At 39.3% G+C, this 144179-nt stretch overlaps 6 protein-coding genes across 8 annotated transcripts; 1 reads left to right on the top strand and 5 right to left on the bottom strand.

Annotated features, from left to right (window-relative positions):
* Positions 1-4156: 4156 nt before the first annotated feature.
* Positions 4157-21312, bottom strand: slc27a4 (solute carrier family 27 member 4). 2 transcript variants are annotated; one of them, XM_085359721.1, is made up of 14 exons: positions 21264-21312; positions 19725-19886; positions 17876-18086; positions 17590-17773; positions 16025-16183; positions 15034-15103; positions 14760-14851; positions 13450-13559; positions 11573-11782; positions 8159-8285; positions 7604-7741; positions 7345-7509; positions 5732-5878; positions 4157-5184 (listed from the first exon to the last, which is right to left on the bottom strand). In XM_085359721.1, the coding sequence occupies exons 2-14, from the start codon at positions 19883-19885 to the stop codon at positions 5027-5029; spliced, it is 1932 nt and encodes a 643-aa protein (XP_085215847.1). In that variant the 5' UTR covers position 19886; positions 21264-21312; the 3' UTR covers positions 4157-5026. The 2 variants fall into 2 exon arrangements, with proteins under 2 accessions (XP_085215847.1, XP_085215846.1); XM_085359720.1 differs by lacking the exon at positions 21264-21312 and having other exon boundaries at positions 19725-19931.
* A 1828-nt stretch (positions 21313-23140) lies between these two features.
* On the bottom strand, positions 23141-30264 carry swi5 (SWI5 homologous recombination repair protein). The gene is made up of 5 exons (XM_085358101.1): positions 30122-30264; positions 29556-29604; positions 29363-29466; positions 29043-29137; positions 23141-23542 (listed from the first exon to the last, which is right to left on the bottom strand). The coding sequence occupies exons 1-5, from the start codon at positions 30214-30216 to the stop codon at positions 23478-23480; spliced, it is 408 nt and encodes a 135-aa protein (XP_085214227.1). The 5' UTR covers positions 30217-30264; the 3' UTR covers positions 23141-23477.
* A 7796-nt stretch (positions 30265-38060) lies between these two features.
* On the bottom strand, positions 38061-40173 carry LOC146628815 (protein FAM163B-like). Its single transcript, XM_085358100.1, has 2 exons — positions 40081-40173; positions 38061-38498 (listed from the first exon to the last, which is right to left on the bottom strand). The coding sequence occupies exons 1-2, from the start codon at positions 40171-40173 to the stop codon at positions 38061-38063; spliced, it is 531 nt and encodes a 176-aa protein (XP_085214226.1).
* Positions 40174-62043: 21870 nt separating this feature from the next.
* dbh (dopamine beta-hydroxylase (dopamine beta-monooxygenase)) lies at positions 62044-78284 on the top strand. Its single transcript, XM_085358099.1, has 12 exons — positions 62044-62412; positions 65397-65543; positions 67657-67914; positions 68290-68466; positions 71329-71431; positions 72307-72473; positions 72624-72767; positions 74564-74602; positions 74988-75047; positions 75270-75397; positions 75665-75824; positions 78192-78284. The coding sequence occupies exons 1-12, from the start codon at positions 62044-62046 to the stop codon at positions 78282-78284; spliced, it is 1845 nt and encodes a 614-aa protein (XP_085214225.1).
* A 1488-nt stretch (positions 78285-79772) lies between these two features.
* On the bottom strand, positions 79773-124440 carry sardh (sarcosine dehydrogenase). Of its 2 annotated transcripts, XM_085359719.1 has the most exons (23): positions 124346-124440; positions 124104-124223; positions 123278-123467; positions 122680-122816; positions 122279-122457; positions 120896-121075; positions 120368-120491; positions 120051-120151; positions 114590-114694; positions 109894-110023; positions 105446-105532; positions 100004-100094; positions 99717-99858; positions 96307-96390; positions 95949-96062; positions 95445-95583; positions 94316-94429; positions 93367-93514; positions 90587-90680; positions 83456-83618; positions 83077-83245; positions 82129-82264; positions 79773-81138 (listed from the first exon to the last, which is right to left on the bottom strand). In XM_085359719.1, exons 3-23 carry the CDS (start codon positions 123460-123462, stop codon positions 81010-81012), a joined length of 2751 nt encoding a protein of 916 aa, XP_085215845.1. In that variant the 5' UTR covers positions 123463-123467; positions 124104-124223; positions 124346-124440; the 3' UTR covers positions 79773-81009. The 2 variants fall into 2 exon arrangements, with proteins under 2 accessions (XP_085215845.1, XP_085215844.1); XM_085359718.1 differs by lacking the exon at positions 124346-124440 and having other exon boundaries at positions 124104-124301.
* A 5876-nt stretch (positions 124441-130316) lies between these two features.
* cercam (cerebral endothelial cell adhesion molecule) lies at positions 130317-141401 on the bottom strand. Its single transcript, XM_085358098.1, has 12 exons — positions 141162-141401; positions 138163-138273; positions 137297-137414; positions 136996-137130; positions 136635-136839; positions 136330-136449; positions 136135-136211; positions 135708-135814; positions 135302-135434; positions 133698-133825; positions 132823-133026; positions 130317-130588 (listed from the first exon to the last, which is right to left on the bottom strand). The coding sequence occupies exons 1-12, from the start codon at positions 141362-141364 to the stop codon at positions 130354-130356; spliced, it is 1776 nt and encodes a 591-aa protein (XP_085214224.1). The 5' UTR covers positions 141365-141401; the 3' UTR covers positions 130317-130353.
* Between the last annotated feature and the right edge of the window lie 2778 nt (positions 141402-144179).

The raw sequence follows: 144179 nt of genomic DNA, 5'->3' as shown, positions 1-144179 counted from the left end.
TCCCCCCTGCTGATCCACCCACCTGGTTGTCAGCCAATCATCGCCAAGGTTCAAGGAACAGTAGCCAAGTGTTGGAAATGTGCAAGTCTGAAAACAGCCACGGACTTAAACGCTTTATAGGTTCAGCTTGTGGTTTACCAGAATCAGCTGCGATTCATGAGCTGTCCTCAAAAGCAAAGACTTCACATGATTTCACAACTCCCTGTCCCGCACTGAAAGACACATGAGGAAAAACAAGTCGAGAGACCAGTAACCTGTTTCTCAGCTCTGATGGTTCATTTTTCCATGGAGTACCGCTGTGTTGGCTGCTGCCTCCAGCTTAACTTATATTCGCATTTAAAAGGACAAGTTTGCGCAACAGCAGGGTCAGTCATAAATATCACGCATGTCCCTACAAGAAAGCTGTTCATACCTTTCTGTTAGAGGAGTTTCTCAGATTTTGAAACACCTTCACCAGCCGGCTTGTGGAATTTGGGTCTTAAGATGTCCTTAGGAAATAGGAACAGAAAGCAGTTTCTCCCAAAGAGCCTCTGCTTTAGAGATTTACTGGTGTCACCTTGTTTTTCCACATATCTTTGAAAAACAGAGGTTAACAAAAACAAACAAATTTCAACAGCTAAAATAACATGGAAAATGGACAGTATGAGTTGTGGATTTAAATGTTAAATGTAGGACACAATTACACCAGATGTGTTTGTGGTGCACGCTCAACAGGTGACAGGTCACGTCTAAAAAGATTTGTCCTGGGTCTAAATTAGTGCACGTTTCCTGTACAAATCTGAGGCAGAGTCATAAACTATCTTAAAAACAAACAAACAAAACAAAACAAAATTCAGCAAAATCTGCAGGGACCAAGACATTCATTTGAATCAGCATTGTGAAGCTTTAGTAAACAAGGTGCACCTCTCTAGAAAATATCAACATGTACAAGTTTTTGCAGTGCTTTGATGAATATATGCATGTGGAAAAGAAATAATATTTTGCTTAAAATCTCTCTTTGAAATCAGTTTAATAGTTTATTACATTAAAGTTACCTTCACATTCCTTTTTTAGGACACACCTTGATCTAAAATGACCTGCTTAGCCCGATATTTGGTACAGCCATTAAGAGGAGCCTATCTCACTATCAGAATTCAAACTCGACAGTCTGCATCATCAGAAGAAAAAAAAGTGTCATTGCAATCAGAGTCCAGTGAAGAGTTTAAATATTTTTTTATTAATAATGATGATTTTTCCATTTGCAGCTCTGCTTTTATCTCATTTTCTTGAGATGCATGATGTATACAACGAGCCTTCAGTGGACAAGGGGACATCAGTGTGTCACACACACAGCACACCTCACAGACCTCCTCTACGCACTCTGCACAGAACTGCTGTCTATGGAGTGAGACAATAAAATTATATATACTGAATTAAAAACAAACAACTAATCCTTTTCCACATATGTAGGCAGACATGTTTGAACCACGACAGGGAGGAACAAAGAAAAGTGCAACACAAAAAGATGTGTTATACATAAAACAGCCAGGCTGCGAGATCACCACTCAGTTTAACTTAACTGTGCCTTAAGAGGTGACTCGTCACTTGTATTTGAAGCGACATACATTGACCGATCTCATTATGAGCTGGGAAGACTGGTGACAGCTTGAAGCCTTTGAGGCTTTCCTCACCAAATTTGACCATTTCAGAAGTTTTGTTGATTTCTTAGTATGAGAGAAGCTGAATGGTCACACTGATCTCCATATGTGAGTGTGTTAGGGACTCATGTTAAATCCAAACCGTACAACGATAATGTAAATGTATTCAGATGGTATGGGAACTTGGTTCCTCAGAGTCATTTTAATGACATGCTAAATGAAAGATCTGAATCAGTTTTAAACTTCTTAAACAAATTATCATGCGTGATCATGACCATGCCTAGTTTGTATAGTGTAGTTTCTGACTCAATATTTATTCTCTCAGACATCACAAAACAAAGAGCTCTGAGTAGATGCAAAAAAATCAAGTGTTTCCCTGAACCAACCCCCCGGCAGATCCTCCTAAGAGAAAAAACAAAAAGCCATTCGATTGTCTTTCAAAATGCATGAATCCTCTTTTCTTATATCAAAGCCACAAAAAAGCTATGATTTCACACAAACAACACAAAAGCAAACAGATGTAGCAGTAAAACAATCAAAGTTCAATTAACAGTTGTTCAAAAATAATAATTTAACTCATTAAAAATAATGGAAACATCCTCTTCAGAGTGCTCTTTGTGGGACTGTTTAATCACACGCCCCCTGGTGGTCAGGGTCGATGAATGCAACCCCTCAGGTAGAAGCATCATAACAGCCAAACTGAGTTCCCTTTGGATATACAAATCAGACTTTACCGAACATGATCACCATCACCATCACTTATTTTCTTTTTCATACATTCATGAGAACATTTCACACTCATCATTAAAGAATAAATACAAGTTAATGAGAGAGACTGAGGAAGCAGCAACAAATCTGTCGAAACAGTTTAAACATAAACTGCTGAAAAAGATAACTTGCTGTATTGTAGGCAACTTAGGATTTTATCAGTTGCAATGTAAGAAGAAAAACAAAAACACACACACACAAACAGGGTAATGGCAGACTACAAACAACACACTTTGGTAAACAATATTTGCAAAAAGGTTTTGAGCGTTTGTTTGGAACGTCATGTTACGAGACCTTCTGAACCATCTTAAAAGTCAACTACCGTAAATAAAACCATCAAGTTGCAATTAGGAACTTAGGAAATATGTGAGATGTATTCAGATTTTTTGTTTTGAACAAATGTCTGAATCCGTAATAACACGAAGCAGGAAATGAGTACCCGAGAGAAACGGATGGGATTGGAGGGAGAGGAGAACGGGGAAGAGATGAAGGGAAAGGAATGGGCCGGTTGGCAGAAAGTACAATAAAGGCTTAAAATAAAAGTGCTGAGCAAACAGAAACTCAGGTAAAATACTATATGACAACCCAAGAAAGAAATACAAAGCAAATAAAACTGTTAGCAGACATGTTAAAGTTACAATTAGGACTAAAAGAACAGAAGAGTTTAAAAACAAGAAGTATAGGTTGGTCATTGGAATTGCTATCACAGCAGCCTTGGGAAATTGGACCCCTGCCCAATGACAAAAACAAACCCTTCCTGCACCTGGCAGGATAAAGATGCCAGTCCAGTGGCTGCCGTGAATAGTTATCAGACAATTTTCAGGAAAATATTTGGAGCTCCTGTGATCCGCGCCAGATTTGCATGACTAGTATGTCAGGTAATTCGGAGACAGACAAAATTAGGTCATGGAAGACGGACACCAACAGAGAGTGAAAGATGAAGTCCAAAAAGGAAGCGTGTGGGCCAGGGCCTGTGAACCTGGGAGGTGAACTCACAGTAAGGCACAGTGCTCTGCTTGTGGTTGATGATGCTCATTCATGCTGCTACAACCTCAGAGAACATCTACTGCAAACAACAGACAATAACATTGATGACAAAGCATGTTGTCTTCTCTTCTTCTACTGCTCCATGTTGATGCACTCCTTCCAGTTCAAATGTTCCTGCTCCCGCCTTTGAATCTTTGGATCATTCAGCATTCCCTCAACTTGTAGAACATCCCTTTTAGCACCAGATGAACTCCTCACTGATCAGGTGCTTTTGCCACTTCACTCAAATTTATATAATATACACACCCTAATATAGGCAAAGTCTACCTTTCAGGACAAAACCTGCACAAAACAGCCACACAGCAATACTGGACTCATGCTCAGTATGTGAACAAGTCCTGTTTATGGAAATAGCTCCATGTATTTAGTCCAGGATTGAATCAGTCTGATCACATGACTTTGTGTTTTAACAGCTGATATAAGGAGGACTCCCCAAGCCATTGAAGCACAGATTTGGATACACACAAAGCAGAAAAAAGACAACAGAAAGACTAACAAAATAAATTAATGTCTGTATTTTCTTAAATATGTAGAAACTACAACTTAAATATATTTGGTGTATCTCAGACATTTAAATACAAAGCTTTGTTTTTCTTCATTTCCGATGTGGATAATTATTGCACTGCAATTGCTAGAGCCCTATTTACACCTTCAACCACTGGACTTTGTTTTTACTTCTGTTACAGGTCAAATATGTTGGTCTTTAAAAAGCAAAGAAAGAAAGAAAGCCTTTGGATTTGCTGTAATACAACAGGAATGGAAAAGAAAAGACAAAGAGCTGAGAGTTAAAGGAAATGCTTTGATACATTTGACCTAAAACAGGACGTATGTAGCTATTCCACATGTTTGTCACTTATGGCTAATTGTGCAGGTTAAGTCGACAGCAGTAGCTTCAGTCTGTCACAAAACAATCTCACTAACAGAACAATGAACAGAGAGATAGTTTAGGTCCAAGTAGGTCCCTCTGTTATCTCACATATTTAATGTACTTAATCCATGTTCTTCATCAGCATCCTTTAAGTCTGTGTTTATCTGGAGTGTCAAGTTTTTGCATCCTGGATGCTAGGCAGCCTATTCCTCTCCTCTTGTTCCTCCTTCATGCCAACAATAACCTGTGGTTTAATGGACCAGCGTTTACAGGTGGGAGTGTATGAGATCTGTTGGTGGGCGAGGGAGTGCGTGGTTATGAAGGGTGGCTTCAAGTCACCAAGCAGACCTGCTTTCTAGGTTTGTGCCTCTCTCTTTGTTTGCTGAGGTAGCGAGAGAAGTTGTTGAGGAGTATTCAGGAGCGACGGGCAGAGTGGAGTGTGTGTTTTTGAGCGTGACGTGCATCAATCTGTTATTAAGGATGTTAAAGAGCAAAGTGGTTTTGGGAATACGTGTGTGTGTGTTGGCCTGTATATGGCTATTCTCTTCTTTATTGTAATGTATTATTTTTGTGACTAAGGGGACAAAATCTTCTAATTTGGTCACACATATTGTCTTCTGTATTTGTGTGTGAAAGTGTGTGTGTGTGTGTGTGTGTGTGTGCGCAAGTATGTGTGTGTGTGTTGATGTAGTGGTCAGCCTGGTCATCACAATTTGCATTTCCCTGACAGAATGGAGCGGTACAGCTCCTCGTCCAGCTGCACGTAGCGCCCTTTGCTGGAATCCAGGAAGTACAGTCTGCCTGACACTGCGCTGGGATCAAAGCTGTCCCGACGCAACTCTGTCTTCTGAAACTTAAAAGTACCTAAGAGAGATACACAGAAAGAGAATGTGTAGAGAGATTCGCTTGCCAAACAATGCCCTTTAATCAAAGTACTCCAATCAATGCTAGTTTGTCTCTTATGAAATCTGCTGTATTTGTAAAATACATCAAATGTATGTTTTATAAAACTATAATACTATCTAAAGTTGAGATATACCTACTCTATTCTACACTGAAGAACAAAACTGGAGAAATTCAAAGTACTGAAAAACACAAATGGAGTTTTGTGATGAAAAGAAAAAAAAAAAGTGTCAACAAAGCAAAATATAATTTGTTGCATGGACTCAAAGAGATCAAAAACTTGCTGTAAGGTAGAAATTAGATTACAATATATAATTTCCCCATTGAAGACTAAGAGGGAGCAGAAAAAAACTAACTTCTACTTAACTGAAAAAACTATGGAAGTGGCTGAGAAAGTTTAAGACTCAGACGGCACTTCAAAAGCAATTGAAGCATTCTGTAAACTAAACAAAGAAATGCGCTTCCTTTCTTATGCAAGATATCAATATTTGGTTGAAGTCATTTTTACCTGTCTTGTTGACCTCTGGGAGGAAGCGGAGGAAGACAGGTCTGGCATATGGAGGGAGAGCCTTCTCCATGTCTTTCACAAACTTCTCCAGGTTAGTGGAGTGAGATGGATCGGCAATGGCTGCCATTCCAGCCTTTCCCTCTGCTCCTGTGCACACAGATGCAGGCAGGTCAGAGGAGGAATTCTAGCGCCAGCTGAGGTTGAAGTTCAGGTCATGTTTGTGCAATGAGACCAAAAGCCTTGTGGAGAACCTTTGTTTACACAGTATCCCACTTGTATTTCTCCCTTTCATATAGCACCAGAGCATCACAGAAGCTTCAGCTTTGTACAGTAGATGAGGCCTGCCTGGCAGTCAACATTCAGCTTTTATTATATTGACACCACTAACTGACTTTATGCATTGTCTTCCTGCACAAAAGTAACATCTCTTTGAAAAATAGCATGCTTATATGTTTGTGTTTTTACTGCTGTGGCAGTATAGTCTTCATATACCTTCTTTGTCACTGTGCAACAGGAACCTAACACATTTTGACTTTGGGGAAATATAACTGTATTAGAGTGAGTGGAAATTGGAGCCTCAGACTTGTTCAAAACACCAGTGGACCTCAACTACAACTCAGTCCTTTACAGCAAAACATACATATATATATACACATATATATATATACATATATATATACACACATATATATATATATATACATATATATATATATATATACACACATATATATATATATACACACACATATATATATATATACACACATATATATATATATATATACACACATATATATATACACATATATATATACATACATATATATATACATATATATATACATATATATATACATACATATATATATACATACATACATATATATATATATATATATATATATATATATATATACACACATATATATACATATACATACATACATACGAGTGTGTGTGTGTGTGTGTGTGTGTATCTATCTATAATTTTAGGCCAAGAGCAAGCCAAGACATTACATCTGTGACAACTATAGAGCTAAGCACAGTGTGGTTCTTGCTTGAAAAAAAACAAAAAACAAAACCTCATGGTGTTGCTCAGTATACTTAATTTATATACGCTGCACTTGTCTATTTCATTTACACATTTACTAATGAATTGAGACTTCATTTAAAACGTGAGATAATACTTGTTAATAAGAAATTGTGCACAAGAAACATGTTTTATTCTAAGAAATAAACTCAAAATGTTTACCATCCTGGGTTTGCTGGGCATTAAATTAAAAAAAAAAATCATCCTTGAATATCAAATATCAATATCAAAACCATCTGCTCTGCTGTAATTCATCTGCAATATGAAGTCCAGACTGTCCTGCGAATTCTGGAAACAACGGAGTCAGTTTATCCAGCAAGCGCAGCTCCAAGCAAAGATTTCTAAATTACTCTAAGCTTCCTTTTCGGTTAAAATTAAGGTATATCATATAATATATCATATAAAAAGCCAGTGTGTATGATTAGCCAACATTTATATATTACCCAGGATGTTAATGACTATTAAAGTATTAAAAAAACAAACAAAACAAACAAAAAAAACAGAAATTCCGAGATATTACCTGGTACTTCCACTCCATACACAACGACATCCTTCATATCTAGGAGTCTGCTTAGAGTTCCTTCCACCTCGGTTGTTGAGACATTCTCTCCTTTCCAGCGGAAAGTGTCTCCTGTTCGGTCTTTGAAGTACATGTGGCCATACTTATCCATGATCAGCACATCACCTAGTGAGAAGGAAATGATTCAGTATTCAGTTCATTCAGTCATAATGGCATACGGTAAACTACTCAATATGTGTGTGTGGCTAAGTGCTCCAACCTGACAGATAGGCACTATCTCCCTTCTTAAACACACTATGAGCAATCTTCTTGTCAGTTGCTGTTTGGCTGACGTAGCCGTCAAACCTACGTAGAGGGTCATTCTGAATGATTCTGCCAACAAGCTGTCCAGGCTCACCTTGAATGAGAAAGAGATAAGGAACATTAGTCTTTTTGGAGCCCCCAAGGATCTTAAATAAGACTGCTTATGCATATTATGTATTCTGGAAAGTCTAACACACAGATTATAAACACAGTGCCATACTATAATTCTGAGCGGTCACAGCCTTTCTGATGAGTAAACTACTCTAGCTTTGTTTTAACACTATCAGTCAGCTGACCCTTAGTGTTTAGAAACCTACAAAGTATTACTGCTAAAAATACAGATGACATGTTCATCTTTAGTTAATAAAGAAACATGCACCATTTTTATGGGAATGTATGAGCTGTGGATCTACACGAGGTGTTTATTACTACTTAAAAATAACATTGTAAACTTATTTTGAGCTTGTTAGGGTTAAAAGAGATGTTTGGTACAAGTAGACTGTAAACCCACCAGGTTTACAAGGAATACAGACACCATCAGGTCCCCTAATTAGCTCCATGGTCTCTTCATCAACCCTCACCAGTCTGATGGGGTAGATGAAGGGTAGAATCTGACTGTTGAAGCCGCACGCTCCCATCTGATGCAAAGACAAAGAGCAGCAACCACAAATCTATCAGTATGGTGAGGACAATGAAAGGCACACATACAGTTAGGTCCATAAATATTTTTCTCATTTTGGTTCTGTACGTTGACACAATTAATTTAAATGAAACATCTCAGATGCAGTTAAACTCGAGACATTCAGCTTTAATTCTGTGGGCTGCATATAAATATTGCATAAAAAAAATGTGAGGAACTAAAGCATTTTAACCCCCCCAAAAATCCCCTTCATTTAAGGGGCTCAAAAGTAATTAAACAAATAAATAACTGAAAATAAAATGTTCATTTCCAGTACTTGGTTAAAAACCCTTTGCTGGCAATGACAGCCTGAAATCTTGAAGTCACGGACATCACCAGATGCTGGGTTTCCTCCTCTTTAGTGCTCTGCCAGGCCTTTACTGTCATTTGTTTGTGGACCTTTCTGTCCAAAGTTTAGTCTTCAACAAGTGAATTGCATGCTCAACTGGATTAAGATCAGAATTGGCCATCCAAAAATATTCCACTTCTTTGGGTTGCTTTAGCTGTATGTTTTGGGTCACTGTCCATCTCTATTATGAAATAGGGCTGAACGATATATCGCATTTGCGATAATATCGCGACATGATCAAGTGCAATTTTCTAACCGCAAAGGCTGCGATTATACTCTGGACATGTCCAAATTCATGGGCTGCATCCTCCTGAGGCCGCATTTGTAGACCGATTACGTCACAGCGACGCGCCGAAGGCTGTCCAAATTACTACCATATCCCAGAATTCATAGCGCGGCCCAGCCAAACTCCAGTTTCCAGCAATGGCGGCCGCTACTAAGTTTTAAAATTACTCATACTAATCTTTCAGGGTCACAAAATAAACTTTTAACATATTTTCAGGCGAGAAAGTAGTTGTGTAAACATCAAATATCTGCTCGGTTTATCAAGATATCCCATATTTGCAAAAGTGCTTCGACGTTTTCAGAGGCGTCTGCTACCCACCAGCTCGACAGCTAGCCGGGAGCTCGAGGGTTACTGATGCGGCCGAGAACGGCACAACTCCCGGCACATCATTTTCAGATCACCGCGGAGTTTCGCTGCTCGGGTTAAACGTAATATATAAGTCACTTAGACAACCTAAAAATGTTATTGTTGGGCTTTTTTCAGTGTTTTGTTTGTTCGTGAGTAAATCGGTTTGGCTGAGATTAAAGTTATTAGATTAGATAAAATAAAACTTTATTAATCCCCCGGGTGGGTTCCTCCTTGGTTTTCACACAGCTGACTAAACGTCAAACAGAAAACTTATTAAACAGAAGTATGAGACAGTCGAGAATTTACACCAGTGTCTGGTTATATTTTAGATAGCAAGAAGCAGACGGCCGAGTTTATTAAACTCCACCGAGACAGCGGTGACGCTAATCAGAACTAGACCGTCCAATTTCACGCCTTTAAATTTTAAAGGCGTGTTTGTGTGTGTGTTTATACAATTGCTATTATGTTTGCACTTTATGTGTAATGTTACTGACTGCAGAGATCAGTAAGATGTGTGTATTTTTTATTTATTAGTTTTATTTATTTAATATTATTTTTTAATTGAATGACTGTCTAGTAGTTCACAGATGTCGAAAAACTGAGTGTGGTAAAGCCACTGATTTTTTTTTAATGTATATTTCTGCAATCTGCACATTGTACTGACTTTCATTTTAATGTTTACACCAGGGTTCCTTGTCAGCACTTTATGCTCAGATGTTTGTAAGCTAAAAATAAACTATTGTGTATGTTCAAATATACTGTTGTGATTGAAGAAGTTAAATAAAAATGTCAGTCATCAATTCATGCATCACCTCATGTCATCATAACAGAGGTCTGTCTTCCAGGAAAGAACAGTTTAAAATTAATGTAATATAGTATTGGCCATAGTATATGATGTATTGCTTGTCTTTGTTTAATAATACAGAAGACAAAGACCTTAAAAAATAATCGCATATCGCATCGCAATCGCAATATTGGGGCAAAAAAATCGCAATTAGATTATTTTCCATAATCGTTCAGCCCTATTATGAAACACCACCCAATCAATTTTAGTGCATTTAGCGGGATTTGAGCAGAATTCATTTGGCTGCTTCTGTCCTGTGTCACATCATCACTAAACACTAGTGTCCCAGTGCCACTGGCAGCCATGCACGCCCAAGCCATCACACTGCCTCCGCTGTGTTTTACAGACGATGTGGTTGCTTTGGATCACGAGCTGTTCCAGGCCTTCTCCATACTTTCTTTTTGCCATCGTTCTGGTAGAGGTTGATCTTGGTTTCATCCTTCCAAAAAATATTTTTCCAGAACTCCGCTAGTTTTAAAAAAAAAGATTTTTTATTTAATTTTTTAGCAAAGTCCAATCTATTCTTGAGGTTTAAGAGTGGCTTGCACCTTGTAGTGAATCCTCTGTATTTACTTTCATGCAGTCTTCCATTTATGACTTGGATATTGATATGCCTACCTCCTGGAGAGTGTTGTTCACTTGGTTTGCTGTTGTGAAGGGATTTCTTTTCACCATGGAAATGATTCTGTCTTGTGTGTGTGTCCAGGTCTTTTTTGCATTGTTGAGTTCACCAGTGAATTATTTCTCAGGATGTATCAAACTGTAGATTTTGCTATTTCTAATATTGCAGCAATTTCTCCGATGTGTTTTTTCTGTTTTTGCCACTTACAGAAGGCTTGCATGGAGAGCACCTTTGACCACATGCTGTATGTTCACAGCAAAATCTCCCTAATGGAATCACCACACCTCAAATCAACTCCAAGCGTTTTATCTGCTTAATCGATAATGACATAACAAATACTATTTCATTGGCCCACACCTGCCAATGAACTAGCCTTTCAGTCAATTGTCCAGTTACTTTTGGTCCCTTTAAAAAGACAGTGGCTATGTGGAAATGTGGATACCCTCAAACGAAAGCTGGGAGTCTATAACTATAACTAACGATAATTTGAATATCTATTAGTAAACAGATAAAAATAACAAAGCTTGTGTCAGTGTCCAATTATATATAGACCTATCTGTATTACAGCAGCTTACAAGGTGCTGTTATGTTTAATATTGTGACCTTAGAGGATTAATGAAAACAAAAACCTCTGAATTATTTTTTTTAATTTATGCAACTTGATTGATTAAGCAGTCTTTGGGATTCTAAAAGACAATACTTTACCACAGTGATGCCATTTTAAACATTTGGATTCATAATGAAATAAAATTTTGCCAGTTCAACATCACCAGTTTTTTTGGGAGACATGTTCCTACCTTGTTATCAAAGTTGCCCAGACTGCAATTGCACTCTGTGGCTCCATAAAACTCTGCAATCTGTGAAATGTTGAAGCGGTTCATGAATTCCTCCCATATGGACTGACGCAGGCCGTTGCCCAGTGCCATGCGCACACGGTGCTGTCGCTCTGTGTCACGAACTGGCTGGTTCAATAGATACCGGCAGATTTCTCCAATGTACTGCACAATCTGGAGGACAATGGGAATAAAAACAATCAGTAATGAGACAAAAGTTAAAAAAAAAAAAAAAAAAAAAGACTGCTTAATGGCTTTACAGCAAGCATACAGTGGTTGGACAAAGAATTGAAAGAGCTACGGGGATAATATTAAATCTTTAAAGGATTTTTACTGAAAATGACATGATATAGAGACATATTCTCAAAAAGGAGATTGTAATGTGCCGCTGTGTTGTACCTAATAAATCAAATCTGTGACAGGGACACCCTGTTTCAGTTTTAAGGCTTCATGTAGCAGGAGATAACAATAGAAAATCTTCTTGTCCTAAGCAAATCTTCATATTAGCTTCATTTATTAAATAAAACATCAGATGGTCATCAACTCATTACCGTTTAACTTTATGTAACAAAAAACTAAGCAGTGCTGTGAAAAACTAAGTACGCCCTTATGTAAGAAGCAGCTGAGTGCTGCTAATCAAATGCACTTGATGAACTGGTCATCACCAAGTTTGAGCACCTCTATAAAAGTAGAAGTTTTAATATTTTCCTGGTCTGGAGCATTCAGGTATGTCTTAACACAAAGTCAAGGAGGAAAGACATGAAAAATGATCTTAGAGAAGCAATCGTTACCCACATATCAACCTGGGAATGGTTATAAGGCTATTTCTAAATAGTTTTCAGTCCATCATTATAAAGTAAGAAAGATTATAGTGGAAGACATTCATGACATTTGCCAATCTTTCCAGGAGTGGATGTTCCAGCAAATTCACTCAAAGGTCAGACTGTGAATGCTCAAAGTAACTGCAAAAAACCAAAGAGCTACATCTCAGACTCTACAAGCCTTGGTTAGCATGTGAAATATTAAAGGTCATGACAGTGCATTTCGAAAAAGACTGCGCCGTATGGCTTGTTTGGAAACATTGCCAGGAAAAAGTCTTTTCTCCCTGTAAAGAATATAGCAACACGGTTTAGTTTTGCAATGTTGCTTCTGAAAAATCATCAAAACTTCTTGACCAGTGTGCTTTAAACAGATGAGACCATCATGTCTCCAGTGTTTGGCCATAATGCCACAGCGACAAACACCTCACATTAATTTTTAAGGGATGACGAGATGTTGGCTTGTTTTGCAGCCACGGGACCTGAGCACCTTGCAGTCACTGACTCAGTCATGAACTCTTCTGTAAAGCAAAGTATTTTAGAGTCAAATATGAGACTAAATGTCTGAAAGCTAATGCTTTGCCAAAACTGGTTCAACCTGACTGAAATGCTGTGGTACGACCATAACAGAGCCGTACACGAATGCCTGCAAACCTCAATGAACTAAAGTAACGCTGTGAACAAGAGTGAGCCAAAATTCTTTCAGAACAATGTGGGAAACTAATAAAGTCATACAGAAAACGATTACTTTAAAGTTATTGCTGTTAAAGGTGGTTCTACAAGCTACTGAATCATGGTTAGTTTTTAAACTAACCTTTTGCATTTTAGCTAAGTTTCTGTTAAATAAATAATGACATGGTGATGTGTCAATGTGTCCTGCGTTGTTATTCATCTCAGGTTGCATCTACATAATGATAAGACTATGAAAGGAACAGATTTTTAAAAATTATTTTGTGGTATACAAAACTTTAGAAGTGAAAGAGGGTGCAGTTTGTTTTTCACCTGACTGTGCAACATGCTTACCGTGCAGTTATATTTGACACAGTCATCCCAGAACCGTGAGGCAGAGAACTTCTTTCTGATGACTACAGTCATGCCGTGTATTAGGCACTGGCCAACTCCCACAATGTTTCCTTTAGACAAAAAAAAAAAAAAAAAAGCAAAAACTGTTTAAACCAAAGCAATTATCAGATGAACGTAGATATCGCTATCTACGTTCCAGAAAACTGAACAATGATAGCTAACAGTTAGAGACGGTTGACATATTAGCATTTGCAAACTGGCCTTTTATAATTAATCTTTCTATCTGCAAAAATTACAACACAACATTGTAGTAAGAAAACATGAACCAGTGAAGTCTCTCCAAGTTTGAAGAGTTATAATTAGTATCTTACTGTAATAGACAAAATTTACATCTATGTTTGTTTTTATTATCCACCAAGTCCTCCCACACAATCACAGGGTGATGAACCAAACTTGAAGCTTGGCACCGCCTGAAGGTTCTTATCAGATTTTATTTCATTAAGATGTTGTCATGTTGCCTAGCAACCACCTAGCAACAGGTTAAAATGACCTCCGTATACATGATATTACAATCATCATAGTCATGTTGTTTTGCAATCACCTAGCAATTTGCTGAAATTACCTTTTTAAATTTTTTTTTTTAACTTTAACACTTAAAAAAAATAAAAGCATCGTAACATTTTGATTTCATGGTCAAGAGCACAAACAGCGCAAATAATACTGTAAAGTGGGTGCTTGCTATTAAGAAGTATCCCACTAACAACTGATGGAAACATTACATACAAAATATTTTCCACTTTTAATGTACTTAAAAGCAAATAAACAGAGATGCAGCATAGTATTTGGCATTGACTCCTCTCACATTTTCCGCTGGATTACAGCAAAACTATTTTGATCAAACACCTCAGTCCTCAAACTAGCAGTAATATTATTGGCTGTTAAATTTAGTTTTGCTCACATTTGTTCATTTAGGATCTCGCCATGTGGTTGCCTTTTGTAGAACATCAATTTCTTACATTTATTTATATTTCATTATTTTGGGATGATTAAATGAAAATATTTGTTGGGGTTTGTTCTCTTTTATATGTTTATGGTCTTAAAACATTCCTCTTATCAGCTGTTTTAAACGATTACAGGTGGTGAATGAGTTTCTTCCTTTTTGGAGGTCTTTACTGACACAGTTTTGTTTAAACCAAGAAAAAAGCAACGATTTTCTGAATAATGTATTAATCAAACTTTGGAGGAAACACTCCAACTCATTCGTAGATTAAAACACCTCCTACCTTTTTATGTTCTTTTAACAGACATACCTGCAGAGTGGTAAAGTGGAAGGCAATCATACAATACATCGTCTGATGTCATCCTAAAGCCATAATACACCAAAGCTGCCATGCGATAGTACCTGAACACCAGGGCGGGGTGACGAACAAAAAGAGAAAAAAGTCAAATGAGCAAATACAAAAGCATTTAGTTTTATTTATTCCTCTCACTTTTTAACAACACTGCTTGTTCTTTAGATGAAAGCTACATGGATCAACAAAGAGAACAGCTGCATTCCTGTGTGTCTGTTTGCCTCCTTCCTACCTGCTGTGCACAACAATAGCTGCTTTAGGCATCCCAGTGGTTCCTGATGTGTAGATGTAGAACAGGCGATCTGAAAACAGCACAGAGAGAGTAAGACAATAGCAGAATCTGGTATGAGTGGGTTTATCATGTGCTTGAGTGCTTATACTTATACATGTATGCGTAGTTTAAATGTTTACTTTTAATTTACTGCTGAGTCCTCACTTTTGATTAGTTTTGCAGGAGGGTAAATACTCACCTTTCATTTCTATTTACAGGAATATTCACAGTTTTAATTATAAAGTCCTTTTTTAAGTTACAGAACTGAAGCATGGAGACAGAAAAAAGCAGTATGACATGACTTGATTGTGAACATTGTGGATTCCATTTGTTTTCCCTTTTGCACCGTCTTAAAAAGGCAATACTTTTAGTTGCCTCGTGACAAGTCATCAGTAAATCCCTAAATCTATCAAAATAAAACAAAGGGAGATGATTAATGATAGGTATAACTCTTATTTGCCTGTGCCCATCATATCATTAATTACACAAATTCTTCATTTAATGAACATATAGTGCATTATGTGAAGAAATAGTTAAAAGGGTGTGTCTTTTTTGTGGTAAGAAATATATCAAACAGAAAAAAGTGACATTCTTGACAATTCGCTTCAGTGGAAGTTGTTTTTTTTGTGTCAATATAAGTTTAGAAATTTGATTTCACATGACTGTGACTCATTCCTTGGATCCAAAAATATTACTCGACACCTGCCAAGTAGTCAGTGCAGCTAGAGAGACAAAAATGCAAACAAATAGTTTTCTGAAATTGGTATGTTGTTTTAGTTAGAGTTGGTGCTAGGATTTTTTCATAATTTTATGACTGATAACCAGAAAAATCATTATTCAGCATTGTTCAGTGACATTTTCCTTAACCTGCAAGAAGATATCACTTTAAACCAAAAAAAGAAAATTCCAGATCCTGAATGGTTGTAAGATCTCATGGACACGGTGCTTTTACCTACGAAGCTGCGATCTGGCCGAGGGGGTAGATGAGAAGGGGCACCAGCCACCAGGGGCTCGAGGCACTCTGTTCCCTGTGGGACTCGTTTGGGATCCCAGTCTCCAGAGCAAAACATCTGCACTGCCTTCCCCATTGAACTATGGACTTCAGACACAGCTGTGAGAACAGAAACAAATTCAAATACATCAAATACATGTCACGTATCCTTATCACAAGACAGCTGCACATTGTTCAACATTTAAATACAAGAAAGCTTGCATCCTTTGCAAACTTTAATCAGTGACAAAACAAAGAGTATAGAGAGTGGTGTAAAATACAATATATACAAATGGTTAAAGGTTAAAATAACTTGAAATGTTTATAGAGAAAGCATATTGAGGTACAGTGTCACAAAAAATATATATATGTAAAAGGAAGTGAATCAGGCAAAAAAGGGAAACAACAAATCGAAACGGCTCTCGTATTTCACCTGAGGGGAAAAAAGATCCAAAAGCCTTATGTCATGCCTAGGCACTAAAGCTAGTAGCTTGAATTTTGACCTATTCTGTAAAAGAGCTGTGTTTCCAATTACTTAAAGGCATAAAACACACTAAAAATCCATTACCCAGTACAGAGCCTATTCCCTCGATCTCAGAGTGACCAGCTCAAAAATCATTCACTCTTTATAGCTGTTGAGATCAGGGCTTTCCATATTGGGCAGGGACCCAAGAAGGCACCAAGAGGAGAGTGAATTACATCTACAAATAATACTTGACCATCCTACCGAGCTGTGGCAGTTTTAGATAATGAGAGTTCAAGCTCAGGTAATACAAAGGCATGTTTGCAGGTTTGTAGAGTGAGCAAAATGAGAGTTAATTCACGCAATGTCAAACATACAAAACACACAAATATGATGACATGGCATTTAACTTAATACTCACTACAATCCTAATCTTACTGGCAAGTGAAAATGACTTTTTCATTTGTTTTATCTATTTGACAGTATTTCAGATATAATGTCAAGGCTGGTGTAACCTAGGTGGAATATGCACAATTTACTTTTTTAGGTGCTGTAATTAATTTAATTGAAACAATATATTTGTTTCAATGATGATGTATAAAAACCAACATGATTTTAAAACAGTGTGTAATGGTTTGATCTAGCCCCTAACAAAAACCATAACCCTCAGTTGATTTGACCTGAACACTGTACTATCAGACGTGTCTATGTCACAGTGGTTCTGCCTTTTATCTGCCTCCTATCATGCAACACATTTCTCTGCAGAGCTCAGACCTTGGACACTGCAGACTAGTGGCAGTCCCTCCCTCATTACCTTATCCCTTCTTTGTGTTTATCAGTCATTTAAAGCTTTACTGGCTGATACTGAAGAAACACCTCCTCCAAAACCCATTTGTCTTTATGACCTCTGTGGCTGTCTCCCCTCACCACTCACCTCTCTTATTGCACAGGAACCAGAACAGCATTCATCAGCATATGACGATGCTGTACAGACTGTTATGCCTCAGCTTTCTCGTCTAACTTTCGAATCTATCCAACTTTCATCTGCCCTCTTTGCTCTTACCATCAGTTAGCTCTGAACCAAAGATCACAGCCTTGGCATTGGAGATGGTGACACAGTGGACCAAAGCATCTAGTCTTAAATTGAAGTTGATGAGAGCCGCTTCTACTCCAATTTTAGCCATGCCCAACCATATGCCCACGTACTGCGATCTGTTCTCCATGAAAAGGGCCACCACATCACCTTCCTAATGGCAGAAACAAAAACAAAAAAGACAGTAATATAACTTTAAAAAGATTTGCTTTTGCTTAATTGCTTTTAATGAAGCTTTATTGTGTTGTACATCTACCTTAAAGCCTCTTTCCAATAGCAGGTTAGCCACTCTGTTGGAGTATTCATCCAACTGTCGGAAAGTCCATCTCTCCCCAGTGCCCTCGAAGATGAGCGCTGTTTTGTCCCCATGACGGTGCACCGTTTCAGCAAAGATCTTGGGAATAGTGTTCTTCTCTCTGAGGTGGCGCCTGACGTTCAGTTTCACCCGCAGTAAAACACTGGCTGCACTGAAGGAGCAAAAGAAAACATTACTGTAAGAGAACAAATAACTTAATGATTCCCAGCAACATTAGCCATTTCACTGTTCATAATTTGCTGTTATTTTTTTGCACTTTTAAAAACAAACAAACATTAGCATTAACATTTGCAGCTCATCTGCTTAAATCCACACCATGTATCAATAGATCTGAGAAATGAACAAAGACAACTTGATGTATCCTGTCTTTTGGCAACAAACATTTGTCTAACGATCCACCAAATTCCCTTTTGCAAAAATACATAAACCACCTTTTAAAGAAGCTGTACTTGAATGTATTGCGAACTGTATCCAAACCACATTACAAAGCATAAAATATTTCAACAGATATGGCTTGGAGGCCCACAAGGTCAAATTATGCATGAATGGCAATTCTCAGCACTTTACATTTGTGGTACAAAGGTAGTGGTCAATCTCCTGAGCAGTGAATAATTACAGAAATGTCATAAAAAAAACAATAAGCCAAAGTACTTCTTGGCTAGAGTGAGGTAGCGACAATATGCTTATCATTACATAAGAGAGTTATTTCATGATGGTCTAGATAAGCATTTATTGTTGCACAGCTAGTTGAGGCTAATTACTTTCTTTTGTCATGCCTTTTCTTACTCATACGGATCTATTGCTTAAGAACAGTACCCATTATAAAACTATAGCCTATTTATTTCTAATGCCTTAGTGACTCTTACAATGTATATACCTGAGCTTTGTCACACAAAAATGCCTCATCAACAGCTCGTGAGTCACTGTGTGAAATATATGATTCGTTAAGATCCAATGCTGCACAGAGTCTTTCTAACCTTGACACTTTAGACAATAATACAATTGATCAATAATACAACTTAACGTCATAATTCTAATCAAGCAGATGCAGCGTGCCAGAAGCAAAGATAATAAAATGTATAAACAAGACTAAACATTAGATGTGGCTAGCACATTTTCTATGACAATTTAACAGAAAAGGAGGACAAACAGTAATATTTCGTTCTCTAATCATGAGAAAACTGGGTGACCTTTGTATATAATGGGTCCCTGAATGGCAGTAATCCATAATGGGTAGATTATTGTGTCGCTGTTCCCCTAAAGAGATAATTTACAATTTCCTGTTTTAAGATTACTGCAGCTATTGAGGAAAAAAGGAAGTTAACCTCAAACCAACTACAATGCCAGTTTCCACTTGTAAATACTGGCTTTAGGTATGCCACTTAAAACATTTGCTCCTACCCTTCTCTCTGTCCTCTGGACTTTTTGTCTTAAATATTTGAGATTGCGTGTTTAGAAACAGGTACAGAAGGAATATCTAGCCAGCTCTTAACAAGGGCTTAGGAACTAACCCTTGTTCGTGACAATTATGTGGTGAAGATGAGAATTTATCTGCAACTGTGAAACAACTTGCATGGATTTCTCCTGTTTTTGCAGATTTAGCACTGTGTGACTATTGAGGTCACATTTAACTCTGTCTGAATTTCAGAGCCAAAACTACAGGAAATTGGCCACTGGGTCACAGTTAAAAGTGACATAGCTCATGCCAAATGATTTGGAAGACATAATGCATCTATGGTCCAATTTTATGATTTTGCATTTAGCAAACAAACATAATTCCAATGCTTACTGTAAGTCTCTGCCAACTGTTTTGGCAAAGATATCCAGGAAGTTCCATCCTCCACTTCCCAGATAGAAGATCAGGATGGCTGGAAGAACCTGGTACCAGGGCAAGCCCACCAGCAGCCTCAACACAAAAAGCAGGGCAGTGCAGCATGCTAGACGCATCATCCTGAAAGAATGCAAACACATATAAATAGATACAGAAGGGTCTGCCAGCCCCCTCTGTATCTACTGATCACAAACATTTCAGGCCAAATGACTGAAAGGTTACGTGCACGTTATATGAGCAAACAGAATTTTTGAATCCACTTCCTTAGAACTCAACACCTTAACAATGTTATGGTCTATGGTTTTGTTTACATATCTGCAGTCCATTTCAATCCACTGAGTCAGCTCTGGTAGACTGAAGTTGCGGTGAAGGGTTACCATTTGAAATAGCGGAAATTTAGAGTCTTGGGTGACCTCTGGGTATTCATGATTACAGATGAGATTGTAAAACATTTATAAAATGTGTTAAGCTGGGTGGAACCCTTAAATTTTCTCTTCTTGCTTGAAGGAGAAAACAAAAAGAAGCCTAAAGGCTCTGTTCTGAATTCACAGCAAACAGTCTAAAGTGACAGCAGACAGCACATGCTGACACAGTTTCCCAGTTGCCACCTGATACAGCCAGGAAGATAAGCCTAAACAGTAAATGATATCTTCACACCCATGTTTGTTATTTTTTAAATAGCCTTTAAGCACAATACATATAGAGATGATTGATTTCAGTTCATCATCATCAAAAGGCCATTTTATAACCCCCTCAATGCCTCCATACATCTGGCTGTAATTGTGATGATGTTAGCTCCATCATGCAAATTCAATAACTCCACTGCTAAAATATAAACAAGCACAGAGGAGAGCTCTGTGTGGACGATTACATTACCCTGAACCTCAAACAGATCGACGTGATGGGTTCGAGGGAAAGAGATGCATTAAGGGGAGAGGTGGCCACTTCCCGGTAAGAAAAGAGCTTCATCATTCGCTGATGCCGAACCCGGAAATTTTCATGGCGCGTAGCATTGCGGTAGAGGCTGTGGCAACGACAGGGGGAAGGCTCAACCCACTGTTGGCAAGGTTACACCTCACTAACCATGCCATGTGCATTTCAGACGAAGCCTTTTTTATTGCAACGACGTTGGCCAAAATCATCAAACTGATATAGGTTATCATGGTAACAGGCGCGCCAGGGAAACAGGATGCGCAGCGTATTGTGCGCATCGGCTTAAAGGAAGCGGACAGCGTGACACCATGAGCAGCTTCTTTCAGGAGATGAAGATGAGGCATATGGTGTAATCGCACGGTTTGCTTGTCGGGGACAAATGGCCGTCTCAAATGTAAACATCGGACACCCCGAGTCCCGTCAGCGGGTTAATCGCTGACAAGGAGATGACGAGCCGCCGCTGCTCCTCTCTCCTTTCTTCTGGCGAATAATAAACGGGCCGGTCCCTCAAACACCACGCCGATCGATCTGGGCTGAGGCAGGGACCCATTTCCGTTTACATACCTTGCACCTCCTTCACAGCATGCAGGTACGCAGAAATCCCAAACGTGAAAGTCGTTGTGTGCAATTCCACCTTGATCGGCTTACAGGCTAGCCTGGTCGCCCCCCCCACTCTCTCCCTCCCTCCGCTCTTCACCGCCGCTCGGTCGGCTTGACAGAGAAACGCACACGGGCTGACACAAGCACTGGGATCCCCCCCTTTGTTAATATCACAACGACACGCTGCTCCTTCTTCGAAATCGCCTGGCAGTCTCCGTCGACTTTGATCCCACGATCATCATCCGTTCATTGTCATAATCATCAATATTATCACTGGCTTCATTGTAGCCGATAAGCTCACTAGCAGGCGTAATTCAAATGACCTTATAATTTTCTTACTTGCGCCCGCCCACTGCCGTCAGCGTCAAATCAGTGAATCAGGAATAAGAGTTGACGGACGGGTGCAACAGCCAATCAAGAACATGAATGTACATCTTTTTCTACGTCACATCCAGCAGGAGGCGGGTGTTTGCGGTTCAGGAAATGCGGTGTGGCCCAGCAAGCTCAGTTAACGAGGCCAGCACGCGCAGCAGTTTCAACGTGGTTGTGACAAGGCCCTGATGCAAAATGAGTACGCCTCTTTATGCCATTCACTCATTACTCTGCTGCGACCTGCTAGAAATTTTCTTTAAGCCTATGTATGTCAACACAGGAGCTCCCGGAGGACTGTGGAATTAGGAAGGGCAGGTTTTCGAACAATAGCGACAGGATTAACCCGTCCTGTGTTCCAGAGAGGACTCGGATCTACTATAACATCTGTAACTTGCCATTTTTCAGTACAAAGGCTAGGTTGATTGAAAATAACATTAAGTTATTTGAACTCCTCGTAGATGTCACATACATTCTTAAATGTACGACTGCTGAGCCAGACAGAACTGCTCTCAAGTGTTGCAATAAAACTTTGGCACCAAACAATTTCTATACTACATGTTGGCTCATGAATAATTGTGAATAATTGTTTTTGCTTTACGGACTGCTGCAACTTCAAGCCAAGAAATGTCCTGTTGTCTACATTTACAGAACACAAGGACGTTGACATTTTACACAGTGCTTATACTAGCAACGTGACATCTCTTGAATTGCACTGCATAACCAGGGTGGATTACAAAAAGTCTACGATAGCAGGCCGTTGAGAGCCACTGGTGCAGGTCAACAAAGGACGCGCTCCCAGTGGTCCCGGAGAGATCTGACAAGGAGAGACTTGTTTGGAAATTCTTGCAAAAAACATGTTAAGTGTAACCTTGGGTCAAATAGTGGACTCGATCTGTGGTAATACCAAGGAGTCACAAAAAGGTGATAAGTTTTACAACACAATTATCATACTGCTATCCCATACACACTAGTGTTTGAGATCTTAGCTGAATGATAAAGAGATGCAATTATCAGGGCAAGAAAATTTGACCAGCTTCGACCTGCCAGTGATAGATTTTCATTCAGTTTCACAAGCAGATACAGATGCCAATCAAGTTAATGAGAGTATCACAGGCGTTGTCAAACTCTTGATAGCAGATGACACTTATCACTGATTCTTAGATTGTATTATGCATGCTATGCTTTTTTTCGGTACATCAAGTCCACCAGAGCTTTTGTTTTTCAGAAGTTCAAGTGCTGACAGACAGGAAACTATAAATATCTGTGAAAGTTGCCCAGTACCCTTTCTTAAATTAGGTGAAGGATGTGAATTGAAACAAAAAGACGGTGTATCTTTATAAATTGTGATATTTAAGCATCTCATTTATTAAATTCATGTCACTTACTGGTAGTACAGTTTAACACTCCAGTATTCTTATCTTTTCTGTAAATAACAAACCAAACAAGCAAAGTTAGAAAACGACTGCCATTTGAGTAGCCAGTACAGACAGGCCTTTACTTTAGTTCTATTTAGGTAAGCTCAAACATTTAAATTAACCCTCAGCAGCATTTACATCCTTGTACACACAGACAGATCTTGAAAGACTGGAATGAACCCACTGAAAGGTTTGAATAGCTAGACTATTTTAAATACCATGCCAGCATAATGGAAAAATCCCAGTGTCCTTTCATTATCAAAATTGTTAACCAAGAAAAAAGGGGACATCAAATCTATTAATAAGTTTGTGGTCTTTAACTTTTTTTTCCTGCAGTTTTCTTTGTCAGAAGAACCGTCCTCACCATTTTATTTTCATTTTCTCTTTTTGTTCAGTCATCCAGTTCCAAACCAAAGTGAGCGTAGAGATCTCGTGTGGTGGTCCCTCTCAGAGCAGCTGCAAGACAGGTTACAGGGTCAACTCCCTCTAGCCTACATTTCAAACAAACCACAAAACACTGAACAGGCCAAGAGTACAGCACCGAATAATTAATCAGGCTAAAGACGAGGCTTGCACTTGGTAAAAGGGGTATGAACAGAAGTATTTAAAGGATATTGATAATCTACATTGTGTTTTATTACCAATATTTTAAAGATTTCCAGTTACTTAGCCCCGCTAGCTGAATCTTGGGGTCGTTAGTATTCTACAGAATCAAACTATGCTGAATTATGTCGGGTCCAGCCTGATAGATAAGTGCTTGGCAAAGAAAGGCAACTAACAAATATTAGACTTTTTATATGCCCTAACTGCCAAGGTCAGTACGAATCTGTTTATCCAACAGTCAAAAAATGAAAACACACACACGGCAAAAAAAACCTGCAAATACTTTTTAATAAATTACCTATTAATATTGTTTCAAAGTGTTTTGTTAGTAAAAATGAAGTGAGAATGCTTTCAGGTAGATAAATTAAACTATGCAAAGTGGAATAAAAAAGTACAATCAACATTTGGCCTCACTATTCTTTTTTTGTCTTTAAAACAGAATCAGTCAATACACATGGCATTTAGGTTACTACAGTGACCTTGGAGCACTATGCATAGTTCTTTCAGTCTCAGGTGTTTCTGCCTCTTTATATAATCTAAGACCACCTGTGTGATGTTGACACCACAGTCGTGTGCTACAAAGCAAGCTCAACATAGCCAAGCTCTGATATGTCAGCTGACTTTTCTTTTTAAGGATCAGTTCAGTGCCGCCTATTTCAACAGAGACATCGGGACAGGAGAACAGCAGACAGAGGTCTATAAAGAAAAAGCTGTAAAAGTAGAAGAGTGATAGGTAACAATGCTAGGAGACAAAATGTTACTACACCTTTTACCATTTACTTTTTACATGAACACTCCACATTACAACATCAAAACGGATCCATTTAAAACAACGACAACAACGCATTTATGTCAGACACAATCCCATAACACGATGAAGAAGTTGTGGAAACCACTTTAGATTTTAGCTGGTCACAGTGAAGTTGATTTTCCTTAGTTGATATTCTCCTTGATAACTAGCCTACAAGTAGAGTGATATATTATCTGACCTATGTTGTGCGTATTTCCTGTAATTCCAGCAGTGTAAAACAGACTTGGTAGAAGATTAGGTTCAAGCATAAAACATGTAAACATTTTCTACATCACCAATTGAATGCATGCAAATTCCTGTGACCATGCAGCGCATGTTGCACTGCTGTAACTTTGCTGTGTGACTTTACTGCAGGCTTCCTTTGGAGGTATTAGTACAGTATAAACATATTCCTTAAGCAGAGAATCTAAAATCAAATTTGGAGCATGTTGTCTTGAAAGAATCAGTTGAGATGTGGTGCCTACAGCAGATTTTAAATGGAATATAACTCTGAATCAGGTTATGTGTTTAGTTACTATGGTGACCTAACGCGGTAAAAGAGAGCCACCTTTATGGCTTTAGGCTTGTTACAACTCGTTAACTCATTTGTGCTTCACAGTACACCCCTCAGGGCTCAGTGGAGACAATGTTCTGTTGCAGGACTCGTTCTTATTTCAGCAACGGCTGTGGGGTGGATGCTGGATGTCACAATGAATGATAACTTTGGCACCTACCAGATCCGCCTTTAACGATACTGTATGACAGATTAAACTTAAATTCTTGGCATAGCGCCTGGTAATAATAATGATGATAATGATAATGCCAACATCTAATTTAAGCATTTACTAAGAAGGTGGAAGGAGGTTTTAGTAATTACGCATCCTGCTTGTTGTCTCTTAAGTCTCATGACATTTAATTTGAAATAAAATTTAAAAAACTCTCTCTGAATACTAAACTAATTTTGGGCTAAAGGGATAAATAAACTTTGCCATCGTTTGTTATAAGGAGTCTGTGTACCAGGAAAAATGGACAGACTAAAGTTTTGATTTAGAAAGTCTGCATGTTGAATATGTTCAAAATAATCATCTGAGAAGGTAAATGCTATATTTCCCTAATTGTGAAGCAGATAATATCAAATTAAATCCAAAATCATGCAATGGTGATGCAAACACCAAATTCGGTACAATTTGGCCCCTTGTATAATAATATTTTCTGATTAGCCACATGAAAATCACATTTTTCAAGAAGGCAGCCAATATGACCCATGAAAAAGTAGTTTTTGCATTTAATTGCTACATAATTTACTGATTTTCATTATCTTGTGTCAATTTCTATGTTTTGAAGCATGCAGCATTTGCTTACTTTTCTGGTATATTATTAGGCTAGTAGCGCTACTGCATGGGGTAAATGGGGCATGGAGGTAGGAGCAGTGCCTTTGTTTCAGCATTCAGCCACATCCCATGGATGAACTACTGACACTGGTCCTCACCACTATCTGTCATCTGTGACTCCCAAGAAGTTGCCTGTGCACAGCATACCCTGGTCAACAACATTGGTTCGTGGGCTAAACTAGGTGAGGGAAGCACACAGAAGATCCAGTTTATGTGATGAACTTCATTTATAGCTCTGACATTGATGGCATATAAAGTCATAGATAAACTTCTGTTTTCTCAGAGATGACGGCAATAAAACAGAGTTGTTCAAGTTGCTAGCCAACAAGGTTTGTGAATCTGACACAATCAGTAGTCCAGTGATTGCTACAAGAGGGCCTCTTGTAGCAATCACAAGTACCAAGTGCCTAGATGCTGTCTCAGCCAAGAGGTGGCTGACACTGGGGTATACGAGAGATGCAACTCTGACTAGACGTCAGTAGCTCATTCATTAACGCAAAGGGCACCAATGTGTTCATTATAGCATTGTAGACAGTGGGAAGGAAAAACTGAATTTTAACAGGAAGAAACCTCAGGCAGAACCAGGCTTAGAGAAGGGAAGCCATCTGCCGTGACCAGTTGGGAGTGATGGGAAGAAGACAGGACAAGAGACAAACTGTGGAAGCTCAGGGATCACCTGATCCAGCAATAACTATTAGCTTAATCAAAAAGAAAAGTTGTGAGCCTAATTTTATAAGTAGAGAGGGTGTCTATTTCCCAAATCCAGATTGAGAGCTGGTTTCACAGAAGAGGGGCCTGAAAGCTGAAGGCTCTGTCTCCCATTCTACTTTCAAATACCCTACGGACATAAGGACATGTGTGATGAAATTATTAAAACCTTTGTTAAACTTAGACTCCTTCTGAAGCGTCTGACGATGACCTGCATCATCTGAAGCACTTTGTCATAGTGATGTATGACTAAACAAGTTCATGAGTAAGAAGTGAGCCTTGCATGGAGAGAGAAGAGCTATTCCATCATCAAGTGCAGCCCTTAGGGACCATGCAAAGCATGCTGCCTAACAGGCAGGAATCATCTGGGGCTGGGCTAAGGCTGAGGAAGAAGTCTGTACAGTTTCATGGACCACACTCCCTATAATAGCTGCATGCTGCCAGGAACTGACCAAGTATGGATGTAAACATGAGTATAGAGGCAGATACTATCACCATGAACATTTTTGCTTTCTATGCTGTTTTTATTGCTGAAGTAGTTGTTAATAAAATGTTTGCAAAAATGTGTTGATCTACTAAAGACACAACAAAACTGACTGAACATTACTTTCAAAATAATATAATACATATGCATATATATCTTACAGCTAGGCTCTTGATAATGGGAAAAATGAATCTGAGATGTTTAAACTTGTATGTCTGATTTTCAATGATCTTGGTGTCCAATCAGCAATCTTAATTTTTCAAACAGCTAATCAAGTAATTGTGCCAAATTTGGTGCTTGTATCACAATCTGCACCATTTTTCTGTTATATTCTATGACCACCTTTTCAGCAATTTCAGAAGTGAAAACCTTAAAGTGGTGAATATATGCAAAAAAGGGAAAGATTTTAAGTAGCAACATGAACTCAGACAAACAGTCAGACAGACAGACAAATGGACATGAGACAAAGGACATTTGTCTTTAAAGGGTAATGCAGGGCATCTCCTCTTGTCTCCTCACTCCAGGGCCTGCCCACCCAACTCCTCCCTCTCAGAATAACAGCATACAGTACAACAGCAACTCATTGCGTTAAGTGTAGAGCTTTTGTGAAAGTGTGTGCTTGAGAGAAAGAAGGGAGAAGAAAGAATGACGGCACGTCTTTGTATTTGAATATATATGCACGTGTTACTGAATGCATGCATCTATAGACAGAGATTGTAATTGTGTGTCAGCCTGCGGGTGATGAGAAAGACAGCTATTGTGTCAGAGGGGAAATGCCATCTCCGTTCACTAAGAAGTCATTATCATCGTGACTCTTCACTGTACTGACAGAGAACTTGAAGAGAATGCTAATTTAACTCAGCACAGTTTTACTATGAGAGATCACCTAACTTTTCTACACAGACTGTTCATAGGTGGGAAATAAGTATATTGGTGCACTGTACATTTAAAATCACAGACTAAAATGGGAAGGGAACATCAAGATTTTATCTACAATAAAACACACACACCCTTAGGTAGTATGACATGACCGTGAATCACCAGAACTCCTTCCAGTATGAAAACTGAACTTCACCCTACTTACTCAACCTTGTGCAGCTGCAGAACAGGGATACAAAAAAACCCTTATGATTATGATAAATTACAATTACCCTTTTAGTAAAAAGGTGAAATTCCTTTTTTGGTCAGAAAACCTTTTGAACTCCACAAGAAGGGGAGAAATGTGTGGGCAGCATGCCAGTGATGTACAAGCATTATCTGATATGCAAGTTAATTAATTTAATTACTAAAAGTTAGTACCAAATTTGAAACCCATTCAATATTAGCCAATATAATCACTGAGCACAAAAACTACATGATTTTTAGTGGCTGACCTTTTAAAAAAAAAAAAAGGTCAGCCAGAATGCTCTATTAAAATTAAAGGTGTGATTAAGGGAACATGTCCATGACCCATCATCTAAAAAAAATAAAGGTACTACTGCATTCATCCCTATATAAATATCAGTTTAGTCCATTAGATGATTGCCAGGTAACATTTGTGGAAATACAATTGATGTTACTGTTGTGAAATTAAATTGAAATGGTGGTTTTATAACGTTGTTGTGATGCATCAATGTTAAAAATGGGTCACTTAAGCCTGTTGATAGGTAAGTGGCTGTTAGGCAACATGATGATGTATTAGTACCTCAGATAGATAAGAAGTGTCATGGGACAAACAGAGAGAAATTTGGTGTATTATAATAAGATAGTGTTAGTGACTGATAAACATTTTCATCACTTGAAGAAAATACTATGCCCAGTGTTTACAAGAGTTGATGCTCAGGGGGAATGTTAATTACTGAATCACAGTAATATTCACATCAGCAGTTATAACATCATTAATAATATACCTTTATAATTTTAATTTACCAAGCTTCACTTATTACTACATACATTGAATGCTACTTAAAGCTTGAACTGAAATTTCTTTTTCTCTCTTACCTATACGACCCAGGAGTGACTGCCCAATGTCTTTGATGTCGTTGTATTCATGCAACTTATCAATATGATGCTCCAGCTCCTCTACTCTATAGCCCCTAAAAACATATACGCACGCATGGTCTCAGCAGATTTATGCAAAAGGTCATATGCAGGCAAAGGCACAAAATTATAAACATCTAAAAAAGATAAACTGCTATGTGCAGGTGGACGATTAAATCTGAGTTCTGTTCATCTAATGATTCAATGAACCATCACTACCCATAGCATTCAAGTTGGACCTCAAGACAGAAATACAGCAAGAACAACACAGCTGTACTTACTCAGCCTCCAGCTGTGCTATCTCTGTATCCAGCTGCTCTCTTCTCCTCTCTAGCTCCTCCACCTCCTCTGCAGGGCTGACTTTAGCACTCTCAAGTACTTGAAGCTGTGACAATCATAACAGAATAAGGCATGTGTGGCATGCTGTGTGTGTGTGTGTGTGTGTGTGTGAAAGAAGACAGGAAAGCTACTTACAGGTGACTTGAAGTGGGAATGTATTTTCTTAAACTTTGATAATGGAGTTCTACAAAAAGAAGGAATGAATTAATGATGAAAAAATATGGATACAATTAGATGCAATTATGTTAAGCCAACAACAGCAACAATAGCTTAGTTGCAGTAAAGGTACTCAAGATCGGACAATTGTTTAAGTACACAATAAACACATTATGTCACTTGTGTTTTAAGTTAAGTAAACTTCATCTTAAAACATTAAACTTGGAGCTTTGGCTAGGTGACAGGAATTATATTTTACGATATGGCTAAAAATATAATACCTGCGAGTAAATTGCCTGTTTTTCTTTTACAGAAGCTTGCTGTTATTTTACAAATTATTTTATTTGATGTGTTAAGCAAAAAAGAAAAAGAAAAGAAAAAAAGAAAGAAAACAACACGTAAAGTTTACATGTAAATCAAGCCTCAAAACGTGAACAGAATAAACGAAGCACCCAGATGAACCGCTCGGCTGCAAATACAAGTTGCTCTGTAGTTGGTGGCTGGCGTTAACGCTAACAACAATGGTAAGCTATCCTCACAGTTACCTTTTTAGCTGTCCTTTCTTTGAGTCATTTCCCTCCGGTGTCGAAACTGGGCAGTGACTTTCACAAATAGTTTCAACGGACTGCTCCGTGTTCATATTGCCTTAAGGAATTATATGTGTTAGTGTTGGTTTAATACAACATCGGACAGCTGAACACGGAAAAGGAAGTTTGCAGTTCGCGGCTAATGGTAAACAGATTGATAGCGTAATTTGATTGGTTGTTGAAAACGAGAGGCGGGATTTAGAGACTATTGGTCAACCCAGAGTTAACTCAAAGTCCTCACAGTTTCAGGTGATTTGTTGGGGTAATACCTTATATTTTATTGTTAATGACTGTCCACAGATACTGACGTGTTTAAGTATTTATAATTACATTGTTGCATTCTATACATTATTGTTTCATTTGACGTAAACTCCGCCTGGCAACCAAGGGGACACTGGACTCAGTTCATTTTGCAATTTCCTGTTTCATTGCAAAACAAACAAACAAGCAACAACAAAACATTAAAACAGGTCGTTGAACCAGTGTGCATATATGACCCTAAACACACAGTATGCTCAAATTTGTTTGCAATGTAATGTAATGTGGCTGTATTTCGAAAATGTTAAAATAATAACTCCCTGTATCTCGCAAAAAACACATTTTTGCACGCCTTTTTAAACTGATCCATGCTTAGACATTACTTTATCGGTTTCAAGTGCAAGTTACAAGTGATTATGACCTTTTTTTTTAGTCCAAAAGAGACTTAAAACAGGTCCACGTGCTCCAAAATCAGTCCGCTCCTCAGCCACCCTGCTCCAATTATTGCACCAATAACTTGCTGTTACTGTAACGACATTTTCATTAACAAATTGTATGACTTTATTTTACTTGTAGTTGTACAAGTATGTCAATAGAGTTCACCTGAGGGGTGCATAGTGAGTGACCAGGGCCAGTCCATAGTGACCCCATTGTGTATATTTTTAGAATTTCTTTTTTTATTGACTCTTTTTTTAAATATACATTCTCTTTGAGCTTTATATATATTCTAAAATGATATAGTCATTGGAGTAAAACAGTAGTTAATTAATGTTTCCAGTCACACGTCCAGCACAGATGCCACCACTATGTCTAAAAGGTTCGAAGAATAGTTTCCTTGAAACGCATTGGGCAGTTAATTTTCTCAAGTGGCCACATGAGAAACTGGGACTGTTGTGGCGGGCTGCACAATGGTGCTAAAATCAAAAACTTCAGCTGATTGTTGGGCCCTTCACAACAGTCCCAATCTCTCAAGTTCCCCCTTGAGAAAGTTAATTGTCCACCCCTGCTTTATGACCAAAAAATATTAATATTGCAACGATCCAATGTCTGCACTCACCATCAGATGGCGCTAAAGTACTGCTTAAGTTGACTCCATTATTTCCCTCTTTATCTCATCTCTCACTTGATTTCCTTTCACAGCACTTACAGGCTCTCTTTCATCCCCCTTGTCCCCTCCCATCCCCTGTCTGAAACAACCCACACACGTCTTGACTGAAAAGAATATTGCATAATCAGAGAGATATGCTGTGGCATATATTCATGGACTAATCTAAATAGAGTTTACTCTAGACGGCTCACCAAACAAGCTGCCTCTCAGATAGATTCAAAGCCACCAGAACTCTAAATCTAAATCTGTGGTAGATTATCAAAGCAAAAGGTCACGTTCAATCCAAAAACACACGCACACACAGACACACACTTTTCACCACATATTTGGGCCAGACTTTTTCCAGTTCAGTTCACTGGGTTAGTACAAAAGGAAAAAGGACGAGGGATACATTAAAGGATTTAACTCTTAAAAAAACAAAACAAAACAAAAACATCAAATAGAAAAAGTCTTCACAGAGACAAAAAAGCAGGTGAAGCAGGAAGAGAAAGACAGACAAATTGTGTATCTAGGGGGAGCTGATGTTGGGGTGTGGTGGACATAAAATCCAATCCATTTTGTGTTATGTCCTCGGGATTCATTGCTTATTTATTGGTTGTTATACAGAAACAGAGAGCATGGGGAATGAAAAATTCAGACAGGAGGAATGCCCTTTCCTCCTTTCAGAAATTGCAATATTACACACACTGGGCAGTAATGGCTCCAGCATGCAGTCATGTCTGCGTGTGGGAAAGAGAGATTTATGGAGGATGTCTATTTCTGCCTATCTCTGACACAGCAGTAAAAATCAGAGAGTGATGTGTGTTTCTGTTCCCGACAAGATCATTTATCTCCAAGTCTAAGTTTTGTTAATTTAAGGGAATATATACAAATTACTGCATTAATGATAAATTGCTTGGATTTCATAGCAAGATAACAGTGGTAATGCCAGTGTATGTCTGTATGTTATAATTATACTTTGAGCAAAGTGTTTCATCAATTCATGGTTGGTTTTAAATGTAGGTTGTATTTCTAGCAGCCAGTGTGATGTCCACATTGGTAGCAGAGAGTCTTAGGGATGAAAATCCATCCATCCATCCATTCGCTTCCGCTTATCCTTTTCAGGGTCGCGGGGGGCGCTGGAGCCTATCCCAGCTGTCATAGGGCGAGAGGCAGGGTACACCCTGGACAGGTTGCCAGTCTGTCGCAGGGCTAACACACAAGGACAGACAACCATTCACACTCACATTGACTCGCACATTCACACCTAGTGGCAATTTGGATTATCCAATTAACCTATCCCCACAAGCTGCATGAAAATATAAAGGAATATTTACAAGAAATAATACCTTATGAGCAACCAGCTGTGCAATATTTGGTTACAGTTGCCACATTTGGTCATAGTGTCGATGTTTAAAACCAAAGAAAACATCTAAACTAGCTCAGGCAGGCAACTTGTACTGCACTGTATCATAAAAACGAATATGCCAGACTCTCCTCTCATCATGTACCAAATGCACCCTCCCAAATTGGCAGTGTAATGAAACTGCAGAACTTCTCATCTCTCCCTCTGACACCATGCAGCGATGCAAGGGGTGCTGTTTCACTCCCTCAACCAACCCAGCATCCACCTGTGAGCACTGGGGTGGAGGGATATTTATTCATCTGTTTCTATGTGCATCTTATTTGTGGGGAGTGATGAGCTCAGTGCCTGGACACCAAACTCGAAGTGTAACCTATTGCTGTAATAAATCAACCATTTCAAATGTGAGTTGTTGGACCGAATTGCACCTACACACTTCAAGAATACTGATGTGTGTGTGTGAATTTTATTGGAGACATACATGGGTGCATCATTTGATGCCGGCAGCTCCAACAGACTCTAACTAACTGCTTTCTTTCTAACTTTTTTCTGTCTAAATCTCATTTTCTTCAATCCAATATTTTCTTCAATCCTATAAGATACATAGAAGAAAGCATAGTGGAACAGGCCCCAAGAAAAGGAAGTATAAAAAAGGTCTGCCTGGAGAAGAAAAAGGAAATAGGAAGGTGAAGTGCAAGGAACATGACAGTTTGGGCAATGAGGAGGAAAAAGAGAAAAGGCAAGAAGCTTTGGGTTGGAATATTAGCTGGAAAATTTCCTATCTATCCTGTTCATAATTCATGGATTCCCAGCTCCTCCTGCTGGGGAATTAGGGTCAGGGATCGTAACATAGGCACAGAGTAAGAGAAATCTGCAGATATTCACTGGACAGACAGAGTACGTTAGAGTGAGCATACTGCTCCTGGTTGAAGTGGATGATGCAAAGCACACTATAAAACATCAATAAACTTTGAAAGGCCGTGCTACTTACGCTGCAGGTGATTATTCCTCTAAATAATTCATATAGCTTGCACAACCTCTCATTTACACAAATATAGCACAAGTACAGATGTAAATAAATAGCCTGAAGGGATCCATTCAAAAATAGATTTTTGGTATTTGATTAGAATAAATCTTAGAGGCAGCTTGCAGAAGGAGTGAAATCTGTTTATATTTAGCTTTTCAGACCATCATCCGTGCCTTTGTTGATTTCACTTTTGACAGAGCTGGGCTCATAGCTGATCTGTAATTATTCTTACTTTCCATAAGCAGTAATGCTGACATGAAAATGAGATCAAATTTGATCAGACTCTAGCCTTTTTCCCTCTAGAAAATGTAAATGTATAACAAACCAACATAAATACACCATCACTGAACCTTTGCAAATCAAGCTTTTTGCTATCCAGCTGCCGTGCAACTTATGGTCCACTATTGTCTCTGTTGGTGCTAGTATCACTACATATAAATTATGCTGACTGTAAAGAGAAAAAAACACATCTCCTGCTAGTTTGTCTTGTGGGTGGAATGCTAGTGTGACAGTAATTCCCTGTTACAGTGCTGGCAATTCATGTAGAAATAAGTAGGAGTTTGAATATATATCCACATCAAAGGGAATCCATCACAATCTGAAAGGTTTTTCATGTCTGAAGCAGTTCTGTTGTGTTAATGCCATCACAAAATAGCTATTCATGTTTGAGCCAGGGAGCTCTGGATTGGAAATCAGCTATTCTACGCCTCCATCTGTCTGTGTGTTCTGTGGTATGTGCTATTTTTCATTCATGTCCTCTGACTCATCCTTCTAATAACTACCCCTATTTCCTCTCTGAAATAGTTTTCAGTTGTTTTCCCGTTGTATGATTACTTGCCATGCCTCTCTGACTCATTCAGTTTATTGCCCAAATAAAGATTTGCATTTTCTTTTTTGTATCATTTAGCCTACATGTCTGAATGGTTTTTCATTAATCATCATCTCCTAGCCTCTAACTGTTTCTTTTTCATCTGACTGCTCCTGATTCTTGCTTGTTACCCTTCCCGTTAAGTTGTGTTTGCTGTCATGGCTTTCACCTTGTTGCCTAAGGGCAGACAGAACCTGTATATAAACAGACTTTATTGCTCCTGCTGTAGTCCAAGCCTCAGCAGGAATCACTGCTTTCTTATGTTATTGTTTGATCTGTTGCTGCATAGCTGAAATTGATATTGAAAAACAATATTAGTAAGTTCAGTGGTTCACCTTTAGATATATTTACACATGTAAGCTTTAGAGAGCACAATTTTCAGATGGTCCATGGCAATAACAATAATATCCCCCTTTGAGCCAATATAAGCCACAGATGTCAGCTCATTGAGTCCTTCAACAACAAACTGGCAACATACACACCCAATGAAACAGAATTAGATTGCTGTTTAAAAAAAAACAAAAAAACAACAACCCTGAAATACAAAGAAAATTTTTTTTCCATTAGAGAGCAATCTCAACAAAACTATTCCTGCAAGACAAAATTAGTTACATTTATTGCTTGGAGAATTCTCCTCCACACGAAGCGCTTCGGCTTGCTGATATTTAACCTGCATTTAGAAGATCACATGCGATTAGTAGTGTCCAGTGTGCTATACACATTCTGATTACATTAATGCACGCTAATGAAATCTTTTTCTGAAAAGCCTCAATTTTGTATAAAAGTTCACCGACGCAAGCATCTTCATGCACAAATATGAATGCGGTAAATGACCCCTGAGGTTTGTGACTCATCTAGAAGATGAATGAGAATGAGAAAAAGGAAGATTTTCATACTGTTTTATTAGCAACAATGTGTCTGTCAGTTATATATTAGAAACAAGAACAGAAACATTTTCTGCAGTACTGTACTGAGTCTGAAAAACCAGCTGAATCATAAAATAAAGCAAGTAATTCAAATACTTCAAGGTAAAAGCAACACTGCATTTCAATATACACTTGTACACTTGTAATAATAATAATAATAATAATAATAATAATAATAATAATAATAAATTTCTTCTATACTTCCTTATGGCACTAAATTTCCTGTGCAACTGTCACATAGTTTTAGATTAAAAAATAAGAACATTGAGAACTATTGTGTGTGTCTGCATGTCTGCATGTGTGAGTGTACTTATATGGCTATCTTTGTGAGGACAAGTTTAAAATTGAGAGAGTACTGGGATGGACGTCATTTGTGCCCCTCACCGCTTTTTCAACTTTAACTTGTTGTTTTAACTTGGCTTTAAGGTTATGAGTTGAATGAGGTTCAGATTACACAGGTAAGGATTTGGCAGCTAGTTGTGACAGTTAGGATGAGGGACCGGGGAACGTAAATGAATGTCCTCGCAAAGTTAGATTTACAAACGTGTGTACTGTGGCTTAGTGTATTTGCATGAAAGCACATTTTACAAAGGAAAAAAAACTTTAAAAAAAACCCCAAATTACTCACTGTTTCACAGTTTGGAAAAAACAAATGAGTAATTTAAAAAAAAGACAGAAAAAGGGAGAAGAAGTACAACAGCATTTACCATCCATTTGCAAGAGAGTGGTAGGTGGGTCCAGAAAGAACAATCCAATCAACTTCAAGTCCCTCCCACAACCACGGGCATTTCCTCTTTTGAATTCAAGCAGTAAATGATTTAACTTATTATTAGTGTGTTCTCTGTCCATAAAAGTCACCAACTGCTCCTCCAGTCAGAAAATTAGCCCTCCAGCCAGGCCGGTCAGCCAAGCGCAGAAAATAAAAACAATCCCAAGAAGGAACACTGAGTACCTTGGAGCAAGAGCATATATTCCTCAGTCCAATGAATGGAAAAAGGGGAGAGACTACAGTGTATGTTATGGCCTCTTAAATATTTATAGATGTGCCTTTAAAGGTGAATCTTTAGCCCAGGAATCCATACATCAATAAATCAGACAGAACACAAAGAATGTAGTGAACGTTCACTAACTTCAGTGAAGAACTATAATCGGGTTCACATTGGAAGCTTACGGTGTTGCTGTAAAAATGTTTTGTGTTTCTGACTGAGTCAGTGTTATAGCATTAATTAGTAAAATAAACAGGTACAAAATAGTTGCAAATCCATTTTCTTTGTTATTTAATCTGTTTGGGTCATTCTTTGCATTAAGATAAATTTAGGTTAAAGAAATAATATAATCGCTTCACCCCTTACAATAAAATGTTATTGCAGCCCACCTCTGGGTTCATTGTACACATCGATGACCTGTTGTGTATAACTGGATGGAATAAAACTTGTTAACAATTAATTGAGACACACACACACACACACACACACACACACACACACACACACACACACACACACACACACACACACACACACACGCTTGCCGGTATCTTCACATATATGCACACAAATGAAGATCAAAAACCTTTTTGGCACCTAGTCCACACTGCCTGCAAGAATGCAGAGATTTTTCTCTTCTGAAGTGTAAAATACTGTATATACACTGTGTTTTGATGCTCCAAGAAACCAGCCTTTCGTCAAACTATGCAACTCTATGAAAGGATGAGGGAAATCTTCTGTGAGCCCTTTACGTCTTAAAATGTTATGGCATAAGTTACGTCTGTCGAAAATGTCTGCGGGGTGGCAGCTAAACACAACAACCCGCTCCCTCCTCCACTGGCTGTGAGTGATATTTCATAACCTCTATAATCTGTGGATGGAGGACCAGACAGATAATCCCATCATAAGAGAGGGAAACACTGGACTTTTCCTAATCATATTTTGTTTGCAGCAGCTCTGGAAGAGAGAAATCCCTACTGAACATCATTTTGACACATCATGAATCTGCCTATCCTACAGGCCACGGTAGAGGAGCCCAGAGGAAGTAGGGCAACACAGACTTTATCAGATCATAAAAGAAATTAATTAATCTTTAAAAAAAAAAAAAGATTCAAAACAAGTTTATGTTGTTGGTAATTTAACATTTTAAACACTTTGTCTTGGCCCAAGTGTGAGGACCTGAGCATAGTACCTTTGAAAAAACTGTCCTGAGAGCCAGCTGAGTCCTCCATTCTGCAAAAAGTGACTGGTAGAATGAGACCAGACTAGATCGGACTACACAGGTCAAGACGACAAAAACACAGTCTCACTCAAGCCCAGTCCAGCCCAGGCCATTCAGATGAATGTAAGAATCAGCTTAAACTGAGTTAAACCTTACCCAGCTAAACATCAGTGCTGATGCTACAGCTGCGTGTGAACATGTCCCTCATGGTAACTGAACGGGCAAGGTTTGGTTTACGATAGTTTGAAATGTTTACAGGCACTGGCAGGTCCAGATCCTGCTGCTGGACACTGCGATAGCTGATCCGGTCCCCTCCGTTCCTCAACCCATCTGGTTGGTGGTGGAGCTGCGGCTGAGGTGGCTGGAGGTAGAAAGGCATCTCATAGTGTGTACAGGATGGGCAGAAGGTCTGCGATCGTGTCAGTTTCCTGGCCATTGGAGGGGTGGAAAAAAGGGCAGGGCCATTTGGGATGGAGGAGGCGGCGGCTGTAGCCGCCACAATGTTGTGATTGGAGTGAACCGGCGGGAGGTGAGATGTAACGGCAAAGTCTGGCTCCTCCTCCTCCGACTCAGACTCTTCCTTCTTGCAGCAATAATACTGATAGAAACAGAGGGACAAAAGTGGGAGATGGGCAAAGATGAAAAAAAGTGGTGACGAGAGAAGAAAGAAGAAAAAGTACCAAATGATGTCAAATGTGCACGAGAAAGAGCTGTCTCAATGATCACTCAATTATCTCTTGAGGGGTTCTCTTGTGTTGTAAACAGACTCCAGTTTGCAGCTGAGGTATTATGGTTGTGGTATGACCTAGCTTTCAAATTAATTCCTGGCATCTTGCCATCTAATATCTGCTGTAATTTGGGGATTACTTTTGATCCAGAGAAATGTTGTCAGGAAAGGATCTTACAGTTTCCCTTCTAGCTATGTTACCTGGGTTCCCAGAGGATCACGGTAAATGGACTGCATTTATGTAGTGCTTTTATTTTAGAAGCTTTAAACCTTGCTTCTTATTCATCTTTTCACTCCCACAGCACACACACTAAGTTACTATTCATAGGCCCCTTCACTTTTTGTACACGTAATATGAATTTAACTAATTCACACTTAATAACAATGATTTTGGGGGCTATTTTCTTTTAAAGAGAGAAATGAAAACATATTTTTAATTAAAATGATTTTGCTACTGCACGACAAAACCGGTTCAGATAAATTAGAACCTGAGGGAAGTCTACCTGTGGCAAACTCCCACAGGTAATGCTGAATGTTAGCATGAAAATCGAGAAAACTGAGGAATTCTCTGTGAGACAAGGAGCAAATGTGTAAAACCATTTATAAAGCTTAGGCCTTAATAATTGTGATATGAAAGAAGAGTGGAACCACCAGGTATCCTCCTCGAGTTGATTGTTAGGGAGGCATCCAAGAGCTCAACCTTCACTTTAACAGCTCCTCAGCAGAGACGGGAAAGACAACTACCTCAGCAGCAACTCATCAACCACTGCTTAAAGATGTCCAAGTCAGTACATATGGCAAACACTTGGCCTTGTTTATTACCTTGCTAAAATGAGGCATGGTTGTTACTGTGCCAAAAATCACAGTCTCTACTTTCTGAAGGGAGAAAAGAAAGACGTGTCCCAACACATACTGTACTCCAAGGCTGTGGTTCACTACTGAAATCTTTGCCATTCTGCCTGCTGTCCACATCTTGCTCAGTTGCACAGGTGTGGAAATGAATGCCAGTATTGATGTGTGTCAGCAGCCAACAACGTTAGGTAGATTTTTAGCTCGCCTACAGACCGCTGAAAACTACTTTAGGTGATTGCTAAGATTCCTTTCCTGTTTTTCATACAATTTGTTTGGTAACAAAAAATGAAATAAGATTGTTCAAATTGTGATGAACTTACAATAATTGTAATGAGTTTCTAATCCTGGGCTGACAGAGCCGGGGGTCTTTGTCCTCTGTCCGTTTTATGTTTTGAATGATCAGTTGTGTAATTAAATTTTTTTTTTGAAAACCTTGCTCTCAATTGGTTTTCCGTTTCCACTAGAATCAGATACAATTGACAATGCATTAGCATAGTTTTACAGATTAAAGCAGCATAATTACTCAACTCAAAGTACAATCTCTTACCTGCAGTTCTGCAAAAAGTAAATAGAATGAACAAAACAGATGATGAAGTCTCACCTGCAGCCTACAGTAGCACAGTACTGCGATGATAAGGAGTAATATAACCGAAGCTAGAATTCCACCAGTGATGACCACAGTCCCGGCTGTCATTCGAATTGCTCTCCATCAACACCCTGCAAAGAGGAAGAGGAGGGAAGGAGGGGAAGAAAGGAAGAGACAGGGGGTGGTGGTGGGTGGAAAGAGTTGGAGCATAGAGGAGGGTACGGGGTGAAATGAAGGAGCAAAAAGGCACACAATTCATCAGTTCAGTAGCTTCATTAAGTAGATTATAACTGTGTGTCATCTCAGTGGTGCTTATTGAATTATCCAGCAGCTAGGAGACATGTAATAGAATCATCCCACAAGTGCTGCTTATAATATAGACAGCATCTCAGACTGAAACACGAAGTGTGTGAGTGAGGGGGAGAATCTGTTTAGCGGGAGGACGGAAAAAAAGGATGAATTGCAGAAATGTCGAGAGGAACGAGGTAAACGGTTGCACAGATAGATGAGGAGAGATGCAACTACAACAGGGTGCAGTCAGTTTGGAGAAATGATGCGGCAAGTAAAATTTGCAGTCAAGCTCACCGAGATATTCTTCATGCTGCTGTGGTTCAACAAAGAACTGATAGGAACCCGTCCAAAAACAATATAATGTGAGGTGGTGTGCAAAGCAGGTCATCAAAAGATCAGTCAGCAGGACTGTTGCAAGTAAACAGCCGTGACCTGTGAATTCGGATATTAAGTCAAAGGTCATAGCAAAGAGAAATGCAAATGCAAACCCAGGAAATTTGAAAGTGGATTTATTAAGTTATAGCATATTACAGTGCTTCTTTTATGTGATTCACAGCTTCCAAGCCACAAGTCAGATTGGAGTATTTTTGATCGATACTTGTTGGCTGAAATTTCTTGGTTTACATTTCACATTAAGGTGGAAATTATGCAGCGGGAATTCTACAGAATATCATAAGAAGACAGGTCCATTAGCTCCGTGGTTCCATTTAAGACGCTAAAATAGTGAAAGTAATCACACAGTGGTGTATAATTCAAATGTTATTATTCAACCTCAGTGATATGTAATATTTTTGAAAAACCTTGAAGGCACTTATCAGATGAGGGCACAGACCTTTTCCCTTCATTATAGCCGCAATCTGGAAGTGTCATAGAACCGCACCAACACACTACATTGTGGATAATTGCTTGAAACCAAAAATAGGCCAGCAGGCTTGTTGCTAAGCTATGACTCATTGGTGCAAGCCATTAACAGCAACAAGCACACTGCAGCATAGGTCTATGTTGTCAAGATCTAACTTGAATGTGACATGGGCAAACACTAAAAAGGAAATACTAAAAATAAACAGGACTGCCACCAAATCTTGCAGTATCCAGTTTACCCTGACTTCTGCTTTCATAACATGATGCGAGCAATGCTGAGCATCCATCAGCTTACTCACATTAAGTTTACTGTCAGCTGTGTGTCACTGGGCATTTGGTATTTAGTATGACACCTGACACAGTGACCTTCTCACACAGTCATTAGATTTAAGTGAAACTGTTTAAACCGTAGACTGTATAAAATAATCTCTCAGCATGATGTGAGATGCTTTATAAAGTCAGAATAGATGTCTCTATGGTAGCTACCAGCCCTATCGACAAACACAGCACAGCTTCTCCTCACTCAAGCTTCAATTCAGCTGGACTCTAATTCAATCTGCAGGCCGCACAGTGCACCAACCAAATCAATATGGAGGACAAGAAAGAACAGAGCGTTTTGGCCTTAAAGGCTTCTAGTTTAATTGATAGGGAAACGAGGTGATTCGATGGCAATATGGTTGCCAGGAAAATAAGAGAACAGGATGTTCAGGTGGCGCTAAGCAACGTTTGTGTATCAATGTTTTGCACCTTTATTTAGTAGAGTGCATAAGAAAAGTGACAGAACAATGACAGTGGCTAGGCTAAGCCTAGTAGTTTAATGATTTGCGTGCAGACTATCAGACCTTGAAATGTTTGAGTTTTATTTATTTATTGATGAGCTTAAAACTACACTAACATTTTGTTATTATTGTAAAATACTGTAAAAATATACCCTGTTTTATTTGATTTTATAACCTGCAACCTTACTTTTTTTTGGGCCACTCTTACTGCAGGAGCTCTTTTGGATGATTGCAAGCAGCTGTTTTAAAGACCAATTGTCTGCCACCTTCCAGCTTCAAGCAATAGATAAGCTGAATGAATAGCAAGTCAACAAAGTTAAATATTTATCATCTTTCTCCAGAATCTGTGGGCAATATCCTGGATGTTCATGGACAATATGAAGATGAAAGCCAATGTTGCTCTGACAAAAAAAAGTTTCTGCCTAAAATATGATATGCTGGTCTTTAATAATCAGTTATTATTAAAGTTAAAGACTTCTTAAATAATAAATATATAATAATAATGATGATAATAATAAAAAGATGGGCACATGAATTAAAAAGTTATATGTTTAGGGTGCTGGGGCAGTATAAATGAGTATTATTTAGTCTGCAGCATTTACCTGCATCCTTTTAAGACCACAGGGCACAGCTTTATAAAGGTGGAATTAGATTTAAGGACGACTGAAGACAACATCGCGTAACAGATGATCCCACTATGTGTGCAGACCTGTGTGGCCTCATTTAAGTAACCAACACAGATTCTCAAGCACCTAATAATTAGTGCTGCTTATACTCAGCAGTCTGAATCCCTTCAGTGCAAACTCATCATGAGACCAGATCATCAGTGTTGGGCTTTTAGACCTTAATATCAATTTTCAATCTGAAAACCTTGACTAGTGTCTTTTTTGTTTCACCAGCAGATGGTGACATAGAGCAGTACACGGCCTACAAAAACAGGTTTCAAAAGGAAATGATCAAAATTACATTTAAATTTTAAAATAAAATACTAGAAAGTTAGTTGTTTTTTTTGTTTGTTTTAGAAAATAACACTTGTCTACAGACAATTAAAAATGCATCCTCTAAATGTAAATGAATCTTAAAGCCAAACATTAAGCTCAAACAAGACTGAGATAAAATTCCAGTTATAGTGAGATAAATTTACAATGAAAAGAACAGAAAATAAAACATTCCAAAAGTATAAATAAATACCAGTGAAGGAAAAACTGAATAAAAGCTGTAATAAAGATTAAAAGAAGACAACACAAGTAAGTCAAAAAAAGAAGAAACCACTGACTCTGCATGTGGGATCTGCTCAGAGAGCATGCTCCAAAGTCAAGGAGCCCTGATCACAAAAGTACAGTCACAACCACTTTTATATATTACTAACTATTCTGCTAGAGTGTCTGTATAGGTCCTCTTTTTTTTATTTGTAGGACTTGTTTATATTTTATGAATAATTTTAAAAATCAAACCATAGAGCCACGCTCCAAACAGCTGCCTTGCGGTCATATGTCTTATCACCATCTGTCAGAGGTACCAGGGGGATCTGCCAGGTCCGGGATCCCCATCGTCAATCCTCGGCATCTCAACATTGTGTGAGATTCTCAGCAACACCTCACACATCAGCACACATCATATATAAGCATGAACAACGTAAGAGAAAAATTAGCTGGACTGCCAACATTAGACTGTTGCCCTTAATAGTCCATATGTGAAATCAAATGTTCCTTACATGTGTAGGTGCATTATACAAAAAAGTTCCTTTGTAAAAGACATTACTGTTGTGCCAGTTGCAGCTTGCTTAATTGAAGTGGTTTGTCAGGCACCAGGCCAAAAGAATGAGCACATGCATGATCAGGACTGCGTGCACATAATTCTGACTCGGTGTCATACAAATCCTTTTCTGTCTTGTCTCAAATGATGATTTGTGGACTGAGCTGATTTCTGACTTTTCTCACTGATATTCCTTCATGAAAGTTATTATGGTGTGCACAAAAACACACACACACGTGCATGTAGCATTTCTCATTCTGCAGGCTAGGCTGGTGCTGTGTATCTCCTGGGGCTACATTAATCAGATCAGCGTGTGAGCGATGTGTTGCAGCAAGGCGACAAACAGTGTTAATTATTTAACCACACACACTCACGCTCGTGCGCGCACAGACGCGTGCATATACGCAATCCAGACCCCATTGTGAAATAGTGAAATACTGGAGAGAGGCAATCTTGTCCACTCAGCTGCTTTTGCTGGTATTCGTCCACAGGAATGACAAGAGTTAGGGGCAAAAGAAGAATAGCCGTGTGCACACTCGCACACAAACACACACAAACACTCACATGCAATAATTTTAGTAGTAGCTAACATGCTCAGACAGAGGGCTTTGGAATAAAATGCCACGCTTCGATGAAACATGGCAGGGATCACAGCAAAAGGTCTTGCTTGGAATAATGGCTGCTGACAGGCTTTCAGTTCAGTGGGGAAGAAGTACGCAGTAGGTGGTGGATTCGAGTAACACACACAAGAGACAATAACATGCCCTGAGAACAATGGGAAGAGCTCTGTTATAATGGTAGCTGTCAAAGGGTGATTTTACACACATTTACAACGACAGAGTGTACCTACACATGGTTTTTTACGGAAATGACAAGATCCAAAGCCTCCTGAGAAGTATGCATTATTTAGCGAAAGAAGTGCTCACGTTTCTGCTCCAGTAGCTCCAGTTTTCAATCTCACAATCTTAACTGGTAACAAAGTTCCAAAATATGAATATAGGGACACGCAGAAAACAACAATGCCTCATCAACTCTGTCTGATTACAGTTTTTTGGCCCGTAATGAGTCCTTGCTCTTTAATAAGCTGTGCAATCAGGGAGCATTCAACTAGTATAAATGACATAATTTCAACCTGCAGGATGTATACTTTTATTGGAAGACATTATGTCATTTTGTTCGTCATTTCGTTTTGAGGCTTTGGTTTCTGTATTAATTTTGTAAAAAGCACATCTTGTGGCCTTACTTCTCCATTTTTGTACCTCTCTTCTGTCCTCCTGCCTGTGACCTGGAAAATGAGGTCAGAAACTCAATTCCTGAAGTGCATCTCAAAGAGAGAGAAGTTTTACGGGAGAGTGGGGATGCATAGGTGTATCATTTGCAAACGTTTCTTTGAAACCTGTGATCTAACAGGCATGACACACACAGAGAAAATGTGTTCCTTTTGCATTCATAACTTTAATTAGTTATTTCAGATGATTCCACAGTCAAAATTTCTGCCGACCACACTGTGAACTTAATCAAAAGTAATGCTTCTAATGATGTCATGATATCAAAAAGTGAAATAGAGAGAAATGTAAAAGTGGACAGCACATTGTGTTACTTTAAACTGGAAGCTTTGAATCAAGGATTTCTCATTTTGTTAAAATGAGTCTTGTCGTCGACTGCTCTGCTCATGTGGCAAAGGTAAGGATGGAAGGAAAAATGAGAAAAGAGAACAGGAACCTGTGTTTGTTGGCATTTGTTTTTTCCATGACATCTGTACTTTTGTCTTTTCATCTTTCATCTTAATCATTTTGTGTTTTTATGCTAACGTGTCCCCTCGCTTGCATCACTCGTGTCTGTCTCTCAGATCACAACTCCTCCCAGCGTAGATGTGTGTGAGAGATGCGTGAACTGCGTGCTTCCACTGGATCAGATTTGAAGGATGTCAGACATTTTTCTTCCTATTATACAGTGTTTTACCACCATAGAGCAGCTCTTATTGATAGATAGATAGATGTTTGTGTATCTCTGTGAAATCTCTTTGAGCTGTATGTAGATTTGCATATAAATCATGTTTCACTAGCTGGGCCCACGTCCTCATTTTAGGTTTGACAGCGTTTTAGTAGCTTGCAGAACTGGGTGAACCTATATAGATGAAGGAGCGTGTTTGGAGGCGTGGTCCTGCTCCTGAAATTCTAATACAGCATCTCCAGAAATTGTTTGCATAATCAAAATAGATAATTACTTGTTATACATTTTCTTTATCATGTTTAAAATTTAGAGTCACATTGGGGCTAGGGCCTTTCCATTTGACAAAGGGGTAAAGGTGGGGTCACCAGTCCATACCCTCTTCTCAAAAATTCTGTCCTGGATGTAAATTTGTGAGAAAGTGCTGCAGATGCTACCCGGTTTATTTTTGAATTACTGACACAGCCAGATTGTCTGTGTCCCCCACTGCTTTCTCTATCAATTTTAAATAGGAAAGTCTTGTACTGCATAACCCCCCCCCAACAAAAAAACCCCCAACTGCAACAAGTTAACATGTCAGCTGAAACTGAAGACTACTTGTATTAGCAAAATATATACTCTGACTGAGCTGTGGGTAATGTTAATCTGGATTAATAATGCTCAGTATCAGTCCATCAGTGTTATAGGAATGCAGTGATTCTCTCGAGTCTATGAGTGTTGCATTAATCTTTTATCTATGGCAATCGATGAACCTTATTCCTACACTTCCAAGGTTAACTTCTGCAAGAGTATGGCTGTGTAGATTGTTGCAATCAAAGCCAGTTTTTTTGAGCAATAATCATAAAATTCAATGTGGCAATCAAATTTGAAATATTGAATTAAATTTAAAAAATTAACTAAAAACTACATGAAAAACTACAACTTAAGTTTCTAGTTTGTTTAACATGTGAAAGCACATGCAGGCAGTGACAAATGTTAAAAAATTCACATCCACTTTTCCTAATATGAGTTTGAAGTGCACTCTTTTTTCTTTTTCTTTCTTTCTTTCTTTCTTTCTTTCTTTCTTTCTTTTTTTTTAAATGGCTTCTACTTTTTTCCTTTAGCCTTGTTAAATGAACCTGCTCTACATTATCCTCTCGGGTGGCACTGACCCTGACTGGCATTACTCAACTCTGTGTCCCTGACTCAGTCTATACCCGCATAAAATATCACCTGGTGCACAAAATATCTTTTGCCAGCATTTGTGTCCCTGCATCCACCTTCAAGAATAATGACAACACACACCTATCCTGAGGTAAAGCTCAGGATAACTGAGGTGCTTTTTTCTTTGGTAGACAGCAATCGTTTTCATCCATCCTGTGTGTCCTAGCATTACCTAGGCAACATGTCTGTAATTAGTGCCCCTCTATGAATGATATATCATGAAAATGGCTCTTGGCTTGTGTGAATATAGCACCATGAGGACATTTTAAGGACTTAACAGTGACCTGGGGGTCTCTCCATTTAATTATACAGCTTGCTAAATGTGTCTCATCTATCTAAATGACCTTGCTTAGTTGTTCTTCCAGTTCAAATTGCAAACTGAGGTAGAAGGTACTCCTATAACTTTAAATGTGTTGTACAAGGACTAAAGTAATGGAGCATGACTTTCCTTCCTTGCTAATAGCATTTTTAGACGTTGACTATTTGTTTTTTAACAGCAGTCCCAATTTATTTTAGGAGTATATATTTGGCGATGTCATGGTACAATATCATGATATTATAATACTAGTATGATAGTAATTATGCACATCTGTTCAACTGCTTGCTAAGGCAGATATCTAAACAGTCAGTCATATGGCAGCAACTCAGTGCATTCAGGCATGTAGTCATGGTCAAGACTCCAAAACTTCAAACTGAACATCAGAACATCAGAAGGGGGAAAAAGTGATTTTAAATGACTTTCAACATGGTTCGGTTGTTGGTACCAGGCAGGCTGGTCTGAATATTTCAGAAGCAGTTCTCTGGGAGAAAATGTCTTGTTGATGCCAGAGGTCAGAGGAGAATAGCCAGACTGCTTTGAGCTAATAGAAAGGCAACAATAACTCAAATAACAAAGTTATGCAGAAGAGCATCTCTGAATGCACAACACATAGAACCATGCTAAACCACTTTTATCATACCACAAAGCAATAAATCACATCTTGAGGTGGTTTCTTGAACATGACAATGAGTTCAGTGTACTCAAATGGCCTCCACAGTCACAAGATCTCAATCCAGTAGGGCCCCTTTGGAATTTGACAGCTGTCAAATGTGCAATGACTGTGTAATGCTATCATGCAAATATTGACCAAATTCTCGGAGGAATATTTTCAACACCTTGTTGAATCTTTTTCATGAAGAATTAAGTCAGTTGTGCAGCCAAATGTTCACCCAGCCCTACTAAGCAATGTCCTGTGAGCATATATTACTCCAAGTGCTTTCAAAGCAGCACCATCCACTTCAGCATTTATCAACAAGAAAATGCTAGGTTTTGTCTCAGTGTTTGGAGAAATCCACTACAGATAACGACGAATAATAATAAAAAAAAAGGATGCCAAAATGTTTGCATATCCCTATGCTGAAAACAACAAACTTCTCATTTGGAGACACTCAAATGGAATAAATAATATCACTTTTTGTTCTGATGAAGCTATAAACAGGCTATTTACCTGTTGGATACAAATCTCACTGATGATGTCCTTTTACATTTACAATCCACAGGAGGAAGCCATTAGTTCTAGTGATTTTATTATAGGTGTTCTCTTGTGAGTTGCTCAGGTAAAGTGTCTTAATCACATCAGTGTGGAAGAAGCACAGAAGTTAAAGTGCACGCAATTCTGAAAGATAGAGGCAGACACACTTATTCCCCACACTTCTCAGCAGGGTGTTCAAGGGTCTTGAACAGTGTAAAAGCTATAGTTTCCCTTTTCTATGTGGATAAAAATGGGACAAAAAAAGTACGACATCTATCTATCTGTCAGTTTATTGTTCTGCCCTCTCATATTAAAGGAAATTAGCTTTCATTTTCAAATCATTTTAAAATAATTGCATACAATCACGTTTTGTCAGCCTGCCACTGCACTTCCTACTCCTCCCCACAGCCCTACCCTGTTCTACCCTCCGCTGTGAAAATCATACCACTTGTCTGTGAATGACAGGCTGTAATCTTGATGCCACAGAGAGCTGAAGTCGACTAACAGATCTTACAGTCGGTTGAAATCATAGCTGATGAATTGAAAAGCAGTTGTTAGTCCCGCAAGTTAGAAAGCTTTAAGTTCCTGTCAAGAGAATGTATGGAGTACGTATGTGTGGAGAGAAGGGTTAAAGTCTTAGCACCAAGCAAAGCCCCTTAATCGAGGCGGGGTGCACATATAGATGCCTATTCAATTTCGGTCACTTGTTGGTTACACTGCTTCTGGTTTACTCCTAATTCATAAAAATGGCTTACAATCAATTTTGACTCTTTGTAGTTATGCATAGTTAGTAGGTATGCATAAAACCTTGCTTTGATCTTAAATTAAATTCTCCAGCTCATCATGCAGTGATATTACAAGTTGAAATGCTTTAAAGTCTGCAGTGAACTTTGCACATGCTTTATTAACAATGTGAGAGGAATTGATAATTAAAGATGTTAATTGCAAGGTGCAACCTGCTTTGAATTAAAAACAGGGTGCTAGTTTTATAGATTCAGTTATTTTCAGTTATTTCAGTTATTATTTTTTTCCACTGGGGAATTGCAATGACAACAGAGACAGTTTGCTGTAACACTCAGAGCTCTGTTAGGACATACAAACACACACACACACACACACACACACACCTTCCTCAAGGCTACATAGTCTGTTCAGGTTATTATGCCTTTAAATACATATAATTCCATTTTCATTTCCCTTAATTAGCTAGGAAGCTATTAAATGACCTTTGCTCCTTGACACTCGGCAGTGAGAAATTTTATCCTACTCTGCTATGTCTTCCTGAGCAAACAGCATGATTCACTGAATTTTAGCTCTTGACCTGGGAGCCGGTTAGTTAGTTCTGGTTGGCTGGTGAGAAATGCATCCGTGCATCTCAGAGAGGCCGTCTACTGACACGTATGCTCTAACACATAAGCCGTGATGTCAAACAACCATTTCCAATCTGTTGGAAATGGTTCAAACTTTCTGCTTGAAGTCCCTTCACAGCTCAGAGGTAATCGTAAGTTTGGGCTTCAGTTTTGTTAGGTGCGGTGCATGCAAACCCCATGCTGTGTAAGGTTTTCTTGCATGTTTACGCCCAGTATGTGACAGGTTGTCAGTTTGTCAAAAAGAAGCGTGTGGTGAACAAAAGCACATGCCCACATTGATCAGTCCAAGGTCCTGAAAGCATGAGTGACACAAGTAGGATTATATGAGTGTATAGTTTTTGTGGCATTGCAGTACTTTTGACTTTAACTTAAGTTGAAGCAACCTGAAACGCTTCACTTTTACCAGCATAAATCTCCTCTCTTTGAAATCTTTTCAACAGCCCACGCAACACTTTCCATGTATTTTTCCCTCTTTTCTCTAAAAGGTATTCTCTTAAATTCAAAAACAGTCATCTGTGTGGTCCTTGTGTGAGAGAAGGGAGGGAGGGAGGTTGTTGTTACAGTCTGAGTCCTCAACTTTTCTTCAGCCAAGGACAGGCAACCCGATCGCAATGTCCTCACACTGGATAATAGATATTTCATCTGATATTTCATCTAAATGTATGCATTAAATGTACCATGCAGCGTCTGAGGGACACACACATTCACATACATCTAGCCAGATACCACGGTAAATGTAGTGAAACAAGAGGTAATGAAGGTCAATTCACATTATAACAGCATACTCTGATCATCATAGCGCTAAGTTCTCTAAAACCCCAGCTGTTGCTGTTGATGCCAACATATGGTTTGTGAGTAGAAGAGAAGAGAATCGGTGTTGAAAGAAGGCCCAGTAATCCCCTGCTAGTGTTCCAATGTTTTTGTTATTAGTGCATGTCTTCACAGTGACTGGGTTGTAGCTCAACTTTAAATAGGCTAAACTGGGCTATGTATACATTTTTATTTTCTGTGCTTACCAGGAAGCTTTCTCTAAGGTCAGCTCTTCTCCTTCATTAGTTTATATCCCCATTACTCCTCTTTCCTTTTTTTTGCTTTCCACTATTTCTGTCTTCCTCCACCTGCTCCTTCTGCCCATTCTTTGAATCTTTAGCTTTTTCTTCCATTTACCATGCTCCCTTTGTCTCCCTCTCTACTCTGTGCTCAGCTGGTATGCACTGCCTTGCAGTGGTGTGGCCTGTTTTAAGCATCACTTTGAACAATAGTGCCATTTACAGGCAAATACACTGCAGCTGACACGGAGATGGATAGATCCTGCTGTGCAACACTTTGCACATTCTGAGTCTGTCAAACAACCACATTTACAAGAAGTTACGTAACTCGGAAAATTCTTGGGAGGATCGCTAGTTACTACACATCTGAAGCACGGGTGAATTCATCACACAGCTGTGGCAAATGGGGGGAAAAAATGCCCTATGGGGGCTCATATCCACCAGATACACACAAAAATATACACAGTCACAAAAAAATTAAACTGTGACTCACATGAATATTTTGCATTGACACAAAGTTCCTCTGCTTTTTCTTCCTCCTGAACATGCCGCTTTAGAAACAATATACTGCTCACATCTGTGTGATTGTAGCATCAAGCTTCTTTCATTAAAAAAAAAAACTTGTGTTTTTTTTATGCATCTACTGCAGCATTGATCTTTTCTAAAAATTACGTCACAGAGGTGCATGTGAGAATGCAAATGTCTTAAGCAGCTGGATCAACCTTCCAGCTCCCTACTTCAAAAATCCATGCACCAAAGTAAATTCAATGGAGAAATTAGCAGAAGCAGTAATTTTGGGGGAAAGGCACAAGCAAAAGGAGGGTGTTGAAATACAGAAATAAGCAGAGAACAAAGAAGAGACATACAAAGGTTGCATAGGGCGCTGTCAGAGGCTGAGACGAATGCCCACGTCTAGTGGAACGTAAAGATGGACGGTTGAAGGAAATGTGCTAAGCTTAAGATTGGTGATGGCTTGATTGTTAGTGCTAATGGTCAGCGCTCCAGAAGCAGTGTGTCTAAAAGTATGAATGGGTCTCCAGTTACTATGGCGACGGGGCTATTACAGAGTGACATTTTAGCATCGCCTATTTCATTTTTTGAGTGGGTGGTTTACTGCTAAAAGTTTCAACCTGACTGTACCTGAATTGACTTCACCCAGTTCACTCTCTGTATGTAAATCTCCAAGCAGATCAAAATGAAGCACAGAATAATGAAAAAAAAGAGTAATACAATACAACACATTGGAAAGAGAGAACAAGATTTATGAATAAGATACTCTCTTCTAATGTCTACTTTTGTCTTGTTTAATAACTTTTATGGTAACGCAATTCACGACATTGCTGAGCTTGCTTGTCTTTCCTTTTCGCGTCATCAATTTCCAAAGGAGTGTGCAGACATTTGGCACTTTTTAGTTTCAGATTTAACATTAACAGCAATGCTTGCATGCTCCAGTGATGAGCGTAGAGGCTTGGGAAAGAGCTTTGGACCATGAAGCCTGTAATGAGAACGCCCCGAGGCTCCCTTGCAATGAATACTGTAGATTACAGATGCAATGCAAATTGTAAACTTAGTCTGAGCAATGTGCCGCTTACCATTAGGTTTCTTATGTAATATACATACAGTGCTGAAGGGCATAGACAGGCCACTAGCCCAACAGTTGAAAAATGTTGTCTCTTTACAGAATGGATCTTATTTTTGTAGCTCGGGTCTTCCAGCTGAGTCATCAACACTGATTTTTAGCTGGTAAATTATCAGGGAGATTCCCCATTTTTCCTTTGTTATCGTTCCCTTTTAGGTTTTCAAACTGAAGACAGTAATAGAAGTATCTCTGAACAACTGCTGCCAGTATCAACTATGATCTTGCCTACAAAACCTACTTAACTGGTGTTTACGAGTTTGTAGATATAATATACTGGAATTTGTTTTAGGTAAACAACTGTTTGTTTACAACTTGTCTGACTAAAATTGACACATTTGTGAAGTAAATGTAGTGATGCTCCCTAGATGCTACTGGATTTTTGTGTAAGAATGCCACATTAATAATTTATACATATATACTTATATTTACACACAGTAAAAACTTGGTGAAATTATTTGTGCTTGTCCTTTATTTATATCTTTTCTCATATGTTCCCCCTTTTTATTTTACTCATTCTCTTTCGCTTTCCTTTTTTCCCCCCGTTTCTTTCTCTTTTTTCTTCCACCTGTCATTTCTGGCTTTGCTACCCTGTGCCTATATAAATGAGGCATATGGTAAAGGAGAAATTGGCGAACACATTTGCTTTGCCGCTTGGCAAAGCAAATGTGTTTGGCACAGCAGTGCATTCAGACCATGATTGCTGCCTTCTAAACCTCGCTGAAGATGATTTTGCCAGATATCTAAGCAACACTGAGACTTGATTCAAAAGTCAAAGGTGAAAGGTGCCTCTTCGGTCTTTGAAAAAACATGGATAAAAAGATAATCATGTGTGTTTAAATAGTGAGAGGACATCGCGTCCTCTTCAATGTAACCTCTTCAGATGACCAGCAGATTCAAACCCAGATCCCTCTTGCTGTGAAATAAAAGTGCTAACCACTGCAGCACCCTTGTATGGAAGAACAGTAAGTTATGACTCTCCAAAGGCATGCACAAATATAATAGACAGGGATTGTCATAAAAGAAGCACAGGATTTTTTATTTTATTTCTCCACACCCTTTTCATGTTCTCTTTCCACACCTCCCTCACATTTCGTCTTCTCTTTTGAATGAGCTTCAGTTTTTTACAAATCACTCACAGGGATGAGTCCAGCTGACCAACAGCCCGTGTGCACGTATGTGCCTGTGTCTGAATGTGTGTTGGCCACACTGTGGCTCTGTGTTGGAACACATCTGTGCCTGAGTGGGATGTGTGAGCATGTCAGGGTGTAGCTGAAAGGGGAGAGCAGAATGTGATGCTGAGGGGGAGGGGACGAGTGATGCATGGAGGAAGGGCGGAACGGGTGGTGACTGTTTAATATGATCAGTGAACAGCAATATTCCCTTCCCCCGGCCTCAACCCATCCACTCCAATCCCCCTCTCCATGTCAGCCAAAGCATAGCCATAATGATTCCCTTTCCCAATATAATGCATTTTAACAGTAATTAAGCTGATATGTGAATACACTTGAAAAAGCCCACGAAAAAGTAGACGTGCCTCTGTAACTGCATTCAGACTTGTCTATTCAAGCCTTCCCTGCTCCTTCTTCTCTGCTTCGCCATTCCTTTTGCTCTGTATTCTATATGCTCTTCTCTCTACACCTTTCCTCCTCTTTTTTCATCACCTGTTTGTCTTTGAAATTTGCTTTTCCATCCTACTCATCCTGCTTGTCCTTCAGCTCCCTCTGTCCTCCTCATCTTGCTGCTGCTGTGAAAACTATAAGGCTTGTAGAGCAGCAGAAGACAGACAAGTCTCTTATGCTCAGAGGGGGACTTCAGTGTGTTTGAATGTGTGTTTGTGTGTGCACACATGCTGGAATATAACACCTCTCCCTGGGGGCCAAGGTTAATCTGAGGGCCATTGAGGAGGTCGCTATGGGAACACAAGCCCCACCTTATTGTTGATTGTTTCAGGCCCTCTAAAATGACAATCTATATTTTTTTTCTTGTAAGAAACTGACTAGCTTAAAGTAATATGGTAACATGTGACAGTAACAGTCTCAGATTCACAGAAGTACCAGTGAACTGCCATGTAGGCAAGGTCTGCAAGTTATAACTCTAAGTAAGTGTCCAACCATCACTGTTATAGCAAAGCTGAAGTGCAGCAAGTGCAGGTGAAAGTAAGACATTTGGAAATATGAGCTCAAGTAAACAAACACACACAAGCAGTGACTTCAAGTTAATTCTGCGGATATAGCAAGACAGTAGAGAACAGTGATTATTGCTTCGTGGGTAGTTAAAGCATCCAATAGAGCTTAACATAAGACTGAATAACTTTTCCTTACACTCCTCTGATCCCTCCAACCATCCACTTAACAGCAAAAACATGAAAAAATATGGAATGAAAGTGATTTTAAAAAGTTTTAAAAAATACTAAAATAATTTCTATTATTAGACCAAAACACTGTTAAAGCTTGCCCAAATTCACTGGTTAGTTGACATTTTAGCTGGCTAATTGCTACTACAGGCACCATAGTGTTTCCAAAACAATCACTAGAGGGTGGGTTGCGTCATGTGCGCCATTCCCTAAGGAATTTTGTCATTTTAACTCCATGTAGTGAGATATTTTAGCATTGCGGGGCTTTTATGCTGCTGGAGATCCATTTGCACCAAGCCTAAAAATATCTGCATACAACAGTTTGGATATGACCATAGCTAACAGTTGGTGACAGTAGCTGTGGCTCACAAGCCATGCTGTTTTGTCAGCTTGTGGCAAACCAGCCAGCCAGCATGTGTTTTATACAAAGCACTGAAGCTGCCCTCTGCCTTTACCCTTTATACTGTGTCTGTACATACAGGCATCTCTCTGTGTTAAATTACTTAAAGATTTTGAAAAACACTCCACATGTACACAGTGCATGTAAACAACTTTCAAGTTTTGAAATGTGGAAAAGAGTAGACTTCTCCCAACCTAACATATGGAAAGTATCTGCCTCTCTCTGTGGTGCTGAAATTAGAATCTATCTATCTATCTATCTATCTATCTATCTCCATGTCTAAAACAAAAACAACATGCATGACTTGATAATCACAGTCGATAAAGAAACACAAAGGAAACATCGTGGTACAACACAATCTTTCTTCCTTCAAGGGTAAAGCATTACCTTCAGAGATAAGAGGAATTCGCCGGGTCACATTGAGGGTAGGGGTGGCTCCTTGGGGCTCAGGTCCCGACCTCGGCAGGCTGTAGTCTGTCAACCTCAGTGACGAATAATGACACCGGTGAATACGCCGAGAAAAAAAAAAGCCTCCAATGTCGGTAAAGATATGAACTAAACGCTGAAGTGCCTGCGATCAAAGTGGAGCTGGAGTTCGACTCAGGTCAAAATAAAACCCACCGGGCCTGGTTCCTCTTTAGTTGATAATTAAAAACTAGCAGATACGCCCTTTGCAAACAAACAAACAAAAAATGTCCACCTTTAACATTCGTATTCTTTGTACTGAAGACTACTTCTCCACGCACAGCGTTGCCATGCAAAACATTTTCTTTCCAGTTCCCGACTTGCAGAGAGACCACTGAAAAGCACTCCGGTAACAATGGTATGATGTGATCTGTGGAAGATGCTTTTGAAGCAGGCAGGCAGCAGCACACAATTCCATCCACCGATTGTCTGGAGTTGTTTGAACGGTTCCTACTGGTTAACCGAAGCTGTCCGCAAAATAAAACACTCCTACGCAAACATCATCATCAGCCTCGGCAGCATGTGTGTTGGAGGAGGAGACGGGGTGATGCGAAATCTCGCCATCTCTATTTCAACATCCAGTTCAGTACCGTCCAGGGAGGTCGAGGTCAGATATTTGTTGTTGTGCTACTCCAGGTTCCGCCGGATTTTCCCCCTTTCTTCCTATTCACAGTATGATCCGCATGTGAACGTTCTCGCTTAAAAAATGCGACTAAGCAGCAGAAAGCCACAAAGTCTCTGCAGATAAGTGGTCACAAAGAGTATTGGTAGCTGTTGGATTTCCGTACGTTTGCTGATTCTTTCAGAGCGATGTCCGGAACTGCGCGGAAACGAGTAAACTGCGCTTTAAATCCAGAGGTGGCTCAGTGCCTGCACACCCAGAGACTACTAAATGCAGCCTGGAGTGTACAGTCTGGGAGATGGCGCTTTAGTCACAGGCTCAGATTGGCTGTGGGTGCTTAGAGAGAAGGGGGGATTTAAAAGAGAGAAACAACATGCTGTTGATTTTCGCCTTCCAAGTTGACGTGCGTGAGGTGAGGCATGCAAAGCTCCTCTGTTAAAAGATGTCACCAAAATTTCTGAAGCCCACTTACAAACATGCACTGATACACAACTGCATTGGATATAAAATTAGTTGCATTATCACTTGTCCAAACCCCCCCCCCCCAAAAAAAACCCCCAACAACAAAAAAACTAACAGCTGACAAGAGCATGGTGATGAGGTGGCGAGAAGTAACCTTCACTATGTACACTGGGACCCTGAAACTCCTGCCACATTCAGGGGAGGAGATTAATTAAGATTCCCACTTACAGTGACCGCAGTTAATCATTCATGCTATACGCTTATGCTGCAGCCAAATCTATAAAGATAATTTAAAAAATTACACGTGTCCTATCCCCATGGTTCAGCCAAGTTGGAAAAACAAACCGTTCCTCTGTCGGGAACGAAGCATTCATTAAACTCCACTCTTTTCTATCATCGTTGTATTATACTCAATTGATATAGCATTTGTATTTTATTTTATTCTATTCTATTTTATTCTATTGTATATAGTATTTCATTTTATTCTGTTCTATTGTGTACAGTTGTGTACATTATCTTTTTCTTATCTTATTCCAGTGTTTTTCTAATTTTTTTATGTAACTTTGCACTATCTACTTTCTGCTGTAACAAAACAAATTTCCCTCGTGTGGAAGTAATAAAGGTTATCTTATCTTATCTTATCTTGTCTTAGAATCCCACAACTGTCCTGAGAAAAGTCCTTCTTTATGTGTCCCTCTGTAAAATTCTCCTTATTCAGTCCCTAACAAATCCTCAAGACTAGAGGACATATTAGGACATATCTGTGGATGAGAAAGACTGTATGAGATCCATATGTGCCACAATATTCTCTATGTTGATCCGCCTCTGAATCTAAATTGTTTCACCTCTTATTCCCTCCACTTCTTTCTCTCGTTTCCTACCTCGTAGTCCAGCCTCTCTTCCAATTATCCAATTCACCCTAAAGCTGCTGGCTTCATTCGTTTTGATCAGACAAGAGGTAGTTTGCTATCATATTAAGGATAGCAGTGTGACTTTTTATTGCATTCATTTTTCTAAACTGAAAGCATTGGAGATTAGTACACTTTGAGAGTCTGCCGTGTTGAAATATTTATACAAGCAGAGAATGAGATGGCTGCTTGGAGTGGTCACGTCAAGGTGAATTTGGCTTTTATCCATTTCTCCCTCTCTCTCTCTTTCTCTCTCTCTCTCTGTGCATGTGTGTGTGTGTGTGTGTGTGTGTGTGTGTGTGTGTGTGTGTGTGTGTGTGTGTGTGTGTGTGTGTGTGTGTATACACACTTGCAAACAAGGTGATGTGTGTCAGAGTGGCCAGTCTGTGAAAGCTTCTGCTTCTGATTCAGTAGCAGAATTTAATAAAAGTGCACTAAGTAACATCAGTTTTGTTGGAGTTTAATTCCACATCTTAGTACAGTCCTCTTCCCCCCTCAAAGCTGGATTAGCAAACAGACAGGCAAAAGTGGGCTACTGCCTTGGAGCCCCACACCCTTAGGGGCCCCGAATCACAGGATCACTGCGTGAGCATTTGAAGTCTAAGTGACACTATATGTAACTTTAGAAAGAAGAAGTAAAACAATCCTCGTTGAGTAACAGAAAATTGAAATTCACAATCAATAAAACAATCTTTCTCACTTCGCTACACTCTGGGGCTTGATGCTCCAGTTTTGCTTACTCTGGTAGCTCATTGTGACTAACATTAGCTAACTTTAACACAGTCAGTATGTGCCAGTTACACAGCCTTTCCCTCATTGTCACTTGTTGTTGTAACAGTCATTGTTCAGCAAATATTGCATTACTTTAAATACTTCAAGTATGATATAACTCAAAAACAGATCCCATGCCAACAGTAGAACAAATGTATTCATTTGATTTATTGATATTAATATGATCTAGTTTAATTTCCCATCCAGGGAATGAAATTCCCTATAGTCACAGCTCATTAAATCACAGCAACAGAAGATGATGATGCAAGACAATGACATGATTAAAAGACTACATGTCAAATCTTAAAAGTTGCACTGATGTAGAAAACTGAAAATATTCTCATATATTCATAAAGACTAGAGTAGAATAGAGTAGAGTAGAATAGAATAGTCCTTGATTGTCACTGTACATGTACAGTGAAATTGTGGGTGCTCCACACCAACTGTGCAGGAAACATAAATAATAAGACAACAGGAATACATAACAAACTAGAAAAATAGATGTAAAACAACAGAAAGGCAGACATTAAAAGGACAGGTAGTAAAGTGAATGTAGTGAATGCAGTACAAACAGATGTCACTCAAAAGAAAAAGTCTATTGTGAGATGCAGGGCTGTTTTCCATTGCATTTCTGCTTTAATTAACTTTTCCACTGTAGTGAAGTACAAAACTCATTTTTCTATAATCTTTCATTCATTGTGCTTCCACACAGGCTTTTGTGTGCTTAACCCATGAGAAAAGCTGGTGGAGGGAAACACATTTAAAGCCTTTTGTGATTTTTTATTATATAGTCTTACATTGGTAAATGCCCGTGTTAGTAATGGACAAAGTTTTGTATAATAAAGTCATCTTCTGTATAATTAGTCCCTGCGAGGCCAAAAGGCTTCAGTATGCTCTCAATGCTGATCAAACCTTTTATCGACAAAGGGCAGTCAATGAGGGGAGAGTTGGCTTAAAGTGACGATGTCCTTAAAGAGCGGCGAGCTAAAATGGCTAGACCAAACCAGAGGCATATGGAACCAGGACAACCACACCATCCACAGCCCCCAAGAGTACCAAAGACCCAAGGCGACACATCTTGGCAACACCTGCAACATCCATCCAAGCAGGAGAAAGAGGGAGGCCCCAGATGGGGTGTCCACGGCCAAAGGGTGAGAGTCCCAGAGAACAATAGCAAATGGGCAGTCAACCTTACTAGAGGCCAGCCACCCTGGTACGAGTTGAGAACCAAAAAGGACCTGCATCTCAGGGAGGGGCAGAAGCATCCAGCAGGGAGTGGTGACCATGTCCCAGGGATGAAGGCTCAGCAAGCCCCAGACCCAGCCATGCACACATACACTCATACAGACCCTTTGCTCATTCACCCACTCTCATCCACCCACTAATGACACACAGAGAGACATAAAAACACATGCACACACACTCACCTTCTACTTTCAAGGTGTCAGCAAGCAGATGTGCCCTGAACCAGCAGCAAAGTTGGAGCTTTATTGTTTGGGAGATGCTGCAGGGCTTCTGAAAAAGATAAATCCAGAGCCAAAATGTCTTCATCATTTAGTTTTTAGAAAATCATTGCATGGTGCAGAGGTGTTGGAGGCAATATGCGCATTGATCTAGACATGACATAGACTAAAAACCTCATTTTTTTTTCAAAGCAAACATAATCAGACAAAGAAGCCTAATTTATTCTAAATCTGTTCCCCACTCCCCTCGCCCTTTCCTTCCAGATCCCAGCTGACTTTACGGCGTCTCATCTTGTTTTTGTTTGCTGACACATCAGTAGTGGCAGCAGAAAGATAAGTGCGCATGTATGAGATATGAGAAGCCAAGAAGTGATGGGAACAGAGTGATCAGTAGTGAATACAGAGCAGTGTAACGGAGCAGAAACAGGAGGCTGAAAAGTGGTGGTGTGAAAGATAAAAAAGAGACAATTATTTTACAGAAAGAGAGAGATGTAAAGAGAAAGAGAGAGAGGATTACTGAGCCTCAAATGAAGGCCAGAGACACTAAAAGGACACACAGATCTTTTTTGCCTCAGGGAGTAACAGAGTTTATTACATTAACCAGCCTTTCTCATCTGCTGTCCGTTGTCTGCTCTGATCTAAACCTTTCTCATAATGAGTCTCTTCTGGGAAAAAAAACGTAGTCAGACATCATGTGCAATATTGAATACACAAAATCTGCATATTGATTGAAGACAACTAGCCCCTGATATTTAGGGAAAGTGATTTAATTACGTCTATAGAAAAGATAGACGTGCGCTGAACCAATGTGGAACAGAAATTGCATTTCCTGTAAAATGCCCATCCATCCGAATAGCCGGAAACCAGACTAAAAGTCAGTACTTTAATATTTTTTGGTTTTTTTGGGGGTGTGTACAGTCAGAAGGGTGCACCTGTACCCGAAACCTGAAAGTACAGCCACTGGGTTCTGGATTACACCCGTATAGCTCACCAGTGGCTCGTTGAAATGTAAAAGGTCATATATAAGGGGAATACGTGCCCGGCATTTTCCTGTAAATCTTGCCAGCAGTAACTTCCAGCTAGCCTGACAATCCTTCTCAAATATCAACCCATTATTTCCTTATCTGATGCAAAAATACTCAAATATATGCAGAAGGTAGAAATACTGTGATAGCAGTCTTTCATTCTTCCAATTCGTCCTCTATTTTGCCACATGCAAACACAGACATACACGACACACAAACAGGTTTCCGCAGGGACTTTTCTAACCTTTAAAACCATGTCCTTTCTGCTTTTGAACCCCATAATTGACAGCTTGATTAGGTCTTCTGCAGCCTCAGGCAGTGGCTTAAGGAATGGGCCTAATAAGTTAATGCCCTGTTTACTCCTCCCGAACCGTTTGCTGCCCCCTAAATCTGCTTTTTTAAATACCCAAAAAAGCTAGGTATAAAACAAAATTTTAATATGATACATGTTTACCGAGCAAAAAGACAAAGCGACAAAGATGGAGTCAGCAATAAAGTTTGGTTAGCTGAAGCTGATTGTCGCTGATAATGTCCATGGTTGAATTTGGATCAATTAGGGTCTGGCAGATGTGCAGAATCATGGTTGACCCCAGGGCCTAAAGAATACAATCCAATTTTCCTCAACAAATGTAATACCATTAGGCTGGATAAAAACAGACAAATCACTAGGGAGGAGTCTCTTAAAAACCAGAGAGGTGGATGAGACAGACAGAGACCGGGCAGTTGCTCAGAGACAATACCCAAAAAGGTTTGGAGACAGAGAAACCTAAACACTGGGAAACTGGTGGTTTTTAAAAGAAAGTCAAACTTTTCAGAAAACGAGAGCCTGAGAGGATAGAAAACATGTGAAGAAAAAACAACAATCCTCGAATGACCACTGAAAGGGATTCTGCCGTGGCCAGAATGCAAAGAAGAGAAACACAGTGAGTGCTTGAGATTGGAGAATTTTACAGCTCTGGAGAAAAAGTTTCCACAAAACATTTTGGATTGAACTCCAGTTCAACTTTGGTTAAAGAGAAAGAAAATAAATAGAGGTGGAAAGAAAACCTGAGAGACTCTGTTCGCTGTTTTACTGAAGCTCATTACGATCTGTCGTTGGGGATGCGGATCTTCAGCAAAAACCTTCGCCTTCAGGACATAACCATCATGTATTTTACTGCCCTGGCTGCTCTAATGGTCATCTTGGTGGCTTCTTACCAGGCGCCCAACAATGCTGTTGAAGTGTCCAGCCTTAAACCGAACCCCTCTCGCCCTCTCCCACCTCTCCCCATGCCTTTCCGGGTGCCCCTTGATCCACGTGGGGAGCTCCAGCTGGCTTGGAACGTCAGCTACACCAACCAGGAGATTTATATGGAGCTGAGGGTTGCAGAGCTCAGACACGGGGTGGTCCTGGGGATGTCCGATCGGGGAGAGCTGACCAATGCTGACCTGTTGGTACTGTGGGACTCTGGAACCCAGAGCTACTTTGGAGTAAGTAAACCCTAGATGTGTGTATTTTATCTTCATAAGACTCTGTAAAAAGGACTTTAATTTTAGTAGGTAAAAGAGTCTATCGTGCCCCCTTTGCCAATTTTTATTGCAAGTTAGCTTGCCATATTCATAAATGCTCAGGGATTACACAGAAGTCCTTAAAGAGGTGAGATTTTCCTCTTTCTCAGAAATCATCTGCCTGTGGTCCTTGGAGTGTGAGATTGGTGTTTTTCCAGAAGGAGCCGGCGGATGGTGTGCTTCATGATCACATAGTCACAAAGGATGCAGGCGGTCTGCACTAATTGGAAATCACTCAAACAGCACTAATAGCTGAAATTCATCTGGGAATTATTAGCAGATATTAGCATATCAAAGTTGAATCCTGTGCTGATTAAGATGTGTATGTATATTACCTCATTTTCTTTTTGCCAGACTTGAGCCTTTAAACAAAATCCAACTTTTTCTCTAATACGCTGTCCTTAAAAATAATATACATAGCTATAAAAATGTTTGGATTTACACTTTCCCCCCTCTTTTAGTATTCCTAAAGAGTTTATGTGGAAATATTAACGAAAGCACCAGAATGTGTTTAGATTCTCATTCCTTCTCCTTTAGATATTTTTCTTTAATATTTTATAATAGTAACATAAGAACAGAGTCTAAGTGGTGTAGTTATCAAAATATGGAATATCACTTATTTTTCAGCTACAGGCAACACATGTGGTGCTAATACGTTCCAATAATCCATATCTATTACAGACAATTTTCTTGTTTCCTTCAATAAGATGGGGAAAAAAATTAAGTACAATACATTTATTTTACATATATATCAACAAGCTGCATGCTTTTGGATCTTGACATGGAATTGTCCAGTTTAAAATGGGGATACATGTAATAAGAATGTTTATGAATTAATAAGGAGTAGTGTAAAATTTAAACAATTTGTATAATTTATACTTAATTTCAAAGATATGCCTTCATTTAATTCTGAAATATTTCCATAAATGTCGGTGTCTAGCATTCCCACCTTTTAAAAGCATCTACAATCTACATGTAACACTCGCATCATTGTAAGTCTTTTCTTGTTCAATCGATTGCCTCCTGTCGGACTTTCTTTCTTCTCCAGTTCCATCGTTCTTCCCTCAGGAGGCCAAAATTACCCACAGAAGAAAGGTCACTGCTGTTCCACTGTCTCCCTCCCTCCCTCCCTCTCTTTCTTGCTCCCTCTCAGGCACATACTCACACACACACGCGTACACGCACGCACACACACACACACACACACACACACACACACACACACACACACACACACACACGCACATATATTCACACACTTTTCAGTGACTGGCTACTCAAGCTTGAACCATTTCTGTACAATCAGGAACTCAGAAACTCCGGACTTTCAATAGATTGATGAAAAAAAAATCTCTGCTATGATCTTCACAGCAGTGTGTATGGAAGATGAAATAAACACACAATAGAACTTAAAGCTAAAAGAAAGAAAACAATAAGACATTTAAAAAGCTAAAAAACATAATAAATAAGATTTCAAAGTCCACAGAACTTAAAACTTGTGGGTCCAGCAGTATGACAGTTATGAACAGTTGTTAATGCAAAGCCATTTACAGCTGCTATATTAGATATAGTAACATTAAATAACATAAAACAAATGCAAGTACCGGTAGTTTGGAATTTTTTTCAAGAGTATTAAAGCAAATATAAACAATAAAAAAAAATTGATAATGGTCTGTACCAGATGACGATGTGTAAAGAGTCCTTGGAAATGATAAAACTACAGAGAATTATCAGTTTAGTCTCAATAGCTCTTCATCTGTATCAAGCCTGTCATTCTTTGGTTGTCTGTTCTGAAATGTTATCTTTTTTTTTGTTTACTCTCATTCCTTGTGTAGGATCATTCTCACCTGCGCTTGGATGGAAGCTCTAAAATCCCACCTACCTGCTCAGGGGGAAAAGAGGATGTTAGAAAGTGTTGCCTACCTTGTGCACACACTGGAGCATTCAGCAGCTAAAAAAAAGCTAGCAAAAGTCTCAAGTCTTAATTTCTTTATATGACACTAGGAAAAAAACCCTCACAATCAACATTAATTTTACCCACTGCATTTACCAACATGTTTATTGTGTGACCCAGGACTGAAAGACCTCTATCATAACTTATACACTGATCTGTGCTTTTTCAGAGGGCAGGGACAAAAGATTCCTCCACTCATTCACACGCAGCGGAGATTCCTTTAAAAACAACAACAACAACAAATAAATAAAAAGATTAGATAACACATAAACTGTGGCTTCAACACTTTTTAAAATAGTTGTATAACTCTGTGTCTCAGCCATCTGTAGAGCTCACAGCTTGTGAATTCCATACATGCATACATAGCACATATTGTTTAATGTGAACATTTTCCCCCTGATTTGTACATACTGTATGTTTTCAGAATTGCTGGCTTTAAAGTCTATGAAGTGTGTGCAGAACAGTTATATAAGAGCGACAGAGAGGGAGACGGAAATAAAGAAAGAGATCTTAGGTGCTATTCTGGCCAGGTATGAATGTGAGAAACATAACAGAAGTGGATAGAGCGAGCTGAGCTGCTGCAAAGCCCCCTGGCAGAGAAATAGAATATCGTGTACACCAGGCTTGGATGGCTCTAAAACACAAACTGGCACACTTTCAATGATTTCTCTAACTGGATTATAATTACTTGCCAAACAACTCCAAAACTTTTTCACCACTTAAGAAACAAGCAGCTACATGCTTTGCACACACTCGTAACTCTCCCGAAATTTGTTCATTAATGGCAGAATAATGAAATTCCCTGAAAGAATGTAACCTAGACTAACCCTCAGTTAAGAATAGGTTGCTCAGTGTTGACTCTAACTTATCGCTGTGTTCTCAAATGTTTTGCTTTGCTATTTGTTGCGTGTTATTCAAAACCTAACCAGACTTATTCTGTCTTCTCCTGCAGGATGCTTGGAGTGACAGCAAGGGTCATGTATCACTAGACAGCCAACAAGACTACGACCTGATTGAAGCCAAACAGAAAGCTGAAGGATATTACCTGCTCTTCAAAAGACCATTCAGTACCTGCGATCCCAGAGACTACGTCATAGAGGTGTGAAGAGTTTATATTCTTAGTGTATGTCACTGCTCTTTAAAGCTCTGGTACTCAGGAGAAACCTAGTAAGAGACTCTTTCTTTAGGTGGTTTATTTATGAATTTGATGGTGCAGTTCTTTTTCCTTTTGCTTTCCTTTTTAAAACCAAAGATTATTAAAATATTGCTCACACTGTTAATTACAGTTTTCAGAAAGAGAGGCTGGCTATCGTCACGGCTATCCCACTAGAATGCAGTGAATAAATAAATGCATAAAACTCCCCAAAGCAACAATTTATCTTACAAACTGCTAAATCTGAACTGCTCCCCCAAGTAAAGGTGAACGGAGGAAAAGGAGTGCACGCCAGAAGTCATCAGATAAACTCAGTTAGGAAATTAGCAGGTAAGTTACCTATTACTGAAGAACCGCATAGTTATGGGTGTTGTTCAAACTGAAAAAACCTCCCAGTGGTTTTCAGCAAGCCCTCAAATTCTTAAGCAACACAAAACTGATTGCACATACTATAAAAGCATTTTAAATGACAAACAAGGTTTTAAAAAGGCAGTGAAGTCCTCATGTAAGCCAGGATATTTAATAGTCTGTAATTTGTAAATCTAAAAACCTTCCCGTTGGTTTAGTCTCTTTTGACTGGCGCCTCTTCACATTGAAAGGAGATGTTGGCAATTCAGCAGACGTGTAATGTGTCATTTAAATTCAGACAAAGATGCATGCTGATGCTAATTTGCCGCTCATCACTTTATTTACTGTAAAACCTTGTTTGTCATATGTAGGCTAGAGGTATGCTAATTACCTCCTGTGATGGCTAGATACCATCTTGACCACATTGGAGGATTGGAGGAGAAAATTCCTGTCTGTGGAACAATGCCAGAAAAGAATAATTGATTCAATGAAATCTGTTTAACTCCCTGTCGAAACTTACTTGAAGACGGCTACGCTGTAAGAATAAATGCATTTTAAATATTGTTTAAAAGACAGCGCCTCTAAACTCTTCTATATATTTTTTAATTTATATGTGTCCCTTCTAAGGAGCACTCTAAACAAAAACAATTGTGTGGTATCGCAAGAAATAAGTGGTTATATAAATATATGAGTATACATAATAGTTATTATTCATAGATACCTACATCCTAAGTTCCTGTTATTCTTCTGAAAGAAACAGAATGAATGTGTTGTTACAATGGTAATGCCAGGAGAGGCAGTATTAGTTCTGTGTTACATTAATGTGTAAGGAAGTGGAAGAAGAGTGTGTCCTGTAGGAGGCAGTAGAAAATGGATGCTCATGTTCTGTACATGCCCTGAAAGTAAGGTTCAGTAAACCAGTGCAACGATACTCCGGTGTAAGGCTCAGTTATTGTATTTTTATTTTTTGAAGATGCAACAAATTGAAATCCAGGAAGTGCTTTAAATATTCTTCAAATTAAGGGCGTTGTTTTATTCTGAGAGCACACATTTTCTTTTTGTTTGTTTAATTGCCTTTAATGACTAAGTTGAAAAATTATTTACTGTAACCCCAGTACTGTAGTGTTTATCTTTTTGCTGTCTTTTTGATTTTTCACCTCTAAATCACTTTGTATGGCAATAATCTGTATGACAAGGTGCTACACAGATCACGTCTGACTGAACTACAGCATGATTTTACTTGCTGGTTTTGGCCTCAAGCCAAAACAACAAGAAGGTGATGAAGAAGGAGGAAAAATCATGAGTGTCAGACAGAAAGTATTTGAGTTAGCGCATCAATGTAACACATTGTCTTTGCACTGTGCATGCTAATGAGAAAGGGCCTATGTGCATGCGTCTGCACGTGCCTGCACTTTTGCAGTATTTTCATTGCTGTGAACCTGATTAATTTAAGGTGTGAATATAAAACACTCTGAACATTATAATGATTATAGTTTCCATGGCACCACATTAGATTTTTAAGTCAGATGCACCAAAGCAAGGCTCATCACTATGACAACATAATGAAAAGTTTGCTGTGCTTGCCTCAGAAGGCATTAAAGCCTAATAAAAATGAAGGGACGCTTAAGTAGAAATGCACATCATGGAGGTTCATATTCTCCTATTGTGGCCATTAAACACTCTTTCTTTTGTGATTGCTCTAATTTGTCAGGAGGGGACTGTGCACATCATCTACGGCTTCTTGGATAAACCACTTGCCTCACTGGATAAGCTGAACCTGTCCGAGATCCGCACCGGCGTACAGAGAGTCCTGATGTTGCGTCCCGACACGCCGCCACCTACCCTGCCTCCAGACGTACAAATGTTAGATGTAGTGGCACCAAATGTCATCATACCAAATCAAGAGACCACCTACTGGTGCTACATCCACAACCTGCCGGAAAATTTGGCCAAGAACCACATTGTTATGGTAAAAAAGAAAGGAAAAAAAGCTTGTAAAAACAGAAATATTCAGCGAATAGTCTTTTTACACACAGCTGAGGGGGTGTTTCAGATGATTGTGCACAGGCAGCTGTTATTCTCCATGTCTACAAGCTAGATCAAACAAAATACCCAGCATGGCCACAAAGCAGAAGTGTCAACACAAAAAATAACCCTTTTCACAGGCATTTTTAGTGACATAGATTACTAAGAAATCCTCGGCACATATGGGAACGTAATGCCTTTAATGTTACATGACAGCAGAAAAAAACAGATACATTTCAGCCTGTGACTTCCTGCCACAGCAGTATTGACATGTCTTGCAGCAATAAAAATACATATACGGTTTCTTTTTTTCTTTCAGTACGAGTCGGCGATAACTCCAGGGAACGAGGCCATCGTGCATCACATAGAAGTGTTTGAGTGTTCTCCGGATGTCCCTGCAGTTCCAGGGTACAGCGGCTCCTGTGATGACAAAATGAAGCCGAAAAAGCTCAACTTTTGCCGACACGTGCTAGCTGCATGGGCTATGGGGGCTGAGGTATGATGGGAAATACTGACCTTCCTACTCCTGTCTGAATGACATTACCTTGCCTCAGTATGAAATACAAATAAGCTTAAATTCCTAACCCAAATGTCATCAATTTGCAAAACAGATAAGCCACAAAGGGAAAATAATTTAAAAAAGACTGACACCCACATAAACATTATTTTTAAAAACTTTTTTTTTTCAATACATATAGCAAGTGCTTAATTGAAACACAGAGTTGGGAAAGTTTTTGGTCCAAAGCTTGTACCAATAATAGGAGATAAACAAAAACTCCTACGCAAGTGATATCCAAGCCTAGAATTGCCAGCATAAAATCTTGTATAGATGAGCCCACACGCAGCACATATCTATTAAGAGCTTGGAGACAGTCTGCATGTGGGATGCACACTCACACAGAAATATTCATGCTTACATGGAAGCACAAATATCGTCATAGGAGACACAAATTAAAACTGCAGTGAGGAGGTAAGGAGAAGGTGTCAGAAAAGTTGAAACAGGAATAACTTGGCTTGCTGCAGCGAGCCGTTTATAGCAGTGCCACTTTTCTACCCTTTAACGCTGGCTCTTCCTATCATTGTGAGGCTGAATTCTCCAAGTGTTTGCTACTAGAGAACATGGGTTGGGATGGCTTTTTAAGAAGCAGAAAAATACAGATGCAACCCAAACAGTACTTAGATTCTTGTTGTTAGTGATTTGTTTTTCTTTTCAATCACAAAACTGCTACCTTATTCTGAGGCTTGCCTCCCCTCTACGAAAACTTGCTTGCCTTTTTTTTTTCTCATTGCTTTCACTTCCCTGTCCACAGTTTTTACCTTCAACAAATTCATTGCCAGCTGTAGAAGACAGCTGTTTTCAGAGCAAAGAAGTCAGTGTGGAACATTTAGCACCTAAAAAGTTTGAGGTTTGGTAGCGAACAAACCAAAGTTAAAAAGGAGTTCTGCTCAGAGCTCTGCTGTCCCCCATTGCCAAGGTCACACTGTACACCAAGTGCCGTAGGCAGCTGAAGACACACAGTGATGAGGAACAGGAAGACGAACTATAGTGGAGGACTAAGTCCCTGCATAAGATGTACCACTGACTGAAGTGACTGACATTAAAAAAATCCTGCTAGTGGCTACAAAATGTCGGCCTAAAGGACATTACAGAGCTCTGATTATACCAGCACAAGAACAGGCCCTAAGGACCACATCCATAGAGACAGGAGTCTGCCACACACTGCGCATAGATGTCCCAGAGTCTATTCACCACATAGTAGCAGGATGTAAGATGCTTACACGGAGGCACGAGTAAGTGGCTGGCATTGTGTACAGGAACATCAATGGGAGGCACCACCAAAGGTGGCTGAGAACTTTAAGAGATGGGGCCCCCAACCCAAGGAGAGCTAAACTGTCTGGTTTCAGACAGCAGACGAACTAGAGGGGATGATGTAAGGTCCAGTATATGATAAATAAGGACTAAACTATGAATCCCACAAACACCAAGTATAAAAATACAGAGTTACAAATGAGCGTAAATCAGCATCTTTAATGCCATTAAGCTTTTCATTCATCTTTAATTATTATGTAGTGAAATCTAATAATAATTATAACATTTAGAAGTTTTCTTTGTGGCATCTGGTTGCAGAGTTTTGGAGTCATGTCCTTATTACCTCTGAAAGTCACTAAAAGATTGCATAGCAGTGATAAAGCATCATCATATCGCCAGTTTGTTTTATTTTTAACCAGGTTCCACGATTTGTGTCGTTTTCTTTGGGAGATTTACATTTTTGAAAGGACCTCTCATAAACAGGGGAGGTGACGCTTGTTATGAAGTAGTCAGCTACATAGTCAGTCGGTCATCTATCAGCTATTAATCTACCATACTTTGGTAGCCTACTGCTGGCCACAAGAAGCAAAGCAGACAAGGAATGGTGAGGCTGTCAACATATTTGTCTGCACTACTCCCCACTGTATCACAGGCAGCCTGGCCCCTCTCCGATTGGATTATCTGCCAGCTAAACAAAAACAAGCAGGATGCCTTCTGTGAGCTGTGAGCTGTGGAGACAAGATTAGGTGGGAAATATTCAGGCCTCTTTCATCACCTCTTAATAGTGTTGTTTCATTCTCCTCGGCACCGCATCAGAAGGGAAACGTGGCCATGCAAAACAAGAGAAAAAGAGAAAAATAGAGTGAAGGAAGTTCTGAAGTGAAGAAAATCAATAATGAATGATGCTATCAGAATGCAAAAAGGGAGAATAGCACCGAAGAAAAAGGTGCGTTTGTGTGCAAGGGACATGTTTCAGAGGATTTAATGTTATGACATGAGAGCAAGATTAAAGCTTAACGTGGATTTCTCTATGTAATCGATGAAGGCAGTGGCTCTGATATGATCCCGAAGAATACAGCCTTTTTTGTTTGTAGTATTTTTTTTTCTTTTTTGTAAAAAAATATTTCTTTTTCTATAAGAAAAATATAGATACACATGATTTAAGTCATAATTATACATGACATGACAAAAAAAATTCTCAGTTGTCAGTAATAACCTGTGCTAAGTAAATTAATTTACAGATTTAAACTATGTACTTGGTTGTGCATAGGTATCCCTGTTTCTTTGCGGGCTTCAGCAAGAATTCTATTGAACAGGACAAGGAGAGCTTGCTTTGACGAAGCGATCACATGTTCAGAGAACAGAAGAATGATGCTTATGGATAAATGGAACAATATATTGCAAGCATATAAAAAAAATTATTAAAGGAAACCCGAAAACGTTTTTGCCGTGTTGTATGATATGTGAAAAAAACCTGTGACATGATCTTAAAAAAAAAAACTAATCATACATATGTGTGTATTTGTGTGCATTTATGTGTATTTGCAGGCTTTCTACTATCCCCCTGATGCAGGCTTGGCTATGGGTGGACCAGGTTCCTCAAGATTCCTCCGTCTGGAGGTCCATTACCACAACCCTCTCCTTATATCCGGTACATACAGTATATATGTGAACATACAAACTTCAGGCGCATGCCTCTAAGAATGTTTTTCACTTTCTTTGACACACACACACACACACACACACACACACACACACACACACACACACACACACACACACACACACACACACACACACACACACACACAGCAGCAGCAGCAGGACTCTCTGTGCAGTATCTCTCTCCAAGATCCACAGGGTTGTCTTGAACTCTGTCAGTGCAGACTCACTTTGTCTTCCTTATCCCAATCAAACCTTGAAATACACAGATATCTTCCAAGTATTTCTTACTTTTTCAGCCCTGGCTCTTATAATACAGTATTTCTGCGATTTAAAATAATTTAGAAACCACAGGTCTTCAATAACAGGAAACAAGGAAGCGAGGGGTGGAGGATGACATTCAACAAAGGTCCCCAGCTGGACCCCTGGACCAAGAGGGTTCCTCTTGAATTATTAAATTAATTTCAGAAATATCACCAAGATCACCTTTTAATATCTTATGCTAACAAATTGCACATAGCAAGCGTTTTAGAGGTTGTTATACTGTGTTGTCTAAACAGTTGACAGAAAATAGGAGGAGTCATATTTACCTGGGCCAAACATACATACTACATATTACAGTATATAATTACATATTAACTAGACCTTACCTTATAATCCTCTTTTTATGTTTCTGTTAATCTCCTTCCAAGATCTGTTGCTGTAGCACACAAACAGCACCTGAAATAAATTCCTTATGTGTATTCTTAGTCTGGTATAATACAAGACTATTCTGGCTATCAAATGTTTTAAAATGATCTAAAAGTAAGTAGTTAACTTAAGATATGCTAAATGTGTTCTAATATTTTAATATTCTTCACGCAGGCCGGCGTGACTCATCAGGGATACGACTGTATTACACCCCGAGCCTGAGGCGCTACGATGCAGGGATCATGGAGCTGGGCCTCGTTTACACTCCTGTAATGGCTATCCCACCTAAACAACACACCTTTTACCTCAGTGGATACTGCACCTCCAAGTGTACCCAAACAGTATGTACAGATTTACTTCATTATTTATAGTTAAAATGCTGGGGGGGATATTTTGGCTGACATGTCTTTCTTTTCCCAAGTTTTTTCTCTTTGTCTCTATGGTAAAAAAAAAGTTTTACTTGGAGCTTGACTCTTTCTCTGTCTACCCAGGCTTTGCCTTCAGGTGGAATCTATGTATTTGCTTCCCAGCTGCACACCCACTTGGCGGGGCGTGGGGTGAGGACGATTTTGGTGAGGGGAGGCAAAGAGCTGGAGGTGGTACAGGAAGACCAGCATTTCAGTACGCACTACCAGGTGGGAGATAGCAGGGCTCTGTTTACGCAGAGGAACTCCACCTTTGCACACTGTGTCTAAAATTAGACTGGGTTAAGGTGGCCTTTATTTTAGATCTCAAAGAGATGTGTGTTTCAAAGCTTATTCACAACAAATATTTGGTAAATTAAGTCTTTTTCTACCCTTTTACTACTTTCTCCAACATTTAAAAAAAAGAAGCTGTTTTACTGCCGTAAAGTCTGATTGGACTGTGGTAAAGTGACCCGTGTACACTATACACAGGCCATAAGATACACAGACAAGCTAGAGAGGCAAAAAACAGCTAAAAATGCAAATAAATATGCAATCATGCATGTTGTTAATGATGTACACAACGTGTTTGTGAGTCAATCACAGTACTTCTTCATCATTTACTTACTAATTTCCTGTGGTTAATGCTGAGTAATTTAATAATGTTCTGTTAAAATAGGAATAAATCACATACTTTTACAGTATATTTTCACTGGCTGGTTAATAACATGTTGGGTTTAATATTAAAAAGCACTTGGGACACATTGGATGGCACAGTGGTGTACAAATTAGCACTCCTGTCTCTCAGCAAGTTCCAACTTACTGATCAGCTGAAATCTTTCAGTATGAAAGTACTGCACATCATCCCTGTGCCTGCTCCACCCACAGTCCAAAATATGAAGGTTGGGTTAACTGGCGATTCTAAATTGGCTGTAGGCATCGGGTAGCTTTTCATTTTTGGGGAGCAAAGGCTCAACAAGTTTTGACATGTGCTTTAGAAAAACTATTTCAAAATAGAGTCAATATGTAACTGAAAAAGATTCTTATTCTTAAAAAACAAAAAAGTGTATCTAGTGATGAAGGTCAGAAGTCACTTCTGTCCAAAAAACAGGAGCAAAAGAGAAGCTCACACTTAGAACACTTAACATTTTTATACATCTAAAGACCATCAGCAACCTTGTATAAGCACTGACATCAGTATTGACGTCACTAGATAGTGATGTAGTCTTCAGCTTCAGCAGCATCCTGGTTTTGAATAGTTCCCTTTACAGGAGCTTTGCAGCAGCAAAGAGACACAATTTGTCTCCATTTCCGGCTTTATATTAGAGAAAAGCATTGATGAATGAGTGAAGGTGCAGTTCAGGTAATAGATGGATGCCTTATATAATGCCTTATATGCAAAGACCTATCAACTAAACATCTAATCAGTTGTCGACATCTGCTGTGTTTTATTTATGCACACTATCCTGAGGCAAATACACACACACAGCTGGACACAGACTCTCAAATAAAACGTCCAGCTGCTGCTGATGTCCGATTAAGTTTCACCTGCAGCCTTATTGAGCAATAAGAACCGCATCAAACCAGTCTCAGCCAAGCTAATAGACCTTTTAACAGAGAAAGCTAATAACTGTGAAAGGTGCCTCCAAGGAAAGCAGCCACTGGTTTTTCTTACTGCATTTGTGCTGTACACAGAGTATCCAGTTATATCTAAAATTAAGATGCTATGCAGAGTATTGCATTTTGCAGTGGTAAATGTGAACTCTTTTATCAATACATACATCCATGCATGTATCCATCCATCCAGGGGACTATCCTACGCCTGTCATAGGTTGAACAGCAGACTGCTTTTTAGGTTATAGCACCAATCTATTGTTGGGCTAACACATAGAGACAAACACCCATTCACCATCACATCATCACTTACAGCCCAGAAGCTTCTTAAACCCAGAAGCTTCTTGCAGGACTTATTATTAATTTTGAAAAACTCTATTTTTGTCTTTCTTTTTGTCTTTGTTTTCATACAGACAATCCGAGTTCTTAGGAAAATGGTGAACATTTTGCCTGTAAGTATCCAACAAATGGCTGTATTTTCAACAGAAATTACAAAAGGCAATAACATGTTTTTGTTTACTTCACGACAGTGCTTGTTCTACGAACAGATTCCGATTACTGTCTTCCAAAATTGTTTTTTTTAATGCTAGAGCCCTGTAGATATGATTTCCCCTTCGCCTATGAAGTTTTAATTAGAGTAGCTTACTACTGTAGAAAGCGTTTAAACAGAAGTCCAACAGGAAGAGGCAGCTTGGCCCATCTCTTGGGAATAGCAGCAGCAGACCTCTGACTGGACACTGCATGGATTTTCTGGCAGTAATCTTAAAGTATCATCAGTGTTGTTTGCTAAATATAAAATGTGGTGGAATGTCTTCATATCTGTGCTTAATCCCACAGGGTGACGTACTTATAACAAAGTGTACTTATAACACAGAAGATAGGAGCAAGCCTACAGTGGTGAGCAGCGCACTCTGAATATATAAAAACTCTTTTCTTGTTGCTGGATTTCACCCTGATCATTGTGAATAACAGAAGGATAACCACGAGCAGCTTCTTTAATCTCCTTCCATCTTTCTCCTTCAAAACTCAACATATTTCTTTTGTTCTCGCTGTCTTGGCAACCCTGTATCTGCTCTGTGTACTATATTTTCACTGTCTGAAATATCTTTGTCTCCTCAGGGTGGTTTTGGCATCATGGAGGAAATGTGTGTCAACTACATTCACTACTACCCCCGTACCCAGCTGGAGCTCTGCAAGAGCCACGTTGACCAAGGATACCTGCAGAAATATTTTAACTTCATTAACAGGTAGTGCAGGCACACAACATTTCCCGCTCCCTAAAACGATTAGCTACTCTTTCTCCTTTCCCTCTTCCTCTCACATGTGACTAAGCCATTTTTGTTCTCAGCTCATCTCCTCCTGGGGACGCGTGGTGATTACATTGTCCAAAAGTAAAACTGTGTCCTGATAACTCAGATTCCTAATCCTTTCTCAATCTCACTCTGCCTCCTTCTTTTATTGACTTTCCTTCAAATCTCTCTTCCCCCTCTCCATCCTACCCTCCTTCCCTGCAGGTTCCACGGAAATGACCAGTGTGTGTGTGGTGAGGTTAGTGTGACGGAGCAGTTTTCTCAACTAGAGTGGGATGAATTCACCGGAGAAGTGCTGGACTCGCTTTATAACACAGCCCCCATCTCGATGCACTGCAATCAGTCGACTGCACGCCTCTTTCCTGTAAGTCCCCAGTCACACACACATACACCCGCTACAATAGACTGCCAAGCCACCAATTAGGCCAGTTCAAAAGAAGACATCAGTGGGACAGTGAGTCAGAGCAGCTGAACAGACAGCTTGTTAACTTGTAAAATCAACTCAGATGCACACAAGCTGTTTGGATCAGAGAGAATAAATCAATTACAAACTGCGAAGAAGCCTCGATCAAGGTTTTCTGTCAGAAATTTTGCTTTAGTCTTTAAGTTTAACTTAACTTGTGCAGTTAGTGAAAAGCAGTTACATATACCATACTGCAGCGTTTCGGTGGATACACGAACAGAGCATGACTAAGACAAGTAAAGGATAAACGGATTTTAGGTGATCTAGGTTTGGAAACAGCACACAATTTAAAATTCAGGCCAAATACGTCACATAAAAATCCAGATTAAAATCAGGACTGCTTATGAAAGAAACCCACAAGGTACACAGCTACAGTTCTGAATCAGCTAAATGTACAGAAAATCTGTCTGCTGTGAGGATTTGTTTAGTTAATCCATTAAGGCCAAAGCTGTTGATTGATTTTTTTTACCTGAAAAATCCCCACATTTTGTCAGGAGCATCCGCAAAACTTTCACATCAAAATGAAAAGCTTGTGCTCTAGTAATGAAAGTCACTTGCCTGTGATCCAGAAAAAAATGTGTCGATAACACAGACGCTCTACATCTGATGTTCTCAAATTATATTGTGTATTCTCATAGCAGTAGTCAGTAGCCCCGTCAGCGAATATACTGTGGTTAGCAACTTTGGAAAAATGGCACCAGCAGCATTTTTCTATCTAATCTTATGATTTAAAATACGGAAGTATTATCAATTCTGTCTCTCTAGAAATAAGGTATATCTGTACATCTCTTCTTTAACTAGTTTGACACCTTTTTATCTGGCATATTTCAGTAATGGTGCCAAAACTGCAAATATATATATATATATATATATATATATATATATATTTTTTTTTTTTTTTTTTTTTTTCGGGGAATCCGTAATGAGTGAAATTAACCCAGTAATTCAACAATTGCACTTATAGTCAGGCTCACGGTTTTAGTATTTGAGCTGCCAGCACTCTGTATGGCAGAGTACATACAGCAGATGTTGTTTGGCACTTGAAAACTTTGCAAGAGATAATGAGCAGTGGAGCCAATTTAGGGATGAGCTCATGCAAAATATCCAAGTTTTGTTTTTAACAAAACATGAATCAAACATGTGAAGCTCAACAAAGAAAAACCAAAGCTCAACAGCAGGCTCTACCTGCTTTAAGCACTGTGCAAGGCATTGCATACAGAACACAAATTACTCTTTAAACTTGGCATACTTGTTGCTGGTCTGAGTATTTCAGGAACTGCCAACCTACTGGGATTTTCCAACACAACCATCACTAAGGTTTACAGAAAATTGTATGGCTGAGATGACCACTTGTTAAACACTTACAAAAAAAGACATGCAAAAGAGCATCTCTGAACACACGGCACACTGAATCTTGAAACAGGCGAGCTACTGTAAAGCACAAAATTGAGGCTGCAGTTCATTCAGGCTCACCATAAGTGGACAAAAGAAGATTGGAAACATGTTGCTTGGCCTGACAGGTCTCAATTTCTGCTGATACAAACATGAAAACATGGATCCATTCTGCCTTGTATCAGTGGTTCAGGCTGGTAGTAGTCTAATGGTGTAGGGGATGTTTTCTTGGCACACTTTGGGCCCTTTTGTACCAACTGGGCATCATTTAAATGCAACAGCCTATCTGAGTATTTCTGCTGACCATGGCCTTCTCTTGTGACCCGATAATAGCAAGATGTAGTTAAAGGCCACTGAACGTATTTAAATGTATCAGAGTCACACCAGCTTCTTTTTCTGAAAAGTAGTAGTACATAGTCACAGTGTTTCCTGTAAATCACAGGTGTAGAACTCTAGGCCTCGAGGGCCGGCGTCCTGCAGGTTTTAGATCTCACCCTGGGTCAACACACCTGAATCAAATGATTAGTTCATTACCAGGCCTCTGGAGAACTGCAAGACATGTTGAAGAAGTAATTTCTCCATTTAAATCAGCTGTGATGGATCATGGACACATCTAAAACCTCCAGGACACCGGCCCTCGAGGCCTGGAGTTGCCTACCCCTGGTTTAGCTTAACAGTATTTAGCATTTTCAGTCTTAAAGCTATGTCCCAAAGCTTCATGTGCGTTTCATAATTTTGTGAATTTGAGGAATGTGTGACAGTGGCGGCAATGTTAATACTTCAATAAAATCTGTCTAAACCGTCTGGCTATTATTTTAAAGCACCGAGAACTAAATAATACATTTGATTTTAAGAACATATCACGTGTGTTTCCAGGGTGACTGGGACAAACAGCCCATACCAGCGGTGACCTCCGTCCTTGAAAAACCTCAGTACACCTGTAAGCGAGGCACGCTTCGCACCAACTGATGCCTTACACCTTCAATATGAGCAGCAGGGGGTTCGCAGGATGTTTCAGCCCGAGGAAAAGGGAGACCTCAAGAGTGGAAACCCAAACAAGTTCCCACAATTTTATTCAGTTTGCCTTGGTTTTTATGTGTTTGTTATCTACTTGCTGTAACTATATACTTATATAAATTCCTGCAGTCTTTGTTATCGTTAGTACATATAAATTCTGTTAGTAACAATCACATTTTTCCCCCCCATTGAAACCATTTAAAACTCTACAAATTGGGAATGGCAGGTATCAAACTAAATTAAAATAATGCTGGCAGTTTTTTTTGTAGCTGTTATCAACAGACATGTTACGTTTGTGCAGAGACATAACATATCTGCATGTTTGTTCCCTGTGATCCTGTTGACCAACTCAAAACATTTGGGCTGGAAACATGATGTCATTTGGTAAATAATTACAATCTGTACTAAACACAGCATAATAAGTGACTTGAGTGTTATTCAAAGGCAAGAAATTAAATAAAAATAATTAAAAATAAACACATTTTTATCCTTTCCTTAGTTAAAGTAAATGGATGGATGAATAATGAATGTCACAAAGTGTTGAATGTTAAATAGACATTTATTAATACACAAATCGCTTTGGACAGAAGAAATGAATGAGGGTTAACATTTGCTTTATAATTTGACTGGCCGCCACATCTTTCCACCTCTCATTTTTTATTCATTTTAAACTGGTCAAGTTTTTCCTCTCTAAGCATTAATAATAAATGCACAGTCCAAATGTACATCCAAACATCCAATAACAAGATAAATTTTAACAACAAGCCAGTTTTCCATCGAGAGGTTTTCAGTGTTTAATCATATTACAGGAAGAAGCTAAAAAACAAACAAACAAAAGAAACAGAAACTCTACCTACAATGTGATAAAAGAGCTGCAGTGTTTTATCAGCATGTTTCAAATTTCCCACATAAATCTCGTTATTAACCTAGACTGCTCCTGAGAACAACCATTGCAATGATTAATGGCCTTGTGAGCAGAATCGATGAATCATTCCACATTAGTAAACATTTCGTGCTGAACTGGTTTCAACAAACATCGGCGGGAGAAGCAGGAAACGCACATACAAATGCCTTCCATTATTTAGACACCTTTTTCTGAGCTGTTCACAGTGTGTGTGCTGGACTCCAAGTGTATTCGTGTAAGTTAGAGTAAACAAAACATTGTCTTATGAGTGTCAAACCAGATTTAGATGCTTGTGTAAACACTAAGAATAATTATAACTAAAAAAACAGCACCTACATTAAAGATAAGATTCTCTGTACATTAAGAGCATTTAGTCTTTTTAAAAAAAAAAAAAAAATCAATATAAGCCAAGGTATTCATCAACAACTTAATTTTTCCCAGCATGACATCTATAAAGTCATGTCTTGCGTTACTATTAGTTTCAAATTTAAATATTTAGGAATTATAGCAAAGATAAAATGAGAGGTTTACCTATGCATAAATTAACTGCTCGCCTTATTTAGCAAACTTCTATCTGTTAAAGAACAAAAGGCGGTACATTAACACATAATGCCATGACCATGAGGGGACGGATCAGAAGACAAAGGAGATCTTTTCCCAAAAGTGTTTTCTGAAAACTGCTGTCTTCTGTTATTCTACTTCATTAGTGTCTTGTTTCCCTGGTACGTCGTGCCTTTGGGTGTTTCTTTTTTTGCCTTCCTTTCTCTCCCAGGATGACTGCTTCAGATTTAGAGAACAAACAAAAAAAAAAGCCTCTGGATTTTGTCATCATTATCAGCACAAACAGTTATTGTATTCTCTGTAAATGTCTGTATTGTTATGAGAATAATTTTACTCCCCATTACAGAGTATTAGTATAACCAAGTAAAAGGTCAAATTAACACCGCCATTAATATCAAAGTACTTCTAATAAAGGATAGCTTTCTCTTCAGCCTGATTAGCTTTTTCAAAGGACCTTCCCAAAAACTGAGAAGTATATTTATTGATATTTACTTTGGATAAAAACATCCAAATATCTGTTGTATCAGCTGTTTGTACTGTTTAGAACACACACACACACACACACACACACACACACACAACCAAGTTCTATCCAAAGAGTTGCACTGAAAACTCTACTAACAGGGTTAGTTGCAGATTAAGAGTTAACTGTCTTTACTATTTCTGGCTGTTGATCCTTTGACATAAACAACCAACAGATGTTTTAGTTATTATTAAAAAAAAAAAGAAAAACGGTTTGAAATACATCATCCGTTATTAAAGTTCTTAAGTTAAACCCTGGAAAGATGAAGGCAATCTGGACCACAAATCCCTCGACTCTTAGAGATAATACGATCAGTGTATCCCTTGAACGTTTTCATGGTATTAGTACTTGCATGACGATTCAAACAGTGTGCTATTACTCTCAGAGTGGATATAAAAACGTGGAGACAAGAAACAGAAGCACCCTTAACAATCCAGTCATATCTGATTTTTACTGATGCACATTTTTCACCAGCTTTCAACATGCAACATTTTACAAATGAGCATAAAATCGATCATATGCACATGAGTCCCATCAAATCAGAACAAAATTAACAACATTTGAGATGAACTTGTATTTGACAGAAGACAAAAACAGCTGCTCGTACAAAAGGTTGTAAATCCCTCCACCTCTGGTGCCGTTCTGTAGCTGGTGTGTTTTTCGTCAGTTTTTACATGTGTGGTCTGATCTCAATCATAGATGCCCTTGACACGCTTATTCTCAGGGTCAAAAGGAGATTTGAGGTGTGCTTTGGCCTTGTATACTACTCCCATCCTCTCCAGGGTAAACTCACCACTCTTTATGAAGTTAGCGCTAACCTGATGAAGAAAGAGACGGTGAGAGAAAATGATAAGTCATAAAACACAAAAAAGACAGAACGATAAGCAAGTATGGGGAGGAGAATTTCAAATGTGTCAAACAAGGACACATTAAAGATGAAAATGACAAGGGAGCAAAAAGAGATGAGCAAGAATCCACGTACTTTGTAAACCAGAATGACGGAGCAGCTCATCAGGCTCACGATCCATCACAATTCACAAATGCCATTTGTGACTGTGCGATTTGTGATGGATGGTTCTGTATATAGTCCGTAAGATGACAAATAAAATAACCCTGACCCTGAGCACAGTTTGGTTGTAAATGCTTGTGTGCAAGTATCACAAAAATCTGACAAGTCATAGAGGAGGAACACCATTACTTGTTGGTTGTATAAAATACTGCTCCGAGCAGGCAGATTATTCCAGAACGGACAATGTGACTGCAGGAGTTTTAAAGCACAGGAAGCTATCAATTCCCTCATGACTCAGTGTCAGCTCGCTCGTAACACCAAGTGCTAATTTTCACTGACTGACTCCCCGACTCTCCCACTAATCTGTCACCGTGTCTCGAATTCATTCGCTGACAGACACATGCTCCATGTCCTGGAGCCTCACGCTAACCATACGCGTGCATACTACTTGTTTATTACTAATCAAAGAAAAACCTTGAGAAGAATTTAAATGCAGAAATACATGCAGGGACATATGACACATATCTAAGCAGATATTAAAATCACAGAAGTCAACTGCTGCACGCAACCTTAGCTACTAATCTAAGCTGTCTGATATTCAGTTATGACAACGGCTCGTGTGATCATTTTAGTTTTCTGCACTTTACTTTCAAGGATTTAGTAAACTCGACACATTTTTTTCACAACAGCGCAGATCTCTGCCATTTTCATATTTTAACACAAACACTGGAAAACGGGAGAGAATGTGGTCAGAATAAGTGTGGGCACTGCAGTGTGTTGGTGCTTTTAAGGCACTTACCACTCCTCCATCTGGATTGCGGATGTATCCATAACCAATAGTTTTGTCGATATAAAAGCCATAGTCGGCACGTCGGAGGTGACCAACAGGAACACCATTGCGGTAAATAGCCTCCAGACCAAACATCGGGACTTTCCTAAAAGCCACAGAGTAAGAGATGCAGATAATGATAACAGCTTTATCTCAAAACAATGTTGCAAAGATTTTGACATTTGACAATGAAAGACTGGAGGCAGTGTCAAGTTTTCAACAATACAACCCTGTTGCCGTTTCACTGGATTTGTTTGTTTTGGACCGCTTTTGATAAATATTAACCAGTGCATACCAGTAACAGCCCACAAGACCTTTCTGAGAAACTCAGACCCCGCCATCACAACTGACTGCTGTCAGTCGGTCAGAGTTTCCCGCTTCCAGCACATCAACTTTAATAACCGACTGTTCACTTGCAACCTAAAATACCTCATTTCCTTGACAACTGCCACTGTAACGAGATAATCAATGTTATTCATCTCACCTGTCAGTGGTTTTAATAATGTGGTTGTTTGGTGTATAAATACAGTCTCAGGTCTCAGAAAATGAAAAGATTTGTATTTTTTTGGTGTATTATTTACTTCATAAAATAAGGTTATGAATCTTAAATATTAATAGTCAGAACTACTTAAACATAATATATCTAAAGATAACATTTATAAACTGCTTCACCTGTTCCCATCTTTCGCTCTGGAATAAAACATATATTTGATTTTATTTGATTTTTCAAATCAATGTTACATTTATTCACTGCACCATCTTTAAATATAATGATCCTGTTGCCTGGGAATAACATGGATGGTTGCTGTGCTGCTGAAAATATTTAAATTACATCTATAAATGCCCCCCCCCTTAATTAATTTTCTTAATTTCTTTCTGATGATTAAAATATCATGTCACGACAGAAGCTCTACTGACTCATCAGTGGTGAAGCAGACGATGCGCCTCTTCAGTCCCTCCTTCTTCTGTTTCTCTAACATATCACGACCCTGGAAAGGGACTGAACTCTTCAGCTTGCAGGTGAAGGCTAGCCCCGCCTCCAGTGGTGTGTCATCAGGGCGCAGGTCGGCGTGCCAATGCCTGTACCCTTAAAAACAAGAAACACAAAAGATTAGAGTAAAAGCCATGTTTCCTGCATATTTGGTACAATATTATTAAAAGTAAACTTTGGCTGAGTTCCATGCTGGATGATTATTAAAAGAAATGTAGACTCAGTTGTTTTGTTTACTAGTTAAATCCTACCTGAGCTAGATTGGATATTATAGTTATAGATTTATGACCTTTAAATACAAGTTACCTTTCTCTATGCTGAGCGAGTCGATGGCTCTGTAGCCTGAGTTGATGATGCCGTGCTTTGCACCAGCAGCCATGACAGCACGGTAGACTGGAAGGCAGGAATCTTTGGGAATATGCAGCTCCCAGCCGAGCTCTCCGACAAATGACAGGCGCATAGCTCGCACCTGTGATGAGAGAGGGGTCAGAGAAGAGGCTTAGAAGATGGAGAGATGCACAAAGAGGACCGAGCTGCCATACTCTTTTTGTGCTCATTCATGCACAAACACACTTCATCCTTGAGGCCCAAATTTACATGGAATTCATTTTAATACCAAAAGCAGCTTCACAGAAAGCCAGAAAACAGAAGAGAAAAATCAGGACAGATGTACGAAGATACAAGGTGCACAAGAAAGGACAGGAGGGAAAATACAATCATACTGAAGGCATGAAAGACGTTGCTATGAATCAAAAGGAAAATGGAAAGCATTTTGCAATCTGTGTGTCATTCTTTATAGTTTGTCTTTTTCAATAAAGATCGTGTTAACGTTCATCATCTTCACAGCAAAAAATGCAGAAAAGGGAAGAGGAGAAAAAACTCCAGCGAACGGCTCAGGAGAAGCAACTGCAATCTGTTTACCTTCTGACAACTGATGAAGACTGCGAGTACAGACTGTGTATCCTGTCATTTCATTTTTGCAAAGTGAAAATCTGCACACAAATCTTCTCCTTCTGTTTCTTCTTCTATGGTATTATGTAAGCTAAAGTGCCCTCACACCCTTACAGAAAACTGTGTGAAATTAATAAAGCAAAAATGTCAGCCAGCAGAATGGCCATGTAGTGGTTATAATAATCTAATATTTTATGCAGTTTACTACAACAGTGACAGCCATTTTCATTTTTAACTGGGAGTGAAATAAGATTAAACCATGTAGATAGCTTTGGGCTTGAAGCACTGAAAAACTGCAGGCTAAAAGTCTGCATTATTATTATTAGCACTGCTGTTTTAACGCCAACCTCAGCATTTGAAAAATGAAATGTATCATTTTACATATAGCAGGTATCTGTGCTAACCCCGGCAGTGTTTTCTGAGATGTCACATTTACCAGGCAATGTCTATCTTTGATAAACAGTCCATCTTAACTTTTTTTTTTAAGTTGTATGAGATGAAAATAAAAAGTTCTTCCTTCAGTTCCCTTTTCACTACAATAATATATATAATGTGTCAGTAATGTAACAAGAAGTCCCAGTACATGTACATGTTATATATTATAATTAAGTATGGCAATGTGTCTTCATTACAACGTTAACCACCAGGGAGGAAAAACAAAACAAAACAAGCAATACATGTAAAGATCTGAAATCAAGTTGCATTATCAGTAACAGCTTTAAAAATCCAGAATATGCCACTTAATCATAACAAGACTGACTCTGCTGCCTTAATTTGTATCAGATTCAACAAAGCACTGAAAACATTCCTCAGAGATTTTGGTCCGTAGTGACATGACAGCATCACACAGCTGCTGTAGATTTTTTTGGCTACAAATCCATGATGTGAATCTCCTGATTCAACCCAAAGGTGCTTTGTTGGATTGAGATCTGACCATGAGTATAGTCATTAGTCATTGTCATGTTCAACACCCTGGTTTGAGATGATTTAAGTTTTGTGACATGATGCGATACATGCTGGAAGTAGCCTTCAGAAGATGGGTGCACAGTGGTCATAATGGGATTTATTTATTTTTTATTAGTCCTTTATTTATCCAGGTAAAAAATCTCATTGAGATTAAAAATCTCATTTTCAAGAGAGACCTGGCATCATGGCAACAAAAGTTAAAATACACATACCACATAAATATATAACATTTAAAACAAATACAATATCCCATACCAACATGTGTAAAATATACAATAACAGATCAAATTAAGAGTACATTAAAAACAATCACATTGAGTAAAAGAGTTATTCTCTCGTTCCTTTAAGGTAACCAATTCTGATAATTTCAGTTCCTTCTGCAGATTATTCCAGGAAGCAGGGGCAGCGTATTTAAAAGCCTTTCCCCCCAATTCTGTTCAGATTTTTGGGATAATCAATTGTATGGTATTATGGGAACAAAGGCTGTACTGGTTGTGGTTTTTACACATATAAACACATAAATAAGATGGAACCAGCCCAACGAGAGATAGATAAAGATCAACCAATGGGAGAGTCTGCGAATATGCAAAGATAGACATTTAGCAGCAGCATACAAAGAACAATGATGTACACGATTTCCATAGCCAGTAATAAAATGTAAAGCACAATGGTACACAGTATCCAACCTCTTTAGGTAGTGGGCAGGTGCATTCATAAAAAGCAGGTCACCATAATCCAATAAAGGTAAAAAAGTTCTATGAATCAAGTGTTTTCTCACTTGGAGGGAGAAACAGGATTGATTTCTAAAAAAGTAACCTAGTTTTAGTTTTAACTTCGACACAAGCCTTTGGATGTGAGTTTTAAATGACAAATTCTGATCTATAATGATCCCTAGATATTTGTAAGGTGTGACCATTTCAATTTCAGTTCCTTGAATTGTTTTAATCTTAGGAGACGTAGCTAACAACTCCTTGCCATTTGAGAATAACATGAACTTGGATTTATCTGGATTTAACACCAACTTAAGTTGAGTTAAATGGGACTGAACTATATCAAAGGCAGACTGCAGAAAATGCAGGGTTTGTGCTACTGAAGGGGATGAACAATAAATAATTGTATCATCTGCATAAAGATGAAATGCTGCATTTGACAAATTATCACAAAGGTTGTTTATGTAAAGAGAAAATAGCAATGGCCCTAATATGGAGCCCTGTGGAACTCCTTTGGATACTGGGAGAAAAGAGGAAGAAGACCCAGCAGCACGGACACACTGTTTTCTTGCTGACAAGTAATTTGAAAACCAACTTACAGCATTTACAGATAGACCAATATTGTTTAGTCTATTTAATAAAATAGCATGGTCAACTGTATCAAAAGCCTTTGACAAGTCAAGAAAAAGAGCAGCACAGTATTTTTTGCAGTCCATTAAATTAACGATGTCATTAACCACTTTAATAGCAGCAGTTATTGTGCTGTGTTGTTTTCTCAATCCTGACTGATGTTGGGAAAGAAAGGAATTTTTGTCCAAAAAGTCTTTCAGTTGTTCACTAATGAACTTTTCTAGAACTTTTGCTAGAACACACAATTTAGATATGGGCCTGTAGTAACATCTGAAGGATCACCTCCTTTCAGCAAAGGGAGAGACAGTAACATGGAATTTGCTTTTTACATAAATTGCAACACCGCCACTCTCAATGGAAAACTGTATTTAGTAGTCAGTATAAGCTTTTAATGATATAAGTTTACGTGTGATAGAATACTGCATGATGACCTTTCATGCAGAACTGATTGTTCTTTATAAAACGTGTTCTGATATTTCTATCTGAATCTTCCCCAGTTCTGACTGACCACACACACACACACACACACACACACACACACACACACACACACACACAAATAAACTAAAATAAAATAAATAAAGACAAGTGCAAGAACAGAGCGCTGATCACAGGGCCCCCCACTCTCGTGTGAGCGCTCTGTGACCGCCCTTGCAAGTAAAATCTGCAGCGTGTGTGTGTCTTCACTCTTAGACTCTCAGCTGAAGAAGTGTCTTTTAAAATAAATCTCTTGACAGCCACCCTTTCTGAGGTGGTCGCAACGGAAAAGATTATAGCCTGTTATTGCAATGTCTTTGTCAGTAATCGATTTTGTAAGCCAGGTTTCTGATACTATAAGAATATTGGTATCTAACGCTTTCATCCAAACTTTCACAAAATCAAGTTTGGGAAGAAGACTTCTGACATGTAAATGAGTGATACCAAGACCTGTTCGAGTTTTAAAATCACAAGGAGTACTTAAGCATTTGCAATCTGGACCGGGATTAGGTTGCACATTTCCAGATAAAAGAAGCAGAAGAACAATAAAACATTTTCTTTTCACAGATTTTTTTTTGTAGGATTACAGACTGATTTCTCTTAGTGCCCAATCTCTTTGGGGGGTGAGAGAATTGGGAAATAAACCAGTGATATGGAATAAATCAGTTAAAATGAGATCTCTGCTGATGAGCACGTTTGAGAAGCTTAAAAGATGTAAAATCCCACCTTGTTCCCTTTGAGAGGAGTAAGAAGTATGGTTTTTCTTGCTCCACAGACATCATGTAGACAAAAAGCTGTCAATAAAAACAAAGGAAAAAAAGACTACTGAGGATAACATGCTGACTGACAGATAGACCTGATAGACCTGTGGTAGAGCCTGGTTGTGGCCTGCTGGCTGGACCTGCTAGCTGATGGTGGAGCCTGGTTGTGTAGGAAAGCTTCTGGTTGTTCCACTGAACAACCAGAAGCTTGTTCAATATGGGAACATATTGTTCAGTGGCAATATGTCTCCATATTGCCATGGTCAGCAACAATACTCAGGTAGGCTGTTGTGTTTAAACAAAGCTCAGTTGGTGCTAAGAAGCCTAAATGTGTCAACAAAAAAAAAATGCCCCCACCCCTATTATAACACCACCAGCCTCAAGCTGTTGATACAAGGCAGGATGGATCTATGTTTTCATTTTGTTTACTCTAAATTCTGGCCCCATCTAAATTTCACAGCAGACATTCAGACTGAGACCAGATAATGATTTTCCAAACTTCTATTGTCTAATTTTGGAGCGCTAACGCAAATTGTAGGCTCAGTTTCTTGTTCTCTGCTGACACGAGTGCCACCTGTACAATGGTCCTCTGCTGCTGCAGATCCATCTACCTCAATGTTCGGCACTCTGAGATGATCTTCGGCCTACCTCGAATGTAACAAGTGGTTGCCTTCCCATCTGCCCAGAGCAGTATGACCATTCTCCTGGCCTCGAGCAAAGCATCAACAAGCCATTTTTGCTCAGACATACTGGTTATTTTCTCTTTTTAAGATCAATCCCTAGAGATGGTTCTCTGGGGAAAATCCCAGTACAGTAGATCTTCAGTTCTCAAAGTCACATAAATCATCTGTCTTCCTCATTCCGATGCTTTTTTTTTTTCTTTTTTTTGCCTGTCCCGTTTGGCTCTTTTGCCATCAGAATTGTTGTCTAAAGGCAAAGAAAGATGCCCAATGGATTTACTTTACCAAATTGACCATCCCAGCCTTGCCATAATGGTCCATTTGATTCACCTTTTATTGTTTATTTTATTTTCACTTACTGAACATGGGACAGACTTGACTGGGGGAAAGAAGGGGAGAAAGAAAGAGGGAAAGAAAAACAGCTGAGAAGAGGGACGGGGGAGAAGGGCAAAAGACAAAAACCAACAGAATAAGCAGAAAAAGAAAAAAAGAAGAAAAAAGAAAAAAAAATGCATATATCAATCACCTGGATCACCTGCTGAGAAAGAAAAAAGAAAGCAAGCAGAAGAGAACAAGAGTAATAGAATAAACAACATCACAATGATATATGGGAATATGACAGTAAATACTAAATATTAAACATTATTGTGCAGCACATAAGATCAACAGAACACAGTGTGCTTTGAGGTAGGAGCCAAAAAGGGTGTAGTTTGTGGGTGTGATCACCCGTGTGTACACCTGTGAGCATGGACGCGCTTGTTTTGCAGGTCAACAGCATACCTAAATGTGTCGATTTGCTACCACATGACTGACTGATTAGATATTTTCAGCAATGACCAGTTGAACAGATGTAACTAACAAGGTGGCGAGTGAGTGTACAATGTTACAATGAAACAATATGAGAACACACAGGTGACAAATCCCATATTGCTCTTTAAAATGAAATCACATCAAATTCAGGTGAGAGAAAAGGAGATGGAAAGATCACATCTAAAAAAAAAAATTTTAAAAAAAATAAGAGAGAGCAAATAAAATAAAAAAAACGTGGAGAGAAAACAACAGTTTCCCCAGTAGGTGTAGTGACAGCCAGGCCATCTGGCCATGTAGGGATCACCCTGAGTCCCATATGTACGCATGAAGCTCTGGGGAAGGTACATGTATGCCTGCATATATTCAAAATACACCCTGAAGCACATGAGTGACCAGCAATTATACATTTACCTGGAAAAAATCAAAGACAGATAGCTAAAAGGCTGACATATGTACAAGACTGCATCTACACATAAATTTGTATCTCCCTCCATCCCGCTGCACATTTGCTATTAGGAGAGAGCGAGAGACAGAGAAAGAGAGAGAGCGAGAGAGTCTAATGAGCTATGAGGGGAGCAGAGGGTTCTGGTCTCACAGCAGTGCAGCCATTAAAATGTCACCCAGACAAGGCCAGAAACCAGCTGGAAGACAGCACAAGTGGCACACTTGCACACAAGCAACACAAACACTCCTGCAGAGCTGTGAGAAGATGCTGACTGCAACCACCAGAGCGCTGCATAATTCATGCAAGACCAACTAAGAGAGCGAGTATGTGTGTGGACATATGTGTCGCTGCATGTGTTGGTACAACATGCTCTTTTTCTTTTTTCTTTTTTTTGAGGGCAGGAAGTCTGTGGAGGTCAAAGGCAGAGGCTGATCACACTTAACTGCATCACCTCTTGAAAAATTTATAAAAAGACAGCTAAAAATGAGTACATGAGCATCATTTTTGCTCCTTTTCCCTTTCCTTTATAGCAACTGCACCTCCATCCCTCCCTTAAGATACCAACCAAATGTTTTAAAAATCGCGATTGGTCTTTTATTTGTACCATGGTATGAATACAAAGAGTTTCCCATGTCCTTCTAAGCCACGGCCTTATAAACTTTGTTTTGAGTCAGTAGACCTCAGGGACGGAGGAAGAAAAGGTAGAATGTGAAAAAAAATACATAAATTTTGGTCAGGCTCGACATGCAAGGAAGTCACAAGGACGCCTTGAGACACACCATCTGTTCCTCCTACACACAGTGTACAATCTTTGATGACTGAACCTTTTAAATAAAAAAAGAAAAGAAAATACCGTTTCACTCAACAGCATGCAATTTGCATAGTGGCATTTTTAATTAACTGCATTCTTCATTTAACTAAGACAGGGTTATTTTGAAGCAGAGAAATGTAGAGCATCCATCGTGTACATGTGTGTGTGCATGTAACGGGTGTGTGAGTGCTGTCACCTGATGTCCTGCTGCAATAACAACTTTGTGTGAGGAGAAGGGGAAAGCTTCGTTGCTCAGGTCTGTGTCTAAAACCTCCTGTAATACCTCCCGGCTGCAAAAAAGGGAAAAGAAAAAAAAAGAAAAAAAAAAAAACCACCAATAAGAAGAAGAAGAAACTCTGGCAGTCATTCAACACATTTTCTGTATTTGTGCAACCAGAGTGCAGAAACACAATTATTGTTGACATTTTTTATGTATTTATTTTTATATTTTGGTATACGTTTTACCAGCACAAATAATGCTGGAACAATCCAAAAATGTACCAGCTCTTCTCCCACAATCATACACACACACACAAAATCAATATTACATAAAAAAAATGAGTCAACAGTAACAAAAAAAAAAAAAAAGGGGGGGGGGGGGGGGCTAAGTTTAGCTCACTGTGCTGCTTGTACATTTGTATGTTTGTGAGTGGGCAGGTAGAGAATACAATGTGTGAGGCCTCGTCAAAGAGATATTTTTTGTAATATTGTGGCAAGAAGCCAGGGATGAAGATATCAGGGGAAGGGTTAGAAATGCAACTGGAGGGGTGTCCTCTAATTCAAAAGAAATAAATGCGGAAAAAAAAACAAAAAACGAATGCTCTTAAAATTCCCTGCAGAAATATAGCTGGAATATGTAGGGTTTCTAACATATGTATGTGTGGAGGTCTCAATGCATGTGTGGGGCTAATAATAATTTTTTTTGTGCCATTTTCCAGTTCCTCCCATCCCTTTCTCACTGAACTTAAGAGCCCAACAGCAAAGGCTAATTAGCTATATATAATCAGTGAATTGCTCTGTTTTGTATGTGTGTTTGCGTATTTGGCAAAAGGGGCACTCGCAACTACCAATTTGTTTCTCCTACTTGCCGCATCACTGTGGCTCTCAGCTGTGCGTCTGAGAATCCGCATCCACACAAACAAGGCTCGATTAAAGGACGTCACATAATTTCATCCATTATACAGCGCACAAGGTGCATAATTGCAAAAGCGAGTGGTTAAGCACTACTTTTGCCCACTGGAACACACTGCCAAAGCTGCATGAGAGAAAGGCTGCAAGTTTAAAGACTCCCTTATTGAGTGAATTTGAATGAGACGACTCAGGGAGGGAAAACACGGGCAAACACATTTCCATAAATGCTGCAATCGCTCCTCTCCTCATGCTCTAAAGGGATCAATTTGCTTCGTAAGAAAACAAAACCCCCAAAATGCTGAATTTCTCAAACGTGGCAAAAACAATACAGAGGAGCTAAAAATGATTACAGTAATGTGCGCAGAGAGGCAACACAGATGCCAGTCTTTTCTAAATTACACACACACACACACACACACACACACACACACACACACACACACACACACACACACACACACACACACGGGTGAAAATATGCACACTCATGAAATAAATGTGCTTTGGATGCTAAAGAAAAGTCAATGAACTCCGTAATCATCATAGATATTGTCTTGTGTGTATGAGCATATAAAAATCACACACACACACACCACACACATAGAGAGCACATACACACAGAGCACATACTGGACTATCTAGCAGTGACGCAGTGGTTTCCAGTTTGACGTAAGCAATAAAAGCAAGAGGGATAGAAAAACCTAGGAAAAAAAAGTGAAGATGACACTGAGCACAGGGGGTGTGTGTGAGAAAGAAGTGGATACAATCCACAGAGACAGAGAAAAGAAACTTAGGAGAACAGGAGAAAGAAGCAAAGCCTCAAGAAAAAAAAAATCGACAAAACCCACACAGGGAACGGAGTGGACTAACCCTGCTGCTGGTGAGAGGGAAGAACAAAGACAGAGGGCGGTGAGCTGGGGAGGAGAGGAGGTGAGAGGGGAAGAAAAAGATAGATGTGGAGTGCAGAGAATAAGATAAGGAATAGGTAAAGGTGGTGTAGCTTCACTATTTGAGTGTTGAGCAAAGGGAAACTGTGGGAAGGATAAAGAAAACATTGATCTCCCTCCATATCTGCAGTAAGATTTTTACTTGCACCGTGCACAAATTTGAATCCGTAGATTAAGAAATCAAGCTGATGTTGATGGTTGAAGCTGAAGAAATAATTGCTATGTCACAACAGGTCTTATGGAGTGATGAACTGAAATCTGAAATCTCAACATTATTGAAGCAGCTTGTGATCATCTTGAAGCGAGCAAAAATCATCCAGCATCCAAAGAAGAGCTTTGAATGTCCATCAAGAAGCCTGCAGAACTTTCCATTAGTGCAACTCTGTTTTTGCCTTATATAATGGATTTCCGTTGTGTCTGCACATGTTTCAATAAATCACTGCACCCGTTTTCTCAAAATCTCTGACAAACTGCATCATTGACAGAGTCTATTGAAAATTATTTATGTAAGCCAGCAGAATTAACACTTAATCCTTGAAACTCATCACTAGTGTTCAACTTGGAAGCTGATGCAAACCTTCATGGGATTTATTATTTTCAGCTCTGAGGTGCAGAAGAGTGAACTTGAGAAGCCCTAGAAAATAATCTAACCAATAAATGTACGATGAGGTGGTATCATGCAGTAGTAGACTGCATACTGAGCAAGGTACCCCAGGTGTCCTGAACTTCACAAGGTTTACAAGGATTTTGCAGGTCAGAGTTGATATCAAAGGTCTCAGTACCCTATAGTCTCTTAACAGTTGGATACACACCTTCAATTGTTCTCTTGTTCATTTCTCATCTGGATATAAGTCATTCCAGAGTTAACATTCACTTCTAACCCTCTTGCTTTCCTCACCTTTTGGGCCCCTGGATGCTGATCATCCCCATGTCCTCAGAGTGGTCCGTCAACTGGCAGCGAAAGCCTTGATCCTGAAGAACTGTTTTAATGTGGTTCCAGTTGTGTTCTGCCACACCGCCTCCAATGGCCAGGTAATATGCATCACCTGGAGCAAAGTCAGATGGCGATCAGGTCAAGTATAAGAAAGAGAAAGACACATGAAACCACTTTATCTATAGCATACAGTTTGTAATCACAAGTGTGAAGAATCTCAGCTGACAGCTACATTAGGTGATCTGATGATGAGATAACAGAGTTTATTACATTAAGATGTTTTGAAAGTTGACTCTGTTGAATCCTTCCACTTACTTTATGTAGATATATTCAGCAGGACTTGTCAAGAAATTTGCATAATTAATAGAGCGGCAGCAACTTTTTCATGGCATTTTAATTGCCGCTTCCCACCTAAGATGTCATTACGCAACATTAATTACTTAACAAATTAATTTATCTCCTGTGATTCATGTGCTCCCTGGGGTTTTTCAATCAGCAGCTGTGGTAATAGAAATAAGGGATACCTGAACAGATGTTATTTTCCAGGCTTTTTTTGATGTAGTGGAGTCAAAATGACAACATAAAGAAACAAGCTACTGCTGTGTAACGTCAAAAGGAGACACATCTTTCATGATATTCTCTTTTCTTGAGTGAGACAAGAGTAAAAATAATTAATAAATGTGGATAAACAGTACTGATTGGGCGAAAGAACCACAAATAACAGAGAAAAAAATAACAATAAGTCTGAAATAAGATAAAACAGAATAGCACATTATTAAATCCAATAAACAAAATACAACAGCTAAGCTGACAAATAGTGATGCGGAGATAGGGAGATGAATGAAATAACAGTAATAGGTAAAGAGTGCAGCAAATAACTGTGAAACACACACGTCTACACACTATTTCTCACCGCTGGATTCTGGTGCCAGGGGCAGGTTGGCCACACCAGGCTCCAGTCTGCTCACAGTCAGGTCGGCCTCTGACCTTCCTCTTTTATTCAGCATGCAGGTATACACAGTGGTACCTGCAACACACACACAAACAATTAATACGTGCTGCAGACTTTGCAGACGTATTTTAAGCATGCTGTTGAGTGGAAACATACTAATGGAAGCGTGCTCTATGTGTGAACAGGGATGAATATTTAATACATTCAAGTGTACTGACACTAAGTTCACAACTTAGTTGTTCTGAAGGAACAATAATCGTGGCTCTGATCCTCTTAACTCATAAAACTCTGCTTTTTTGTAGCAGAGTACTGTGCAAAAGTATTGTTTTGATTGATTGTTTCTTTCATCAAAAAGAGGGGTTAACCTTTCCCTTGGTTTTCATTTTACTTTAGCTCAGACTTCTAGCTGTTTTGACTTTGCTTTCTGTGATAAGTAACAAGAAATGTATTTCTTTTTTCCAAATCTGGAATGATTTCAATGCAGTGGCACTTGACCACACATGTACAGATGGAGGTAGAGACAGACCTAGTCATACAGGCTGTCTTTAACAGACCCTCATGCACTCTTAGAAAGTATGTTATTACTAGTTTTAATCAGGTCTGAAGACTACAAACAGAAAGAGAAAAACACTTGGGGGTTCAAGTTATAAAGATGCGAGTGCGCCGAACCTCAGCAGATGCCGGTGTCATACATTTTTTAAATCCATACAGGAAAGTAACAGAGAGGCTTAAAACTAAAAGGATTATCTGTCTTCTCACTTCTTCAGAACTTGATCTCACCTTTGGAAAGGCTCTGGGGCCAAAAAAGTAGCAATGTAAAGAACGCAGCTTTCCATTTTCATATCTGCACAATGGTAGGATTCAGACACGGTTGTCAGTTTGCTGATTGTGACAAGAATACAAGAAAATGAAGCAGTAGAGACGTTTGTCGCCACTGTTAACAGCATACCAGACACATTACATACTGGTATTTAGTCCTGTGTAGAAGGCTGCTATTCCTCGCTTGTTGGCATCTTTTTCATAACTCTATGCACGTAGCTGCCCTTTTTATTCTGTCAATCTTTCTTTCTTGTTTTTTTTTTACTCTGACCTGGCTTCTTGTTGACATCAGCAGTGAACAGCCAATCAGCTGCCTTCTTGGCATCGGGTCCAGTGAGATAGAACTTTCCAAAGTAGGACATGTCAAACACAGCAACACTGTGTCTACATGAGAGGCACTCGTTCTTAATCTAAATAAAAATAAAACAAAAAGAACATGATAGCAAAAGGATAAAAACAAACTGTCCCAACTCTGCAAAGCATGATGTTTCTAAGAAGAATGCATGTTATTGTCAGATCCCTGAAAGCAACATTCATTACAGCAGTGAAGAGAGATTTTAAAATCAAGGTTAGCATTCTCTCCTCTAATTTAATCCTGCAAGCTGCTGAGTTAGCGTGTGTTCTCCCTCGATACCATTTAAACACCATTAAACTCACCGACTTCCCCTTAGAAGCCTTCAGTGCGTTTATACTCATCTGACCGCACGGTAATACTGCACTATCGATCACCCACGCTCAGCCACACATACCATTTACTCTTAGTACTGTCTCTTACCACGTCATGATGTGGAGGGAAGTCAAAGGTGTACTCTTGACCTAGCAGTTCATCGTATTTGTACTTTTCATTCCTCTTCACATCGTAAGCTCCGTAATAATCATAGTCTTTAACCTGTGCAATATGACACAAAAAACAATTAGAAGCTAATTAATCATTACGGTTTCGCACGAAACAAGGCAAGATGTAGAACTGAGCCAGACACTGTGGTAGCATCATCCATTATTGGCAGTCAGTATGTTCTAACAGCCTCTATCCAGCATGGCTTCTGAAAAATATCACCGGGGCAATTATATAAAAGTGTGCCTGCGACTATGTATAGCATTCAGAATATGTGCAGTGTAAGTGTGTTTCTCACAGGAGCAGGTCCTTCTTTGTTGAACCAGCCAGGTCTCTCCCAGCCATGCCGCTCTTGGAACATGCAGCCCTGCTCTGTGAGCACCTGAAAACAACCACACATACGGAGCACAGTACAGCAAAAGCAGTTCGTGTCTGTCTTTGAAGAATTGCTATTTATTCACTAGAGGTCAACATGATGAACTAACACAAAACTTGGACACACTCTCACACTTTAAATGAGGGCGAAAGTGGGAGCAAACAGTTGACAATTTCCAAAAGAAGAAAACATACATGAACACAGTCGATGCTGTATTTCTGGACACCTGTGGATCGAACTACAATTTCCTTTAAGCTCTGTTCTCCAGCATGAATTGAAAAACTCTAGCTGAGAGGTATTGTGATAATAATTCTCTGTGGTTTAGTCACAACAAGCAAACCCCCCCCCCCCCCCCCAATCACACCCAGTCTTTTGATCCATTGTCAGTATAAAGATAATACAGTACATTCTGTCAAAAAGAGAAAAGATTGTCTGGCCTAAACAATAAAACTCTAATCTAACATCACAGGAATCAATGAGAGTGCAAGTACACTGTTAGTTTTCCATAAATTGCTGCAGAAATATTAAACTTCTTATTTCTTGAACAGTCTTTAGAAAAGATATATCAGGGCTCCTTGTTAAACTGACAGTCGCCCACAGTCGGTAGGTATGTTCTGCTATGCTCTGCTCCTAGCAGGCATCTAGCAGTCTCTTGCCAAAACTTCCCACACTAGGCTATATTTACCATCTGTGCTACCGAGGTGGAGAAAACGTGTGAGCAGCAGTGTCAGAGATGGCCTGCATGTGCTCTGAAATAATCCCATATTGCCTCTTAAAGCTAGACAGTCTCATTACTTGCATAGCTTCTCCGATTGATCCAACCCTTAAGTACCTCCGAGCCACAATACATTAAACCTTTGTCTTGTGTTAAATAGGAAAGGTCACAGGTGTGTTACACATGAAAAGATTACTTGTTGTGCTAGACAGTCATGGATGGTAAAAAAAATAAAGTAAACGCTCTCTCAATTATATTATATAATACACCACGTCATTCGTTTTGTGTGAAATAAATGTGTATACCCCATGATGCAAAAGCTTATACAAACCACCTTTATCACTATTAACCTGAAGTAATAGATTTAGCCATAGAGAATTTTTTGGCCCACTCTTTAAAACTTCAGTCATTGCACTGACTCGGTGCAACGTCTTGAGTCGCATCCTGTTACAGATTTGCTGCTGTGCTTGGGATCATTGTCCTGTCGCATGACCCAATTTTGCCTATACGTGGATTTAGTATACAGAAGAGTCCACGGTAGACGCGAGAGGTAGCTCTTGGGTTTATGCAGCTTCTCTGAGCGTTGCACGGTCTGGCTTTGGGGTGAATTTGCTGGGACATCCACCCCCGAGAAGACTGGCTCCACTTGAGTAACCTTTCTCACTGTACAAGGATGGGCTTCAAAATAGCACGGTAAGCCTTCCCAGACAGAAAGCAGCAACAGTCACTTCACCGCTATCATTGATGTCTGTGTTAACACATTTCTGACTACTCCCGACCTGCCAAAACTTTACACTTGATCAGTTAATCAAGTGCATTTGATTAGCAACACCTGGCTGCTATTTGCCCTCTTAGTTGCTATGGAAGCAGTAAGGTGTACTTTGTTTTTTCCACAACCTGCTTTTGCATTTTGGATAATTTTTCTTTTAAATAGACGATGACATGGTGTAAAATGGTACTTCTTGTTGTTCATCTCAGGTTTTATTTCCTTGATTCAAAGATCTGCTAACGACCAGATTAAATCATAATATTTAAACCTTATAATTGAAAGAGGGTGTATGTACTTTTTACCATGACTGTAAGTAAGGCTTAAATTCTTTTGCTTTTTACTGACTTTTTGCTCAATCTGACTTCATTTTACTATTTCCCCAACACAAAGAAACCTATACTCATAGATCCAAGTAAACAACAAGATCTTCCAATGACTATAAGGCAAACTTAAGTTATAATGATTACAAATTATTTTTATTTCATAGTGAAGAGCAAAAACCAGATGTTGAAAACCCCCTCATATATTTAAACGAAGCAAACTCTGAGAAAGCACACGATATAAGCTACAAGACAAATTGGCAATGTTACTAATGGAATTGGCGTTAATAATCTTTCATGAAAAGATGCCTACATTTCCGAGTGGGGGTACAAATTGCAACCGTTAAATGTAAATGAATTCTGGAATAGGAAAGCATGTCTAAGTGGATCATTAATGCATAAAGTGTGGTAGTGGGGCCCATTAAAAGTTTGTGCCAGGCTCAGGAGGGAGGGGAAGCTGAAAGACATCTGAGACCAGGCTACTGAAACTAAGTGTAGCATTTAGATTCATGTTGGCAGGGGTTGCATTATTAAATGTAACTGCTGGGGATAACTTACACCTCTAACTGCCTTCTGCTTGAATCAGCTGCCTCTAGGTTTGAACAAAGGCAACGGAATAAGAAAGTGAGATCCCAGTGTCCCAAACCTCGAGTTTACAAACACTTGTATGCCTATATCTCTCACAAGTCTTTTAAGTCCCTTTTATGACATTCACACACATGGAAATGTGACAAGCTAGGGTTTCAGCAGCATCATTTATATGTAGATTTGTTCTATCTGCACATTTCTGTCTCAGCTAGCCAGCCAGATGTTGTGGTAGCAGAAGTGTAGAAAGAGAAAGAAAGGGGAAACACATAAAATGCAGACTTTAATGAGAATAACTAAAGCAACACAATTACGAGAAGAAAAAAGGGAAGCAGACTTGTGTGAATCTGCACGAAAACCTGAATGAATAGATGAAGAAAACTGAGTGACTGAAGGAGAAAAGTGCAAAAGTTAGACGGGTAACAGAAGGAAGAAATCGGAAATGACAGGTCAAGTTACATGCAGGGAAAAACATGGACTGGATATTGGTCCACAAACCAGCATGCATGTTTGTCTAAATCAAGACAGACACAGTAAGTAAATGCCCTGACGATTACCCAACTAAAAAAGCTTTAAGGAAGCCAAGGTTAGGCTTAATGTTTATCTCAAAGGAAAAAAAGAAAAAAAAAATCATGCGTATCTTCTTCCCCTTCACCCACCTACTTGCCAGCTTCTGCCTGCCTAACTTTAATAAAAAGGTTTAAACTTTTTATGAGTCGTGCATGAGTCCTGTGCTCTCTGTCACCATTTGCTAGACTACCTGTTCATACAGTAGTTCTTTTATCATTTCTGCGCTTATCTCAAACTCATCCGTGACTCACACCACAGCTGAAAGGAGTGTGACTAACTCCCAGCACAAAGACAAAGCATGTGGGTCACTTCCTTGAACTCCTCATGAAACACTGATTAACTGTCTGCACTGGAGAGCAAACCACTGACCTACCTGGTGGAAAGGATCCTTCCTCATGTTTCGGCTGGCCAGCGGCTCATCAAAGGGGAACACTAAAGAGTAGTTCTTAGCATACGACTCGTGACTCCTCTCTCTGATCCACCGTTTGTTGTCTGTCAGCGAGTTATGAAAGCGCCTGAGAAAGAAGGGAGACGGATTCAAAAGATGCTCATTAAAAGTCACAATCGTTCAGACTTCATTAAAACTTGCTGCAGTTCCTGCTGCCTTTTGCTAAAGTGATAATCTGAAGAATTTTGAGTAGATTTTGTGGAGTGATGTACCTGATGTCATAGCCGTACATGTCCTTTTCAGGGCGGCCATGTATGATCCAGTGAGCCAGCTCTCTACCACAACCACCTCCCAGCATCATACCTGAAACAGAAGGTGTAAGGATAAAAGAGATGTTGATGTGAGAAGCATTCCCGGTCAAATTCAGCTCATTTTAATTAATGCTGAAACAATATTAACCAGTTTAATGTAATTGTGGAATAAAATAATTGAAGATTATAGCTTCTTTAATGTCTTTTGAAACTGAATGTGTTTGTTTTTTGGTTAAAGGACGGAGCCTGTGAATATTATGAGTGCCAATATTTCTGTACCTGATTAACTGCTTTTTAAATGCAAAGTCAGATAAATTTCCACAGCCCAAGGGAATAACATTTAGATGGAATGATAGTCAAACCAAACAAAAGATGCCACTTTGGATTCAATTGTTCCCTGTGGGTCCCTGAATGAGGACCAGAGGGGGAAAAATAATGATCATTTAAAAACAGGCATTTATTCACACTTTTTGAAATTAAAGACAACCCAAAACCCATAAAATAAATGCTAAAACAGATTTAAATTAAAAAGAAAGGACACAGACAAATGTCCAAAGCTTTAAACTGTAATAATAATAATAATAGTACTGTGCAAAAGTCTTAAGAAACATCACTCCTTTTCAGTCCAGTCCTTAATCATTTTTAGGGGAATGCTTTTTTTAGTTGCTTGCTAAGGCACTCAACACTGACCTGCAAATCAATCAGGTAACCACCAAAAAGGATGAACTAGTACACATAGCAGACAACTTTGCTAAATCTATTTTTAGTTTCATCTTTAGGCATTTTGTTACTAGCAGTCTATCACACAAACATCTTTTTTTCCCCCGATTTCTTTAGTTGAATCTATTGAAAATGCCAAAGATAGCACAATTCAACAGACACAAAATCGTTTTTTAAGCCAGCAACGTGATTTCCAAAGACTTTTCACATTCTGGCACTGTGTGCAGTGTGGCCTTCGAAAAGAATCGAAGAAAGAAGTGGAGGACCAAAGAAGAATAAAAGAATAAAACAAACTATCTATTCTATGAATAGTATTTAAAATAGGGAAAAATGCAGCAAAGACCCAAAACAGGACCGGAGAGATGTTTCTGATCTGTTTACTGTTCGCCAAAGCCTCATCAGAAATGATCTGAAGGGTGTCAAGAAACTGTTCCTCAGGAAGGGAAATGGGGAGGTCTTTTAAGCTTTTGTACAATTTAAATTTTCATCAGAACTATCATCTAAGTTCACTCTTTTGTTACTTATATACATCTTTCCCATGTTTGTCCTCAACTTTTTTTTTTTTTAAAGAAACAGACTATTTTGTGGATATTCTGAATAAGTCACAGCAGATCTCTAATCCCCTTCTTGCTCACCTACATCCCGCCTAGAGGACAGAGTCACATTAATTTGTAGAAAAGAAAGGAAAAAAAGAAGAGAAACAGAGCAGTTTATGTCCTCTGCTATGGCTCCTATGTGGCACATGATCCACATAAGGTTATTTCAACCCTTCTTCCATCTTTTGACTCTTGCTCACAGGAGCCCCCGAGCAATGTGACCTCATCATCTGCACCCAGTGGCTGCAGCATTGTGCATCTTTCAACCCAACCAACAAACAATCATCAGCAATTCAATATTTTATCTGTCAAGTCCCAAAACTGTCGGGTTAATGAGCTGGGCCCTTTTAGCAACCCCCCGCTTGCATTGTGCTGCTGGTAATTTGCAGTTATCAAGCGTATGTGTGTGTGCTGTATGTATGTCTCTCCCATGTGTTGCAACCACAGCATCAATATGCAGCAGCACGAACAGTGTGTCCTTGCAACCCTCTGTCATCCCTCCATCTCCCACAGCGTCCCCTCTCCCTCTATCTCTCATTACTTCACTCATCTGCAGGCACTGTCACTCCGAGCCCGGGTGGACAGTTGAATGGCTGTTTTGCTAGACAGATGGATGTATGGGTGCAGGGATTGAGCGATAAAGGGAGGAGGGGTGAGAGGATGTTGATGAAGTTCTCCCAAGACAATGTGGGGACAACCAGCAAGGCGAGGTGGCACTGATAAATGTCACTCGAGATAACTGGGTTGATGTGTGAGTTTCCATACTTGTAAATCCTCGTGCTTGAGCTTCCACTCATTCTGTCGTCCCCTTCTAACCCGTCCCTTTTCCTCCTCGCGTTTATGCCGTGCAAATATTTGCCCCTTTCACGGTCATTATGTGTCATCTAATCTCCTCGGTGTCAAATTCTTCTTCTTGACGTTTACAGCGGTGCTGCCAGCAATACCACCGATGCTTAGAAAGAGCAGGAAAACATGCACAATTGTTTTTTTTTAATCTTTTCCAATATCCTCTTCAGCAGATTAGCAAGCGCATTAATCCAAAATTTTAAAACAGCATTTAGTGCTGCATATCAAGATGTGTTATTCAGAAGTTAGACAAACAAGATACACTAAATGAATTAGTCCTCAGAGCCAGGATAGTCAGTACTCTAAAATCCTAGTCTTCATATTTAGCTAAACATTTGAATGCTGGTCTTGATATGAGGCCACCTGTGTGATAGCTAAAGCTTGGCCTAAGATGGGTCATTCATCAGAACAATAATCCCAAATGCTGTAGGAACTGTACATTAACAAACGCCTGCAAACCTCGAGGAACTAAAGCGAAGTTGTAAAGATGAATGAGCCAAAGCTCCTCCACAACAAGGAGAAAACGTCATGTACTTCATACACAATTTCATATATTACAGTTCACACATTTAAGTGTTTTTAACCTTCTCTTCTAACATATAGAAAGCCAAGTACTGCCACAAATGCTTTACTCTTTACTTAAGGGCTTTGGTTATTTGAATATAGCACATATAATCAGCACTAAAATAACTAGAACTTTAGAGTCAGTATGTTCTTCACCTTGAAATTAACAATACTCTCCTCAGAATGCAGAGAGTGTGTTTCGTGATGCCCTCTTCAATAATTTTTCTAAGTTAGAAATTTGATCCTCTTTTGGCTTCACGTTCACACTAATGCTTCCATTTTATGAGCCAACAAAGTTGGCCAAAAAACAGAAGACAGTTTTTTTCTAAGATTTACATCAGCACCAGTATCCTTATTATTTCTTATTGTGCACAATAAGAAATAATAAAGGTGCTTATTCCTGTGATTGTTAGCAAGACAAGGATGCAGCCGGGTAAGAGGGGCTGCAGTTCATAGCTTTAAAAGAAAGAAGAAGAAAAAATGCCTTTATAAACAAGAGCAGTTAAATGTTAAGCATGATGGGTTTGACACCAAGAATAAGTATCCAAAGGTTGCCAGGCAACAAATACAACTTCAACCAGTCTGAAGGCTTGGTGATTGCTTGGAGACCAAATTTAGCTCCAGCAAGTAAAGAGCATTCAATGACTATCTATCAAAAGTGACCCCTTGGTCTCTGAACTTTCCTGCCTCTCCGTGCCCGGCCTTGAGCCAAGACAGCCGTGTCACTGGAAATGCGAAAGATGCCGTTTCCTTGTCAGAGGGGCATAAAGACAGGGGAAGAAAGAGTGACAGATGCAGAGAGTGTGAAGAAGGGACGACATGGCACATCAGTGTTTCCTTTGTGTGTGTGGATGCTGAGTGCGAATCGAGCACAGTTCAGGCAGGCTACGAAGTCAAGCTCAGTCCCAGCAGATCGGCTGATCTCAATGGCAGCCCACATCAACTGATGCTCCAAATGCCTTTCTGCACATCCAGTTTCTTATGCAGGGCACACTATTTAAGCTGCTTTAGCCTTCCCACACTTACTGCACATCTGCAATACATCTACACGTCATACTAAATCTCCAACTTAGACAGTACCTGCATCACTGATGCCTGCTCTCCTCTGTGCTGCTGGTCGTACCGCTGCTTTCCCCAAACTCTAGTTTTTAAAAGTATATACTTGCAAGACGTGCAAATAGTCTTCTCACTACAGGAAGCACTCCCTTTGGTGAGCGGGTAACACACGCAGGAGACCAGCCTCACGACTCCCACTCACTGTCTGTGAATTCACATGACAATTACGTGCTTAATTCACACATAAGCTACATGGGACATTACACTGATTTTGTACCATAGAGCAGGCAGCACAGCTCCACCATGTAATGTTTAGGAAAGTTCAGGGCTGCTGTGCATGTGTGAAAATGACTCAGGTGTGATATTAGTAATACTAGGCCCATTTCACTGAGCTAGTACCCGGCATTACACTAAAAAATAAAATGGGTACGACAGCATTGTAACCACCTCTATTCACACAGGCAGGTTGTGTTTCTATGTAAATGTTGAAAAGAAAATGTAATGCCAACAGTCCCAAGCTCACTTTATAGTTATTAATTACCAGAGAATAACAGATGGGGGTCGGCCTCTCACATGAGGTTGTTGAACATTTAGCTTTTTGCTCACTGAGCTGCCATGAATTAATAATCCAAACTGATGACAATTTATTATTTTTATGAGAAGAAGCCTATTGGCAAGTTTTACCACTGTTTTCAGGTATAATATGAGGCAGTACTCGAAGGACGTGTTAGTACTCTGATCAGGGTGGTGGACAGAATATTTCATGGTTAAGTGGTTGCGGAATAGAAAAGCAGTGGTAAACATCAAGGACCACTCATTAATTTGCAGCGAGTCAACTACACCTCTGAAAGAAAAGAAAATACAGAAGAGGGAGGTCTGTGTAACATATGAGTGTCGAGATGCCCACACATCAGGTCTTCACTTCACTGCGTCTCCCAAGCGTCTGTCAGGACTGCAGAGCCGGATCCCATAGTCTTTTGCTCTTGTGCAGAAAAAAAAAGGCTTTGTCTGAATTGTCTTAATGCTTATGGTGATTACTTTACCCTTTACGCCCCCTCTCTCTGTTTTTCAGACCGCTGAGATCCTCGCATTCCTCCTTCTCTAATGTCAGTAGAAACATCCCTGAGTGAAGTAATGGAGTTACTCGGGTTGTTTCTGTGTGTGCCTGCGTGTATGTGTATGTTCTCGATGAAAGCTGAAAAATGAAAACCACTCTATTATTCATTTGTGCCTTGAGAGACTGGTGAAGGCTAGGTCAGAGTCTAAGAAAAAAATTCTTTGGCCATTTCCCTTATTTTCTTCATTATTTTTGCCCATTTGTTTTCTAAGAAGATTTCTTCGACCTTTGTCACCCCTTGAGGAATCATTTCATAGAATCATTTCATAGATTCCTCAAGGGAAAGCTATTAAAGATGAAGTACTTTATAATAAATAATCAGTGAGTGCAGTGTATGTATTGTTTCTTTAAGGCAAAGTTGATGAAGCTAACCATTTAATCTAAGATGTCTTTGCACTCTCTGGGATTCTCGCTCACTCCCTGCCTGCCTCCCTTCCTCTCTTTTCTCACCTCTGACTATTTTATTTCTTCAGACTGTCAGTTGTCAGCTGACGCAGAACTTACCAGCACTGTTGAAGCCACAGCCCAGGAAGAAACCTCTGACCTCTGGTGTTTCTCCCATCAGAGGCTTATGGTCTGCTGTGAATGACTCTGAAACAATAACAAAGAGAAACTTTGTGATAAAGGTGGGAACAAAATGTTTCTATCCAATTCGTCACAGGAGTCAGTCTCAGCTCCTGTGGTAGCTCGAATAGGATACAGTCCACGCATGACCCAGAATTGGATATGCAGAAGAAAAAGGACTGATAGATGGAGGTATGGAGGCCTATCCCCCCCTATCTCCCCCTACCACCACTTCCCCTGCCAGTGGCGGACTCCCTCAGACATCGGTGCGTTGGTGGTTCTTTGTGTCCGGGGATGGGCGTCCAGGTACACACCGGCTCACTCCTTGGCGGCCGCTTATCGGGGCCTGGAGCCTGGGGCTCGCTCGGGCCACTTCGGAGGTGGGGTCACTCAGGCACGGCTGGCTGCCGGCGGAGCTCACGGGCGCGTCACTGCAACTCCCCCTGGCTTCTGCTCCGCGGCTGCTGAGTGAGCCCTCATCTGGGACTCTCCTCAGCTCTTTCTGGGACAGTGGCGCGGCTGCCCCTCTGTTGGTCTTCCTTGGTCTCTTGTGTTCTGGGGGCCTCTGGATGTCTGGAGTCTTGATCTCCTCCATACCTGCTTCATGCCCTGGAGGACGGGGCTGTGGCCCCCCCACACCCTCTAGCAGATCATTACATGAAGGAACCTTTTAAAAAAACAAGCGCGTCCATGCTCACAGGTGTACACACGGGTGATCACACCCACAAACTACACCCTTTTTGGCTCCTACCTCAAAGCACACTGTGTTCTGTTGATCTTATGTGCTGCACAATAATGTTTAACATTTAGTATTTACTGTCATATTCCCATATATCATTGTGATGTTGTTTATTCTATTACTCTTGTTCTCTTCTGCTTGTTTTCTTTTTTCTTTCTCAGCAGGTGATCCAGGTGATCGATATATGCATTTTTTTTTCTTTTTTTCTTCTTTTTTTTCTTTTTCTGCTCATTCTGTTGGTTTTTGTCTTTTGCCCTTCTCCCCCGTCCCTCTTCTCAGCTGTTTCTCTTTCCCTCTTTCTTTCTCCCCTTCTTTCCCCCAGTCAAGTCTGTCCCGTATTCAGCAAGTGAAAATAAAATAAACAATAAAAGGTGAATCAAATGGACCATTACGGCAAGGCTGGGATGGTCAATTTGGTAAAGTAAATCCATTGGGCATCTTTCTTTGCCTTTAGACAACAATTCTGATGGCAAAAGAGCCAAACGGGACAGGCAAAAAAAAAAAAAAAAAAAGGACTGATAGATGGATATTTGACTACTTTGGCTATTTTATCAGTGTCATCTCTGGCTTTGGGTCATTCCATGCCAAATCATCAAATGTTGAGAAGATTTTATGCTCATCCATCTCCAGTTTGCCTAAAAATTAGAGATGGATATTTTTTTTGGTATGTCTGAGCATGAATATCTCAAAAAGTACAAAAGATGAAAGCCTGAAATTTTCCCGGACCTTTCTTATGAATCAGGGTCTGTAATTTTGAACAGAGAGATTTAAAAAAAAGTCACAGTATTATCTACTCAAGATATGAAGAAAAACCCCCCAAAAAAAAGTCACTTATGCGAGCACACACTAATAACAAACATCACGTTGCATACATACAAATACTAACATTTTCTGAAGTGTATATAACCCAATTTCACAATAATGCAGAATAAAGCAGGTAGAATACTTTTTAATATGAAATTCCTTGTCACAAATATGAAGAAGGAATCCAAATTTCATGCTGCATTGAGTAAACATGACAAAGTGTAAAACAAAAATATCAGTAAAATAATGTGCTCAGTAACAATAAATATCTGCATATTTTTCATTTTGATACATACTCTACCTACCGTTTCCAGATCTGACGCCCATCAGAGATCTTATAATTCAGGGTAAGCTTAAAATACTAAGAGGCGATAACAATGCAAAGAACCCAACAAGTACTGATGTAAGACTTTTCAAATATGAAAATAAATATAGCACAACAATTCAAAGTAGTTAAAACGGGATTAGTAGCCTCTTTCACGTAAGTAGCAATGTAAAGTTGCTGTGTCCACTTGTGATCTGTATTCCAATGCAAGACCCTAACCCCCTAACCCAACCCAAATCCTAATGCCACAGTTGCTACAGGCAAGCAGGAATCAGGCAGTTGACTTCCAGACTGAATCCTGCAAGAATCGGACGAGACTAACTACTGATATTTTTGTCTTTGTGATACAACTTGTCATATTTTCTCAATCCATTGTGAAAGTTAATTGAAAATAGCACTTTATGACCATGAATTCGTGTTAATCTATTCAAAAAGTTTCATTTTGCATTATTCTGAAACTCGACTATAAACCATTCAGAATTCTAGTTTCCTTTTGCAATGTTTTATTAGTGTTTGCGCAAATATGGTATTTTGCAGGGCAGCTTGATTTTGTGTTTCATATTTTAAATAGTCATGTTTGATATATCTATCCAAAATCTCAGATCCTGATTCATTTTTACAAAACGAAAGGCCAGTGAAAAATTCAGGCTTTTGTCTTTAGTAGTTTTTAAAATATTCATGATCAAACATGGCAGCAGATCTTCCACAAATTAGATGATTTAAAGATGTGATGTCTTCAGTCTTAACATGATATCAGCAGTCTGAGCGCCGAATCATCTGACATGTTAGCGGATATAATAAGAAATGCGTCTCTATATTCGGTGGACAATCTGACAGTACAGGATGTGTTAGTTTTGCACAAGATATAAAAGTGTGGGGAGGAATTGTGACAAGGCTAAGGCTCAGAACTTTTCATTTTAGTTGGCAAGCCACCATTTATCATTTAGGTTTGGTCAGGCTTGGTCCTCTGAGACTTTAGAACAGCTGTGTGCAACACTGAAACTTAGCGAGCCGTTTGTGGTCAGTAAATGCCTCCTAACCATAACGGCAGGCTGGCTGTTCATTAAACCGTAATGTCTCCTTTTCTATTTCCACTTGCGTTAAAAACCACAGATTGGATGGGTGGTTTTGGAGAGCTGGAAGTTGTTTAAAGGCAACTTTAGCCAAGTTCTGCAATGCAATAATAACTTTTTCAAAAATCCAATACACGCAAACTTTAAAACTAACAATGTCTTATGTAACAGAGAAATTGCAGCAGATACATTAAGATATCAGTACTTTTATTACTCAACTGAACTAAGCCAAAAGAAAGACATTTTCTCTTACATACCTACAAACACATGCGTGTGAATACGTCTTTTAGCAACATTAGACTAACTGCTGAATATTCCAAAAGAAAACACCGTAAACCTTTAACTCAATTTTCCATACTTCTGTCTATATAAATAAGTCTCTCTGAGTGGTGAATTGCACATACTGATGGAACTCATAATATTCGATTTATATTTGAAATTTCTCCTTCATTTAGCCTGCTGTATCCTCATGGAAATGCCAAAGGTGCCTTAGTAACTTCTCATTTCTCGTTAGTAACATTTTCTCACTCTGAAAATGTTTTGTTTAACGCAGCAAGCTTATCCAGTAAACATAAAATGAACTTAAAGCCAAGGGCACAGATAAGAAGAACAGACAGCTTTTCAGACTTCTATCTTTATTTTTTCTTCCATCATTTCGTCTTTATTTCATCTCTGTAAAATTTATGTTATCAATTATTATTTCCCTTTAACATTTTCTTTTTTGTATGTTTGCTTTTTGTCAAAGTTCCTTCTAAATGTCTTTTGTACTTTCATTTTATCACTCTGTTTTACTTTTCTATCCTCACAAAATCATTCTGATCATTATTCCAAACTGCTGCTCCAGGCTAAAATAATGAAAAACTCAAATCAGAAACCACAAAGCATGGCTACAGACCAGCTCACATAACCAGCTGGGCAATGTGATATTACCTGCACAGGAAGTCAGGCTCGAGCTAATCAAACTATCTCCTCTGCAAACATGGCATACAGCTCGCTAGTTTACATATTCATGGGCAACCACAGTATGCATCCAAAGTGTTGTGAAAGTTGCTTGTTTGCTGCTGTAATGCATAAGGATTTGTAGGGAAAGGCATGGAGGAATTGCTCAAAGATTAATGCTTCTTTTGAACTAGTGCTTGTATGTGTGCATGATTGCATTTTTCCTGTGGGGATATATATGTCCGCTTACACATAGTCACAAATAGATGCCCTGCTTTGTTTTTAGGGACATAAATCCCTGTAATGTTAAACACATATCTACATCTTAGCATGTAGACTTTAAGCTTAAGATTAGTGGAAGGGTTAATGTTAGGAGGTTGCAGATAGAGTAAGTCTCCAGGAAACGACCTCAGTAAATGTAATTCCCCATGAGGTGATGGGAACACAACTGAGCATGTGCGTGTGTGTGTGCGTGTGTGTGTGTGTGTGTGTGTGTGCGCGCGCGTACCTGGTCCACAGACAGTGGACTTAATGCCAGTCTGTTCCAGAGCAGGAACTCTGTTGACTGCACCCTCAATATGTTGCATAAAGACATCCCAGTCCAGATCGAACAGGCTGAAGGCGAACTTATCAGACACCTGGGAAATATTGAAAAATAAATAAATAAATAAATAAAGGCACACTGATAATAAATGACTGGCTTACTTCCAATAACCTTGAAACCTTGAGTAACCTTAAAATAACAGCACACATTTACTTTCTCTCTTTTACCCCTAAAACACACCAATTTTGAAACGAATTTTCACACTGAAAATGAGTTCTGTTTGAGGAAGACACCAAATCACATAAATAGGGACCACATCTAATTAGAAAAATTGAATTGAAGATTTTTGAGAAAATGCAAATGAGCAGTAAAACGAGCACTGAATAATGGTGCATTTTAATATTTTTCCTTTTCTTTGTGTGTCTTTGTAGGCTACAGTCAGCACTACTACTGTGATGTTCAATGCTGATGTACCACCGCAGTGCCAGTGTCAAAAATACTGCTGTGCTCTTTTATCCTCTTCATATGTGACTGGAGGAAGCAAGGCTGCAGCCACAACACATCCTGTAGCATCTGTTAAATCAACTCTTCCTCACCACAGAAACATCTGTCAAATCAGCCCTTCCTCTCATCTCAGTATCTTGTCCAAGCTTTAATTTGCTCCAATCTGGAGTTCTGTAACTCCCTCCTTTTCAGCCACACCAAAATCCAGCCTTTAACTCCTACAACTAATGGCCAGCAGCACAGACGACCCCCCACCCCCCACCTTCCCATCAAACACTAATCTGGCTGACTCAGGGCACTCAAAGTGGAAAGTCCAGCACACCAGAGCTGTCCAGCAATTTTATCAGTCACGTATTTCTCTCTCAATTCCTGCCCTGATTCACTCTTTCATCTACTTTTACTTTACTTTCCTCAATTTTTTTAATTATGTAACAGACATGCCTAAACAAAAACAAAACAAGAACACTGGATAACAATATCAACCCGTTTTTATAAATGTTGAACATAAGTGATTAAGTTAGATAGATGGTTATGGTCTACAGTCAAGTACAGAGGACGTACTGAAGGAAATTCCTTTGGCTTCACAATTACCATCTGCTGTGACACTCTCAGCTTCGATTAAGACTTTAATGTCATATGGATGCCTAAGCTGACAGTAGCTGCTTTCATGTGAACAAAGAGTTCTGCACTATTACCGGGCATTGACACTCAACTGGGGTATCTGAGAAGCAGATACCTTTGTCCTAGGCACCACACTTCTCCCAATCCTTCCCAAGCCATCAATCTAGCTCATCTTCAATCACTCCGCTTCTTCTATTCTCCACGTCTCCTTGCTAATTCTCCTTTTGGTATCTATTCTTTCTTCTTCCACTTGCTTTAAGACATCAAAGCTGCTGCAGAACGAGAACAAAGAAGCTGCTTCCGCTCAAAGAAATCCTCTAATATGTAAAAACCACTGAGGAATCTGCAGACAGGCAGCCAGCCAGCCAGAAGGACAGAAAGCCAGGAAGTTAGGTTGACAGGCAAAAAGATATTATCGGTGACCTGCAGAAAACGTCTAATGGCTTTCATTACTTCTGAATAGTATAAAAGACCAAAGTCTTAAAGAAAAAAAACAGGCATAAATCAAGAAGGAATGCATGACGAGTGAAAAGTTTTAAGTATCTAATGCATAAATGCATGCCACCAAACCTCCTGCCAGCCCACTTAACAAACTGCTCTAAAAACCTGTCCTTGAGAGAAAGTACAAATCCATTAAGACCAAGACCACCTGTCAGTTCAAAGGCTCTTAAAAAGATCAATCTCCAAAGTCAAACTCTCTCTAAAGTCGGTCTTTGCATGGAACATGCAACTGCTTGCACAATGACTTTTTCTAGTTGCCAAAGTGTTGTTCGAATAATTAGTCTTCAGAGCCTTCAGTTCCTTTTACAGATGTACTTTGGTTTTAATGTTCCAATAAAACAAATTTCACCCCAAGCGGAGCTAAAAATACAATGTTTGTCAGGGGTTGTGCTAAAAGAATGAGTATGAGGTAATTAAAATCCAATAGACTTATCCCCTCTTGAGCACTGTGCTCATCACTGTGCACATTAGAAATAAAATATATGTGGAGTGTGGGCAATAAGACTTGCAACAGTTTTATTAATGGATACAAATATAGGACTAGTTTTTTCCTTTCTAAGTATAGCTTTCTGTATAAACTTTCTAGAGAAAAATAAACTTTCCAAAAGTGTCAGCGTTTGATCCCTTTTTTGTTTCATTATTTGCATCAAGGTTAATAAACTTCGCCTTCGCGTAAGTGACCTGAAGGCACTGGATTTGATGAAATCATCCAACAAAAGCCAAAGATTCCAACAGAACTTGGGGGGGGGGAAAGGGAATCCTGTTCTTTCCCTACTAGGTATACTATACCTACTCCTGTGCCTTCAGAAGCATCATAAACACAGTTTGTTGCGCTTTCCTTTATAATGGCTACTCAAGTTTTTATACTTAAAGTCCAACATTTGTAGCTTTGTGTCTTTACAGAAAGATGATAAGAGAATTGATATTTGTCTGTCATATTAAAAACCTATAAAGTCGACCCAGTAGGCTGTAGGAATATTTAAACTAGAGATGGCACGATACCACTTTTTTATGTCCGATACCGATACCGATATCATAAATTTGGATATCTGCCGATACCGATATGAATCCGATATAGTGTGTTTCAACAAAACAGTTTTTTTTTAAATATCTTGCTGCATTTTGTATAAGTTCATACTCAAGTTTAAAACAACAACTACACTAAAGCTATTCTGTTATACCTGTATGCAAAAAAAATATTTCATAGTTCAGCAATACTGATCAATCTAATAAACTTAAACCTACACCATCCTCCCTATTCTGGTATTTTAAAGAGTACTTAGCGTAAATATTAAGCAACCTAACTAATAGGGTTCCAACTCCCAGCAACAACAAAAATAAATAAATAAAAAATAGGGAACCACCCCTCACGCTCCACCTCATGATGCTTAATCGACGTAATCAACCTTAATTTGATGCAGTGTGAAAAAAAATGCACAGAAATCAATTATTTTTCAATATATTAAAATATTAAATAGATTCAACATCTTTCTTCAACAAAATTGCAGACTGCACAGATGGTACCTTCCCAAAGGAAAAAGTACTATAGCTTACTAGGGTATATATATTAGACTTAATAGTTACTATATACAGTAATGGACTTCTATTCATTTTGCATCAAATTAAAACTTTGGGTGTCAGATAATTATTTATTAAAAGCTAGACATTTTAAATGAGAATAAGAAAGAAAAGTATGTCTTTCTGCTCCCCTTTTCCCTGTTAATGCCCTATCGGCCCCCCTGGCTAAACTTTGCTAGATCCGCCCCTGCACAGTTACCAGCCGTCAGCTACGTAGAAAAAGATCCTGGAGTAGAAAGTAATATTAAATACATTCTAACAACAGCTGATCAAGCTTAAACGTGCTGCTGTTGTTTAGCCGCTGGTTTCCTCTTTCTGGTGCAAAGTGGGCCAAAAACAAACCAGAGACACGGACTCCCGACAGAAAAGCCGATCAGCTGATCGTTAAGCAGTTTCATGATTGAAGTAGCAGCCGGAGAGGCAGTCGCTCCATATATCGTTTGTTAAGCTTAACGCAGGAATGCTTTACAAACATTCAGAGATGGACTTACACACTTGCTTTACTTCTCTCGGGGATAACTTTGTCGGAGATGAAATGCCGGGTTGCTAGCGAAGCTCCACATGCTATCCAGACCACTACAGGTCCCGCATGCGGCAGCCGCTCTATCACGTGATGCATACTGCTAACGTTCTGAGGCGAGTTACGGCGCGTTGCAAGTTTTGTGAGGTGCTTTCATGATATTTAATGGATCGGATTACATTTTTTATTTTTCTCCGATATCCGATCCAGTAATTTAGGTCAGTATCGGACCGATACCGATACGTAATATCGGATCAGTCCATCTCTAATTTAAACAGAACCAGATTAGTGGCTTACTGTTGTTCTGTATTCAGGCTAAGCACACATAAACATCCTGAATTCAGCTTCCTAGACAAACAACTAAAACATAAAAAAAATAAAATAAATAGGATACATATATTAAAACCAAGTCTGAGCATCCTGCAAACTATGGGAGAAATAGCAAAATTGGAGTGTAAAAAGATGTGATCATAAAGAATGGAAGAAAACTGCTAACTGTTCTTATAGTACCTCCGTCTTAGTGCTAAGCTATGCAGGATGGTCACAAACTATCAGTCTTTATATCAGTTTTTTGGAATAAAACAAATAACAATTTCCCCTGAATGTTAAATATTTTTTACAGTTTTCCTTTAAAATTAACACACACACACACACACACACACACACACACACACACACACACACAGAGTTTTGACTGCTGTTATGAATACAGTTTGACCTCCAAACTAATACAGCAGAAAGTAATAGACAAGGTAAATAAGAGATGAGGTCAAAATGACACATGAGAAGTATATAAACTGGATGAGTTTATTCAGCTTCCTAATTAAAGTATTTGATTTTTTTTGTCGAGCAAAGCTAAATCTTTTATCACAGCACTCACTGAAACGAATAGAAAGAGAATCTGACAATTAACCTCAGGATGACATTCAAGCTTACCTCATCCCAGAAGATGGGGTTTCTTTCATAACCGCCCACAGACAGAGCGTCACCTTGAAGGCGCAGGTACACTGACGCATCATGGTCCCTGACATTTGGCATGTTCTGGGAAGATGAAAGTGAACGGATCAAAACACGAAGGAATGAGAACACAATCAGTTAAGGATGGTTTTTATGAAAAAAAAACAAAAAGTAATTTTATTACCAAATAGTTGTTTAAATTCTCCAAGTTCATAAAAATCTACATTCACTCCATTGAGTGAATTTCTTCATCGCACATCCAATTCAGGGTCACAAGAGCTCAGGGATGGATGGGATAGGCTCCAGAGACTGAAATCCCAAAGGCTGTCTAAAGCAGAGGTCTCCAACCTTTTTTGCGCCACGGACCGGTTTATGCCCGACAATATTTCCACGGACTGGACTTTAAGGTGTCGCGGATAAATACAACAAAATAAAACTAGTACCGGTACCGAAAAAAAGAAGATTTATTCATAACACACGTGAAAAGACCCAGGAAGACCGAGTAAACGATAAAAACAATAACAAAATAACGCTGAAAACCCTGAAAACCATACATTTCACACCTGAGCCTCAACTCTCATGGCCCGGTACCAAACAACTCACGGACCAGTACCGGTCCAAGGCCCGGGGGTTGGGGACCGCTGGTCTAAAGCTATTCATAAAAATTTTAAATTGCTAATAATTTCTTTATGTTCTAAAGGAAAATGGAAAACAGGTGCAGTGACTTATTGAAACATGGACAAGAGTGAGTTTCCTTGTCATTCTAAAAAACACGAAGCTGCTGCCACAATCTTTCCAGTTGATACTGCATGGTGGATTCAAGTGCAATTATAATTCCATACGTTTTGACAACATCCCCAATACCATTCGCTGAAATGCGAGCCTCCAATTTGTTTTAGAGATGGATGTAGACACTTACTTTTGTCTCTCTGTCCTGACTTCTTCTGTACCTGCTGACAGCAATTTGTCATCGCTCCATAAGCTCTGTTGCCTGTGATTTTTGGTCATGCTCCTGTTTAATTTGGCATACCTCAACCTTTTCTCTTATATTTCCCTTCTTTAACAATGGCTTCTTGACAGCCAAACTTCCACTGAGACCATTACTGATGAGGCTTCGGCGAACTAAAGGGTTAGATGCATCTCTCAGGTCCTGTGTCAAGTCTTTGCTGGATATTTCCTACTTCTTAAGTACATGACTTTCAGATACTGCTCATCTCCTGTAGATAGTATTGGCCTCTTCTTCACCAATTTTTAAGAATACACTGCACATTATGTCAGCATTTGCCAGGTTTTCAGCTAATAGCTTTTTGGGAATCACCTTGTTGGTGCCAAAAATACAGTTTAATTCCTATCAAAATGTTATCTTTGGCATTTTTATTGATTTTATGACCTCATGTGTTCTTGCAACAGGCTGCTAGAAACAAAGCACCTAAAGATACAATTTAAAATGTGTCTTTGTTAAGTTGTCTAATATATGTGGACACAATACTGGTTAATCCCTAGAGTTTGATACCTTTTTAATGCTTGAGTGATTAAGTGGGTTCAGTTGGTTAAGTGGATTAAAAAAGAAGAAGAAAAAATCTGGAAATAGTCAGATAAAAGGACTGGATTAAAAAAAGAATGAAAAACCAGTCAAGATTTTTTTTTAAATGTCTAAAAATCCTACCTTAAATAATTATAATAAAGTCTGGTTCCTTGGAAGCTGAATATAAAGACAAGTGCACTTTTGTTTAGTGCTACATTTTTATAAGATGTTAAGAGCTGTACAAAAGGGGCATCACAACATGGGACTAAAAAACAGCCTTAAAAATGTTTACAGCAGCAGTCGTCCATACAATGACTTATCTTAATAAACCAAAGCATTTCTTTATGCATCACAGCATCGTGTCTAACATACCATGTAATCATTTCATTGTGTTCTAATAAATATTTATGCAAAAATGTTCAATAAATAGTTACATTTTAGGTATGTTGTCTCATCTGTATTCACGTCACTATGGAGGTCTTTTCTACCCACCAACTGGTTTTCCGGGTAAAACCAAAATACCAGCGAACAAGCTGACATTTTAAAAACCGCTCACTCCAAATAACAAAAGCCAAACTGCTCATTTCCCCTCTCTTGTGCACTGGGTGCAGCTGCCAGCTTCCTTCATGTGATCAATACTAAACATTGCACTACCTTCTGTCCTTCATGTATTCACACAATCTGGTATGGTTTCTTTTCCCCTTACTTTAAAGCCACCACAGCCTCCCAGGAGGTTACATGTCACACAAAGGCACACAGATGACATGAAATGTTTGACCTGACAAGTTGGACACTCTGGTGGGAACAGATTTCCTGACATCCAAGTGTGCGAGTGTGTCATTTTGTGTGTGGGCTGACGTCTGTGAACGTGATGTAGCAGTAATGCTGGTTAAGCTCCTCTTAAACTACATAATACAGGGGAGCTGACAGACCGCCTACAACCACCAGCCTCGAGAAGATGAGCACAGTCATGCATGTGTACACTAATTTAATCTAACAGTCGTAAGACTCGCAATCACAGAGATACAGTGAATCATGTGAACATCTGTTATAAAGTATACACACACAGGGGCTTCCCCAGTAGATGCAGGTTCACATATCATCCCATTAATATAAAGATACACACAAATTATTCTGTTTACTTTTCTATTACAAATTATTGCAAACAATAAAACAACAGTCTGGGCCATCGCAGGCTGAAAATCTGTTTGGTCATAGTGCCCCCTACTGGTTATATAACCTTAATGCAGACAGAATTACCCTCCTCCACCTTGAAAAACTGTTTATAAATTAGCCATTAAATACACACCATCGTGCAACAGTTGCCACCAAGTAGCAGTGAAACAATACCATAATATGTCTGGTATTTATGAAAGGAAATGAGTTATTTGAAACATTCGCCCGCTTTTGGCAAACAATCTGTTGTTTTTCACGTCAACTCTCATGAGAGTACGTCGCTGTGGTAACTAACCCCTGGGGGAAACACTGTACAGCATACATCTTTAATGACTTCAAAAAAGGAAAGAGAACTTGGTGCACACGTTTGAATTTAGTTTGGATGTTCTCTAATCTTCTGCTCTTGCTCTTGACGAAGGCGGTCGCACTTTTCTCCTCTCCTCCTCTTCCTTAGCTTCCCTGCTTAGCCTCTTATGTCCTTGTCTAGTCTCGTGTTTTTTGTATTACTTTTCCCTGGAACACTCTCTCACAGTCTGTTCTCTAAAACCTAAAAGAGGAATTATGGATTGGATCAACTGGTCCCTAAATGCAATTGACACCCCTTTCTCAACGAGAAGTTTGGGCTTGGGTGAGCCTGAGTGCTGAAGATATCTACCTACAGTATTCGGAGCCATGGTAACAGGGTTCTGGCGAATCGGAGCTGGCTTGGCCCTGACTTATCGAAGAATTAAGGAAGGAATCAAACTGATCTCCCTGTTGGAGCTCAGTCTGGGGGGAGTTATTTTTTTCTCCTTATCTTTCCTCGTGTGGTGCATTTTCCCATTGTTATACCTCTCTGACCTGTCTTCCCCATGTGATGTTTTGTGTAATGTATGTATGGTCGGAGGGTAAGATGGTGCCGCCATTGCATGCAATAGGTCGGCAGCCTTATGAAATTTCCCCTTGTGGGACTAATAAAAGGTATATCAATTCAATTCAATAATCCACACGGTAAAAAATACACATACATTTACTTAAATCTTTTAATAAGTGGCGCTGAAGGTTTGACAATATCTTTTAACTTGACAAGGCCAGCACTCACCGCTCTTTCTTGGTCGGCATTCTCTAAGTTCTCAGATTGGCTTCACTGTGGACAGTGAGCTGGTGTTCCAGCAGTTTCCAGTTCACGACAGGGTTCCTGGGTTGTTCCTAAACACCCTTACCAATTTTTTTTTTTACCTGAGGGTGACAGCTTGGGTCTTATTCTAGGCCTCAGTGACACATGAGAAAAACTTTTACTTATGTACAAGTTGTGTTACTCTACAATTCTCTTTAGATCTTCACAGAGTTCCTTGGACTTTCCCATTATTTTGGGTATTAGTCAAACAAGTGAGTGCTGTCAAACAAATCCACTTTATGCTGGTAAAGAGAAACTAACTTTTATAGTCAATCATGATCACTAATGAGAAGTTAATAGACCTTGGCCTCCTCAAGTTAAACGACATTGTAGAACCCTCAGCACCACTTCTTAAAAGATTTAAGCGAGTGGATGCAAATATTTGAGCCTATATCCATACTTTACTGTGTGTGCATTAGAGAAAATGCTAAATAGATTTAAACTTATGCACCTACTCTATTCTATAGTTGCTCTCACACTGTTACACAACACCAGGGCTGTAGCTGAAAGAATACAAATTAAAGTATCCTAAACACATTAACTATTAATTTAACAGAGTAACAATTATAATCTATCAGATTTTCTCATGTTTTAATGACAGAGAACTGATATCCTGTGACCAAAAACACTGACTGTAAGTAACAGTCAGTGTTTTTGGTCACTTTCCTTTCTGGGTTCACAGAGATTAAACTTTATCAGTGTAGTAGATCATTTCCAGAAATACAGATTAAGGCACTTAAAACACACAAACACACACAGTGCCTTTCCTCTCTGCACTGCAGCAGCTTTGTTGCTTACAGCCTGTACCATGCGTTTTACTTCTTCATACAGCATTTTGCTAAAATCGTAGTTTTCTCTTTCTGCTGCCAGCAGACCTGTCCATGTTTATGATTGGTCAGACGCCCCTTTCATATGAACACAATCCTAGCTAGACTCCAAAACCCTGGTTTAACTTTTCAAGTTGATAAACAGCTTTGTGTGCCCACTTATCCTGATTGCTTCACTATAATGTTGGCAAAGCCAAATAAAACAAAGCCGGGCATGTTGAACTTTCTTCATGATTCCCCCGGAGAAGATTTGGTAAACCTATTAAAATCACAGTAACTTGCTTTGTAAAAAGGAAACTCACAAACAAATTAAAAAAAAATGTATTAAAATGAAACACCTCTTTTATTCAATGATGTCTTAGTAACACAACATTGTCAAATGCAGCATTTACTGCAAATAAGTTAAAAATGTAAACAAAACGTTAACTTTATATTTTTGTAATATCATTCGGGACGTGGCTTTAGGAGGTAGAACGGGTTGTCATTTTTCATACATCTTTACAATTTTTGTTTGTCATTTTGAATATTTATGATGTAAATCTGCAATGCTGCGACTTTAAGAGGTATCCATCCTCGACTGCTTTTATGGACTTCTTCAATCCTTTTTTGCCCTCCTGCTGAAGATTTTTTTTAGGAAAGTCTTCCTCATTTAATCAAATGGTCTAAAGGCACGAAGGGATCTACAGGCTGGTAAAGCCTCTTGAGGCAATTTCTGACATTAGCTGATAGCACTGACTCCAGGAACGGTGGTCATACCTGTATGCCCTCGATTCTCTCTGTTACCACATAGGCATGATGCATAGCAATGAGAGGAACCTTGACTCCGGCCATTTCTCCCAGCTTGGTGGCCCACACACCTGCGGTAACACAGAAAGGCAAAAATGTCATAAGTGTGTTACCTTTAACACCAAACAAATATCCTTAAAAAGTGTATGGATTTTCCTTTGCTCATTGCGATTTCACTTTTACAGGATACATTTACATCAGGAGAGCAGTTGCAGGTTACATAAAGACTGCTTTACACTGTGTTACATTTGTGGATTTGTCATCTTTGAAAAAGAAAGCCAGCAAACCTGCACAGTTCACCACACAAGGTGTCTCAATGGTTCCGTGTTGTGTCTCCACTGCCTTTACCCTCTTCACACCAATATCATCAGTTCGCACTTGAATGCCAGTTACAGGACAGTTTTCGATCACCTGATTTAAAGAATGGAAAACTGAAATGCTGTATGCACTTTTTTCCATGCAAGTACAATGCACAGGGAATCAGTCGAGTAATATTACAGACGTATAGATGTCCGACTGGAGAAGCCTCGTATTTACTTATTACTACAGAGGAAAAGTAACGGAACGTGAGTCATTTGTGCAAAGCTTAAGAATGTAGTGTAGTAGTTGGGCTGTTCACAATATAAAGACATGCAAAATCAAAACTAATGTGTGTGTGTGTACACACACACACACACACACACACACACACACACACACACACACACACACACACACACACACACACACACACACACAGATTGAAATCTATGGGTAGAAACAGAATAAAGCTGGCCATCAACTAAAGAGGCATTTAGCAGATCAGTAGACATTACCGTGGCTCCTCGGGCAGTGGCTGCCCTGGTCAAGGTTGTGCAGGTACCTGCAGGGTCCATGGTGCCGTCTTTTGGAACATACAGTGTTCCATAAAGATCATCGACATTCATCAGAGGATACAGGTCCTTCGTCTCAGCCGGTGAAAGGACATGGGACTCAATACCATAAACTTTGCCCAGCTAGAAAAAAGAAAATGGGGAGATGACGTGTTCAATGTAAATATTACTTTAAAGGCACCTTTGTTCCAATTTCAAATAAGTGGTTAGAGAAAAATCTGCCATCATTTTAAATCATATCAAAGTCTTTATCTTCATGATAAAGCAAACAGAAAGACTCTTTTCAATACTGTAACTATAAGTTGAGTCTGCCGCTATGGCAGCATAGCGTTCTGTATTAGTTTTATAATATGCAAAGGGAACAGTAGTGTTGTTTGTGAACTTTGAAAATCTAACACACACAATTAAGGTAAATTAAGTTTTTTTCTCTCTCATGTACCTCATGTTAAGCAGTAAAAAAAACTTTTTTAGAAAACCCACAATCAATTTTACATTTAAAAGCCCCAAGGAGGAGCAGCAGTCGAATGTTTCATGAACTAGAGTGTTCCCTAAACACATCCTGTAGAGGCCATGTCTGTAGTGCACACATATTAAGCCGATATGTCTTGTTCTTTGGTGCTTTTGACTTCAGGATCCTTTACCTGAAGAATAGAATTATTTATGAGACATTACTCACCAACAACTATCTCAGTCTCGGAAATATTTAGTACATTTACATGCATAAAAAAAGATTTCCCTGTTGCAGATGGGTAAATGTGCATAAATATATACATAAAATCAATCAAACTGATTTACAAACTCAAATACTTTGAAATGAAGCGTCCTTTTCTTGAAGCACTGTGAACTAAATAGAAAACAAACAATTTTGACTAAGGATAATATTTACTTTCATCTTGTCTAATTGCGGTCACAGAAGTACTTGCTCCATCTGAAGTCTTTGTGTGTTTGTGTGACTCCTTTTGTATCCCAAAAAGTTAATTCTGTTCATTCGGATGCAGCGTTTTTAGCAGAATAAATGCTTCGTCACTCATCCAAGTTGCTTCTTCAAGTCTGAGCTGAGCGGAGATTTCCCCAACCTTATAAACAGTTCACTTGCATAATGATTGAAACTAATGACTGAAACTAGCACCACTGACGAACATTGGGCTGTGAGGTCAGTTTCCTCATCATTAATATGAAAATTGTCATAAGCATTGATCAACAACAACTGATCAACAGACTGATCAATGAATACAAACACATTTTCATGTGTTTTGCCTCTGTTTACTGAACAGTGAATCTATGCTTTCCTAATAATGTTCACAACCAACATGTCTCTGTCTTTACCGACATGAGGCGCTTGTACTCGTCAAGTCTTTGCTTGTTGGAAGCAATGAAGAGCCCTCCGTTCTGGATCCAGCCTGTATGGAGACCCGTCTCCTCCTCTAGGTCTTTGCTAATCACATTCCTGGTGTGGGCCAGGAGCTCTACCTCAACATCACTGGGTCGCAGCTGCCACAGGAGGCCTAATAAACAGAGGGACACAGGAGTGCAAAAAACTTAGTGGACATTAGTGAGCGTCTCGCACATCACGCACATGCAGGTGAACACACTTGATAATAATTACTACACAAAATTACCAAAGAGTGCTTAATTTACTCTTAAAACTTCTTATTAGAACGCTGCTATTAAAGTAGGATGTATAACTTCAGGCAAACACAGCTCTCTGTACTGTTACAGACTGTTACCTGCAGTATGCCAGGTGGTGCCAGCAGTCAGTCTGTCTCTCTCCAGTAGAACTACATTAGTCATTCCCATTTTGGCCAAGTGGTAAATGGTCTGACAGCCCAGGCTTCCTCCTCCAATCACCACCGCATCAGCTGACCTGAGGCAGGAGGAGGTATATGAAAAGACTAAAAAGGCTGATGCTACTCTTGACATATGAAGGTAACCAACCAGCCTGTGAGCTAGCACTAACTTATCAATTCACAAGTGCAACACAGTCCCTTTTTCTTTCCCCCTGCTTCCAATCTTTAAACTACAGCAACAATAATGACCAATAACTCCTTTTTTTAAATTAAACGAACAATAAACACTCTTGTTTTGATACAAACCTTTCCCAGTGCAAAGTATCAACAGAGCATCTATATTCTGTTCAGAACTTGTACATCACTGTGTCCATTCCTCCATGAACTAGTTTTTCTTCACAATCACGTATTAATCCACCACTTCAACCATTAGATTAGTCAGCTGTTTATGTATAAAGTCACTGCATATAATCTTAAGAATATATTTCTGAAAAACATTCCCACACAATCCATTTATCCATTCAAAACCCAATCTAACCTGGGTAATGGCTTAGTGGGTCCTGAGGAGGCTCCATCCTCCTGTTTGAGTGTCTTCTCGTAGGGAACACTCTTTTCCTTGGTGGGCTCCGAGCTGTAGGACCGAGTGCTTGTCCGGCACAGCGGAGAAAGAGGAGGCCTCACTGCTGAGAACACTCGCCAAACTGCGCTCCTAAGGAAGGCCATGACCCCTGTGTGCAGTAAGACAACACAAAGGGACATTTTAAGTTTTAAGTTGTAACACTCAAGGTTTCAGAACAAAGTCATTATGTACAAAAACTCTTTTCTGAAGTATTTTCTGCTTGTTCTGGCTAGGATTTGTTTTGTTTGTTTGTTTGTTTGCAACATTTTGTACCCAGTGAAAACCATAATAACTGAAAAATAAATGTAAATAACTTTATTATACTCAGGTTCAGGGGAATTTACGCAAATTTGCGCAGGGTTAGTAAATCTAGTGGGCAAGACTTGGCGGATCGAGTATATAATGTTCAGCCACGTGCAAACACCAATAGTTTGACCAAACAAGGATTTCGGAAAAAACACTTTGGGCACCTGGGCGCAAAAACGGCAGCACATTCACCACTAAATAACCCCGCACTTAATGCGTATTACAAAGCTTTTAGCGGGTAAATGTGCAATTTATGCAATAACGTACAGAACGCGATGCACAGAGTGCGCTCGCCTGGAAACGACAAGTCTCAAAATAAAAGAAACTACATTAGCAGTTCCAGGTAGCAACGTGGCGTGAAGTTCTGCGATCTCAAACAACGGAGCATGCAAATTACATAATGCAGCAACTTTTGGATGTACATTCATGTCGCACTTACGCTCGATTCCGCTTGTCCAAGATTGCCCCGGAAACACACTCGAGGAAAGAGGTAAGTAGTGAGAGGGGCTGCTTCCAGAATTAAGGAAGTGGGTTTATGGTGAGAAACGGTCAAGTAGTTCTGCAGACCAACGAGCGACAGATAGGATTATACCCAAGCAGCCTAGTAAGTGGTGGAATTGAGCAACAACACATGACACTTTGGAAACGCCAGAAAAAGGTTAAGTAGACTTGACCAAGTACCTCAAATGAGTCAGCAGAGGTTCGTGACTTCGCTGGTTTTGTCCCATAAACATAAGTATGCACAAAATACCTCCTATGTGAAAATATTCAAGAAAATATATAATGTGCCAAAAGAGAAACATTAATGTCAATTTGCTGTTTGTTCTGTTTGTTTGGTTCATGAATGTGTGGGTGTCTGTATTTCCGGGAGGCTAGGGTAACAGCTGCTATTGACAGCCCAGTGATCAAATCAAGCAGAAGTAGGTCATCACATATATGTTGAACATGTGGAGTTTGTCTGTGTGAGGCATTTGACTCAGTGTTGTGGGGATGCTGCAGTAGGACAGGGGAAGAAGAAAAAAACACTTTAAACCTCAAAAGAAGGCTCCTTGCCACACTGAATGATTCAAACTTTGGCTCCAGACCCCTGAGACATCTGTAGTTGAAGCCTGCCAAGCTGACCTCATGATTCCCCACCTCCTAACCAGCAGCCAATAAAGTGCAAAGTTTAGGTCCCTCCTGTGCCAGGTGGTTCTTTCTAGTTTAGACAGCTTTGAGCTAGACTGAAGCTGAGTATAGGAGCTGTTGCCAGCACTGGTATCTTATGTATAAGAATCTGAAACGAAGAAAGTGGACCACAGCTACCTTTGAACTTTGTAGATTTCCTTAAACTAATTTTTTATGTGACTGAATAACAGTGTCTTAAGGACAGAGTGTTATGTCCACGTGTATTTGTGTGCACGCACATGTGTATGCTGCTATGCCAGCAGATGCAGCAGAACACTGAGCTGTAAGCACATAGATTGTATATAGTGGCTTCTCTTCTCTTCCTGTGGTATGTGGCAGAGTGTTCCAGAGAGAACCAGATAAACTACTGTATATGCAGACAGCTGGGGTGTGCTTAGAGGTAAATGTGTATGCTTTGATACAGACTTGGGTATCAAGTGCTGGTGTACTTAGAAAGACAGAAAGAAATAGATTCAATCAGACTCAGAATACTTTACTAGGGGAAATTCTTTTTCGTTACAGTGCTCCATTATAAACAACCATTAACAAAGACAGACAATACACTAACTAAGAATAGCACAATATATACAGGCATATATATACATAAAGGTCACTTATTAATAACAAACCTGAGTCAATAGCTAATAAATGGTTTTTTTGGGGGGGTTTTTTGCCTGTCCCGTTTGGCTCTTTTGCCATCAGAATTGTTGTCTAAAGGTAAAGAAAGATGCCCAACGGATTTACTTTACCAAATTGACCATCCCAGCCTTGCCGTAATGGTCTATTTGATTCACCTTTTATTGTTTATTTTATTTTCACTTACTGAATACGGGACAGACTTGACTGGGGGAAAGAAGGGGAGAAAGAAAGAGGGAAAGAGAAACAGCTGAGAAGAGGGACGGGGGAGAAGGGCAAAAAACAAAAACCAACAGAACGGGCAGGGAGAAAAAAAATGCATATATCAATCACCTGGATCACCTGCTGAGAAAGAAAAAAGAAAACAAGCAGAAGAGAACAAGAGTAATAGAATAAACAACATCACAATGATATATGGGAATATGACAGTAAATACTAAATATTAAACATTATTGTGCAGCACATAAGATCAACAGAACACAGTGTGCTTTGAGGTAGGAGCCAAAAAGGGTGTAGTTTGTGGGTGTGATCACCCGTGTGTACACCTGTGAGCATGGACGCGCTTGTTTTTTTAAAAGGTTCCTTCATGTAATGATCTGCTAGAGGGTGTGGGGGGGATAGCTAATAACTGTTACATGAATAGACTGAGAAAATATTTTTTACGTTTGTGTCGAGCCCTTCATTTTTAGAGTGCTCTCAGAAGTTATTTTCACAGCAGAGAGAAAGCTGTCCTTTACTGGTAACTTGTAAAGATGACAAAGAAATAAAAGAAGAAATTATCAGCTTTCATGGTGATATGCACATACATTTTTCAGTATCTCAGAAATGGCAGTGTTGACTTGATTCCCCCATTTTCAGCTGTGTAAGTTAACAACTGATGGACAAGTTGTCGTGGAAGTGTCTCACCCTTTTGCACACAATGTTCACAGATGAGAGATGAGCAGGTGTTCTTTCATGAGAGGTTATTTGGAGGCAAAGCCTTCACGGGATTCTGTGTAGCCCTGTGAAAAACTAATAATTTTCAGAAGCACCTTTAGCAGCAATAAGTGGAAGTAATCATTTTCTTTATGACTTTATCATCCTCTCACATTGTTGTGGAGGTATTTTGGCCCACTCGTCTCTACGGCTTTGCTTCACTTCATGAAGGTTTGCAGGCATTCGTTTTATGAACAACAGGACTGTGCAATATGGCCAAGTACCTCTAGTACCTTCCAAAGGACATCTGTCCTAGAAGTCTTACAGTTTGTTCAGATCCAATTTTTCAAATCTGAGCCGTCCTGCCATGTAGTGAGAGGAGGTTTTGGTTTGTTTTGTCCTGGTAATTCATCCAAACGAGCTATACTTGTTCTAATTTTACTCTCATGAAATTTAACCCTTACCTAACACCTGAAAAAAAAACCCAGTTCACCTGTTACAACAGAAAACAAAAAGGCTATGCTCTAGAGACCACAGATCCAATAGTGCAAGAACCCACGCGTCATGTGAACTTATTTGTCAGTGTTACAGAGGCAGTACTGCAAGATGAAACACTATTTTTAGTAATAAGAAACATAGGGCTGGACTGGAATTTGACAATAATTTCATTGGGAGAAAGTTTTATTCACAGGTCAGGAAATCTCTGCAAAAGGTCTGCATGGACATGTATGGATGCTCCTGGAACTTTCTCAATCATCTTAGTTTTATTGTTACAAAGCAGTTGCTCCTTTCTCAATGGCCTGGCCTTCAACTTGGAGCACAGACTGTTTTTGAGTTGAAATTGAAGAGAAATATCCTGCACTTTGGATTATTCTGCAGTTTTTTAGTGCCTCTGCAGAATGCATGGGCAGGGTGCGCACTCATCTTTCTTCTCCTGGGAGTTTGGGTAAGTTTCCCAGGATTTTCAACACCTGCTAAAGGGGAGAACAACAGGTAAGATGGAGTGGGGGACTTCCTTGTGAGTTTTTCAGGTATTTAACTGGGATTTATTTTTTGGGTTTAGATTCCCAGAATCTGATTTTATTTTGTATGTGTGGCATTTTTTGTAAATATTTATATTTTAAGTAATGAAAATAGAAAACTGGTTTTATTGGCATTTGTTAATGTGGAAACACCTTTTCTTATGTGGTAGCAGTAAAATGAGGTGCAAAACAAATAATTCATGTGGCTTTAAATACGAAATGTTCGAGAAATAAATCACGCAACCTTACTTTGCTTCTGCCCTTATAATTCTGAAATGTACAGTATTGTATTTATTTCCTTGTGGCCTGCACTTTAAAACACATCAAGTTGGATAAAGACAGTTTTTGTAGTTTTGCCTCTGCACTGTACACTACCACAGAGGCTTTTAAATCAAACATTAACTGATTGAAGTGCTGACTTTCGGCTTTAGGGGATTTAACAAAATAATGCTTTAACTTTTAAGGAATCGTTGCCATTTTTATACACAGCCCCTATTTGTTGGAAAAGTAATCGAACAAATGACTGACAAGCAGTTTCGTGGCCAGGTGACGGCTGATCCCTTGTAATTAAATGACAAATGTAGTAGACATAAGAATGATTCAAAGTGTTGAATTTATATCTTACACAAATCAAAGTCTACAGCTTGTTACTGTTATTTTAATTGAGACCTAAAGACACATCAGTGCCAGTGAGCAAGCCCTTTATTCTGCTGAAAAGAAAAAGACTAAACCATCAGAGGCAGTAAAGACTTTAGGAATTGTCAAATCAACAAACTGGTACGTTGTTAATAAGAATAAATGAACTGGTCAGCTCAGGGCCTGAAAAACCACAAAATACAACTAAAGTGTAAGCATTTCTAAAGGCAAAGAAATGGGATATTATTCAGTGGCCAAGTCAGTCATAATCCAACAGAGCATGCTTTTCAGTTATTAAATACACAAGCTGAAGGCAAAGAGCCCTAAAAACAAGCAGCAACTGATGGTGGCTGCTGTAAAGGCCTGGCAGCCAGCATCTCAGTGAAGCAAACACATTTAACAATGTCAATGTTTTTTTTAGACTTAATGCTGATGGCTGAAAAGGATTTTCATCAGTTCTGAGCCTCTAAAAATGGGGCACTGTATATGAAAATGACTGTAATTCCTAAACAGTTAATGCAAAATTTTTGTAAATCCCCTTGAATAAAAACTGAAAGTCTGCACATCAATCACAATGACTGATTTCAAATCCACTGCAAAAATTGTGTCTTAAACTGCATTTATGTACTTCTCCATCTACACACACATCTATAGGTGTGCATGTATGTAAACTCTGGCTGCAGTAGCAGAATTTAGGAAACAGTACCCCCTTGTGTTTTTTCTTCTTAGCACATGGTAGCTTTGTGTATTTAATAAAATATGTTCATTTGTTAACTAACAGTCCATAACCATTTATATAACAGTGCAAAAATATTTGTATTTCAATTCTGAGCTGCTTGCTATCCAGATGTGAAATCAGTGGCAATTAATGAATCGTAATATTAATATAAATTTATTGCTCAAAGATGCAGAGACAAAAAGTAGACCCAGAGACAAAACTGGACCCACGTATTGTACATCATGTTGTGCAACTCATCTGTGATTCACAAAGAAAAACAAATAAGTTAAGATATTTGCAGGAAAACAAATCTTCAATGTCAAAAAAACAATATACGAAACAGACCGTCATCAATGCGCACAAAAATGAAATACAAGTTTAGTTTGACCTGATCAAATCCACAAACTTGCGACATCAGTTACCTGCAACCCTGTCTAGACGAGTGTCAGCTCAATCCTGGAGCGACAGCGATGCTACAAAAGACTGTTAAAGGCTGTACTTTCATAAGACCTTTAAACACTTAAGCAACACATAGCATTTATACTTTTTAAACATAACATGTGGACGCTCTCCAAAACTGGATAAAAACCAAAGCTACACTCTTCAAGCCTCAACATGTTGCATAGATTTTATGTAAGTAATTGGGCCTTCAAAAAAAAGTATTTTTACTTTAGGAATTTCTCGTGGTTGTAATAGTGTCATAAAACCTGAAATCTTCTCAAACGGTTCTCGAATCATGACGTAATATTTTAAAACCAGTAATATGCGCAAAATTACATGAAGGTAATTTTGTTTCCAGTTCATGTTAAACTCCTAAGGATGAACATGGCTAAATGTGAAAATATTAAAATACAGCTAGGGAGTAGAAGATAATCCAAGTTAATCCATTAAGTTAAGAAAAAAAAAAAATCAATCTGAAGAAGCGTAAACTGATCAAAAGCAAACATTCAATGTGTAAGAGCTACTAACAAAATACTTATCAATTATGGTCATTCGAGATTTGTGTTAACTCTCCAGTCCCCAGTGGAGGACACACGCAAGCACAGAAATGTACAGACAGATTATAGCAACACGAAAAAAAGAAAAGAAAAAAAAAACAATAGCCAATACATTTCAGACTTTTTTTTTCCAGACTTGCCAGGAGTTGTTAACAGTGCAATTACTGAACCCTCGGTTAGAATATGATCAACAGATTACGCACTATCACAGGAGTACATTTAAACAGGTTGACACGAACCATACAGAATGAATTAACGCTCTAAATGAAGCAACTAAACTAGATGACTGAGCAAAGTAAAAGAAAAGCACATAGAAGGATAAACACTCTAAACATGGGGTTGTTTGAGAAAAATCTATTGTGCAGGTTGACGCATTTATTACACCGAGACAACTGTGCATGTCTTTACACAAAGCCGAAACGAACACCATATCTTATGTTGTTGCCTCCTATCTAAGAAGCTCAGGTTAAATGACACTGAGCATGTCAGTTTTATGACACAAGGTGGAGTGAAAGTATCACTCTCTCCTCAGTAACAGTCTCTCTGACCTCATGGCCTGTGGACCTGCAGATTCTCCTCAGCTACATTTGTGCTGCACTAAAGTTCATCCCTGTAGGCGACTGACAGCATCTCGGGTGCCGGGGCAGCCCCTTTCAGGGTCTTGTGGGAGCCCCTCCAATCAGTCCTCACAGAGTCATCATCCCACAGGGTCGACGTCTCTGTGTCGCTCACCCACTGGGGATCACCGGCGTAGTGACACGGCTGGACCAGGAGGGGGTGCGCACTGAAGGCTTGTAAGTTTCTATTGGGGAAGTGGGATTTGTAGTCCTCGCTGCAGAGGGAGCACAAAGGCAGTGTTTAGACTGGGTAAAATCATTCGAAACTTAAAAACACAGGATAGGATGTCACAATAAAGAAAAAATAACAAAAATAACAGCGCTGGAACTACAGATGGAAGTTTTGTTTTTCTTGGGGGGGGGGGGGGGGGGGCAGTTTGAGCAATTTTTCACCATTTACTGAAATGTTAAATATAAACATCAGGGATATTTTGTGATTTCATTACACTATACTGATTTGACAAGAGATGGTGACAACAGGCCAATTTCAGAGATGGTTCAGTTACTCTTGGCATGAAGGGCAACAATGCATGGGGTGCATTTGTTGAGTGTTCTCAGCAGACTAGTCAAGCATATCAAATCAGAATCACAGTGGTGTGAAAAAGAGAGAGAGTGCAGAGAAAGCAGGCTGGCTATAGGCCAGATTTCCACACATGATGGAGCACACAGACACAGCCAGGCCTTCTGGTTTGCAGATCCTTTGGCACAAAGTGCATTTCATTTCTTAGAGTTAGTTCCTGATGACGAGAACAGTTGCCTTGTTGGGGAAACTGTCAAGGATATCATTGTTAAAGCCAGAATTTGATTCACCCATTACACTAATAATTTAAAGATACATTTGGAGGTGAAGTCGATATTTTATAGACTTCCAGCAACCATCTAGCATGAAATAGAAGCTTTACAGATGATGGCTCCAAGTCAGCAGTTGAAGGATCGCCAATGTGGTTAGACTTCCTTTGTACGGAGAGACAAACGTGCATTTTTATTGCATCAGACAGTCGTCTGGACCTTTGCAACCAAAAATGTGAACCTCATAGTGATGCCAGATGGACGCTAAGGGATAACCATAGTCATCATGGTGGAGGAACCATGGATGTCTGTATTATTATGGCAGTAGTTAAAACTAAACAACAACATCTGCGGTTGAAAATTAAAGGCAATGATTAAAAAAGCAGTTCCAACAATGGCCACTGGAGGCTTGCTCCCAAAGTGAGTCAACCCCAATGACTCCAATGTTAGTAGGCCAACTTCCAACCAGAAAATACAATTTCCCCTTCAACTGGTAGGCCTTAGCTATTTAGAGTGACTGAACTGTCTGTGCTCTAGTTATGGTGCATATAAAAGAATATTTTTAGTGAGCTTTAATTAGCAGGTATCTATGTCTGTGACAAATTCACATGATGCAACTTGTCAACCATCCTACCATCTTTCATTTCTTGACAATAGCTCATTTCTATCTGCCAAAGCTGAATATATATGATAAATGATAATAGCGACCACCTATCAATGGGCTAAAATTATTCTTTTTTGTGATTACACACGTACAACACATTATTAAAGCATCATTTTGATTTCGCAGCCAACGGCATAAACAAACCAAAAAATGCTGTAGTTCTAAATATAAGGCTTCAAAATTAAAGTCCCCAAACAAATGACTGATATTAGTGTGGCAGCATAATTCTTTTATATCAAATCTGTAATAAAGAAACTTTGATGTTGCAGCTTAATTTTTGTTTTGTTTTTACCAAAGTAAGTACAGACCATACTGTTAGTGCCACAAACACTGGTATAAACTTAAATAACAAACCATAGAAATTTAAGTATGGACTAAAATAGTCTGGACTGACCATACAGTAGTGTAATTCATGGAGAAAGGCGACAACATAGGCTTGGAAAAAATATATATCTTCTTTACCACAAACAAAACTGAGTCCACTCTGGCTGCTCACATCTGTCGGTCACACTGTGTTTAAGAAAATGTCAGCCCACACTGACAAAAATTCAGACCATTAATCCCAGAAAGAGATGCAGACACGAGGCCTGTGCATCATAAAAGGAAAATGCTGAGAAAGATTAAATCTATTTTGAAATGTGGTGCGCTAATTCAGCTTGACAAGCACAACATATCAAAGTGACTTTCTTTCAGAAAAACGCAGTGAAGTAAAACCACAGACTTCCACATAGTTCTTTAATCTATACACTCCAAACAAAACTAGGCTAAATATAAAGCATGTACACATGTTTAGGCAGCTATAGAAAAGAATGTTTTTAGCCCTGAGGTCTGCTTCAGTTTAAACGGTCTCGCAGGAGAAGGAGATTAAAGAGTGCTGAAGAACAGGTTTCATTATAGCGGTCACTGTATGGAACATACAAGAAGAAAACCAGAAAAACTTCAAAGTGCGCAGAGAGTAGCATGAGTGTATTTTTGACACTTTTTTATGATACATACTTCGGATGTTTGTCGTACATAATGGGGAGGAATTCATCAACAGGCAGCATCTTGGAAAGTGGCTCAGCATTGAGGAGTTTCTGGGCTCCCTGTAGGGAGATGGCGTAGGACAGAGTCCAATACGAGTAGTCGGCCATCACCAAGTTACGAACGTTCTCCACTGGCTCCTCCTTTCCAGGATTCACCTGCTTCCTGCCCAAGTATCTGTGGCAACATAAAGCGATCATAAGAACTAAAGAAGTTAAAAAAAAAAAATCAGGCGCGGGGTAGAAGCAGCAAAAACCCAGGATGGTCAAGGCATGTGATTTTTACAATCAAACTCCACCTTGCTGTTCTTTTCTGCCTAGCAGGCATAAAACATTTTTCAGCACATGCTCTGTACGTGCATTTTCCTTCCAAATATGTACGAAAAAAGAAAGTGCTAACATCACATGTTTAAGTATTTTGGATGAGCTTTAACCATGGAGCTTGGGATATTCTATTAGGGTTTGTTTTTTTTTAATTAAATGATTTTATCTCATAATATGAGAAAAAAAATCACCCTACTGGACTTCATGGTTCTGCACAGTACACAAAATGTTAATGGTTATAGCAAATACGATTGCTCTACAAAAATATGTTCCATTAAGTTATTATTGTATATCATAGTCATAAATTTGTCCCAAATTCTACACTAGAAAAACTTCAAACTTTGTCTGAAGTTTTGTCTAATCCCGTTTGTATGATTTCAAACAAAACCAGCAAACTATATCAAAGGGTACAAATGCACTTTGGACTTTATAATGAACCTAACCTGAGCTTTCTTACCTGCGTCTCATTTAACCTTAACCAAAAACAGGAATTGGACTGGAAACTAGGAGTAAAATGTGTCTTACATGATGTCCCAGTCCAGCTCCACCTGCTCCACATCCTGCATCATTTTGAGTATTCGTCGCTTGAAGTTGGCCTGAAAGCGAACATCATCTTCAAAGACCAGGGCCTTATCCATCTGCATGTCCACCATCTATGGAAAAAGAAGTATACACACTGTAAGCCTGACCTGTTAAATAAATCAAAAGGTTTGTGTCATAAAAGCAGGTTTTTATTTTGCATCCATCTTCTTTACAAACATGACTCTTGGTTTTCAGCTGAGTGCAATTATTTTCATTTACAGTTGTGAAAAAGAAAGTACGCCTTCTTTGAATTTTAAGGTTTTACATAAAAATAATCTGGTCCTTAGCAGTTCTTATGTAAATGCAAATTCAGATTAACAACCACACATTATATATTACATCATGTCATTATTGATTGTATGAGAACAACTCCATAATGCAGAAGCTAAGGACAACTTACTTAGATATGAATTAAGAGGGTAAATAGCAGCCAGGCACTGTGAATCAAATACATTTAACATCAGCAGGTGTGAGCACTTACATAAAAGCAGATGTTTTGGCAGTTTGGTGGTATGGAGCATTCAGGTGTGTGTTAACACAATGTCAAGAAGGAAAGACATCTTACACATGACCTTAAAGAAGCAATTGTTGCTGTCTTTTGTCTTGGAAGGGTTGTGAAGCCATTTTCAATCATTTGAAGTCCATTTTATGAAAGCATTCAGTACAGCTGACAATCTTCCTGTGGACATCCCAGCAAATGTCCACAAACAAACGGCAAGTTTGAAGGGTTGCAAGAAGAAAGCCTCTTCTTGGCAGCACGGCTTAGGTTTGCAAACTTACATCTAAAAAAACCCCACAAGACTTCTGGAACAATGTGTGGTGGACATATGACACCAAAGTGAAGATGTTTGGCCATAATGGACGCTGATATGTCTGGAGAAAACCCAAACACAGCACATAAACCTCACACCAACTGTCAGCACAATGGTAGAGGGGTGATTATTTATGCTTTTTCTACAACCACAGGACCTGTGCTGCGAGTCAGAAGCTCCTCTGTATACCAGATCATTCTAGTGTTAAATATGAGGCCTTCTGTCCAAAAGTTAAAACCTTTGGGTCATGCAGCAAATCTACAACAAAATGCCTGAAAAAGAAATAAATCAAGGTGTTGCAACGGCCGAATCAAAGTCCAAACCTCATCTCCGCTGAAATGCTGTGGTGGACTTTAAGATAACTGTGCATAAATGGATGCCTGCAAACCTCAGTGAAGTGAAGCTGCGTGCTGTAAATGAGAGCGGGCCAAAATTCTTCCACAATGATGTAAGACACCGATTAAGTCATCCAGAAAACCACTACTTCAAGTTATTACTGCTAAAGGTAACGTAAAAGCTACTGAAGTTGATATAGAAACGCTTAGAACTCAAAGAAGTTATAGTTTTGTTTTCACATGACTGTATCATAATATTGTAAAAAGGTGATTTGCAAGGACTGTATATACAATTATGCTTTCTTCTTATATAGTATACTATGAAGTATAAATTAAAATATTTGAGTTTTAACTTCAGAAAAGGGATTTGACAAATGTGTGACAGTGTGTGTCCTCTCACCTCCTTCCAGATGTAATAGTGACTGAGGAAGCAGCCCACTTCTCCTTTGGTCAGAGTGCGTCCAGAGAATGGGTCATAGTATCCTGGCAGCAGGTCGACACCCAAAATCTTAATGTCACTGCTGTTCAGTGCACTGCATACACACACACACACACACACACACACACACACACACACACACACTTTTTTTTTGGTAATTCTGTCTTTGATAAGAGAAGAGCGTTCAAATTTGGAGCATACGTAGCCATAACGCTGATATTTATTATAAGCCACAAGTGTCCATATTTTCAAGATAAGAATTGAAATTGGCCTCACACCAAGAGTCTGAATTGACACGGTGTTACATTTCTTGACAAACTTAACTATAAAACTGAGAGAGGAAAAGACCTGAGAGCAATCCACTCACTTTCCATCCACGGCATCGACCACTTTGACGTCAATCTCAAGCTCGTTTAGAGAGAACAACATCCTGTCTCTGCGGTCAGCACGCCGTCGCAGGTTAATCAGATAAATCTGTGCAGGAGATGGGCGACCCAGAACGTTATTTAAATCTGGACACTGTGTACCATCATCATAAATCTTTGAGTTTCATCAAATGGGTCGACTGCATATTCGGCATGTTTTCAAACTCTATTCACTCAGTGAAAACATGCATCATAATTGGTCTGAATCTTGCTGAACATAAAGTACTACCTAAAAAGTTGATGTATAATTATATTATATATTACACATAATTACATCCATGCTTTCATTACTGCATAGAACAAGCCTGTATAAGGTTGGGTTAACCTTTTTTACACATTAACTGAAAAAACTTGAACTGGTTCACCTACCTCATCAAATCCCAGGAGGTCTCTCTGTTTTGGAAACATGTGGATGAAACGGGAAGGATACATGGGTGGCCCGTCGACTTTTCCACAAACAGGGATATTAGTTTGGGGGGGGGGGGTAAAAGAGAGGTGAGCTGATGTGCCTTTTTTTAACTGTCATTATTTGGCTTTAGTATTACAAATCATCTATGCTCTTACTCATAGACTCAAGGTGAACATGGACAAAGTTGAGACGATCGTCTTCTAAGGTGTAGTGCGGTTTGGCTGGAACGTTCAGGTAGCCGTAGCGCTCCTTGTTGCACAGGTACATCTGTATCTCTGAGTAGCAACGAAAAGCAATCATTTAATTAATTATAAACATATTTATTCATGTATATTTTCAACACTGAGTCCTGAAATATACAAATATTCTACAGTGAAGCAAGCGCAGACGTGATTTAGTGCAACAGCTGTGTTGAGTAAACCTGACTGCTGAACATAATAACACACGAGCATCTACAGACCTGCAGCCCGACAGGAGAAGGCAAAAACAATAATATCGTCGTAGGGCCACGAGTAGTCCTCATGAGGAGGATAGAAAGCAAGTTTTTTCATGCCCTCCTTCCTCAAATCCAGCAGCAGGGTGCTGTGGACCATAGGCACAGGGAAGCAGCCCACTCGGTGACGATGACGGGTGGGGAAGTACTCTGCTGTTCGACGATAATATCCCTAAAGAATTGAGATATTTAAAAAAATATGCTTACTTATGTCCTAGATCTGTGTCATTTTTCTGCATTATGTTCATCAAGAAAGCAACAACAATTTTTTTTCTCAAGTATTCCCTTTAAGCGGATAAATAATCACTCATTTTTAAGTGCTGCTCACCTGTGGAGTAATACCACACCAGTAGTTAGAGTACGCCCCCGGAGAATCTAACATAGGAGCGATGACTGACTTGTTTTCTGCTATCAGCAGGTTGAGGGATTCTGGATTTGTGAGGATATTGTCCGTGTCTGCGTACTGAATCACAGAGACAGAAAATACAAAGGAAAAAGTATTTTTCATTCAAATTACAGTTGCTAAGTTTTTTTTTTTTCTTGGATGAAATAACAGCCTCAGTAAGAAAGACATCCCATCTGCTTAATCAAGAAAGGAGATAATATGAAACTTATCACAAGAAAGGTACCAAGATATAATCAGCCCAGCGTTTCCTGGCAAAGTTGAGCGCTGCTTGTTTCAGCTTCATCACATATTCGTATCTGCTGTTGGGCCAATGCTTAGGACCCAGCTCTCCAGCATAGGACCTAAGACACACAGAAGTACAGTATTATTAGGGGATATAATACTATATTGGTAAAATGTTGTATAATTTGCCACGTGAAGCAAATATGTGATTGGCTGAATGGTTTCTATTGTAAAAAAAACAAAACGAAAAAAAAACAGCATCGCTGAATCATGCTGGAGTGTTGACCACAGTGAATACAGCATACCGATGCTAATGGATTAAATAAAACCAGAACAGTAAATAAGTTCTGTGGTGCTGTGAAAAGAGCATAAACAGGTGGATAACGTAACAGTTTCATGACTGTAGAAGTTTAGCAGAACTCACTCAGAATAATAACTGACAGGCATAAAAGAGTCTGCTAATAGAAAGCAGAGCATCATGTACAGACAAGCCTAGATATGCTTTGTCAAACTCTTTTTTTAGCTTTTAAAATGAATACCAGATGAACTGCAACGTTGCAGCCTACAGAGGGGTGTTAATACTTTCACTGAACACGTGGACAAAAAGAGCCAGTAAGAAAAATCAATACATGTACAATCTGAACATTGTTTGATTTATTTTGTCAATACCAGGATGACACTTCAGAGGATCATAGATTTGCCTCCTGATGAGTAAAAGGGATTGTTCCTGTCATTTCCCTTGTAGAAAGCAACTATTGAAGGTGATCTGCTTTGATCCACGTGTGCTGTAAGATCAAGTTGGGGGTGTTTCCAAACTCAAATCCCAGCAGTACACAAAGCTCAACACATTAACATTTTCAGACTTACGTTGGCTTGTCCATTGGTCTCCACTCAACATAATGGTAATATTTCTGCATGACAGTCAGCCACTCCTTCAGTATGGCTGTGGTGTTATCTGTGTTGTGATCCGTGGCTGCCCTGGAAAGCACAGAGAAGGCAGAGGGTGAAGTAACTGCACCAAACGTAGGGAACCTAAACTTGGCGTTGGTTCTTGTTATTACTTATTCCCCTCGTTGTGCCAGGGGAACAGTGAAATCTACATTATGTGAATTTTTCAGCTCCTCATCATGCCGGTGCAAAATTCATGCTGCATTCCCGCTCTCATTGGTAAATGTCAAATTATTTGCTGACAGGCTTATTTGATTCAGTGCCCAATACTGATGTTCAGCCTGTGTATTACTCGATCAACAAACAAAACCAAATACAATACAAAACAACACAATACAAATGATTACTACTTATTTGAGCAGAGTTTTTCAGGTTTGTAAACGTTTTAATGTTGTCTCTCAGTTCCACTGAATGATCTGAACAATCATTTTCCGCTTCTCTGGTTTACGGTACACCACAAGGTTCTATTTTGGGGCCTTTACCGTTTTTGTCATATCTGCTCCCTTTTCAGCACATTTTCATCACTTTTAAGGACATTTCTTATCACTGCTAGATAGACTGGCTGTCAAATTTCTTCAACTTAGTGAAGAGAAAGCAAAAATCCCATGACAGATTTGTGCTGAAGGTAATGGAAATTCTAGATTGCCTTGCCCCTTTTGCTAAAGTTTGAATAACTTTTGATTGTGGATACTCCCGTTAAAGCTCTGGTTCACTCTCGTTTTTATCACTTCAGAAATATTGTCAAGTTAGGTTTCATTGTTTCACAGTCTGAATTGGAAATCAATCAAATCATAATCAGTCTTTTATTTCATCACATCTAGATTATTGCAATTCGCTAATTCAGTTCCACTTGCACCCCATTAACTTCAGTCTACTTTAAGATTCTAGTTTTGACTTTTAGAGCTCTGCATTAACAAGCACCAGCATATATCAGGTATCTTTTTGTATCCTTACATCCCCAGTACATCCCTGAGGTGACTTAATCAGGACTTGCTGGCTGATATACAAATATAAAAATAAATGAGACAAATACCCCAAGAGTTTGAAGCTCTCTCCCACTGAGTCATAGCACTATGAAGTTGGTGATCTCTTTTAAAAATGAGGTTAAAAATGCATATTTTTAACCTTGCTTTTTGGTAACTTTTTTGTCTTTATGTTTTTAGCATTTTGTGATATTCATCTTGAAAGGGGTTATATAAAGAAAAATTTACTTTTTTAATTACTTTTTGATTACTTTTAACCCAATGCACTTCATGACCTCTGGGCAGAAAAGAAGAGCAAAGTGGCTGACAGCTTTTGCACTAAAATATGCATTGGATCCCGTTCCTGTCCACAGCTGTGAGTTATCTTCAGCAGTGTCACTCTAGCAAACCTTTACTTGTGGTGAAGTAGGGTTGGACAAAATGACAAGGTATATCAAAGATACTAGATATCTGTCAATTAGCAGAATGGCTCTATTGCATGACCAGGTTTTTGTTAGTCTTGTTTTTTTTTTATTTGTGCAAATAAGACACCACTGCAGAGTAACATCCTTTTTTTTTTAACTTCATCATAATATTAGGGCTCTTAATGATTTCTTTAAACTCATATTTGTACAGCAACTGGAGACACAGTTAGGGAAGGTCTCTTTGAGCCATTTCTAAACAACTGCGGATTCCAAGATCATTGGTTCAAACAATTATACAATGTAAAAGTTACTCTCATGTGTCTGGAAGAAGACCCAAATCGTTACTCTCAGATGAGAGGAAACTGATTAGGATGTTCAGGAACAAACCAGGAACCTCCAAGGCTCAAGCCTGCCATGAACTGAAAGTTGCTGAAACACCAGTGTCACTGTCCACACTGGAGTGAGTTTTACAACACCATGGACTGAGAGAGCGAAAAAAGAAACCCCTGATCTAAAATCAACACCTTCAAGCTTGACTACAATTTACAGTTACTTTCAAACACAATAACACTATCAGGTGTCAAACATGGTGCTGGTAGCATCATGCTCTGCTGCCAGTGGTAGGCGTAAAGATAAAGCCTGAAATCAACAGATGGATAGTCGAAACTTGGACACAACTGAGTGTTCCAACAGGACAATGATCCCAAACACACATAAAAACTGTTATTGGAATGGATAAAGCAGGCCAACATTAAGCTTCTGGAATGGCCTTCCCAAAGCACCTACCTCAACTCTATTGACAATTTGTGGACTATGCTTAAAGGCCCGATCTGGATCCAACCAATTTAAATAAACTCTACTAATTCTACTAAGAAGAGAGTTCAAATATCCGTCTGGAAGTGTGCCAGAAGCTTGTTGGTGGCTACCAAGGCATCTGAGGTGCTGCTTGCTAAATCTTCGTGTGGGTGGGTGTTTGTTTTTGACTCTGTATGGATTAGAGAAAATCCAAAATAAAGTTCTTACTTTGTTTCAAATAAATAATTAAAAGTCAAAAATTGCCATGACTTTCATGACGATGATGATCAATATTCTCGTAGGACTCAACATACTAGAGTCATCTCCTCATCTTAAACCAACAGTTAATCTTTTTCCATCATTACACCGATTAAACGGGATCTCTTTTACTTCCTCACTAATAAACCACTCCGCGCTGTCTAAACAGCTAAATTCCTAGAGTTTGTAGATTTGAACATGCAGCATGAATTATAAAGAAGTAAAATCACTGCTGGTACAGTTACTCTATACAAACTTCACGGGACATAAAACTCCAAGCGAGCGACGGTAGGAAACGAATGCGGCGGAGTGAAAGGCAGCCTGGACTGTGAAAGGCGCAGAGGGAACAGGGGAGGGGTAGGACGCTGCTGCTTTCACAAACTCATTTAAATGCCATTGACCTTTTGAACGGCTGCTATAGACGGATAAAAAGGAGACCCCTCTACAAACAGCCTGGCAGTCCATGCAGGAAACCCACCACACAGAGATGCGATCTTTGGGGTAGTTGAGTCTCTCCAGAGCTCCGAGGTAGTATGGCAGGGAGTGACCGGTATTTCTCGCTATGATAGCGATAACCACGGTTGGAGGCTGCATTTTCGACTCCTCTGGATACTTCTCCTCCGAAAAGTAACATTCAGTCTGAAAAACAAAGGCCCCCAAAGCTAGAAAGTGAAGTATCATGGTGGAGGCTGTTAAAGTTGGAAAGTAATCCGCGGGGCTCCGGAGCAGCACGTAGCCGCGGTACGCGTCAGCAGTCCAAGAAAAAAGGGCTTTCCCAAATGTTCAACCCCTTTCTTCATGTACAAGCTGGCCCCTTCTGAAGAGAAATGCAAACCCAATCCTAAAGCCAGAGAGGATTATATTCCGCTGTAATAAACCTTTTCCTGTAGGAAAAAAAACAGAAAGAGGGGAAAGAGGCGTGATTTGGCCACACTGGTATTTACAGCGGTGGGATACCCTTGGAAAGATTAGAAAGATGGAGAATAAAGTTTTAAAGTTTAAGGTCGAACATCCTTAAAAATATCATTAAAATGTTCCCAGGGATAGAAATCGGTGGGGGGGGGGTGCATTTAAACATGGCAATTTGTTAGTCAAAAATTTATTTATTTATTTATTGTTTTTGAGTAAACCAGTCACAGCCTTTTAAATATTCCGACCACAGTATGGGCATTTAGTCTGTATGTGTGATATTCTGATACATACATCTGAAATAGAAAGGGATTTTGAATAAACCCAGCTTTGTCGTAATATGAAGCCAAAGAGTAGCAATTACAGAGATTCACCAGCAGAGGGAGGTTTTGATCCAAGAGAAGAATCATCATGTCGCGCACGTCTTCCTGAGGCCTTTGATCCTTTGGTTTTCTCAAATGCTGCAATTAGGATCAATTACGAGGTTATTTTTACATTTATTATTTTATTCTACTTAATAGTTATCTTTTCGAGACGTTCTCATCGTATGTCACCTTCCACTACATTCACTCATGCTATATAGTACTTATTTGCATGCATATAATAGTTGCAAGGTCAGTTTTACTCTGTTGACATTTGCCTTATAAGAAACGCAGTGTCTGCTACAGAGACACTGAGGCTTCATGAACAAAAAACAAAAATAACAAAAATGAAAACAAGTGTAAATGTTTTTAAGGGACATGTTCAACCTAATATTCATTGTAAATCTTTACATTTAAATACTATAGAGCTTTGACAGAGAAAGTTGGGAAGTTTGTGGTTTTAATCAAAGGGGAGCTTCCAAATTTTAAACACAGCTTGTAACATCATTTTCCATTTTGCACTGTGGCTCTTATTTATTGCAGTCCTAGAGCTTCGAGTGGCCTGTTGACAAGAGAAGATGTACAGTAGCCTGGGTGTTCCTCAGTATATTAAAGAGTCAAAGGTCATCTTGAATGTATTGAGTGTCAGTATGTGGGCAATAGAAAATTCATGGCCAATAGCCAAGTAGAAGATGCAGGGGCAGACAGATGCATTGGCTTCAGGGTGTAGGTGTGGCGGGAGAGCAGATTAAAACAAAGGACTAAAACACACTCGTACGGGGGGAAATAAGCACATATACACAGTTAGATCTTCAATTGTATTTTTCGTCTAGAACAACAGTAGAAAATAAACGTGAAAAGATGTGCTTGCTCCCATGGGGCTAGTGAGTATAAGGAGGCAAATGTTTTAAAAACTGATGCTCAGAGTGCTCGGCATACAAGGGAAAATTCACTTGTATGTAAGATGGACAGGACAGAGGTTGTGCGAAAAGGGGACTGATGGGAACAGACAAAAGAGAATGGAAACGATGGAAAGGGCAGTGGAGAGAAAAAATAAAGAATGGGGAGATGCATTAGTGTGGGTGGAAAATAATAAGCAAAGTCGTATATAATGAATTTTGGCTCTTTTGGCGGGCTCTGTGAATAAACGAAGGCAGTCAAGGCTGACAATGGCAGACTTGGGGCATAGGAGTTGTTTGTGTGGACAGGTCACAAGGGTTGAGGGTCAAATCTCTCCTATTCATGACACCCCAAGTGTTGCCACGCTCACACACACAAAAACACACGCACGCTCATGTGCACGCATACACGTATGTCAGGCTCACTTTCTCAGCGCTTGTGGCTGCAGCTGATCTGGGAGAGTTCAACCTCGGGTGCACTAACTTTTCACTGCAGGGTCAAGGGTGGAGGTGGCGTTTGTGTGTGAATCGGGGACAGACGGACAAGAAAAGCGAGAGAATGACAAAAAGAAAATCTTCATTGTTTTGACCAGATTGCAGCAGAGACCGCAAAAGAAAGCTGCAGCGACACCAGGACTGTGCATGCACGCATACAAAATATACGTAAATCACCTCAAATGTTAGCCATCAATACTCATAGCTTTAGCTCTATTTGTGCAGGTTGCAAGATACTCACAACTCTCATATCTATACAGAACGCACATGTCCTAACTGGTCACGCAGCCTCTATTCTATCTTTAATCTTTTCTTTGCTGGGCCAGGAAATTCTTGTCAGCGTGAGCGAATGATTGGCTGTAAGTTTGGATGTGACAAAGTGTAAGTGTTTCTGTTTTTGTGTGTTGGGACCAAAACTGGTGGGCAGCACAGAGTCGTGACATTCTCGCAAGCTTCCGGGACCTTTATTGCTGTGGCAATAATCAATAGCGTTCCCACAGAGACGTCTTTTGGCTGGGCAGGTCAATACCTGTCACTCAGGGGCTCAGTCATGGCACAGACCCTCTTACTCAGCAGCTACGGCAGCCTCGCTCTGTCTGCTCCCCACCTCGCATGTCCTCCTGCATGTGTCTCAGGAGTGTCATGTTTGCACAGTTTAAGGAGCTGTGCGGTTCATTTGAAATCATATCCAACTGAGCATCCGCTTTTTTTTTTCTTTGCACAGAGTCCAATAAAACAGCCACAACAACAGTTACCATTATTGTTTAATCTCCAGAATATTGTCATTTTAAACATAATTGGGTTTGGTTTAAAATTATATGGTGCTGTTGT

This window comes from Diplotaxodon limnothrissa, linkage group LG7 (assembly GCF_057381915.1).
Source record: "Diplotaxodon limnothrissa isolate DT_005_m linkage group LG7, D_limnothrissa_male_GT1.1, whole genome shotgun sequence".
NCBI classification, from domain to species: Eukaryota; Metazoa; Chordata; class Actinopteri; order Cichliformes; family Cichlidae; genus Diplotaxodon; species Diplotaxodon limnothrissa.
The sequence above is the reverse complement of the archived record's forward strand: the minus strand, read 5'-3'. Positions and strand labels throughout refer to the sequence as shown.

Bases quoted from the DNA above. Each gene is read 5' to 3' on its own strand.
- cercam (XM_085358098.1), bottom strand. From the start codon at position 141,364: ATGATACTTCACTTTCTAGCTTTGGGGGCCTTTGTTTTTCAGACTGAA. The intron at 136,212-136,329 runs GTAAGAGCATAG...TTTGTGGAAAAG, and splicing joins TGTTCACCTTGAGTCTATGA to TCGACGGGCCACCCATGTAT. The intron at 133,826-135,301 runs GTGAGAGGACAC...CTTTTTCCATAG, and splicing joins ACTATTACATCTGGAAGGAG to ATGGTGGACATGCAGATGGA.
- dbh (XM_085358099.1), top strand. From the start codon at position 62,044: ATGCGGATCTTCAGCAAAAACCTTCGCCTTCAGGACATAACCATCATG. The intron at 65,544-67,656 runs GTGTGAAGAGTT...CTAATTTGTCAG, and splicing joins CCAGAGACTACGTCATAGAG to GAGGGGACTGTGCACATCAT. The intron at 67,915-68,289 runs GTAAAAAAGAAA...TTTTTCTTTCAG, and splicing joins CCAAGAACCACATTGTTATG to TACGAGTCGGCGATAACTCC.
- swi5 (XM_085358101.1), bottom strand. From the start codon at position 30,216: ATGAACACGGAGCAGTCCGTTGAAACTATTTGTGAAAGTCACTGCCCA. The intron at 29,467-29,555 runs GTAAGTAGCTTT...TGATTGTCACAG, and splicing joins ATTCCCACTTCAAGTCACCT to CTTCAAGTACTTGAGAGTGC. The intron at 23,543-29,042 runs GTAAGAGAGAAA...CCTGTCTTGCAG, and splicing joins GTCACTCCTGGGTCGTATAG to CTGCTCTGAGAGGGACCACC.
- slc27a4 (XM_085359720.1), bottom strand. From the start codon at position 19,906: ATGTGTTTGCATTCTTTCAGGATGATGCGTCTAGCATGCTGCACTGCC. The intron at 13,560-14,759 runs GTATGTCTGTTA...TTTTGTCTAAAG, and splicing joins TCCACTTTACCACTCTGCAG to GAAACATTGTGGGAGTTGGC. The intron at 7,510-7,603 runs GTTGGAGCACTT...CCTTCTCACTAG, and splicing joins AGATAGTGCCTATCTGTCAG to GTGATGTGCTGATCATGGAT.
- sardh (XM_085359719.1), bottom strand. From the start codon at position 123,462: ATGGCCTTCCTTAGGAGCGCAGTTTGGCGAGTGTTCTCAGCAGTGAGG. The intron at 122,817-123,277 runs GTTAGATTGGGT...CTCCTGCCTCAG, and splicing joins CCCACTAAGCCATTACCCAG to GTCAGCTGATGCGGTGGTGA. The intron at 100,095-105,445 runs GTAAGTTCTGCG...CTTCTGTTTCAG, and splicing joins CTGTGGCTTCAACAGTGCTG to GTATGATGCTGGGAGGTGGT.
- LOC146628815 (XM_085358100.1), bottom strand. From the start codon at position 40,173: ATGACAGCCGGGACTGTGGTCATCACTGGTGGAATTCTAGCTTCGGTT. The intron at 38,499-40,080 runs GTGAGACTTCAT...TGTTTCTATCAG, and splicing joins TGTGCTACTGTAGGCTGCAG to TATTATTGCTGCAAGAAGGA.